The sequence below is a fragment of the Canis lupus genome, chromosome 27, assembly GCF_048164855.1.
Source record: "Canis lupus baileyi chromosome 27, mCanLup2.hap1, whole genome shotgun sequence".
In the NCBI taxonomy this organism is placed as follows: domain Eukaryota; kingdom Metazoa; phylum Chordata; class Mammalia; order Carnivora; family Canidae; genus Canis; species Canis lupus.
The window spans coordinates 10202583-10346761 of NC_132864.1; the positions used below are offsets into that span (position 1 = coordinate 10202583).

The 144179-nt window shown below is 44.3% G+C and overlaps 2 long non-coding RNA genes across 2 annotated transcripts; one reads left to right on the forward strand and one right to left on the reverse strand.

The window, feature by feature from the left end:
• Positions 1 to 28027: 28027 nt before the first annotated feature.
• Positions 28028 to 35588, reverse strand: LOC140618955 (uncharacterized). The gene is made up of 2 exons (XR_012018927.1): positions 34995 to 35588; positions 28028 to 29230 (listed from the first exon to the last, which is right to left on the reverse strand). It is a non-coding gene; the product is annotated as an uncharacterized lncRNA (long non-coding RNA).
• LOC140618954 (uncharacterized) lies at positions 34918 to 95372 on the forward strand. Its single transcript, XR_012018926.1, has 4 exons — positions 34918 to 35060; positions 52138 to 52281; positions 94133 to 94233; positions 95288 to 95372. It is a non-coding gene; the product is annotated as an uncharacterized lncRNA (long non-coding RNA).
• Positions 95373 to 144179: the final 48807 nt, after the last annotated feature.

Genomic DNA, 144179 nt, shown 5'->3' on the forward strand with positions numbered 1-144179 from the left:
TTAAAGAGCATCCTGCTAAAAGATGAAGGGGTCAACCAGAAAATTAAAGAAGAATTAAAAAGATTCATGGAAACTAATGAGAATGAAGATACAACCGTTCAAAATCTTTGGGATACAGTAAAAGCAGTCCTGAAAGGGAAGTACATTGCAATACAAGCCTCCCTCAAAAAACTGGAAAAAAAAAACTCAAATACACAAGCTAACCTTGCACCTAAAGGAACTGGAGAAAGAACAGCAAATAAAACCTACACCCAGCAGAAGAAGAGAGTTAATGAAGATTCGAGCAGAACTCAATGAAATAGAAACCAGAAGAACTATAGAACAGATCAACAAAACCAGGATCTTTGAAAGAATTAATAAGATAGATAAACCATTAGCCAGCCTTATTAAAAACAAAAGAGAAAAGACTCTAATTAATAAAATCATGAATGAAAAAGGAGAGATCACAACCAATACCAAGGAAATACAATTTAAAAAACATATTATGAGCAGCTATATGCCAATAAATTAGGCAATCTAGAAGAAATGGATGCATTTCTGGAAAACCACAAACTACCAAAACTGGAACAAGAAGAAATAGAAAACCTGAACAGGCCAATAACTAGGGAAGTGATAGAAGCAGTCATCAAAAACCTCCCAAGACACAAAAGTCCAGGGCCAGATGGCTTCCTAGAGGAATTGTATCAAATGTTTAAAGAAGAAACAATACTTATCCTACTAAAGCTGTTCTGAAAGATAGAAAGAGATGGAGTACTTCCAAACTCATTTTATGAGGCCAGCATCACCTGAATTCCAAAACCAAAGACCCCACCAAAAAGGAGAATTATAGACCAATATCCCTGATGAACACAGATGCAGAAATTCTCAACAAGATACTAATCAATAGGATCCAACAGTATATTAAGAACATTATTCACTATGACCAAGTGGGATTTATCCCTGGGATGCAAGGCTGGTTCAACACTCGTAAAACAATCAACGTGATAGAGCATATAAACAAGAACCATATGATCCTCTCAATAGATGCAGAGAAAGCATTTGACAAAATACAGCATCCATTCCTGATCAAAACTCTTCAGAGTGGAGGGATAGAGGGAACATTCCCCAGCATCTTAAAAGCCATCTACAAAAGCCCACAGAAAATATCATTCTCAATGGGGAAACACTGGGAGCCTTTCACAGGAGCACGACAGGGATGTCCACTCTCACCACTGCTATTCAACATAGTACTATAAGTCCTAGCCTCAGCAATCAGGCAACAAAAAGAAAGAAAAGGCATTCAAATTGGCAAAGAAGAAGTCACACTCTCCCTCTTTGCAGATGACAGGATACTGTACATAGAAAACCCAAAAGACTCCACCCCAAGATTACTAGAACTCATACAGCAATTCGGCAGGCGGCAGGATACAAAATCAATGCCCAGAAATCAGTGGCATTTTAGGCACTAATCATGAGACTGGAGAAAGAGAAATTAAGGAGTCAATCCCATTTACAATTGCACCCAAAAGCATAAGATACCTAGGAATAAACCTAAACAAAGAGGTAAAGGAACTATATGCTAAAAACTATAAAACACTTCTGAAAGAAATTGAGGAAGACACAAAGAGATGGAAAAATATTCCATGCTCATGAATTGGAAGTATTAATATTGTGAAAATGTTAATGCTACCTATGGTGATTTACACATTTAATGCAATCCCTATCAAAATACCATGGACTTTCTTCAGAGAGTTGGAACAAATCATCTTAAGATTTGTATGGAATCAGAAAAAAACCTGAATAGCCAGGGGAATATTAAAAAAGAAAACCAGAGCCGGGGGCATCACAAAGCAGATTTCAGGTTGTACTACAAAGCTGTGGTCATCAAGACAGTGTGGTACTGGCACAAAAACAGACACAGAGATCAATGCAACAGACTAAAGAACCCAGAAATGGGCACTCAACTCTATGGTCAACTAATATTTGACAAAGCAGGAAAGACTATCCATTGGAAAAAGGACAGTCTCTTTAATAAATGGTGCTGGGGAAATTGGACAGCCACATGCAGAAGAATGAAACTAGACCATTCTCTTTCACCAGACACAAAGATAAACTCAAAATGGATGAAAGATCTAAATGTGAGACAAGATTCCATCAAAATCCTAGAGGAGAACACAGACAACACCCTTTTTGAACTCGGCCACAGTAACTTCTTGCAAGATACATCCATGAAGGTAAGGAAAACAAAAGCAAAAATGTATTATTGGGACTTAATCAAGATAAAAAGCTTCTGCACAGCAAAAGAAACAGTCAACAAAACTAAAAGCCAACCTACAGAATGGGAGAAGAGATTTGCAAATGACGTATCAGATAAAGGGCTAGTTTCCAAGATCTATAAAGAACTTATTAAACTCAACAGCAAAGAAACAAACAATCCAATCATGAAATGGGCAAAAGACATGAAGAGAAATCTCACAGAGGAAGACATAGACATGGCCAACACGCACATGAGAAAATGCTCCGCATCACTTGCCATCAGGGAAATACAAATCCAAACCACAATGAGATACCACCTCACACCAGTGAGAATGGGGAAAATTAACAAGGCAGGAAACCACAAATGTTGGAGAGGATGTGGAGAAAAGGGAACCCTCTTGCACTGTTGGTGGGAATGTGAACTGGTGCAGCCACTCTGGAAAACTGTGTGGAGGTTCCTCAAAGAGTTAAAAATAGACCTGCCCTATGACCCAGCAGTTGTACTCCTGGGGATTTACCCCAAAGATACAGATGCAGTGAAATGCAGGGACACCTGCACCCGGATGTTTCTAGCAGCAATGTCCACAATAGCCACACTGTGGAAGGAGCCTCGGTGTCCATCGAAAGATAAATGGATAAAGAAGCTGTGGTCTATGTATACATGGAATATTCCTCAGCCATTAGAAACCATAAATATCCACCATTTGCTTCAACGTGGATGGACCTGGAGGGTATTATGCTGAGTGAAGTAAGTCAATCAGAGAAGGACAAACATTATACAGTCTCATTCATTCAGGGAATATAAGACATAGTGAAAGGGAATAAAGGAGAGAAAATGAGTGGGAAATATCAGGGAGGGAGACAGAACATGAGACACACCTAACTCTGGGTAATGAACAAGGGGTGATGGAAGGTGAGGTGGGCTGGGGGGAGTTGGGATGACTGGGTGGCTGGCACTGAGGGGGGCACTTGATGGGGTGAGCACTGGGTGTTATGCTATATGTTGGCAAATTGAACTCCAATAAAAAAAAAATTAAAAAAAAAAAGAAAAATGGGTACACAGGCCTAGAGACTGAATCTGACTTGCCAAAGGCCCTGCCTCTTTCTCACAGATACATCACAGGCTAAGTCATGTCCATCCTCCCTCTCCTCAAGGACCAACATTCAGTCAGCATTTTGGGACAAGGGGGCCCTTTCCTCCCATAAAGATCGGCTCTGTGCCCTGTTGCGGTAAATGCTCCCACAGCTGCTGAGCAAATGATGTACCCCTCCAGACCTAACTGGTGTCCAGCAAGTCCCTGGCCTCTTGGGTCCCCTCCCCTTCAGGTTGCTAAATGGAATGCATTTCACAAACTCTTTGGAAACAGTGAATAGACCCTAGGGAGCCTCAGCCAAATCTAAAGCCAGACAGGTAGACACCTGTCCCCTCTGTCTCCAGCTCAAGCTCTGGATCGGATCACAACATGGGGGGAGGTGGGTTTGGAAAGAGGAATTCATACATAGGCTACCAACACCAGATGAACACCAGATGTGTCTCATGTGTCCCCTAAGAACCGGGAAGTGATATTTGGAGGAAGCAGTAAAGAACAGGCTAATAATATGAGTTTAAACAGTAGCCTTTGGAGGAGATGTCTGGAGACAGAAGACTGAGCTGCCAGTGCTTGGTCTGAATTGGTGGGTCACAGTTGTGACAAAGTGCCCATCCTGCAGGGGTGTGGGAGGGAGCGGGGCACTGCAGTAAACCATAGGCACAGTAAACCACTGGCCCTCAGCATGATTCCTACCCCTTTCTTATAACTTGGTGCCATTCCTTTTTTTTTTTTTTTTTTAGACTTGGATGGATTGCCATTTGGACAGCTGCCTTTAGAGTTCTCTCTTCCTTCTGACACTGTTCCACATAAAGAGATTTCTCTTTCCATTTCTATGCTTTAATGTGGTCTGCTTGCAGTACTGTGTTGTTTCTCCCAGGATAGTCTCAGAAAAAGCCGTCCCTCTGCTCTCGGGCAAGCATGGAGCCTTCTCGATTCTGCCCAGATTCCTCCCAGTCTCTGCCAGGATACAAGTGCTATCCCAATGCCCCATTCATCATAAATCCACAAAAGCAGGTTAACTATCATATTCACTCTGAACAGAAGCAAATCAAAAATCCAGGATGCCCAGACAATCACGTTTGAATTTTTGCCCAATGCTTAGTAGCTGTCCAATAGTAACGTAAGCCGAGGAAATTTAAGACCTCCAAATAAATTTTGCCTCAAAAAGAGAAATAATAACTTCAGGTCCTAGTAGAAAAATATATGGATATTATTAAGAAACATAAATCCCGTGAACTAAAAGATTTAAGTTATTTTAGCTAAATAAATTTTCAGAAGTCTCTCTCAGAAGGCAAGAGATTGGATTGGGTAAGACAGAGACAATATCCCCCATAAATCAGAATAATTGCATTATTTCACTATCTTAGTATTGCAGCTTTGACCTGACAAAGTTCTTTTTATAATAAATTTATTTTTTATTGGTGTTCAATTTGCCAACATACAGAATAACACCCAGTGCTCATCCCGTCAAGTGCCTCCCTCAGTGCCCGTCACCCAGTCACCCCCACCCCTCGCCCTCCTCCCCTTCCACCACCCCTAGTTCGTTTCCCAGAGTTAGGAGTCTCTCATATTCTGTCTCCCTTTCTGATATTTCCCACACATTTCTTCTCCCTTCCCTTATATTCTCTTTCACTATTATTTATATTCCCCAAATGAATGAGACCATATAATGTTTGTCCTTCTCCGATTGCCTTACTTCACTCAGCATGATACCCTCCAGGTCCATCCACGTTGAAGCAAATGGTGGGTATTTGTCATTTCTAATGGCTGAGGAATATTCCATTGTATACATAGACCACATCTTCTTTATCCATTCATCTTTCGATGGACACCGAGGCTCCTTCCACAGTTTGGCTATTGTGGACATTGCTGCTAGAAACATCCGGTTGCAGGTGTCCCGGTGTTTCACTGCATCTGTATCTTTGGGGTAAATCCCCAGGAGTACAACTGCTGGGTCGTAGGGCAGGTCTATTTTTAACTCTTTGAGGAACCTCCACACAGTTTTCCAGAGTGGCTGCACCAGTTCACATTCCCACCAACAGTGTAAGAGGGTTCCCCTTTCTCCGCATCCTCTCCAACATTTGTTGTTTCCTGCCTTGTTAATTTTCCCCATTCCCACTGGTGTGAGGTGGTATCTCATTGTGGTTTGGATTTGTATTTCCCTGATGGCAAGTGATGCGGAGCATTTTCTCATGTGCGTGTTGGCCATGTCTATGTCTTCCTCTGTGAGATTTCTCTTCATGTCTTTTGCCCATTTCATGATTGGATTGTTTGTTTCTTTGCTGTTGAGTTTGATAAGTTCTTTATAGATCTTGGAAACTAGCCCTTTATCTGATACGTCATTTGCAAATATCTTCTCCCATTCTGTAGGTTGTCTTTGAGTTTTGTTGACTGTATCCTTTGCTGTACAAAAGCTTCTTATCTTGATGAAGTCCCAATAGTTCATTTTTGCTTTTGTTTCTTTTGCCTTCTGGATGTATCTTGCAAGAAGTTACTGTGGCCGAGTTCAAAAAGGGTGTTGTCTGTGTTCTCCTCTAGGATTTTGATGGAATCTTGTCTCACATTTAGATCTTTCTTCCATTTTGAGTTTATCTTTGTGTATGGTGCAAGAGAGTGGTCTAGTTTCATTCTTCTGCAGGTGGATGTCCAATTTTCGCAGCACCATTTATTGAAGAGACTGTCTTTCTTCCAATGGATAGTCTTTCCTCCTTTGTCGAATATTAGTTGACCATAAAGTTCAGGGTCCACTTCTGGGTTCTCTATTCTGTTCCATTGATCTATGTGTCTGTTTTTGTGCCAGTACCACACTGTCTTGATGACCACAGCTTTGTAGTACAACCTGAAATCTGGCATTGTGATGCCCCCAGATATGGTTTTCTTTTTTAAAATTCCCCTGGCTGCAATTGTAAATGGGATTGACTCCTTAATTTCTCTTTCTTCAGTCTCATTGTTAGTGTATAGAAATGTCACTGATTTCTGGGCATTGATTTTGTATCCTGCCACGCTACCAAATTGCTGTATGAGTTCTAGCAATCTTGGGGTGGAGGCTTTTGGGTTTTCTATGTAGAGTATCATGTCATCGGCGAAGAGGGAGAGTTTGACTTCTTCTTTGCCAATTTGAATGTCTTTAACGTCTTTTTGTTGTCTGATTGCTGAGGCTAGGACTTCCAGTACTATGTTGAATAGCAGTAGTGAGAGTGGACATCCCTGTCTTGTTCCTGATCTTAGGGGAGAGGCTTCCAGTGCTTCCCCATTGAGAATGATATTTGCTGTGGGCTTTTCGTAGATGGCTTTTAAGATGTTGAGGAATGTTCCCTCTATCCCTACACTCTGAAGAGTTTTGATCAGGAATGGATGCTGTATTTTGTCAAATGCTTTCTCTGCATCTAATGAGAGGATCATATGGTTCTTGGTTTTTCTCTTGCTGATATCGTGAATCACATTGATTGTTTTACAAGTGTTGAACCAGCCTTGTGTCCCAGGGATAAATCCTACTTGGTCATGGTGAATAATTTTCTTAATGTGCTGTTGGATCCTATTGGCTAGTATCTTGTTGAGAATTTTTGCATCCATGTTCATCAGGGATATTGGTCTGTAATTCTCCTTTTTGGTGGGGTCTTTGTCTGGTTTTGGAATTAAGGTGATGCTGGCCTCATAGAACGAATTTGGAAGTACTCCATCTCTTTCTATCTTTCCAAACAGCTTTAGGAGAATAGGTATGGTTTCTTCTTTAAACGTTTGATAGAATTCCCCTGGGAAGCCATCTGGCCCTGGACTCTTGTGTCTTGGGAGGTTTTTGATGACTGCTTCAATTTCCTCCTTGGTTATTGGCCTGTTCAGGTTTTCTATTTCTTCCTGTTCCAGTTTTGGTAGTTTGTGGCTTTCCAGGAATGCGTCCATTTCTTCTAGATTGCCTAATTTATTGGCATATAGCTGTTCAAAATATGTTTTTAAAATCGTTTGGATTTCCTTGGTGTTGGTAGTGATCTCTCCTTTCTCATTCATGATTTTATTATTTGAGTCTTCTCTCTCTTCTTTTTAATAAGGCTGGCTAATGGTTTATCTATCTTATTAATTCTTTCAAAGAACCAACTCCTGGTTTTGTTGATCTGTTCCACAGTTCTTCTGGTCTCAATTTCATTGAGTTCTGCTCGAATCTTTATTAACTCTCTTCTTCTGCTGGGTGTAGGATCTATTTGCTGTTTTTTCTCTAGCTCCTTTATGTGTAAGGTTAGCTTTTGTATTTGAGTTCTTTCCAGTTTTTGAATGGATGCTTGTATTGCGATGTATTTCCCCCATAGGACTGCTTTTGCTGCATCCCAAAGATTTTGAACGGTTGTATCTTCATTCTCATTAGTTTCCATGAATCTTTTTAATTCTTCCTTAATTTCCTGGTTGACCCTTTCATCTTTTAGCAGGATGGTCCTTAACCTCCATGTGTTTGAGGTCCTTCCAAACTTCTTGTTGTGATTTAGTTCTAATTTCAAGGCATTATGGTCTGAGAATATGCAGGGGACACCTGACAAAGTTTTTAAATTAGGAGACTATTTTTTACATTTGAAACATTATCTTATACAGGCAGCCACCTGTAAATGATATACATATATATATTCTAAATAAACTCTATACAGATTACATCTATTTAGATAAAGGAAATATATAATAATATACAATTTACATTTCTATAAAGATATAAAGTATATATTCTACATAAATTATATAGTTAGGTAAGAGAAATATAAATAATATACAGTTTATATTTATATATAAATGTAAATAATACATATAAATATATATGTATATTATGTATATATACATATGTGTGTGTGTGTATATATGTATATATATATATGCAATTCTAAAAAGCAGGGTATGTATGTATTCAGGGTTGACTCAAAATTCAATAGGCAATTAGGAGATGAGGGTTTCAGGCCATAAATTAGTACCTGTGTGAAGTTGAAGAGATTTGATAGAGCTGGCAGGCAGTAAATTGAGCCAAGAATCACAGCTTCTTGAGTCTCATTGTAAGTGGGCAGGTCTTGTCTTCTAAAATATATTGAGCCCTCCACATGTGATAAGTTCCTATACACCAACAACTATATATTTAGATGAAGAAGAAGATTAAATTTTATTATGTTCCATACAAATCATTTCCAAGTCCTAAAACTGTGCATGTAATTAGACTGAATGAATTCTCAGATCCTTTCTACCAACTGGGACTGTATGAGAAAAAGCAAGCTATAAACAGTAGTGTAGCCTAGAAGGTAAGTGTGTCAACTGGTATCTAAGTCTGCATCTTTTTTAAAAAATATTTTATGTATTTATTTGACAGAGAGAGAGAGAGCACAAGCAGGGGGGCAATAGGGAGAGAGAGAGGCAGAGGGAGATGCAGACTCAGCACTGAGCAGGGAGCCTGGATGTGGGATTTGATCCCAGGACCTCATGATCATTACCTGAGCAGGAGGCAGACACTTCACCGACTGAGCCACCCAGGCGCCCCAAGGCCTGCATTACTAAGCTCTCAACTTTTATAACTATCTTCAAATACTATCTCTTTCTTTTTAAACAAATAGGCTCATATTACCATATTTTGTTATCTATTTTTATTACTCACCCTGTCCAAACCTTAACTCAAATGCATTGTGGTGGAATTAGAAGGTATGCAGATGTATGGCATTTTTACATAACCGAATCTCAAAACCAGAGCTAACTCAGTTTGCAGGTATTCTGTACTCAAGATTTATGGAAGCAATATTGTGTAAAGTTTAATTAATGATGCAAACAACACCATAATGCTCTGGAGACATTTAACTCCAGCCATCTGCTTGGCATAGACACACACACACAAATTAATTTCTTCTCATCCCCACAAAGAAAGGTATAGGGAGAATGAAAATATTTCTTCAGGCTTTCTTCTTGGTCCAATACCTATTTAAAGAAATATGCATTTTAGTGATTGGAAGTTATTAAAATAAAGGAACTAACATAGTAGTTGCCAAGTATGGATCAAATACTGTTCCGGGGATCCGCACACTTAGCTCATTTCATGAGCTTTTCCTCTGTATATATTGGACAGGTATGGTGGCCATTGTTCCAGCATCCCCATGCACCCCATCTTTTTCTATTTATAGTGCTATGATGGATTGCATCATTAGAGTCAACTTTTACACCTGCTGACATGGGATGATGCCAATTCATCCCATTAAAGGCCCTGTTGATTTGGAATTTGACCATGAGCCTTGCTTTGGCCAAAACAAAGAGACAGAAGTGTTGGTGACCCACATCTGAACTTCAGATTTCTCAGGACATCCACCCTTGTTTCTATCATGTATTGCCTCATTTAAAAAAAGAGGTGGTGCTGTGGGAATTCCCATTGCTCTGTTGGGCCTCTGTGGGCCTCTGCAATTGTCTTTGAGATGAGGACAGCTGGGCTAGCCTGCTGGTGTCAGGGAACTAGCAAAGATGCACGTGAAGGAAAGAAAGCGTCTCCAGTAGGACCTCAACCTCCTCCTAGATGTTGGAGGGAAAATAAATGAGTAGTTTTAATACCCCCTTTTTTTTTTTAGTTTGAAATAATCACAAAGTTATATAACAGTCATAAATATTGTATAAGAAATAATTTTTCCCCTGAACTGAATAACAAATTGTCAATCCCTTTAGTTAATTGCAGATCCCTTTAAATTAATTGTGTATTTCCTATACCAAGAACAAAACTACCAAGCCCAAGAAATTCACTAATACATGGCTAATATTTATTTATTTATTTATTTAGATACATGACTAATATTTAAAAATAAAACCTCATTCAACTTTTTCCAAATGTCACAATCATGTGCCTACAGCAAAAAAAATCATGTGCCTACATTTGCCTACAGCAAATCCCAGAGAGAGAGAGAGAGTGAGAGAGAGAGAGAGCACGAGCAAGGGGAGGGGCAGAGGGAGAGGGAGGAGTAGACTCCCCACTTAGCAGGGAGCCTGACCCTTGGCCCCAGGACCCTGGGATCATGACCTGAGCCGAAGGCAAATGTTTCACCCACTGAGCCACACAGGGGCCCAACCTTCTCTTTCTCCTGGAATTGCCACACTGTAGAAGGTAAATGCCCACAAGCTGACAGTTGTGTCTGCCAGCACATGGAGAAATCTCCAGACATACCGTCACAGAGAAGAGCAGAACCATAAAGAAATTACTCATGTATTTTCCCTCCAACATCTGTGAGGTGGCTGAGCTGCTGGGGAGGCTCCCCTTCACATGCATCCTTCCCAGTGCCCCTGACACCAGCAGACTGGCCTAATTGCAATCCTTGAACATCTGCATCCAAAGACACCCTGAGGAGGTATAGCCAGTGGCCACATGGCACCAACTCCAGAACAGCTTCTACCTGGAATCCCAGCGCAGTCACCTGGAAAGGTGACTTTTCTTTTTCTTTTCTTTTTTAGTGGAGGAGTTTGAATTTTGCTGCTTGAGGCTTTTTCAAAGAGGCATTCTTTGTTTCCCTACCATACCTACCCATGTACTTAAGTGTTTACAACAGTTTATCACTAGGAATATGAACTCTAGCTTAGCCACTTCCTCACTCCTAGTGAGTGCCTCAGTTTACTCATCCATAAAATAGGTATTGGAAGGCCTGAATGGCCATGCACAGTGCCCAATCCACCATAAATGTTCCATGATGTCTCATATATATGGAACGTCATAAGGCTTCTATATGGTTACTAATACTATTATTGCTAGCATTCTTCAGGTAGCCTAAAAAAACCACAAGTCTCTGAAGCCCCCATGTAAATGGGATAGAAAAAAAAAAGGAAATCCACCTGCAAACATTCTGATATTTACTGTAAATTAAAAATGATCCAATCAGAGATGCGTGGGTGGCTCAATGGTTGGGCATTTGATTTTGACTCAGGTCATGACCCCGGGGTCCTGGGATCAGGTGTCATATCGGGCTCCCTGCATGGAGCCTGCTTCTCCCTCTGTCTGTGTCTCTCATGAATAAATACATAAAATCTTTTAAAAAATGATCCAATCAGACATTTCTAGGAAAAAAGTCTAAACTTGAACTTTAATTATCTACAAAGAGAGTCTCCTGTGACCTACTCATCCCATGCTGCTACAGGGGGTTTTCTGAGTAACTCTGTTTTTCCATTAGAACACAAATATTAATCTGCTGAGGGAACGTGAACCTAGTCACTTAATACTTCTGATGCACACAACAGAAATAAATTAGTGTGAATATGTTAGATAATACTCCCTTCAGTTACTCTGTAAAAGTATTATTTTTTAAAAGTTAAATTAATTAGGTTTATTTAATTTTCGTTGCATTTTATTTAATAAGTTCATTTATAAAAAAAATAAACTTAGGCTTAAGAAGACAGGATATTTCATGGATTGAAATAAGAAAAACAAAGACTTCCAAATCAGAATCCATGGTCAGGCAAAATTCAACAAATTATTATTAAATTAAATCCAGAAACGTATTATTATTTTTAATGGCTTGGGACTTTGATTAATTACCCTCCTTAGGACACAGATTAGTGATTTGCATACCAAGGCTTCCAAAACTCCTGAACACTGCTTCAATTCATCACTTGCCTGTTCTTTTCCCACTTTCAATGATGATTCATCAGCTTTGGAGCAGAATAAAAGATTTTAGGTGTTCCTTAACATCCCCCTCCACGCAGAAGGGAGGAGGTTCAGAATCTCACCAAGCCTGCATCTCTCCTGCCTGTGTCGACTGGGGTTTTGTTTCCCCCATGCTCAGCAGAGAACAAGGAGGTGGTTGAGGGCCCTGATGTCACAGTACGCACTCCAGATCTTGTCATGTAATAGCGTAATACCATTATCTGTCTACAGGGTACTTAGCATATTGGAAAGAGTTTCGTTTTAGAAAGCTGAAGCTGGCTTCTCCATGAGATAGCAGTCTAAAATAGTGATCCAATTCCTTTTCAGCTCATCCTGCAACTGGGGACATGCTGAGAAGACCTAAAAATTCTCTGCATTATTGACCCAACCCACGGCCTGTCAGTAAAGCTCAACCATAGCTGGACCATAGGATGGCATAACAGACTGGGATAATATAGCTTTGTTTAATCAGTAAGTATTTATTGAGTGCCAACAATATGCCAAGCACTTATTCAGGTACTGATGAAATCAGAGAGGAAACTGAGGCCCCTAAGATTATGGAGCTTATTATTATTGTTGTTGTTATTATTATTATTGAGAGAGAGAAACAGACAGCTAATCAAATACACAACAGGTCATATGGCAATAAATGCTTAGAAGCCACAAAAAGAAGGAGAAGGGGATAAAGAGTGAAGACAAGTGTTGTTATTTTAAATAGGGTGGTCACAGAATGCTTTACCCAAAAGGCACCAGTTGAGGTGACAATTGAGAATGATGATGACAAGATGAAGACAATGACATTGGTGATGACCATAGGTGTCCTCTATTTTGACTGTGTTCACCACTTGGCATGCATGTGTCTTACAACCCTACAGAACAGATTCTGTTCCTGACTCCTATTTCAAGGGGAACACAAAGTTGAATTATCTTTTTTAAGGTCACCCCACTAGTACTTGGCTGTTGTGTTACCACCGAAGCATTTCTCTTGAGTCATGGACCAAAAGGAAGGAACACATCTACTGGCACCAGGCATGGAGTGATGGCAACCAGACGCTATGGCTCTTTGTCATTGACTGTTTAGCAGTGCATGGAGTTGAAAAGGGCACAGTCACTGACAGATGTATTTCCAAAATCCCAGGTATTCCCACCATCGCTTCCTGCATTCCATCGGAGGCGATGCTTCACCTGATCAATGCATGAGATAGGCATTATTTGTGCTGTCCTAATCATCTCCATCAGTGTCAATCTTATCAACACTATCTAGAAGTGCGAGGGCATTTCATGGGCATATCCTGCTGCAAATACTAGATGAATGACAAAATTTAAATTGGATGGTTTTGAGACACTTGCTGGTAACCCAGAGTCTATCCACACACAGGGATCCATGAGGTTTGAGCAGCAAGACTTCCTTGTCTCTCTATGCTTTCCTATCAACTGGCTGGTCCCAGCGGGAAGCTAGCCAGGAAGCGGGGATACACCAGACTGAGAATAATGGAGATAAATTCCAAGAATCCAAGGAGGGCCAGAGACACATTTAATTAGTCAGACACATTGAGTGAATGACAAGATACCTTGAATGAAAGGTAAAGCTCAATTAAATATGGACGAATAAATCCAGCCAATGATGATAAAGTACCTCAAGGCCACACTTGGGCCACTGTATGGAAGTGGAAAGAGCAGAAACCATTGAAATTTATGGCTGAATATATTTTAAGAAATCACTTAAGTTTCCACATCAGGGAATTTTGACATTCTGTCTGCCCGCTACGTTTTTACTCCAAAATTTCTACAGCTGACTCCTTGTTATTCAAATTGTTACTCAAATGTTACCATTCTCAGAGAAGTTTTCTCTGATCTTCCTTCCAAAGACATCCCCTGCTTCCTCCAGGCTACTTGGATTCCATGATCTGATTGTTGGGCATCATCAAGCTATGGGTAGCTTTATTACCCACTTATTTATTCCTCTGTGTGTCTATTGCCTTTTCTGCTAGAATATAAAGGCCTGGAAAGTAGAAGTCTCACCTACTCACATGAGCTGCTATTTTCCTACTAATTAGCACAGTGCTCATAATATAGTAGTCACTCAATAAATGAATGACCCATTTATTTTTGCCAGTGAACAAGCTGAAGAAATACAATGTGAAATAACTTGTCTGAGGTAAGGTCATGGAGATTCCCAAGGGCAGAACTAGGTCTCAAATTTAAGACTCTTGGCTATTGATGGGTTCTGCTTTCCAGGCTCCTGGTGAAGAAAGTCCTACTATATGGATGTTTAAATAGTGGATTACAAACTGAATGCTGATGTTTTATGGACACACATGGGAAAGATCATACTTATTTCTTGGTTTCTTTTGTTTGCTCAGGCAAGCGTTGTCACCTGGATGGTTCAGCATTGAGACTTCCCCATCACACACAGACTTCAACCTCCAGAAGAAAATTTGGAAATGTTTTTCTTCCACAGATGACATTAGCAATTTAGAAAATGATTTGAAACATAAAGGCATTTCACAGAAATGCCAATAAGATTTAGCAAATCTCATTAATGAGATATACTAACTTGGAAATTACCACGATTCTATTTCCCAGTGAAACTATTGTAATTAAGTCCGAGCGTGTCTGTGTTATTTAGGAAAATAACTAATTACGCTATGCCCTTGAGACGTGTTGCTAATTGGGTGCATTGAGCTAACACTCTTGCGGTCTTGCCTGGAACTGAATTTGCTAATCTGATGTCCATGACCTGCTCAGGGCAATTGACTGCCTCCTACAAGAACACAGTAGTGTCCCAGCAACACTGCCGATGAACTGTAGGGCACACAGCAAACTGACCACTGATGTATACTCCCTGATTATGAAAGGCACAGTGCTTTTTAATTCAGGAGACAGTGACTGAATTAACACCGACATACCAGCCGGTGAGGAACACAGGCTGTACCGATGCCATGGGTCCTCATTGCAGAGCTCACTGCATAAGGGTATTATAAAGAGCCAAAATCTCAGGGCGCCTGGGTGGCTTAGTTGGTGAAGCGTCTTCCTTTGGCTTAGGTCAATGATCTCAGAGTCCTGGGATCAAGTCCTGCTTCGGACTCCCTGCTCAGTGGGGAGTCTGCTTCTCCCTCTCCCTCTGCTTGTGCTCTCTCTCTCAAATAAATAAATAAAATCTATAAAAATGAGCCAAAATCTCAAATATGCATTACTATCACAAAATATGGTATCTAAACCTAAAAGATAATTTGACTCCAATATTTAAAGCAGATGTGGCACGCACAAGGGAAGTCATATCTAGCTCCTCACCATCGATTTCAACCTCAATCAGTACCTCAAAGATGAATAAGCCTAGAGATCTAATGTGTAGCATGATGACCGTAGGCAGTAATACTGCAATGAAAACTGGAAGTTTTCTATGACAGAAGATTGCGGATGATCTCAGTGCACACACAAAACTGATAACTAGATCAGGAGATGTGTCAATTGCCTTGGCTGTAATCATTTCACAACATATACAATACATATAATGTATATTATTATATATGATCATGTTCTTCACCTTAAATATATACAACTTTTTATTTAAAAAAATATGAAAATGACCTGGCCAAGATCTAGAAGACAGTTGACCTGGTGGACTAGTCAAAGAAAAACTCAGGAGCAAACTTAATACCATCAGCTCTGGTCTCTCTCTGTCCAAGGCTTTCTGATGCCTTATGTCCCAGCAGAGATGATCTCCAGGGGCAGAAGGAGCTTACTTTCCTTCTTGTTAATATGATTTACCATTAACATTGGGACATTTCAATCAATGGGTATTGAGTCTTTATATGTGACCAAAGGGGAAAGAGACCAACAATCTTGCATTCATTCATTATCCCTTCTAATTACATCCCTCCAGAAGTTTTAGGTAGGTTGTAACTAAATTTTTCTTTCCAAAAAGGAATAATTGAGATTTCAACTGGGTGCTTCTCCTGTTTTATCCTATGAATGCACAGTTATGGGCTCCCCAAGACTAAATAATCACAATTACGTATGGAGAAGATTGATTATCAGAAATGTGAAATATATATGCATGGAAGAAAGGACTATTGATAAACAATCAGGAGAATCCTTGTCTTTTAAAAAGTGAGAGGAGATAGAGTTCTGAGATGCTTATCATCTTAGAAACACATCTCATTCCCATCTATTCCTACGATGGTAATATTGATGAGCAAACGTAGCAACTCAGACTACAGATGTCACGAATATTGGCAGATTATGAATATACATTTAGAAAGTATTCTTTCACTGGTGAAAACCCACTTGCCACCCAAGTAAGATGGGAGCTGACTATTCTGGGTCAGTATAGGTTTAGAAGAGCTATCAAATGGATACTTTATTTAATTACTTTTTTGCCATACTCAACATATAAGAGCTAAATTCTTATCGTACTATCTTTAAGGCAGGAGGAGCACAACTCTTCTGCGATTGAGGTTGAAAATTTCAATCACCATGAGGGCAATTAGTTTTATAGAGGAAAAACTAAGATCTGAAACATAAATTATATTCCTAACCTAGACTGGTTAATTAAAGAATCAAGGAGGGATCCCTGGGTGGCGCAGTGGTTTAGCGCCTGCCTTTGGCCCAGGGCGCGATCCTGGAGACCCGGGATCGAATCCCACGTCAGGCTCCCGGTGCATGGAGCCTGCTTCTCCCTCTGCCTGTGTGTCTCTCTCTCTCTCTGTGACTATCATAAATAAAAATTAAAAAAAAAAAAAAAAGAATCAAGGAGCATTGAGTCTTGGACAAGAAGATGCAGACAGCTCCACAAAAAATCACCGCCATCACAGGATGTCCAGTTTGAATGATACAAGCTGTTGATGGCGAGCTCTTTATTCACGCCTTTCATGCAGAGAAAGAAAGCACGACTGCACTGGCGATAATCATATTCAGGAAATCTTCCAGAGTTGTGTAACTTTGTTTATATATAGAACATTTACATATATATATTCAAAATAAAACAGAAAGTGTATGGATATAAAATATGTATATAAAATATAAAAATATATATAAACATTTTATACATCTACACACTTTCAATTTTATTTTCAATACTTACTATCGCCATGTGTTCAAATTTACTAGTACCCATTTTGCCATTAGAGCCATCCAGTGTATTGTTCATCCTGGTCATTATAGCTTTCATTCTTAGAAGCTTCCAATTTTTTTTATATTTTCCAAGTCATTAGTGACGGGGACTTAAATCATGCACCAGTGAAGCTAAAGATTATGATGAGGTAATTTGTGAATTGTTTCTAAATGTTTTGTATATATAGTGAAATGTCAATCAACTGAAGAGAAAGTAGAGCTCCAGGCAGATGTGTCAGTTAGCTGTTGCTGAATAACAAAATCACCCCAGCAGGTGGCATAAATAATAAGCATCTCTTATAATGCCTGCTGCTCTGCACATTGGCTAGAGTGGCTCTTGAGATTGCAGGCCTGTGGATCTGGGGGTCAGTTGGAAATGCACCCACACTTAGACCCAGTCCCTAGATATCCCTAGATATCCCCAAATACCTTACTGCCAATCTATCTGGATGTATCTAGCTCCCATGCAAGGAATCTGTCTGTGGACTTCCATTTCCCTTGACTTGGCATTAGTTGTTAGAACACTTTCAGATTTGCTTATTTCTCTAATGTCTTCTGTCCTTTATAATCACGTGGTTTTCATCTTCATTTACTCACACTTCCTCAAAATGAGTGTTCATTAAAATATTTTAAATTAAGACTTTTTCTGCCTTTCTAACCTAGCGCATTGGGTCTTTGCATTTAACAGCTTTTAAAAATTCTTATCACAGCATTTCAGACCGTTTGTGTGTTACATTCTATTAAAACGATTCTACCCAAGGTTGTCACAATTCGGAGATTACAGCTTCTGTAGGATGTTTTTTTAGGAATATATTCATATATTCACTTTGTCAGCCATCAAACACATCCCATGAGCCTGCATTTAACATCTCATTTGATAGCATAATTTGACAAAAGGGATAAAAGAAGCAATATTTATTAATATTGTGGAATAGATTTTACAGGGGTATTAGATAGGCACACACTGTCATCCCAAAGCAAACATTTCTGCATTTCTATTACCTCCAGCAAGACAAAGAGGAAAAGCCAAGAAAGGAGAAAGAGGCAGGACGGGTGAGAACTTCTAATGATGTAACTCTGGTTGCATAATGCCTTCTTCTCATGCAATCTTTCCAATCTCTTCTGAAAAAGAATGCGAAATTTATTCTCACAAATGTGACAAACACCATCTGTGTTGTTCTTTGGGTTTGAAAACATCACTACTTGATCAAATAGTTTAAGAAAATATATGCCCTATGCAAAATCCACAAATATTACTATCATGTATCCAGACAGTATTTCCTGAAGGCAAAGTGATGGAAAATCCCATGTAGTCTCCTCCAGCACAATATCTAGATTGGAAAGACTATAGTGACAACTTGGCCCCTCTAATCCAATATCTGGATTGGAAAACCTCATTTCTGGCTCCCTGCCCCCGCTAGCATCCATCCCCCAGAACACCTCCCATCGTCTAAGTCCATGTCATTCAGGTAGGTAGGTGGCCACAGTGATTGGTTCTGGTAGCTCCATGATCCAAGCTAGACCAAATAGAGCCAGTAGACCTGACAGGGAAGAGCGGCTTCCTCCCTGAAGTGACCGCAACAGCAGGATAGACACTAGAGAGCTGCTGGTGGCCGACCTGCCACCAGGAGGGAAGATCCTGCTGGAGATGCTGCCAACCCAGAAAGACAGGGGCCAGAGCACTAAGGATGGCACTTGGGCACCTGGATCCAGACGTCCCTGGTAGCAGCTCCATCTGCATGAGGAACCCAAGACTCCTTTTTGCTTGGGCTTCATCAGTGCAGCACCGAACAACAGCCACTGGACAAAGCCCACCTGACCAACACCTCAGCAACCCAGAGGAGTCTGGGCAAGGTAAAGAACCAAACAAATATGACCTTTGGAGAGAGAGGAAACCTATTGGCTACATATCCAGCTGTCATTCTCTCACACCTCATCCTTGGCAAATAGGGCCTGCTCCCAACGCTCCCAACTATGAATCCTAAAAATGTCAAATATGCACCTTACCAAACTCCTCTGAATCCAGGACTCACTGTGGACCAGTGGGATCTGAGGGGAAGACCAGTACAGAGTTTGTGGAAAGGTGTTTCTCCCCGGTAAAGAGACAGACGTGAAGAAACCTCTCTTCCTGCCTTTGGATGAACTAGGTGAGTCTGTGGTATCTGCAAGAGCTGCAGCTATCTTGTGATCATGAGGAAACAAGTGGGTGAGTGACAGCCAGTGTCCTGGGTGTCGTGAAGAGGAAAAACACAAACATTCGGATGACAGTGCTGTGCCACTGGATTAACAAACCAAGGAACCAACCACATCTGAAATTCTTGTTATGAAATAGAATTAACTCCTATCATCTCAGCCATATTGGGGTAGCATTTTACTAACTTCAGCTGACACCATCCTAAATAGTACAAAAATTTCATGTCTTCTCCATGTTTTTCACCTGAGGCTTAGGGGATGTTTGTCAGGTGTGTGCAGGGTTTCCCAAGCCCCATGATCCAACAGGGTTGCATAATGAAAGCCTTTCTCAGTGGTTTTGATGGAATGTTGAGTCTGAGAATGAGAATATTGAGTTTGGAATCACCTAGGTTCTTGAATATCTTGACCAATGTCTATCTATTTAGAAAGTTCTGTCCGTGCAACCTGAGTCATTTCTTACTCACTGGAAGAGATCTTCTAAGGCAGACAGAACACAGTCCCAGAAGAGATTTGTTGGGTTCAGCAAGAATAGAGTCCTCACAGCACAATTCCATTGGTGAAGTTCCCGCCAATTTCTCCTGCTTTCATACTCACTACCTCTCTCATTAAACAGGTACCTGCCAGCACCTACTCTGTGCTTCACACCGTAGAACACAACCTTTTAAGGTTGGAAGAAGAATAAGAGAACCTGAAGGCACAGTCACAGTTAACATTGCAGGAAAGCAGCCATAGAAGATACTAAATGAAAATGGGTGACTGTGTTTCAGTAAAAACATCATTTACAAAACAGAAAATGGACCGGATTTGGCTCATAGCTGTAGTTTTCTGACTTCTGATCTAAGGAAAAGGAGGTTTCTGTATGTCTTACATGAAGGCTACCAGGAAGATATGGTTGTGGCGAGGAAAATGTCTGTGGATGGTGACTCTTTGACTCTCTATCACTAAAGCAGAAAGGAAGAAGGGCCCCTGGCTGGCTCAGTTGGTGGGGCATGCAACTCTTGAACTCCGGGCCATGAGTTCAAGGCCCACATTGGGTGGGAAGCCTACTTAAAAAAAAAAAAAATCAGAAAGGAAGAAAGAGAGAAAAACAAAATCATTCATGGAACTCTAGGAAACCGAGTTAGGTCAACAAGCAGTTTACAAATGAGCCATATAAATTCTGAACTTCATTTGGTTTGATATGTCACATTCCTTCTGGGAACTGCCAACTTATTACTGTATATAAGATCCATATATAATTATCTCTGTGGAAAGTTGGCAAGTCACAAATGAGTTTAAGGTGTTATTTGCTTGATGATAATTTGTGGTGTATTTAGATGGACTTTTATTTCCTCCTCTCCCACTCAGACTTTGCTTTTTCTCAGTAACCATGACTCAAGGCTCACACAAAACCTTTATGTTCTCATGTCTTCTTCCCTGTGGTTGAAGAAATCAGGAACGTGAATCTCTGCCCCGCTCTTGGGCCTCTCAGCCTTGGGCTATGAGACACTCAACTACAAAAAAGCCTTGGCAAAGATCTGCCCCCTAAAGGAACTCATTCCCAGACTTTCAAGGGGAGCTTCAAAAAATTGAAAATGTGCTCTGAACACGAACCACAAAGCCAAGGAAACCAAGACACAGGAGCCACCTGACACATCTATAGATGGCCCAAAGTTACAGGGTGAGGGGAAGCCCATCCCACAGGCAGGGGCTGTTCACGTGCTGTGTAGTGGTGGGGATACCTCTCCCAGGGGAAACGTTCTCCTGTGCTGCCATCTTGGAGTGAGAAGACCATGCCCAGTTTGTTTGTTTGTTTATTTATTTATTTATTTATTTATTTATTTATTTATTTATTTTAAGATTTTATTCATGAGTGACACAAAAAGAGAGGCAGAGACATAGGCAGAGGGAGAAGCAGAGAAGCAGACTCCCTGCAGGGAGCCTGATGTGGGACTCGATCCCAGGACCCCAGGATCACAACCTGAGCCAAAGGCAGATGCTCAACCATTGAGCCATCCAGGTGCCCCTCCATGCCCAGTTTAAAGATTTCACCAGAAGTCTTGCCCAAGAACCCCTCCTTGCATTTCAGACCCTGTCATGGGGCCGTCTTATCTCCTGGCCAATGTGGTTTTTTAGCTAGGCACATCAGCAGAGGGAACACAATTAGTGGTCCATAGGCAAGGGATAAAGTTTAAGAGACTGGTAATACAAAGGGTTAGTGAAGATGAGGAGAAGCTGACCTCTCAAAGTTCATTAGCAGGAGTGTAAGAAGCTGTACGACCACTTGGAAAAAAAGCTTGGTAGCTCCTTCAAAGCTTAAACCTACACTTACCACATGATCCAGCAATTCTACTCTTAGCAAAGAGACTTCCATGTGAAAGTTTATAGCAGCTTTTTTCCACAATAATCAAAGCCTGGAAATAACCCCAGTGTTGATCAGCACGTGAGAGGATAAACAAGTGGAGGTATATCACTGGCAATAAAACACCGGGTGGCCATAAAAAGGAGTAAACTACAGAGTCACATAGCGATGTGCATGAATCTCATAAGCATTTGCAGGCTGAAAGAGTCTGCAGACATCATGCTGCATGAAAATACTGATATGATATTCTAGAAGGGACACATCTAGTTTGTAGTGGCAAAAAGAAAATTGGTGTTTGCCTGGGCATAGAGTTCTTGCTTGTACTGACCATGAAGGAAAAAGAGGGAACTTTTGGGGGTGATGGAATAGTCTAGATCCTTCTTTTTGAATATTCTATATCTTGTGATGCTAGTTCCATGGGTATGTGTATTTGTCTAAATGACTCAAACTATACATTGAATATGGGTGTGCTTTACTCCATATAACGTACTCCTCTGAAAAGCAAATTTTTTAAGTTTCATTTATTCATGAGAGACACAGAGAGAGAAGCAGAGACACAGGGAGAGGGAGAAGCAGGCCCCATGCAGGAAGCCTGATGTGGGACTCGATCCCAGGACCCCACGATCATGCCCTGAGCCAAAGGCAGAGCTCAAACGCTGAGCCACCCAGGTGTCCCATGAAAAGCAAAATTTAAAAAAATCCAAAAATTTGATAAGCCAAAGTACACAGCACATAAATCCATCCCAAGTATGACCGTCCATCATCACCTACAGCACTTTTGCATCATCTAACCCAATTACTGTTTTCTGCTGGATAGCCAGAACCCTCAACCCACTGCCCTACTTCTTACCTTGGAAAATTAGTGAAACTTAATCTCTACTAGTAGTCAGAGAGCTTTTGAAAGAATGAAATATGTCATGCCATTCCCTGGCTTAAAGCCCTACAAACATTTCCCCTAGGTTAGGATAAAATTTGACTTTTTTTTTTCTTTTAGGGGGGGGTATAACCAATAGATTAGGTTCAGCTGTGTATCACAGAAGGATCTCACAATGCAGAGCCTTAAATCAGAAAGAAATGTATTTCTCTTTCACAACAGTGAAATCTAGAGGCTATCACCCCAGGGTGAGACCCAGATACTGCTCTCTTGCTGCTCCACTGAGTGAAGCTTCCATTCTTGAGGTTACCTCATGGTCCAAGATGGGGCTCCAGCCATTACCTCCACATTCCAGCCACCAGAAAACAGGAAGGTGCACTTCCTTCCATTAAAAACATATCAAGGAAATTTCAGTCACCGCAGCCTCTGATATGTGAGTTAGGGTCACATAGGGTCAAACCTACCCTACACAGAGAAGTCTGAAAATGTAGTCATTACTGCGCTGAGCTATAGTGACGTCTATAGTGAGGAAGGTAAGGGAGAGTGGATTTTAGGGAAGGACAGCAGCTTCAGGTGTCCATCAGGGACTGTGAGGTTCTCCAAGTCCAGCTCCAGACCCCACTTCCCCTGACTCTTCTTCTTCTCCAGCCACCTGCCTCTCTTGGGATTCCTCCAGGCAGCAGATTTATTCCATTTTACCAGCTATTCTCTGGCTAGACAGGTCCTCCAAGTACCCATGCTCTCCGTCTGCTCATTCCCATCCCTATTCCAAAGTCAGCCTTCCTAAGGACCTTCAGGACCTCCGCACCTAAAAGAGCCCAAGGTCCCTCACTGTCCACACACCTAGCTTCCTTCTGCATTGACCCTGGTGTGCACTGACCCTGGAGATCTATTTCACCTTTTCAAGTTAACAGAAAAGAAAAATGCCTTCACCCACACCACCATCCCACTTCTGTGTAATTGGAATTTGAGGGAGAAAGGGGAATTGTAAACAGTAGAGAGAATATTTGCAGGGAAAACAGGGTATATTTGTGCTGTCTGAGAACCTGCAGCTTCAAAGAAGGGAGATTTCCAGGGAATTTCCAGCTATGGGTAGTGACTTTGGGAAAGAAAAATCAACTTTTATTTTTTTATTATTACTTTTAAAGATTTTATTTATTTATTCATGAGAGACACAGAGACATAGGCAGAGGGAGAAGCAGGCTCCCCGCAGGAAGCCAGATGCAGGACTGGATCCCTGGACCTGGGATCATGCCCGGAGCTGAATGCAGATGCTCAATTGCTGAGCCACCCAGGTGTCTGGAAAAATCAACTTTTACACGTCATTTTGCAACACCTTTTCCATTGTGTTCATAGGCCAGCTTTAGGAAGAAAGGTTCCTGGAAGAGAGGAAGTGATTTTTTTTTTTAAGATTTATTTATTTATTGAGAGAGAGAGAACAGACATGAGTGGAGGAAGGGGCAGAGGGAGAGGGAGACCAGCAGACTGTGGCAGAATGGGGGCCTGACACACGGCTCCATCCCACATCGCTGAGATCTTGCCCTGAGCCGAAATCTAGACTTGCTGGCTTCACTAAGCTACCCAGATGCTGCAGGAAATGATTTTATGATGTGCTCTTGGCTTTCAGAAGCCCGCCCATCCCAGGACAGGCATACCTGCAGGCCCCAGCCAGCGGGCAGGAGGAGCAGACCCTGTGCACCTGCAGAGTAGGGTTGGCCACCAGGGCCCCAGCGCTTAGCGCTGCCACCTGCAGCTCCGTCAACTCAGTGGGCAGCCTTCTCCTTGCACTCGATAGGACCCTGGGACCCCCCCGGAGCCAGAGGCTGACCTCCTCTCTACCAGCCCTGCCGTTGCCAAATCCCTGCCGTGGCTACCCCGACGCCACGCGTGCAAAATAAAAATAGCAAGAACGTACTAGTTGACCTCCTCTGGAACGTTCTAGGCGCTGTGTTCCGGGCCCATTACATTGCCTCCAAGAGTCTGTATTTCTGCTGTGGGATGGGGAAGCCCATTCTATCCAGCAGACTCGCACCCACCTCCCCAGTCTCCACCAGTAACCCCGAATTGCTTTGAAGTCAATCTCGGTGCCCGCAGGGAGATGCTAGATTTCTGGCAAGAGGCAAGCGCTGTGGGGGTGACTCGCTCCGTGGGCCACGATGGGCCACGATGGGCAAGTTGACTGGGGAGAAGGGGGCGCAAGACCCTGGGTTTCCTCGTCCTGCCACAGTTCCAGGCGAGGGGCGGGGAGCCCAGCCGCGGACGGTTCCCCCCACGGCTGCCCTCAGGAGGACGAGGACGAGGACGAGGACCAGGGCCGAGCTGGGGGCAGAGGGAAGGGCCGCGGTTTGACCCGGGGGGGGCGGGAAGGGCAGGTGCAGGGCGCCCGGGGGAGCTTTCCCTTGGCCTCGCCCCGCCGCACTCCGGGGGTGCACCGGGAGCCCCGGGAACAGCCAAGGTGGCCCAGAGAGCTGCGGGGCTCCCGGCGGATCCGCGCACCCGGGCTGGCCCAGCCCCGCACCGCGTTCCGGGGGCCGCCACCCCAACCCGCCCCTCGCCGATCTCCGGGGGGGGCTCCCGACTCCTGGAGACCCCGGCGATCCGGGCCCGCTTCCCGGGCGCCAGCCGCCTGCTGCTGCCTTACTACGGCCCGGCCACGGCCTAGGAGCGCCCCCGGGGCCCCCGGTGTCCGCGCCTGGCCCCGCGCACCTGAGCTACGGCTCCGCTCCGGCCCCGCCCACCCGGGCTCGGGCCCCGCCCCCGTCCCGCGCACCTGAGCTCCGGCCCCGCCCACCCGGGCTCCGGCCCCCGGCCCCGCCCCACCCCGTCCACCCGGGCTCCGCCCCCGCTCCGGCCCTGCGCACCTGAGCTCCGGCCCTGCTCCGGCCCCGCCCCCGCCCCACCCCGCCCACCGGGGCTCCGCCCTCGCCCGCCCTAGCTCCGCCCCCGCCCCGCCCACCTGAGCTCCCCGCCCCGCCCCAGGTCCCCCTTAAGCCCCGCCCCTCCCCCCTCCTCGCGGGGACCTCCGCTGGAAAACACCCGCTCCTCACTTCCAGAACCCCCTCCCCAGCTGGCCCCTTAGGGTTGCCAAGGACAGGTCCTGTGGCCCAGGACCCGCCGCGCCACCAGGTGGAGAGTTGAGCTCCCTGAGCTCCCTGAGCTCCCTGAGCTCCTCATTCGCAGGGTGAAGCATCGCTTCAGGGATCTGGTCCTTGGACAGAGATTCAGTGTGGCAGCTCCTACTTCACGCACTGCGTCGAAACCCTGGAAAATTCGACCCCCACATCCACTGACTGAGATAGAAATGGCCCCTTTGAGCTTTTGCCGATCACTTCTGAGATACTGTCCTGTACGCCTGTGCCACTGCAGAGCAGGCGCCCGGATCTTCCCGTCCTCTGGAGCACCTGTGTCTTTCCAAGACCTCCAGGGACCAGGCCTCTTTTACATGTTCTGTCCAACCAGCGTGGTGTCCCTGAAGTGCTGCATCAGCGAGGTCTCCCCAGGGGGACAGTCCCTGCAGGCCTGTCTCCTGGGTTACACTTCCACCTTGAGAAGGAGTTGGTCCAGTTCTGAGACCACCCTGTGAATTAGCATTGCTGTAGGGGATATAAGAGCTGTCATCCCCAAGATGGACCACTTTGGTGTAAAGACTATTTTGAGTTAAAAGCAATGAAAACTAAGCAGATTGAAAAAAAGGTCATTTACCTCCTCAAATGCCTGCCTGCCCCAGGAAGAGAGCTATTAATAGAGATGCCTCTTTACCAGGAATTTACTTGCAACCTTTGTTTCCCAAATATCTCCTCTAGCCTTCCTGCTAATGGCCTTCCTTCCCTTTGTATCCTCAGGCCCTACACCTCTCAGCTCTTAGAAGCCTCTTGCTGCCTCTTTGGAGTTTCAAGTCTCTGGTTTCCCATTACAAATTAAACTAAATTTGATTTTCTCCTGTCAAATCTGCCTCATGTCCGTTTCATTCTTAGCCCATCCAGAAGAACCTTGCTTCCTCTCCAGCATTATCCAAGCATGCAAAGATTTGTGTGTGTGCAGGTCTACACGTGCCTGTCCACGTACAAGTGTGTGTATTATGAGTTGCCGTGCAAAATCTATTTAATGGTGTGGGTTGCAATAAAAAATGTGATGCCAAGCATTTAGCGTCTATATGTAGCAGTAGAATTCCTATGTTCCTGGGTATACATATCTTACTTTTTAGGTTGCCAAATTGCTCCCCAAAATGATTGTACCAATTGGCAAGTTGTGTTTGAGGTTTGAAAGTTTCTTTACTCTCTGATATGAGAGGATTTTCCAGAAGCTTGTCTTTATCTCATTTTGAGGTGACATACTTCTGGCTTGGCTTTATAGATCTGCAGTTGGTGCTTTGTTTTCCAGAGAAACACTCATCTTAACAGTTCACCATTTAATTTCCCTGCTGTCAAGAGGCAGAATTAAGTTATTCCTCTTTTTAAAAGAATGATATAAGTATGGAATAATGAATGCAAAATGCTGTAGTTAAACATCAGCAGATACGCTGATGGATCGGCTGTCACTTAGATTATGCTATAAACTGAAAGAAAGTAATATTTAATCATTTGCAAAAAAACAAAAACAGTGGTGAGGGATTTGGTGTACTTTGAGTGTCTCATTACAGCACACTGTTATTTTCCAGTTAACAGGAGGAATAAAAAGTGTAAAGCTTAGAGGAAAGTCATTACTTTCAAGAGCATACGCGTCTCCCAAATGGTTTAATAGTTGCAAAGTTAACACCGTTATGGGCTGACTTGCCTCCTCTTAAATTCCTATGTTGAAGTCCTAACCCCCAGGACCTGAGAGTGTGTCTATCTTTGGACACAAGGGCTTAAAAAGAGTAATTAAGGTAAAATGAAGTCATGTGGATGGGTCCTAATCCAATATGACTGATGTCTTTAAAAGAAGAGGGAAGATCATGGGAAGACACAGGCCTCTGAAGAAACCAGTCTGGTTGACAGGAATCTCTGACTTTTCCAGTTTCTCGTGGCTGCTGGAGTTCCTTGGCTGTGGATGACTCTAGTCTCTGCCTGCATCTCCACATGGACTTGGCCTCTTCTCTGTGTTTTTTGTCTCTTTTTACAAGGACACTTGCTATGGGACTTAGGGCCCTTCTGGCTAATCCAGGATGAGCGCATCTCAAGATCATTCACTCCGTTACATCTGCAAAGAGTCTTTCCACAGTCAGATGTATGGGTTCCAAATGGACGTATTTCTTGGAAAAGTCACCATTCAACCCACTATTGGACCCACCCCAACAGTCTAGGGTGATCTCATCTCAAGGTCCTTAATTTGATTACATTTGTAAAGACCCCAATTTCAAAGAAAGTCACATTCGCAGGTTATTAGAATTAGGTGTGGACATGGCTTTGGGAGCCATTGTCAGCCACTATGACATCACCCAGTGGGGGCATTTGTGGGGTTGAAGTTGTTTTATCCCTGTGAAGTGCTTGCAGTGGTGTCTGAGAAAATGACTGGTAATTATTGACAAAATGTTTTCATTATTCACATTTGTATCAAAGTGAAGGGAAAGAGAAATGCTCTTTTTTTTTTTTTAAGATTTCATTTATTTATTTGAGAGAGTATAAAAGAGTGAGAGAGAGTATGAGCTGGGGGAGCAGCAGAGGGAGAGAGAGAAGCAGGCTCTCTCCTGCAGAGAGCCGGTTGATGCGCAGCTGGATCCCAGGACCCCGAGATCATGACCTGAGCCAAAGGCAGACACGTAACCAACTGAGCCCCCCAGGTGCCCCCAGATTGTGACTTATGATGCCGATCAGCACCTCACGCGGCAGGGGACCGTTCTGGCTGAGAAGTCCCGAAGGGAACCCGAGCCTGAGCAGCATTCCAGGGAGCTGTGTCTGCCTTGGGTGATGCTCCCCGAGCTCCTGCTACTATGTTCCTTCTTCAAGGTAGAGCGTGGGCCTCTGCTGGCTTTCCAGGGAAACCTGGCCGGAGCAGAGGCCCAGGTGTGCGGCGGACGGTGGAGCCGGAGCTCCGGGAGATGCCCGCCGTGTCCAGCCGGTGGGGAGGAGGGGCCGGTCGTGCCGGTCCCCCGCCAGGCCTCCCTGGCTGCAGACTTCGTGTGGCGCGGTGCGGGGAGGGGTGCAGGCGCCCTCTCCCTCCGCGGCCTCCAGTGGAGCCAGGGAGCTCCCTGAGGATGGAGCCGGGCCCTGGGGTGAGCTGCTCCGTGACCCCACAGCATCCCCGGAAAGACCGGTAAGTGGCAGTTCTGGGACCCCTGCCGGGAAGAACCGCCTGGATTCTCTGCTTCAAGAGAGTCTCAGCGAGCTGAGTAAGGATCATTGCTGCGGATATTTTCCCCTGTGTTCTCGGTAACAGTTCTTAAGATAGAAAGTGAAGTTATCTTAAATTGAAATGGAGACAACTTATAATTAAACATGCACAATTAAAGCACATTTATCGCTAAGGTGGCCATCTTCCATCCTGAACAGATACCACTGAAGCTAAATATACACTGAAACTGCGAGGGCAGGACCTGTCACCTGTTAATAATGGTCGCGTTATTCCATTTGTTTTCCTGGGAGTCTTCATGACAGGAGGGAAGACAATTGAGCGCTGTGAAACTGAGCTGAATGGGGAAGCGCAGGGTTCATGAAAAGCATTCTCCCCCTGTGGAAATTCGTTGAATCGTCTTTTCATGAGTTGAGAAAAGTTTCCTTCATTTATGGTGTTTGCTGGTTTGGGGGAAATATCATTCCTTCAGTATGAACCCTCTGGACCATTTCCTATAAAGACAAAATTAGGTAGTTACCATCATTTGCATCTAAAATATTGGGACCTAGGTTAACTAGATCAATTGATCCCAATTGGAGTAATATGTCACTTTTACTGCCTGCTTGGCCTTTAGAATTTTTTTCTTTAATTTTAGTTGTGCAACTTAAAAAGTATTGCAAGGCACTATACGACCCAACATGGCACTCTTGGCCACTTATTCCAGGGAAATGAAAACGTGCACACAAAAACCTACATATGAATAGTCATAGCAGAATGAACTTGAGATCGCTCTGCCATATTTCCTACAGCTGCATGTGAATCTGCTATCACCTCAAAACTAAAAAAATAATAATATAAAAAAGCAATATAAGGTCATTGCTGAAAAATTGGAAAGCATAAACTATGAAGAACCACGATTAATATTTTGTTCTTCCATTTCGCCTCTTCGTTTCATGTATCTACACCCTGTTTGAGTTCCATGATCTCCATTCTTCTTGTTACGAAACATAATAACTTTCTTTACTGTTTGAATACTGTACTTTATATTATTTTCCTTGAAGGCCAGTGCATCCTAGTGTATGCTCCTGCTTATGTTGTAAAATTTATGTGGTTTTATTTCTCCTGGTCTACATTGAGATTTATAGCTTCTCTCCATTATGAAATCAACATTGGATTTTGTGTCCTGGACACCAACAAGAACCAAGATCCCAAATTATTTGAATTTTTTTAACATGTGCATATGTGTACTTGATGTCTTGCATTCTGTATGTCCTCTTTGGATCTAGATCATGGGTAAAATGTTTGAAACAACATGAATAATAAAAATGCACAGTGCCATCCAACACACTTGCAAATTATTGGAAACCTATACATGTCTGCCTTAAACACCTATTACTGTGTAACAAGAAATACCATGCCTTAGTCACTTAAAACAACGCATAGAAATTGTCTCACAGCTCCTGTGGGTCAAGCATGTTCCCATGATGGCTTAGCTGGATGGCTGTATTTCAGGGTCTCTCCTGATGTGGTTAGGATGTCAGATGGGGTGCAGTCATCTCAAGCTTGACCAGGGATGGAGGGCCCACTTCAAATTCACTCATTGGTCATTTCTGTCTCTTTGCCATGAACTCAGTTCTCTACCACATGGGTTCACAGCCTTCCCCAAGAGCAAGTGACAGAGACAGCAGGCAAGGAAGAGCAGACCCAAGAAGGAAGCCATGTTTTTTATCACCTGATTTTTGCCTTCTGCTATTGATCACACAGACTGACCCTTGTACAGCATGGGAAGGGATGCCACAGGGCACAACAGCAAGAGGTGAGGGCCAACAGAACATGCTGAGAGCTGAGGACCATGCTGTCCAAGCTCAGGAGACTTTGTACAAACTGCCTGCCAGGCATCACACAGTGGGACCACTTCCTGCTAGAAACAGCAATGAGGAGGATTTCTAGAAACTCTGGTTTTCAGAAGATATTGCTAAGTAAACATTCCACCTTTTGTGTCAGAGAGAAGGGAAAATATAAAAACATACATGTGCTTCCTTATCTTTATATAAAAATGATACCTAAGAATATGAGGCAGCTGACACTGATGCTGTTTACCTGGAGCAGGTGGGGCTGAAGGTGGGGAATGTGGGATAAAGAGTGACACTTCTACATCTTTTCAAATAGTCTTCATTTGTGGATGTAGGAACAATGTCAATAAGGATGAGAAAGGACTAAAGATCATAAATTTAAGCATAAAATGAACAAATGAACCGAATAGCATTTCAAATAAATACTGCAGGGATCCTGAAAGGAAGAAACTAAACACAAAACAAAACCTAAAAAAGTGAGTGAGAATAGAAAGGAGGGAACTAATTGAGGCAGGGTGACCCAGACAGGCCTCTCCAAAAGTCGGTCTTTAAGGGAAAAGAGACCAAAAAAAATTTTTAAATCAGCCAAGCAGAGCATTCTGGGTCAAGGAACCTTATAGATAAAGAACTCACAAAACTCAGCAGAAAACAACAGCAGTAAATCCTACAAGAAAATAGGTGAATGCAGATAGTTCACCAAGCAGGATATACAGATGACAAGCACATGAAAAGATGTCCAGCATCATTAGCCATCAGGGAAATTCGAACCAAAACCACAGTGAGATACAACTGTACACCTATTAGAATGGCTAAAATTAAAAATAGAGATGCTGCCAAATGCTGGTGAGGATGCAGAGAAATTGGATCTCCCTTATATTGCTAAAGGGAATGTAAATGGTATTGTTATTCTGGAAAACACTTTGGAAAGTCTCTTATAAAACTAACCCTTCATTTGCCATACAACCCAGCACTCATCACACTCTTTGACATTTATCCCAGAGAAAGGGAAAGCAACATTGCCACAAAGGCTTGAATATCAACACTTATAAGAGCTCTCTTCCTACTGGCAAACTACTGGAAACAACCTGCACATCCTTCTGCAGGTGGATGGTTGAGTGGACGCTGGTACAACCATACCACAGAATACCACACAGTGATGCAAAGGGATGGCTAGATGCACAGAACCGCCTGGATGGGCAGGAAGGACAAAGTGCTTACTGAAAAATAAATACTGACCTGAAAGGTGACCTCCTCTAAGCTTTCATTTAGATTCCAATTTTGAAATGACAGGACAACAGAGATGGAGCACAGATTAGTAGTCGGCTGGAAAGGGGCAGAGGAGGTGTGCCAGAGAGATCTTTTGTACCAATGGTGAAATTCTGCATCTAGTTTACTAGTGGCTAAACGCGCCAATGTATGGGGTTAAATTGTATAGAACTACACACACATGGGGACGCCTGAGTGGCTCAGTGGCTGAGCGTCTGTCTTCTGCTCAGGTCGTGATCCCGGGGTCCTGGGATCGAGTCCCGCATCAGGCTCTCTGCAGGGGGCCTTTTTCTCCCTCTGCCTGTGTCTCTGCCTCTCTCTCTGTGTCTCTCATGAATAAATAAATAAAATCTTAAAAAAAAAAAAGAACTACACACACATGGATTCAGGTTTAAAAAAATGTCGAAAATTAAATAAGGTTTATAGTCAAGTTACCAGTAATGTATCATTATTAGTTTCCTGGCTTTGTTGTTGTACTTCAGCCAGGTAAGATGTCACCAGTGAGGGGAGCATACACGAGATCCTTTGTCCTTTTATTTGCAACTTCCCACAAGCCTAAAATTACTTCAAAATAAGAAGCATAAATGTAAATAAAATAAAATAAGTGTAGATAAGCTATGTAACTGTAAGAGCAGGAGGAAGAATGCCCCAGGAAGTCCACCTTTCAGCAGGTTAGGGGATTTGAAGATAGCAAAGGGCTGACTAAACATGCAATACATTAAAAAGAGAGACTGTCCACTTTGATCTCACTTTATCACAGTTCCAGTTGATTGCCATCATTCCAGAGCTAATTCTCACATGAACAAGAGAGGCGCTGTAGCACAGGCTGCCACTCGACGACAGTCAGCCTTGCCAGCACCAGCAGTGGGGAGTTAAAAGCATATTGCAGGTCAGGCCCCTGCAAGAGTGCCCCCAAATGGGACAGAAATGTGGTGTGCAGCACACATGCAAAAAAGGCCTCCCCAGAAGAATCAAGAAACGCCAGACAGCACTCAAGGAGAAGTCCTGAGCAGAGTGCGGAGGGCAGTCCATAGGTGGAGCACTATAAGTTTTGCAGCTCACTGTCATGTGGTTTTTCTTTTACTTTCTCTTAAAGATTTTATTTATCTAGTCATGAGAGACACAAAGAGAGAGGCAGAGACATGGGCAGAGGGAGAAGCAGGCTCCCTGTGGGGAGCCCGATGTGGGACTGGATCCTTGGACCCCAGGATCACAAGCTGAGCCGACGGCAGATGCTCAACCACTGAGCCACCCAGATGCCCCTGTCATGTGTTTTTTTCATCTACAAACTGATTTTAGGTCTTCAGCTGCCTTACTACACTTGCTCGCTTGCTTTCCTCCTTGGTCCCAGGCCACTCAGTCAACACACTGTGCAACTGACTGGCAATGACCATCTTTGTGGCCATTCAACCACCCACAGCTAATAATACCCAGCACCAGCACATGGACGCCAGTGAACACGCTCAGCCAACCCGGTGCCACAATGTTCACTTGGCGTTTTGAGGCTGCACCATTTCCTAGCACCTAGTAAAAAATCAAGGAATAAAATGGATTGCTGCCAGAATGCAGGTTGTAGTTGGGTGGGAGGAGAAGGTGAAGGGAAAACCCATTAAGACGTTTGGTTCAGTTGACCTGAGTCTACTCAGGAAAACCTTTATTGATGGAAAATTTCTGAAGATGAAAACGAAGCACAGACCCAGCTAAAGAAACCCATGGAAGACACTGGTGGCCGTCAGTCAGAGAAACAAGGCAGCAGAATTCTCAGTGTTGCTGTTGCAGCCAGAACGTGACAGGACACATTTTTAAGGCTCTGTCAATACCATTAATATTTATGACCTATCTCACAAAAACATCCAAGGAACGGTACATCCATCAATGACTTCTGCTCGGGGATTGTTTTGCTGGGTGATGAGCCCTGAATGACAAAATTGAGAGTTATTATGTGAAGGGTTTTATTTGCTTCTGTTTTACACACACCCTTAAAGGTGGCAAAATAATCAGGAGCATGTACTCTGAGAACATAATGTTCTTTTTGAAAAGAAAAATCTCCCTTCTGCCTACCAGGTGAACTAGATTATCTATCTCAAAGCAGAGCCCTAAATATTCAAGTGTTCATGAGCATAGACCCACCTCAACATGCCCTGAAACTCCACCTCCGTCTTCTTTAATTCTGAGATTCTGCTTAGAGGCAGCAAACCTGCACCTTGCCTCCCAGGTAGTCGAGTCCTGGCACTAGAGGAGCAAGCCCTTTCCAGCCGCTGGGGAAACTGGTGATGATCCTTCCTTTACACACCGCCCCTGCACCTGCTGAAACCCCATCATCTCAGGTGCACCCCTGGATCCTGAGAAACCTCGGTTTCTTTCTCTGTAGAGAGAAAGATGTGTTCTAACTGGAACAACCCTGGTTCCCTGGAGGACGAGCAGTGAAGCAACGGCACATGCCCAGTGTCTCCCCATAGCACGCGCCAGATAAAGGTAACAGCTCCATCTCGTTGGCATGCCAGCGGGCTTCAAGGGGAGACACTTCAGAGTAGTGCTGAGATTGAGAATACTTCCTAGGAGCGCCGCATGGTCACTGACCAATTGGATTAGCCGCAGACTGTAAATAATGGTGAGCACCCAGCTGTGCCCCCGCGCCGCAGGGGAGAACTGGCAGGTCATGTGCCCCCCCCCCCTTTTTTGCATAGCTTAGTGCAGAGCCCAGCACACCTTTTCGTAGGCGGCCTTGATTTTGCAAACTGCGAGAAGGCGAGAAGGCAATTCTTCTGGCTCCAGCAGCTACTTCCCGAGCAGAGGGCACCACGGACGACGGTGCCCGGGGCGCCCACTAGATGGCGCGCGCAGACCAGCTTGTGGCCGCACCTGCCCCGCGCTCCCCGCCCCCCCCTCCCCAGGTCTCTGCACACCTGCCCCCCGCCCCCCGCCCCCCGCCCCCCGACGTCCTGCCTGCGCGAGCCCTTGGTTCCCGGAGAAGCCGCGGTTCCCCCAGGGTGAGGGACGACGGCGTCCTCGGGCAGCCCCGCCCCCGCCCGGCGGCACCTGCCCCAGCCCCCGGCCAGCAGCACCGTGGGCCCTGCCGCGGGTGGGCGCCCGTGGGCGGCTCCCTTCTGGAAAGGCCTGGTCGTCTTCAGGTGAAAGGAGCCCGCTCATCACAGACCTTCTGCGCGAGCTCGGGGAAGATGAGAGATCCGGGCCCGCGGCGGCCCTGGGTGAGGTCGTGCAGGTCCGTGGCTCCCCCGGAGGTGCGCGAAGGTGCGCGGAGAGGGGCGGCGAGGGAGCCTCCGGCCACCGCCCCGGGGGCTTCCGCGCTGGCTTCTCCTTCTCACTTCTGTTCAACGGAAGGCAGGCTAGTGTGAGATTTCTGAGCTTCAAAAACCAGGTAGTGCAAGAGCTGCGGATCATCCAGACCCCTTGCTGTGACCAGGGTGAGGGTTTCTGGGGAAGCAAGGGCTGACCGAGCCGAGCCCCTCTGTCTCTGCTATTATCCTGACTGCAGCCCCCACCCGCCCCAGCCCCTCCTTGCCTTGCTCTCCCACAGCCAGGCTTAACGTCCGTGTAGCGCGGTGGTTTGGTTGTCTTGCCATTTGCAGCTTTTATTTCTTTATTCACTCATTAAATACTGTCTTCAGGTTTATCGGGGTGTAATTGACGAATAGAAATTGTGTACAAGGCAGGTAACGTCCGCTCATGTAGTTGCCATTTCATAGGCAGGTAATAACCCTTCAGACCTGCTCTCAGCCGCCTTCGGGGAGACGCCGCAGCACTGCCCACTGTGCTCCCACGCTGTCCCTTGGATCCCGGAGCTTACCCATCCCACCCAGAACTGACACCTTGTGCCGTGACCCCCACCTCCCATCTCCCGCAGCCTCTAACCCCTGGCACCCACCTCTGCACTCCCTGCCTCTCCGCAGTCGGCGAACTTGGATTCCGCGCGGAAATGAGCTCGGGCGGTATTTGTCTTTCTGTGTCTGGCTTATGTCACTTAGCATCGTGTCCTCCGGACTCACCTGTGTGGTCACAGTGGCAGGATTTCCTTCTTTCTCAAGGATGTATACTATATACACATATATATATATTCTTACATGTCATATCTCATTTATCCACTCACCCGTGGACCATTTAGGCGGCTTCCCTACCTCAGCTGCTGTAAATAACGCCGCTGGGAACACGAGTGTGCAGACGCCGCTCTGAGGGGCCAGAGCCCCTGAGCTATCCCATATGGCGCCATTGGTTACTTGTGGTTATTTAAGGTAAATTGATTTAACATTGAATACCATTAAAATTCAGTTCTCCAGTCGCACTAGCCACATTTCAAGGGCCCGGTAGCCGTGTGTGGCCAGTGGTGACTTTACTAGCACAGATGTAGGATGTTCTATCACTGAAGACAATGCTGGTATCGACTCCCTTCATTGATAGATGAGTGAATAGCACCCTTGCACTTCTCCCCACTTTCCTCTGCTTGGATATTTATCAGTTTTACATATATTTTTATGCTTTTGAATTATACCACATTTGTGTTCCGTTACAGAATCTGCTGCCTCACTTTGATACTAATCCATGCTCCACATCCTTCATTAAGCACCCCGCGTACCTCATCCGTCCCCACCACGGTTCCAGAAAGGCCTAGTCTGATCTTTGATCACGGAAGGCCCCTTGTTGTTGAGAGCTTTTCAATTTTTTATTTCTTTAGTCTCAGGGGAGAGACTAATGAGGTCCCCAGGGGAAGAAACGAGATGAAGCAAGTGGTCAGCCGCTGTGTGGGACTGGAAGTGGGAACTGTGTGGTGAACTGCGGAATGCACTCAGATCTCAGGAACAGGCGGCCGGTCCCTCTTTCCACACGCCTGACGGAGGGCCCTCGAGCCAGGCTCCAGGGTGGGAGCGGGATGGATGAAGGGGGACTCAGTTCTTGGCATCAGTGACGGCAGCAGGGGCGTTCCACCCAGGAGCAGAATGCTGCTTTTTGGGGAATGTTTCTTTGATGGAAGAGGAAGTGTTCTGTCCCACAATTAAAGACCAAGCAAAGCCACTGACATCCCTGGGTGGAGTCGTTGTGCCTTCATTTCCTTATTGAGACCCAGCTGGAGAAGCTGTTGGCTCTTTCCTGAGACAAAGAGCTGGGCTTTTAGAGAAGACCCAGGGAAGGGGCACTCTGGGCCTCTGGGGGATCTGCTACCTCCCCTTCTGTTCCCAGGACCACCTTTGACGCTGGAAAATGTCACCTTGGCCAGTGACAGTCATGCAGTCCTATCCTCCCTGAGGGGAGCTTGCAGAGGTGGAACAAGTCGGCACTAGGAGTTGTGGGCAGCAGGGAACAGGGTGGGACAGAAAGAACATGCCCTAATTCCCAGGGTGGGATTCACACTCCCCTGGGGACCCGCGGGGTCTCTGGGGGCTGCTCAAAGTTGCTCTCCGAGGGCAGCAGGGGAAACTTGGCACACTTCTGCAGGGTGGTGGGTAGTGTCCAGGCGTGGTAGATGGGCCCTGTGTCCCCTCCACCTCTGTGGGCCGGCCCTGACCTTGCTGTCCTTCTGAATTGCCACGAGGGGGGGGCAGGTGTTCTGAGCATCCCCAGGACGGGGCTGACTGTGCCCGCATCCTCCGCCCGGCGGGACAGGCCGCTGCTTCCATTACGGCGCGTTCGGATCACAGCAGAGCTGAAGCTGCGGTCAGTGCCCAGACCTCCTCTCCAGGGAGGACACCGTCCAGCCGCATTTCCCAGGCAGGGCCAGGCTGGCCGCAGGCTCCCGGCGGTGTGGGTGCTCTTCAGCCTCTCAGATCGCAAGCCTCCTGGGGACACACCCCCGTCACATGTTTGTAAAACACCACCAGTGCCTACAACGCCGCTGCGGACACCATGGGTCCAGGGACTTCAAGTCAAAATTCTCTAGGAACCGGGTTTGGAGCGGGATGAGCAAAGGCCACAGAGGTAGGAGAAAGGAGAGTGTTGGAGGCTGGTGACTGGGGCTCATGCCCACCTAAAGGGGACACCACATTGCTCCGCTCCACTGCTGGTATGGGAGAGTCCCAGCCCAGGATTGCTCAATGTCCCACATTTTCAGGACAGGCTCTACATATTGAGATGAATTTTTTCCCCCAATTTTAAATTATCTCAAATGCTTAAAAGGGAGCAAAACACAGCGTGACCAACTGACATTTTCAGGCAGGTGGTTGATTGTGGATGGTGCATCACTGAGGGCGGGACTGTCTGCTTTTCCATTCTGTAATCCTCCGCAGAGGGATCAGCGAGGACTGTGTCTGGGTGTCCCCCTGGGGTAGCTAGCAGTGCTCTTGCAGGATTAGTGAATGTGTGGCTCTGGGCTGTCCCCTCAGTTCTGGTACTTGGCTTTCTTGCCTCCAAAGTGAGGACAGAGACAGTCTCCACCTGGCATGTTGGCTGTGAGGATTATACAAATCAATATGTGTACAAAGTGTTTGAGACATTGCCTGATGCACAGTGAACATGCTCTATGTGGGGTATTTATTATCACCATCACCATCCAAAGACAGGTTTTTCTAAAAAACAGAAATGTCTGAAACTAAGCATGTCATACCATGGACAAAATCATAAATCTATTTCTCAAATTTCTCAAATGGCCATCTTCTTGATTATGAATGGTTAGGTTTCAAATGACAGAAAACAGCTTCAAAATAAACTGGTTTAAGATGTAAAAGGAATTAATCAGCTTATGTAACTGATGAAAGTGAGGTAAGAGTTTGTCTTCAGATCCAGGTGCCCAACGACGTCACTCTCAGGAGGCTTCTCTCGTCGCACACTGCATTCAGCCTCTGCTTCCTTCATGCGCTCATGGGATGCACAGATTCACAAAGGGAACATGGCAGACTGGGTGGGTACAGGTCAAGGGAATGACGGGCAGGCCTTCGAGCCCTGCCAGTGTGGCTCTCTGGCTGGAGATGGATCTTCGTCTCTTCCCGTGGTTTAGCACAGGTGAGGCCAGCTAAGTTCTGCCAGAATATCCCAAGGAAGGCTGTGACCTCAAGTCAGAGTCTCTCTGATGCTATGTCTTCTCCTTCTACAACCTTGCCCACCATCCCCTACGGAAAAGTGGAGACTGAACACATCTTTTTAAGAACAAAAGCTGTAGGAGAGTGGCCCTACAATTAAACAGTTTATATTTTTAACCCCTCGGCCAAGCTCTCCAGATCCCAAAAGGGTTGCCCTAAGTGCCTTGAAGAAATGCTAACAAAGGGAAGATCCCTCATCTGCCTCCAAGTTGCTGGAGAGGTGAACATGAACGTAAAGTTCCATGTGGAAATCAGAAATGTACGGATACAGATGTCAGGGTGGATGTACAGATATACACAATAATAAAGGACATGTGGAGGGCCTTAGAAAGCCTAAGAAAGAGTCCATTATTATGATATTTTTTGGTGTTCTTTGAGGGTTTTTTCTTTCATTTTCCTTCTTTTCTGTCATTTTCAAAAGATGTGTTTAATTAAAAAAAAAAGCCATAAGGATACACAGTAAAATTATTCTGTAAAAGCAAAACAAACCAACTCACCAAGCACAGGGCTTTTCTAAGTCTTTCTAAGACTCCAGGAGGCAAAAGGATGACCTGAACCAGGCCTCTCTGGCATCACTTCTGTCCATTCCTGCTGCTCCGGGTAGCCTTCCCGAGGACCTCAAGTGGTTTATTGTTGTCGTAGGATCTTCCAATCCACCTGGGGTGACAACTGCCCTTGTGTTGGGCAACTTGTGTTGGACTCTGTGAGCTGGGGCAAGACTCAGGACATCCCTGAGCTTTGGTGTCTCCCATATACCAAATGGGAATAATGATGCTCCCCAGAGGCCACTTGGCTCCAGAATGCACACACACCCCTACCCCAAATGCCTGGTTCCTGGCTCTGCTTGCCCCTGCCCCTGCCCCTCCCCCCCTTCACTCACTTACCTTCTTACCTCTTGTTGACACTGAGGTTTGTGTCCCTGTCTCAATACCATGCATTTCAATAGCAGAGAGTTGACAAATGATATTTAAGTTGGATGACAATACTGGAGATCATCCAATCAAACTTAATCGCTCAGGGAAACAGGCATAGTAGGGGTGGCTCTCTCCAGGTCATTTTATTGTTGTTCTCCAGACTCAGAGAGAATTCGTTTATGACACCTGGCCAGGTAGGGCTGCACTGATCAGAACCCCACATCTCCCGAGTCCCAGCTCTCTCTGGTGATGAGGACTCCTTAGGAAGAGCCCCCTTTGAAGATGACCATGGCCTCCATTAGGGGGCCACCACTGACTTTAGTAGTGCGGCTGCTTGATGTCACTGTCCCAGGGGGACGGTGGAATCAGCCCAGCAAGTGCCTCTCGAGTAATTATCCATCAGACAGTCATTTGGAAAGAGGCCATTCATGTTGCTCCAGAGCCTCTTTCTTCCTTTGCCAATTGATTAAGCGTTGCATTCCCGGTCCATGGTGATTACTCAGTGATTCCAATGTGAGTTCCAGTTCAAAGGGCATCATTTGTAAGTCGGAGAACAAGCCTCTTATATAGTGAAATTCCTGTTAATCACCAATTCCAGAAACATTTGGTTTTGGAAATCTAATTTGTAAAGGGTCTGCCAAGCTAAGCTTTTGGTAACTGTAGGGTTCAAGAAGTTCTTTCAGCTCCATTCTTTGTGCTGGCAGACGGAATCTTCCCTGTCTACAGACAGAGCCGCCGTCCTCCCAGCTCTTGGAATACTAACCTAGGAGTCATTCTCGATGCTTCTACATTTCTAACAACTGCATCCATCCAGAAGTCGCCGGGGCTCTGATCTCCAGAATGTGCCCAGAATGTGTCCAGAATCCAACCGGTGCCTTCCATCTACACTGCCAACACCCAAGCCAACCACATCATCTCTTGCCAGGATGAGGTGATGCCCATTGTGCTCATCCCCCTGCCTGCCTTGTCACATCTGTCCTTGGTGTTCCCTTCATAGCACCTGACACACACCACAGCCATCTTATTATACTTATTTGTCAGCTAACTTTCTCTCTCCTTGCAGGAATGTTTGTTAGGTCCAAGACAGCGGCTCATGCTTGTCACTATGCTTCTGCATCCTCACTACCTAGAAAACCATTTGGCATATGCTGGGCATTCAGGAAATAGTTATGGGAGAAGGAGCACCAGAAACAGGGACAGAGGTTATCTTGGTACTTGAGCATCCAAGTACTTGGTACTTGGTTATCCAAGTACAGGCATTTGGCTTCCCAAATGGACACAGTCTTCTGAGGAGCATGCTTCCAGCCTCATCCACTCCTTTTTTTCCCTCTGCTTTTTTCCCCTTCTCCTCTCTGCTTTGTGTTTACTGCCCTCCCATCTTTTCCTCTGACCGCTGCATTTTGGGTTGGTCAGTGGGTGTCAAGGAACAAAACTGACCTCCCCTGGAAAGACATATCGGGGTCTTTGATGCGGAGTGTGTGGGAAGGGACTTTCAGGCTACAATCATCTGAGTAAGCCTAGGCCCACACAGAGTCGGTGCCTGGGAGACAGGTGTTGAATGAGTAAATGGAAAACATGAATGATCCAACAAGACACTGAAGGCTCCTGAAGATAAAGGAAAACAGGGAGATGCAGGGAATGAGTGAAAGAGCAGGGAAGATTGCATCAGATGTCGTGGGTCATACTAGAAGCTCTTCCCTTTTTATAAAGGCTTCATCCAGAATCATATATTGTGGATAAATGACATGAGCTTTGAGAAAAGCAAGGTCTGATAGGCGTTTTGGTGGGCCTGCTGTGACTGCCATGCTGAGCAAAGAATGATGGGGAATTAGAGCAGAAGCCAGGACTGCTTGGGAGAGTGCTGCCGCCATAGAGCAGGGAGCTTATGGTGGCCTCATCCAAGGACCTAGTTTTGGAGGTGGAGTTGGTAGAGAGTGGTCATAATCTGGAAGGAAGATCTGAAAAGATTTGTTCGTGACTTCCATATTGGGTACGAGAGAATGCTGACACTATGATTTTTATCTTGAAAAACAGAAAGGCTGGAGTTGCAACTGATTAATATCGGACAGCTTTGAGGAGAAGTGGTTTTGATGAACTCAGAAGGACAATCATCCAGAGCAGGGGTCAGTAAACTAGGACATTGGGCTAAATCTGGCCCACTGCTTGGTTTTGTAAATAAAGTTTTACTGGAACATATCCATGCGTATTTGTTTGTGTATTAACACAAAATCTGCTTTTGAGTTTCAATAGCAGATGGGAATATTTATTTTGCATATTTTCCATTGCTATGTCATCATATTATTTTCCCTTGAAGTGTATAATCTTCTGTTAATCCCATCTGGTGCATTTTTCAATTCAAATACTGTATTTTCCATCTCTTGAATTTCTATTTGAGTCTTTTATTATACCTTTTATTTCTCACCTTGTCATGTCCATGCTTTCCTTCATTTTATTTTCCTTACAGCATATAGTTGATATTAATAGGAACTATTTTAAGGTCCTTGTTTGCTAGTTTGATGATCTTGATCATCCTCGGATCTGTTTCTATTGATCGATTTTCTTTGCTGGCCATGGGTCATATTTTTATGCTTTTTCTTCATGCATGGTGTTTTCTTATTGGCTCCTGGATATTGTGAATTCTACACTGTACAGACATAGATTCCAATGTATTTCTGTCATCAGCATTGGACTTTTTTCTAGCATAATATTAAATTACTTACAGATCATTTTAGTCTTTGGAGACTTATTTTTAAGCTTCACTAGGGCAGGTGCAGAGCAGCCTCAGTTCTAGGGCTAATTTCATCCTATTTTAAAGGTATAACCCATCTGATGACCCTACCCAATACACACTGTATGATACGGTCCCTTCATCTGGACAGTACCAGTCTCATCTGAGTCAGGGAACCAGTTCAACTTACGGCTTTTGGTTGTGCTCTTCTTGTCCTTGGGAGCCTCAACCCATCTACATGCAGAGACACCACACAGTGAGAGAGAAAAGGGGACCTCTCTGCAGGTGTTTAGATCTCTGTCCAGGTACCTTCCTTCCATCCCAGTTACTTTAACTACCTTCACCTTTACTCTCAGCCTCTCGGATCCCAGCCTGACTCCTGCATCCTGCGTGGTCTCTTCCTCTTCAAGCTGCTGCCTGGAAGCTGCCTGCAGATGCTCAGCTGTGATAACTGGAGGGCTCACCTGATGCCATCCCTTTCTTTCAACGACCACGATCTTGTGCTACCCACGGTGTTATATGTGATTACAGCTATGTCATATATTTCATCTGGTTTTATATTGATGGGGGACAGGGAAAATCTGGTAGCAGTGAATCCCTCTTGGGGTTATCTTCATGGGAAAGTGGAAAGCTAAGGATTGAGTTTAATGGGTAAGACGGATCTTAAACAAGTAACTGAATACATACTTTAGAGATGGCTGTAAGTGTACAAAAAATAGCATAAGTTGTGTGTAAAGAGGGAAGCAAAGAGTCGGGGGTGGGGGTGCTCCCTCTCTGTGGATTAATGAGATAGTATGTGTAAGGTGCTTGGTGCAGCAGCGGCACAGAGGAAGTGTGAGATGGGTTTCAGGCATTGCCAGTGTATTATTCTATTGGTAAGCCAAACGGTGTAGTGTTGGAGAGTGTGATCTCCTGGCTTTGAGAACCAGGTCCAGCATCTCATGATTGATCTTGGGCAAGCTGTCTTCATGTCTTCATTTGTAATGTGAGATAACTAAGAGCTTCTCCTGATTTGCTGTGGGCATTCCATAAACTGTGCAAGGCATGAGCAGTGCACATCGTGAGCACTCCGCCATGCCTCCTATTCCTTGGGGTTGCCTTTCCCGGAGCCTTCTGTCCCGGCAGCACACATCTTGTCCCTCAGATGGATGGTGGATGTGACTTTCTAGATAGACCCTGACCGGTGCTGTGCACTTGGAGGGATGCTTTCGCCGGCCTCCTGGCCTTGTCATTATGTCGCAGCCATGGACGGGCCAGAGCTCACTCAGCGTCAGCTGGATGGTCACGGAGCCCAGTGGTCCGTGATCCCTGACGACACCATATTCTTGCCATGGAGCTACCAGAGAGGCTGTCTGCTTTGTTCAGAGCAGCGAGGCCCTGACTTGGGAGGTGTAAGACCTGTCTGTTTCTTTGTTCTGTCTTTCTTGCCACCTGTGGGTCTTTCTGTCTGTCACTCGGGGTCTGGCTGTCATCGTGCCGTTGACTCACGAGCTCCTGGCCTTGCTTGATTTGCTTCTCACTTGGTGTCTTGTTCCTGATGCAGTTGATGCCTTTCCTTGGTTTGTCATGAAGCCTGTAATGTGTCTCTTCCTGACTTCATTTAAGCCTGCGTGTCCTCTTTCTCTCCTTATGCGGACATCTTTCTTCTCCCCCAGGCCCCATCTCTCCCTCCCTGTGTTTTCCTGGCCTGTCTTCCACTTTCTCTGTCCCTCCATGGGGAGGGCCAGATGGATGGACAGGGATCAGCCTGAGCCCAGAGCCAAGGCTCCCCTGCCCACTGCAGTCACCACGGCACCAGCCTGTCCCCGGGAAAATACACAGAAGGGTTTATTCATATTTAAACACAGTCATTATTGTGGACGGCAGTCTCAATAACCCCACTCGAGTTTCCTCTGGAGAATTCCTCTCAATGGTGCATCTAATCAGGTTTGAGTTTTAACTGAGCAGCTGTCATTTGCTTGCTGGTTCTGTGGCAATCTGAAGATTGATTAAATTTTAATTTAGCCCAAGATGTATAAGGAGATTTATTTCACATAACAGAGTAACCTTTGGAATTAAGCAGAGCTTTGTAACACTGAGGTGCGAGAGAGGAATCAGAGGGGACACCTCCACGATCACGCCTGCCGTCAGCTGCGGCACGAGTGCACGTGGACTCCACTAAGTCGGAGGAAGCAGAATTCACCATGCAGGCGACACAGACCAGGACTTGCCCTCGTATGTACTCTCCCTCTTTCTTTCTGTCATCTCCCTGACCGTCATTTCCCCCATTTTTCTACCCATCTCCACAGGAGTCGTTGTCCGGCTGTCCCACTAACTTTGTTCCAACACATGTGTAACAATTACACCTCAATAAATACATTATACCTCAATCTATTTAAAAAATTAAACTATATTTAAAAACATTTAAACTATGCAAAAAAACAAGAGTGTGTTCTCTCCACCTCCCCTCCGCCTGTTCTTCTCCACCCAGCTCTGCCCCGGACCCAGGGGTGCAGCTGTGCTCCCCGCTGCCCGACTGCCCCATATCCACTTCTCCATCAGGGAGATGCCCGGCTCCCCCCCGGCGCTCAGTGCACCAACTCGTCTGACCCTGGGACATGAAGACAGTTTGGGAATTGCTCATTCCTATCCATGGAAAAATGCTACTAATAGGATTTATTATTTATTTCAGGCTTTGTTTTCGCTTTGCCTTTCGGCCAAGATTACAGTCAGAGTCATGTGTTCAAATGCTACTTGTAATCCCTAAAATTTAACAGTTGGAGCAGCAGAGGCTCGTTCTTGCTCACTTGCCATGGCCAGCACAGGCTGGCCGGAGCTCCGCTCTGCGCCATCCTCACCCTGGGCCCAGGCCACTCAGGCAGCCACCGTCACCATCACCGTCACCATGGCAGAGATGGGAGGCTCTTGTGCTTTTAGAGTTTCTGCTTGGGAATGAGCTCATCACCGCACTCAGTTCATTGGCCAAACATCCACATCCAGAGAGGACAGGAAGGCCATCCAGCCGTGTGCTCCCAAGAGCAGGTGGACACACCTGCCTTGTTGACCTCATGGATCCCCAGAAATCCATTGAAAAACATCCTGTTGTACAGCTGAGATCGTATGAGAGATGAAGTGACGTTCCCATGGTCGTAGAAGTCAGAAGCAGCAGGACCTGGTTTCAGACGCCAAGAGCTTGATGCCAACCTGCTCTTGACCTATATGTGGCTCCAACAGCACCAACCTTTTACCTGCTGCTTAGAGTCCTAACACAGGGGCACCTGGGGGGCTCAGTCATGAAGCATCTGCTTTCAGCTCAGGTTATGATCCTGGGGTCCTGGGATGGAGCCCCACATCAGGCTCCCTGCTTGGCAGGGAATCTGCTTCTCCCTCTGCCTCTGCCACTCCCTTGCTCATGCTTTCTCTTTCTCAAATAAATAAATTTTTAAAAAATCTTTTTAAAAAGTCCTAGCACACACATACACACACACCAGTTCATTAGGCACTTCCCTCACTCATGGACATATTCATGTTAGAACCAGTGCTCCAGTGAGCATCCCTAACAGGCTTCCTGTATGACATTTTTTTCTCTAAGTGAATTCCCAGAAGCTGAAATGCTGGGCAGTCCATCCATTTTCCTTACCATTTAGAGCTTCTACCAATCCTGAGTTCTGGATAAAATGAAGGTGTAAATAGAACCAACATCGTAAATTTGTTAACAGAGATTACACAGGATGGCGTATCATTGTAATGACTCCTGGCACATACCAGATACTCACTTACATCAAAGTCGTGGGTTTTGTTTTCTTCCTTTTTTCCCCCCATCTTGAGTGTGTGGTGCTAGTATGCGGCTCCAGGACACGGAAGCCCAGGATGCTCCCGATCTCCTTTACTTTTATGTTGGCTGTGGTAGTTCAATGAGCCCACCAAACCATCGATTTACACACACAGAAAAAGGAGTCATGGCTCCCTTCCCTTCTTGAAGACAGGTGTCTACGGATAACAAATTCTTTCTAGCACTTCTTTCTAGCTCTGAGATCCCTCTAGATTCAGTTGTCACCTCGGATTGAGACACTATTGGTGTTAATAGTGTCATTTAAGAATATGTGACCGTCTGAATAACACAAAGGGAGATGTCATACTCTTAGAGCTACTGGAGCCCCAAGCTCTGAGCATCTATATGTTCTAACTGTGACCTTTGTGTCCAATGTTACTTCTCCCTCTGGAAAAATGTCAGCTGGTCAGAGAAGTTGTTGAAGGGGTCCTGTACTAGATCCACTCATTGGAGTTTCTGGTACTGGCAGATCACTTCTTGCACAGAACTTATATTGTCCACTTCCCACCACTTGTGCAGTGGAACTCAGTACTCACACGGAGGTATGATGAGCCTTCCCACGACTCCGCATTCACGCCTCTCAGTGCATAAACTGCCAAGACATATATTGTCTTTCCGCTCAGAATATCATGCAATCATAATGGAAATTGATCCCCATAAAGGGACATAAATATGCTTTCAAGGCATAAAACTCAAAGCTTGCACAAATAGGAGCAGAGTAAAAGACTTGTCTTTTGATAGATGGTGAATTGTTTGAAGTCTCAGGCATTGCGGGATGATTTAAGTGAAATATTTAAACGGGAAAAGAGGATTATTACTGTGCCAAAGGTAGGCAAGAATTCCTGAGAGGCTGTTTGTGGACATTTGGAAAAATAGGTGTAAACATCTGAGTCATGAGAAAGTGGAAATAGGTGAACACAGTTGCAAAGAAATTTGTAAGAAAAGCATAAGCCTGGATCAATAGTGGGTTTTGTTTTGCTTATAAACTTGTCACTTCTCTTTGAAACTGTGTCTGGGAAATCACTGCAGGCCCTCTTGGAAGTGAGTGTCTAGTGGGCAGAGACTAGTGAAGGTCTACTCTGTTTCCCTGGTGTTGGAGGGGAGCCTGGGTTCATTCTTTGTGAGAATGCTTTCAGCTGTAAGTATCAAAACAGAAAAAAACAAAACATGCAAAATCAAGAGCCAATCACACTAAGTAAAAGGCTAAAACTTCTGGGATGACAAGCTTCAGGTACGGCTGGAACCAGGAACCCTGTCATTATTTTCAGGAATAGGTTCTGTTGTTCTTCAGTTTCACTTGAAACAGTCACTCAAGAGAGTGCCCTAGCCAAAGTTGGGTCACGGGCCCCTACCCACCCTGCGCAGAAAGCATCAGCACCCTTCAGGTTGCTATTAGGAGGAGGAGGAGGAGAGATGTAGGGTGGGCAAAATACTGCAGGGAGGTCAATACTGGGGGGGCAGGGAACCTAATAGTTTGCCAGTGTGCACAGAAAACATACAAGCAATGCTCACAATTGAATGATGGAGAGGGCATGACCCTGGCTGACCTGTGCCTGGTCCGGGCCTTAGGAGGCCCTCACACTCTAGTCCTTGGGATGGGGCTCTACCCCCATTTCCCATGGTGGGAGCTGGTTTCCAGGCCATGGCTTTGAGGGGCATGTGGCACTGGACTGTGTGGACAGTGCAGGAATACCCACGGAGGCCCCTCCATGAGCCCCAAGGTACTGGCAAGAGAGTCTCTCACCCAAGACCAGCCTGGAATGAAATTCTCTTGCTTGTCACACGTGTCGCCTGGCATCAGGAGGGTACTGCCTCCTTCCTCCTGAGGGCAGGGGGCAATTTCAGATTTCCCCTGGGAGGCTCCTCAGTCTGCAGGCAACAAGTTGAATTTGGCTCTTTATTGCTGAAACAAGGTGACATCTTGTTCTCTGTAGACAATGTGAACATTCCTATATCCATATGGTTATCCTGCATTTGGTGAGTTCAGATATCGATTCCCACCATGACTTCTCTTCATGCCGTCCACCTTCAATGCAGCTGTATATATATTTCCTTTCCCTGGGAAGAATGGAAATCTCTGTCATTTGGGCTGCATCTTATATACCATTGTGATTTTCTCCAAAAGTGCATTCAGGTTTTTGATGCAAAATGAACAAATCTTTTTTAAAATTGTAAAGAAAAGGAAAAGAGTTTTAGTCAAGCCCAAATTAGGACAGCTGGCCAGAATATACGATTTTCCCAAAAAAGAGAGTGGTCTGGAGAAGGAACATTAGGTGCAGGGTAATAGACGTTTTTTCACTTAGAGTTACAAATCATCACAATGAAGGACATTCCAGAAATTACAAACTTTATTTATCTTATGTTTTAAGTAGGTGCAAGGTGATGCCACTTATTTTTTAGGATTGATTGATTGATTGATTGATTTATGAGAGACACAGAGAGAGAGGCAGAGACACAGGCAGAGGGAGAAGCAGGCTCCATGCAAGGAGCCTGATGTGGGACTCGATCCCCAAGACTCTGGATCACACCCTGAATGGAAGGCAGACGCTCAACCCAGAGCCACCCAGGCATCCCAAGATGATGCGACTTTAATCTTATGGGACCTAGAGAGATTTGTTTTTGTTTTTTCTTTATATTCGGAATGCTTCTTTTTTTTTAAAAAAAAAAAGATTTTATTTATTTATTCATGAGACACAAAGAGAGAGGCAGAGACACAGGCAGAGGGAGTAGCAGGCTCCATGCAGGGAAGCCCGATGTGGAACTCAATACTTGATCCCAGGACCCCAGGATCACGACCTGAGCCAAAGGCAGATGCTCAACCATTGAGACATCCAGAGGCCCCTCTTTTTTTTTTTTTTTTTTTTAAGGGAAGCAGACCTATGTGTGTTTGGGGTTAAAACAGAGCCTCTGCTTGAGGTTTTGGGGAATAATCTTGACTGTGGTAAATGTTAATGTGAAGCTCCCCAGGGGCCCAAGGGCAGGCCTGCACACATGGGAAGTTGAAAATGTCCTTTAACAAGGTCACCATGCAGGAATGAATAAGCAAATAAACAAATGAATGAATGCATGAACGAATCCAGAGGAGAGAATCCATATTTCTAAAAAGATAATTATTTATCCTTTGCAGATTTAATTGATAATGGCTTTCAAATATTTATTCCAAAACTGTATTTTGTTAACAAGTTACTTTTTTTTTTTACAAGTTGCTTTTATTTGCAAGTTTATTACCAACAAAGAACAAATCGCCTGTAAGATGGGAGTAATAACTATAATCATCGCCTGTAGTATCGTGGGGAAGTCCAGCAGAGAAATTGAATATGAGGTGCTTGGCCAGCAGCTAGTGGGGTGTCAGTGCTCTGTAAGCATCTGCCGCTCCTGCCATTTTGTTGGACATTCTTTTACCCATTCTGTGTCTGGGGACAATTAGGCTTGATTGAAGAAGATGACTGTGGACCCACTTAGTGCCTGAGCTGAGACTAGGGGCTCCAAGAGTGAAGGGAGCACTTGAAATGATCATCCGTTGGGTTGATTCTGGTGGAGCCTGCTGTTGAGTATTCCGAGGATCTTGCTGCTGTGGCCCAGTTTCCCATCGGCTTCTCCTGTTGACTCTTTCTCTTGGACAAGCGTGGAAGAGCATCTTCACTAGAGTCCCTTTGTGAACCTGCCTGGTGGTTCTTTCATTCATTCATTCATAGAAGCAATCTCTCATAGCATCTACTGCAAGACCTACAGTTATTGAGCTCTTGCTGCTCATTATATGCCAATGAGCATATAATGTTCTAAGCTTTGCACATTTTCATTAAATCTTGATGGTACGTATTTTTATTATCTCTGTATTCCAGGGAACTCTGGCACAGGGAGAAGTAAATAACTCGTGGCAGACCTGGTAGTGGACTATAAAAAGCCATTTACACACTCCTACTCCACTGCCAACTCTACTCCAGATGCCCACTTTCCCAGCCTCCTCTGCAGGTGGGCTGGCCGTGTGACAAGCTTTGGACTTCTGATGAAAAGGAGCAGGCACAGCAGGTGTACTCTCCATCCTGCCTTCTCCCTGTGTAGACAGTGGGCAGATGGCTGGTGTGACGGATGCCATCTTGCTACATGAGGGAGTGGTCAAGAGAACGGCAGAGAAGTAGCCCTGACCTCGGGGAGTCACTGGACCAGAGGCAGCAGCCACGGTCCTCCAGACTCTGGTTATGTAAGAGGCATAATTAGACCCGTGTTGGATCACTTCACTTGAGTCAGGTTTTCCATGACTGGAGATCCATTGGAACAGAGGCTGGGCTAGCTTCAAACCCAGACAGTCCAGTTCCAAAGCCCACACATGTGACCTCTCTTCTGCACACCAGATACCATCCCCGGTTCTGTAGATGCAACACAAGTCAGAACAAAGGGGGCTGAGACACTTGGGGAGTTTACAGTCTACTGAGTCATTAGAGATGGAAACACAAACACAAGATAAACATAAGGTGAGCTGTGGTGGTCATTACTGTGCAGGACAGGCTAGGGCAGCGTTCATTCACACTGTGGAGGGCAGAAAAGCCCTATTCCTCTGAAGAAGTGGGCATGGAGGCTGAGATGGCCGGAGCAGAGGCAGGTATGGTGGAGGGCTCTGCATGGGTAAGAGCGGGAGGCATGCTGAGTGTGTGCTACCGTGGAGAGAAGTAAGAGAAGTCTGTGAGGAGGAACAGGAGGAAGGGTGAGAGAGCCGGAGGGTGGGCCAGGGTCAGATCACCACTGGCAGGGAGCATGGGCTTTATCTTAAGAATAAACAGTAGGATGCTTTCAAAGAGTTTGAATCTAGGAGAGAAATGATCTGAATTCTATTGAGATGAAAAAGAATCTCTTCAACTGTCATGGGGAGAGTGAACACAGGACATGGGTTGGAGGCCGTTGTGGCTGTCCCAGTGAGGACTGTCTCTCTGTGGGGGGGTGGCCATGGAGATGGCAAGAATGTAACAGGTGAGACAGAAGTCATAAAGGTAGATCCTACAGGACCCCAGGGATCGGCAGAGGAAGAGAGAAACTAACATTTCTAACATTCACAGATCCCTGAGCTAGAGGGGACTGGGGGCACATGGAGGCTTGGTGGGGAAGAAGGATCCTGGGTCAGGTCAGGGGTGCAGAGGTTGATATTCTGGGACTAGTTAGTTCTCTTCTGTTACTTGTGCTGTTATTTGTCTTCTTTTTAAAATATTTTATTTATTTATTTGAGAGAGAGAGAGAGAGAGAGATATGGGGGTTGGGGAGCAGAGAGAGAAGGACGAGCAGACTCTGGGCTGAGCTCAGAGACCATGCAGGGCTCAATCCCACTACCCTGAGATCATGACCTGAGATGAATCCAGAGTTGGCCACTTAACTGACTGAGCCATCCAGGTGCCCTATTATTTGTCTTCTTAAATTGAAACTGCACTGAGCGCCATGTTCATTGTTTTAATAAGCACAAGCTATCACTTACCAAGTGACCCTTGAGTGAGATTTGGCGAATGTTGGAAGGCACCCTGTGCAGCGTGTGAGCCTGGTTTTAGGCTGGGATGTGGGGTGGGGTGGGGTGGCAGGAGGGGTTGTGGGGGGATAGGATGATGCCCCTGCCCCTGGGGGTGGAGAAGGAGGTCTAGCCGTCAGGCTTCCTGAGCTCAGGCTGGGATGAAATGCTCCCGACTCCGGAATTGCCGTGTCGCACGACCTGGGGAGTTGGTCCACGCAGACGTGGTTTTAGTGGCAGGGCATGAGCTAAGGTGGAAATGGTCTGGCTGGCGGCCCCAGCCTGCTCGTGGGCTTCCCCGTGTGTGACCTACACCCTCTGCTCTCCTGTGCAGGACACGGAGGTGCTGAACACAGCTGTCCTCACCGGGAAGGCCGTGTCGGTTCCTGTCAAGGTCGTGGGCATTCAGGAGGACGGCTCCGTGGTGGACGTGTCAGAGGCTGTGGAGTGCAGGTCTGCGGACGAAGATGTTGTGAAGGTACAAGGGTCCTGACCGTCGGGCCTGCCAGGGGTCCGGTCCTCTGGGGGCCCTTCCCTCTGTCCCAGGGTCTCATCGGGCTGGAGCGAGGGTGACCACACCAAGGAGTGGCGGGCTGACCCCTCTAGAGGGGGCCTATCTATACCCTCTCCACAGAGGGGACCCCCAGTCTCTTGAACAGAAATAATTCTCTGTCTCTCCCTCTCCAAGTACTATCTTCCCTACTTCTGCCAATTCCCCATGTCATGTATTATTTCCTACCACATTTTCCTTAAATGATTCCCTTTTTTAAACTTGTAAATCAATTTTAGCCTCACTATATGACAAGAAAATCATGAGCTTGATGTACTTTTTTTTTTTGAAATTCGCATTCCATTCAATGACTAATGACAACATGTTCATCAATGTGCCACCTGCTGTGAGTCTTACCAGTGGGATCCATCTCCCAGTTTAGGAAGACCGGCTGTGGGGCATTTCTGCTGGTTTTATCATTCTGATGAGCTGGAGGTATGATGTCACATTCAGCCAGGAACCAGCACACCATTTCTTTCCGTGTTCTTTGCAGGGGTCTGTGTGAACCAGCAAACTTTGAGTTTCTGCCGATGTTTGGTTGGCACACTGGTTGTCCATTTCCTTTTGCAGTGGACACCTCCTGGAGAAAGGACTTGAAGCTTCTCCCTTGGGTTGCTAAGGGAGCCCCAAGGGCCCATCCATTGATTCATTTTAGGAAAAAACAATGCTGGGAGCTCTGTCTGCCCTGACATTCCACGGCCTCTGGTGTAGACATTGAAGGAGACTTGGTCTCAGGCTTAAGATCTTCACCTGGTATAGAAGCCTGCAGGACATTCTGTCGTAGCAAAGGTGTGGGAGGGGCTGGTTTGCAGATGTTGTATGCTAGCCTTTGTTGGAGGCTTCGGAGGAGGCAGTGCCATAAGCCAGAGATGCTCTTGGTAAAGAGCAATGAGACTGCTAAGAGGCATATTTAAAAAATAAGAAGGATCCTAAGGAAACTCAAATTTGGCACAGCCCGTTCCTGGTCTTGGAACATTAATTCTCCCTCAAGACAGAAGGTGATGTTGCTTAAAACCCTGGGGCTTCCGGCAGTCCTGCTCCTCGGGGCATGTGTGATTCAACAAGCCTGAGGCCTAGAATAATCCAAATTTAGAAAAATCTGCACCACGTTTTTGTTGACCGGCAAAAACAGCAACAAAAGGGCTGATGATTCATTTCCCTCTGTTGCCTTTGACAATGCACATTATTTCTTGCTCCCACGTCATTGTCACTGAAGAGTGATAAGAATCAGCAGTGTTTTGAGAGAGGCTGTATCCGTGTACGTAGGCCGCCGTGGCCCCAACAACTGGCTCACCTGTGCAGCTCCCCAAGCCCGTGCTTCTTCCCGAGAGCCCCCAGGCTGGGGTCCCCACTCTCCTGCCCTGAAGGACTCTCCTCTCCAGAGGCAAGGCTAGGCCCATGGAGGGCTGGACTCTGATTCACTCATAGAATCATAGTGAACATATCCTCTGCCCCAGCTCGATAGACAAACCACTTTGGAAAACAGTAGCTGAGTGCTCCATGGTCACTCTTGTGGTTGCATGAAGATGGGGCTTTCTTTCCAGAAAGTAGAGCCTGACCTTCAGAGGAACACACTGAGCCTGCTGGTTACCAAGCCCAGTTGCTTAATCACTTTTCTGGGCCATGCCAGGTTCTGTTCCAAATCTTTGGGCCGGTGTAAACCCAGAGGACTTAGTTAATTAGCTGTATTGAATTTTTCATAGCTATGATGCGAGCCCTACGGCTCCATCTCCCCGCCACTGCTAGAGGACTGGCAGTAGCCACAGAGTTGTGCGTTTCCTCTGCCAACGCGGGATAGTCCAGGGGCCTATCCAGCAGTAGACACTCATCAGCACCAGAAATTCTGCACGGGAAGAGTGCAGATGGGGGAAATTCTGTGCATTGAGGTTTGCAAAGTGAGAAAGTGTGAATTTGGGAAAAGGTAAATTGTGATAACATGAAAACAAAATTGACTTTTGATCTCAGGGCTGGGAGCAAGTTGGGGGTGGAGGGGCATTGTGGGGAATTCCTATGGGTCCAGAATCTAGAAGAACACAATGATTTACAGCGACTGGAAACTTGACCTAAGCTAACAAGATGAGGAAAGGTCTTACTTTAGTGTCTTAAAAAAAAAAAAAAAAGTCTTCCCTAGCAGAGATTTTGGGAGACACGGCTTAATGGCAATGTGTGTGTGAAAAAGCCTTGACATTTTTGTGAGTCGTGAAATCCAATGAGTTGACTGTTTGAAAAGGTTGCCATGAGGCTGACATGATCTTCACTGGCATTAATCAGTGCCTGATCCCAGAACAGAGGTCACACACGTGCAGACTGCAGGCCACGTCTAACTCAGAAGGGATGTGTGCATATTCTGCATTTTTTAAATTGACTCGCTGGCCACCATGTAAAAATCATCAATTTTGCCTTGAAACCTGGATTTCTAGCTCCTTTTGAAAAACTATGTGTTTTAGGTCACGCTGGGTTCATACTCCTGCCCGTCAGCCTCATCTGGGGCTGATGGGTCAAAGCTGTGTATAGAGGCAGGCTCTATACTCCCCACCACTCCCTCTCACTCTCCCACAGAGGCTTGCAGGGCTTTTGCCACTTCTTGCTGCACTCCTGCTCGTGGTTGTCTAGTAGTAGGTTTCAGAGAAAAGTGAGGCATGTCTCGTACCCTGGCTTCTGATAAAAATCAGCAACAAACACTAGCTCTCACAAGGTCTTTCTAGGCATGAGAGCAACCCTGGAAATTGGAGTATCTTCTTCTCATGGGTGTCAGGGGCGTAGAGGGCCCTCGATGTCTGTCACAGAGAGATGCTTAGAGGATGCCTGAGTGTGTAGCCTGGTGATGAGTAGAAAAGGCCCAGGGGCGAGGTGAAGAGAGAGACAGGACAGCTCTCTAAGCCTTTTTGGGGCCATCATTCTGGAGATGGAGTAGATTCATGCTATTTAATCACCAGAGTAGAAATTAAAAGAGAGCCTCTCTAGCTCACTATAGAGAAAGAAAATGCAGAGTAGTGAACCCTTTGATTAGGATTTCAGAGGGAGGACCTCTGCTCACATCTTGAGTCCACCTCCCTCTCTATTTGACCTTGGACAAATCACTTAACCTCTCTGAGCTCAGGGTCCTTATCTGTTAAATGGGATGATAATAGCACAGTGGAAAGGTACCTTCTGCAGAGGTTTGTTCTAGCACCAGACTAGAAGGCAAAACTACCAATCATCAGTCATCCTTGCAAATCCTTTAAAGAACACCTTGGCTTTTAGAAGTCTAAAAAAAAAAAAAAAAGGCCTAGTTGGTTTGTTTATTTATCTTTTCTCGTTAATTTCTTGCATTTGGGTCATGGGTAAATTTCCCATGGCAATATGCAGCCAGGTCTAGATTTTTAAGTGGTGTTGAGCAAATCACAGATAAGGAAGATTAAGGAGAAGCTGGAAATGAGTTAAATTTCCCCCTATTTAATTTTTGTCTCCTTTGTAGCTTCTGATGGCTGTGTTGTCAGATGGAAATCTGCACTTATTCTGAGCATAAATACTTGGATTATCATTACACGGTTAGAATGGTGTATGCAACAATCCCAAAGAGGAATCTCAGGGGGAAGTAAAATAAGATAATGTCTATAAAGGGGTTACGCAGTGCTTGACCTCCATTTTGTCAGTGAATGTTACGTCTCTAGCTATATTGTACTCACATCTCTATCTTTACCGCTGTACAGTTAAACCTCTAATACACTGAAGGACCCACAGAGTCAAATTCCATCCCTGACCCAACGATGTGTCCCATGTGCAGCACAGTGTCCAGTACACTTATGGTCCTCAAGGAATATTTGTTGAGCATGTGAGTGAATAAATGCCACAGTGATTTGGAGATGAAATAAGCCACTTCAAGGGCACTATACAGTTTGTTGGACTATCTCTAGTGACAATCCTCAAAGAGAGATGAAGGGCCCAGGTCAAAGGAATTGACATTAGGTAGAGCCTTGGGCCTGAGTCCTTAGATCCTCTGATGGAAGTCTTCTTTCCTTCATATGGAATATTATTATGCTAGAAGCATTTACTGTGGGTATACAGTGTGGAGGGAAATGTACGGAGCTGTGGAACATGCCAAGATGGAGCGGAAGTAGCTTCCCTGAGTAGGAGCTTACACAGGAGTTAATGCATATTCATAGGTAACATTGACTGGGTGCTTAACGTGTGGCAGGTACTCTTACAATCATCACATCCCAACTGTTTACCCATCTAATCCTCAAAAGCCCTCAAGGTACGTAATACTACCATTCATGCTCTATAAGTAATAGAATGGATACACCGAAGGGTTAAATATCTACCTGAGGTCACCCAGCTGGTAAGTGCAGCAACCAAGCTTGCAGTGTGACCGGCTGGTATCAGGGCCTATAGGCTTAACTATTGGATGTTACTGAATTTCCATCCTGGGTAGCAGCCCAGGATGTAGTTAAGGGGGATTCTTTTTTTTTTTTTCTTTTTTAAGATTTACTTATTTATTTGAGTGAGAGAGAGAGAGACAGAGAACACAGTATGGAGGGGCAGAGGGAGAGAGGGAATCTCAAGTAGACTCCCAACTGAGCACAGAGCCTGATACAGGGGTCAGTCTCAAGACCTGGAGATCATGACCTGAGCTGAAACCAAGAGCCAGACACTCAACCAAGTGAGCCACTTAGGCACTCCAGTTAAGGGGGATTCTTACAAGCTAGTAACAAAAGGCCATTCCTACACTTTACGCATCAGAGAAATCAGCTAGTACTGTACTTTTCCAAATTTTTTCAATACCATACCTCTAGGAAGACACATTGTACTGTTTCTGCCAAGAGTCTTTGAAAGTCTTCACAGGATTGGAAATAGGATATTAGAGTGATGACTATATATTGTCCTCTTTGAGTGTCTATCTTGCTACTCAGCTCATGCTGTGGACTCATGGTCTTAATTTGATTAACAGTTGTGTTGTTAGTAAATCAATTGAGGTCTCCAGAACCCCAGAAGCCATGCAGGGGTCTTCCACAGGGGAGAGAACTCTAAAGATAGAACCATGTTGACCTCAGGGGTGGTGCCCACTACCTTATCCCTGTAATAATTCAATTTCTCAGCCTCCAGAATCAGCCAGGCTTGCAATAATGGGAAGCCAAAGGGCTGATGAAAGAACATTAACATGCTAATCCCATCCCCAGGGAGGCATCGTGTTTTCAAATTAGGTCTGCCAGTGTTGAAGGCAGAGTATCTTCTAAGGGATGTGATGCACTTGTGGTGATATGTGGCCACAACGTAGAGGCCCATGTCACTCCTGGAGAAAATCATCAGCTTTGAGAGATTGGCTACATTTCCAGGGTTAATGTTCAGCAGCTACAAAAAGGCTATGACTATGTTTTCCTTAAGTTTGACTCTTCCAAAGGATAATAAAAGGGAATATATTTCTTGGAATCAATGCTCTAGAGAGACACACTTGAACTACAGTCATTGAGCTAAGGATACCATCATTCAGGCAGATGTGGTTTGGACAGGTGTGGCAGCTAATCGGATCTGGTAGGTCTAATTGGAATTCCCTCATTAGTTATTTTTGCAGCCTTTTATTTGCTTGTTGACAAGCCATAGAAACCCAAATATCCCTGTTTGAGGCCCTAAAGAATGTATTGGCTCAAGTAGCTGAAAGTGTCCAAGATGCCTTCAAGCCAGATTGGATCAGAAGATCATCAGGATCTGGTTTCTCTCTGTCCCTTTGGTCTGATATCCTGTGTCTTGTGCTTATTATATACAAGAATATGTAGTATTCTTCTATGTAGCATCCCCCAGCTGCTCATAGATTTCTGTCACTTGATAGTCAAGCCAGAAAGATCAGAACTGTCTCTAACACTGTCAAGAAGAATCCCAGGCTTGAATGGATTTGGGTCTAGTGTTTATTCTCGATGCAATGGTATTGTGACCAAGGAATGGAATGAGAGTGTTGGTCTCGTCCGGGTCATATGCCTACCATTAGGGCTTCAGGTGGGATGAATTTAACCTGAAACACATGGTATAGGAGTGGGGCAATAAGGGAGGGCTGTTTCACAGGGAGCTTTCCATCACTTTGCACACCAAGAAGACTGGACCCTACATAGGTCCCCAGATGGGCAGAGCTTCTGTACATTTCCTGCCCATGTTCCTGCTATTTCCTGTGCCTAGCACTGCTCTCCCATCCTCTGCACCTGTGGACATCTCAATGTCCTCTGGTCTTTGCTCTGGCCCCCCACCCATGCAGTCACCTCAGTCTTACCATTGTGCACCCCCACAGGCCCTCACCTCTGTATGTCCCCAGGTCGATACATGTCAGAGGGACTCGGCACATGGCATGTCTGCCCCTCGAGGGCAGAGTCCATGTCCCACTGAGGGTCCTGTCCTCTGGGTCTATCGGAGTGAATGGTTACAGCAGCACACAACTAACACACACAGCAACATCACGCCAGACTCCTTCTGCTTGTGTCAGATTTGGCCCAGTGTTCCATCCATGCGACCCCACAAGGCGGGTGTGAGCATCACTGAGTTTTATGGCTCAAGAAACCAGTAACTGTGCTCAGTGGGTTTTGGGTAAACGGTAATCCACTGTATATCCAAATTCATCGCGCCAAAAAGTAGACAAACAGTTCTTCCTATTTCTTTGCCCATTTATAGACAGACTTTATAAAGACAGATATTTCCGGAAACCCAGATTTTTGTGTAAGAGTTTTGACTTTTCAACGTTGGCAAGTCATCGGGTTGAAAGAGCTCTGCGAGCACATGTGGCCTGGGGTGCCGGTCTGACCTTCCCGCCCTGGGACAGCAGGACATGAGATAGAAGATGACCCCCTGTCACAGGCAGAGCGGGGGTGGGAAAGGGGACGTTGTCAGAACCCCACAGGCATCGATGAAGAGGAGGCAGGGGGCTCACAATGGTCTCCTCACCGACTTCTCCAAAAGGGTCCATGTCGGTGCTGGGCTACGACAAGCTTCCAAGGAGCTCTCAGACTGATCCTAATTTTATTTAGAGGGAGACAGAGAGAAATCCAAAGGAGGCTTAAGGCGATTCTTTCTCTCTTAGCAGTGCTTGGCAAAAATTCCTACAGAGAACACTGTTATTCTATTTCTGGGCATGAATTTCCTTCCCTTTGCCCATCACCAGGAGCCAGGCGGCTAAGAATAAGTTGTCAGGCAGCTTGGCTGTTATTGCCTGATTTTGTCCTGCTTTGTGTGGGCGATTTGGACTTTTATTGTACCTTCCTAATTGGGGACGGGCATGTATTTCCTGTTGGCCTGAGGATGGGTACTGCTGCCTTCCCGAGGCTTTCTTCCCATCAACACCACTGTGATTTCAATATTAATTAGCTCTTTTGTTCATGTCTGTCTTTGGCATCTCCAATTAAGAGCTGACATTCTGGAATTGTCTCTGCGTCATGCAGGGAAATCTTGGAATGAGCCAGAGAAGGCCTGTGAGCCTCCCAGCCTCGCTCCCTCAGTCCACATGGAATGCTCCCTGCCCTCCTCTCCAGGTGCCTCCCATCCTCCTCAGGTCCAAGGTCGAGGCTGTGCTAGAGTCGGGTCTGTGAATGTGTCTCGGATATCAGACAGGGCCCAGGGCTCCTGGAGACATACTTATTTTGTGTTCAGTAGGAGGGAAAGGGCCCCTCACTGATGTTGTGGCACTCGATTCACAATTTAAACTCTTGCCATGTGGCTTTGGTGGTGAGCAGACTGTAAGGGCTCTCTTGATTACACAGAACAAGAGGCCAAATGAGGACCGAGGCACTCAGCCTTGTACAGCGAGCGGACGTGGGGGATGCATGGTGAATGATGTTCTGGCATTCTTTTGGAGAAGTAACATCCTCATTTTGCTGTTGAACGAGGGAATGGTAGAGCTAGGGCATGAGCCTCATCTCTGGTTATCCAGAGCCCTCCTGGCGGGGGGTGGGGGTGGGGGGAGGTCTGTGGCCTTCCTCCATGAAAGAAGGAGCATTCTTCTGCTGATGGGAACCTGAGATCACACAGCACTAGGAGTCTTCCCATCATGGCCTGGTCGCTGGTGAGCAGGAAAGATGCCAACCTTGAATTCCACCTGTCAGACGCCTCTGACCACCTCTCTCTCTCTCTCTCTCTCTCTCTCTCTGTGGGGCTTCAGGTTGGGGCTCCAGCTACAAGTGGAGTAATGGCATCCCATTCTGATATCAAGACACTACTGAGCCCTTGGGAAGAGGCGTGAGGCTAAGGAGTGACTTGCCCCAGGTCATGCAGCAGGTAATGACTGGTTGAACCAAATGTCACACTCAGGGCTTTGTGAATCCATATTCCCCCCACCTTGGAGGTGCCTTTAGGCTGGCACATGGGTAGGTTCTCCTTCCTTGAGACCCATGCATCTGTGTTAATACCAGACTTTCCAACAGATAAGGAAGAACCAGGCACCAAGTCCTCACAGCCGGAGGAATGCATAGCTTCTTCTGGGCTGACGTCCTGATTGTACAGCTGAGCACATAGTTGGGGACGTGGCTCCCACTGAGGTCCCTCAGGAGTTCGGGACAGAACAAGAATCTAAGCTCAAGCCTGCTGCCTCCGGGCCCATGGCTCTTGGAGGGTATCTGCTGAGAAGTTTGGCTTTTCTTTTTCTTTCCTGTAGGAAGCCAGTAGGAATCTTTCAAGCTGGCAGTCCTGTCTTTATCTGAATGCTCTGCTCACAGAGGTATTTATGTCAGATAGATTTAAGCGGGATTGCATTCATTGGCATGAGAGGAAACTCCACCCCAACAGAAGTACTTTAGGCCTCTGGATAAACTCTAACGAATGCAAAGGGTTCCTGAGATTAGAAAGTTTAAGAACCACTTGTCCGAACCAAAGAAGCTCTTCTTTTCAGCCGAGCATAGATTGGCCAAACTACAGCCCAACATACAAACGCAGTGATGGAGTATTAGTAATCACATAGCAGCACTTGTATGTGGTAATGGTAGTGTTGATAAAGTAAACAGATGATTGTTGAGGATGTACCGCGTGCCAGGCACACGAGTGGGCCACCTGCAGGACTGCATTGATTTCTGGCCACTAAGCTCCTTCACCGGCCGTGATCTGGTGAGACCATCACTCTCATTAGCCTGCACAACCCAGTACTGATGACCAGGCATTTTTCCCACGTTGTTATTATTCTAACATAATCACTATTGGAAACATCTGTTGTTGAACATGGCACTGTGTGCAAAGCCTTGCCTGATTGGTTTCTATTAATTGCATCCATAAATTAAATGTTCAAATGGATGTAGAAGCAGAGAGAACTGTGGTGGGAGTTGGGGACAGGCGCCAGCTGTGGCCCTGGTCACTTGTGGGAACCTAGCCTGCCTTCCTGTTGGCCACTTGTCCCCTCTCACGCTTTTCCCTTTCTGTTCTGACGGAAATCAGGAGAACCAATGATCCATTCAGAATCCAGGGAAGGACAGGTCCCAGGGTGCTGTGGAGATCTGTACTCTGCGCAGATCCACCAAATGTTGGATCCTGAGCCCCACAGAGAGGGTACATCCGTGTCCTGAGCTCTGTGCTGCCGGATGACGTGCAGTGTCTCGGTGCACTCTCAGGACGACATCGGGAGGGACAGCCCGCTCCATAGAAGTGGCCAAGGACATTTCCTTCCTATTTGTCAAGGCCAAGGACAGGACACCCCCACCCGGGTGATGCCAGCCTCTGCATCCTGCCCATCCAGCTGTGACTCCGGACCAGCCCCTGACTCCTGGGCTGTCCTCCACGTTCTTACACTTTCCAAGTCTTTCCCCCACTCTTCCTCTTCTTCTACCCTCTGCTCTCGCCCCTCCAGCTTCTGAAGCCACTTCTATCAAGCCCCCAGGGTGAGCAAACTTTGCAGCTCATTTCTGGAAGAGTGCAGAGCAGGGGGCCATGTACAGAAGTAGAGCACCCCCTGGATAGTGCGTTACGGAAAGCCACGCTTATGTCATTGCCCTCAGTTAGACATGGAGCTCCCATGGACCGTGGTAGAGTAAGAGCTCTGGGACATTCAACCCGTGGTACCCTGACTCTGACCCAGGGATTAACTGGGTCCCCAGATCTGCACATTCTGCTGTAGCACCACACATTTGGGGTGGGGGGTTACTCCCAGCTCATGCATCGTGTTCGCTGAGTTGTGGGTTGCTAGCCCTAGAGACGATGAGATGCCAGATGCCCAGCCTGGTAGTCCCATCACGGGAAGGGTTCTGTCCTCATGCATAAAACAATTATCCATGTTTCGTTAGTTATTAATGAAAATGTTAACTAGCATGAAAGAGAAACACTGGTGCTGTCGGAGAAGCGAACTGTCCTTGTTGCTGTCAGAGCAGCAATCCTATTTGATTTGCTGGAAACATATATATTTTATACACACACATGCCCACATACATATTTGTGTATACACAGGAATATGTATAGGGATATATGTACAGGAATATATATACACACATACATACATACACACACACTCACATATATACACACACACATCTGATATCTATCACCCAGACGCTGTGCACACTGTATTATCTTGGAGACTGTGTGACACTGCAGATGGGTGCTCGTGGGGATAGGTGGTGGGGAGAGAGAAGGCTTATCGGGCAGCTTGACCCGGAGACTGCAACCCAGATTCCCAGAGGAACCTCAAGGAGCAATGAGGACTGGAAATCCATGATGACCATGCTGGTGATAATGATGATTTTCTGTCTGTTAGCGATTGTGGGAATTTCCTGCCACATGTCAGGAGAGGAAGAGCGTCTAGCAGCTGATATGTGATCAGCATTTATTGAAGAGGAAATGTGTTCATCTAACAATTGGATTTGGGACCATTTTTCCTCCTGTTGTTCTTATCAATGAATGACGATGGGTGATGTGAGGTTTGGGCATCTGGGGGGATTTGCAGACCTTGTAACCTGCCTGGTAAACACTGTAAGATCAGTTCACTGTTTCTGCATAGGAAAGAGGGTTGTTTTCATTTTAAAATCTGTTTATTTTTTATTTTTAAAAGATTTTATTTATTTATTCATGAGAGACGCAGAGAGAGGCAGAAACACAGGCAAAGGGAAAAGCAGGTTCCCTGCAGGGAGCCCGATGTGGGACTCGATCCCAGATCCTGGGAACATGCCCTAAGCCGAAGGCAGACACTCAACCGCTGAGCCACCCAGGCATCCCTTAAAATCTGTTAAAATTGGGGCATTTGGATGGCTCTGTCAGTGAAGTGTCTGCCTTGGGTTCAGGTCATGATCCCAGGGCCCCAGGATCAAGACCCATGGCAGGCTCCCTGCTCAGTGGGGAGACTGCTTTTCCCTCTCCCTCTTCATCTCCCCCTGCTCATGGTTTCTTTCTAGATGTCTGACTCAAATAAATAAATAAAATCTTTAAAAAACCTTTTAAAATTAATTTTTGTTACATAAGTAATGCATACGCAAATGTAAAAATTGAAATGGAAAATTTAATTGAAGAGATTTCAATATAAAAATTCTAAAAATATGTAATATATTGAAATTAAACTGCAATCTAATATAAATGATTAAAATGTATATGTCCCAACCTTATCCTAGCATCCAACTCATACATAACGTGTCGTCGGTAAGTCAGCATGGATTATTTCAGACCTTCATCCGGGTGTTTTCATACATACATGGGCCTGCAGAACATGCACATGATTGCTGTGTATATATGTTTGCCTTGTTTTTGTATCATACAGCGAGTGAGTCCATCTGTGGCTCTCCTCCAGGCTGGAGGCGTGATGTTAGGGATGGAATCAGCATTCTCATTAGAAACTAATTATTTCTCTTGGTTCGTTACCTTTCCAGCTCAGCCTTTCTCTGAGAAACTGTCCTCAGGAGTGTGTGTTCCTTCCCTGAGTCTTACCCTAGGGTATGGCGATGGAGGAGGGGTTTCTCTCTGAAGAGGGCGGTTAAATTACTGAGCAAAGATGAGCAAGCACTCTTCCCCTCCAAGCAATCAGCTTCACCTTCATCTCATCACTCTGTGCACCCTCCCTCACTCCCACAAAGAGGCTGCAGGTGCACCGAATGAGCCCAGAAAGGCCTGGGTTAGCTATCCAAGACCACAGGGCCCTCCTCCAATCACAGAGTAGTTTCCAGAGGGAAAAGCCCACAAAAATGTAGGTTCACACACACACACACACACACACACACACACACACACACACACACAGAAAGATTCTTGTTCCCTCTGGGAAGGGTGAGCTTGTTCTAGGATTGAGTGTCTGGTAAGAAGGACCCACAGAGAGACAAGTTCTGGCATTTGCTCATAGAGATTGCCTTTGCAACTTCATGTACCAGGTTGCAAGAAAGTGTGCAAATGCAATTTACAGTGTGGTTCCTGCCCTGTGCCTGACAGCACAACATCCCATTCTGTGTACCCATAGCCATGAAGGCAAGGATGCTTTTGCTGAAGACGGTGAATCCATTTAAACTTTAAACAAATGAAACAGGAGGTATTTGAAGTAATGAGTGAATCAAAGAATTATAAGAAAAGTTTCAGATCCTTGGATTTTAAGGAGTAAGAACCGAGCGGCCCATGGCGTCCAGTGGGATTCTGGGGGGAGCAGAGAGGCTGTTCCCTCTCGATCAGCTTGGCAGTCATCCCCCTGGTCTCAACGTGCCCTCAAGCCCCCCAGCAAAGAGGACCCGGGCAGGGAGTGAGCTGGGAAGGGCGTCTCTGGGCAGTCATGAAGCAGCAGCTGTCAGGGGGCGGGCGGCGGGGACACACATTGGGAAGCAGGCCACAGGTGGGGCGCTGCCTCCCTCCTTTCTGTAGGGCTGCTGAGAGGTACCACCCGGACCCCTCTCAATGATGGAAGGGATCCGTCTCCTGGAAGCTTCTCCATGACAGTGCGCAGCTAGCAGAAATGGTGCCTAGCTGGAGAGAGCTGCCCTCCCAAGGCCACTTGGCCTCCGGGGGCGGCCTATGTCAAAGCTCCCGTGGGGTACTGAGGCCTGCGTGGATGAAGCCACCTTGCAGCGCGTCTCCTGCCTCTTCCAGATGCTGTGGCCCTTCCTTGCTTCCCGTAGATGCCGGTCCTGCCAGGACCCCTGCAGAAACATCCTGGGTGCTAATCTCCCTCCAAGAACCAGCCCCACTGAAACCCCACTCGTAACCGGTGTACACTCTTTTCTTCCAGCAAAGCTCTTGTCCTCTTCTAACTTCTCTTTTCTTTGATGTTGTCTCCTATCTGAAAGAAATACCCAAAGGCCGGAGCACAGCATTCTGTGGGGACCGAATATTGATCATCAGTTAAAGAGGAAGGCTCGTAACCACATCGGAGAGCACACAACTATTACCGCGCGGAGCTGGTCCACTTAGGAGGCGTGGGGCGTTGAGTAGAAAACCTCCTTCTCAATCCTTTTTAAAAGGAGAATATAATAGTTCTCGAGGGTGCCAAGAACCGCGGGGATCGGCCCTGGGACAAGGCCTGAGGGCGGCCCCACTGGATCTCTGCAGCACCCTCAGGGAGCTCTCCGGAGCCCCGGCCACTGCGCGGCCCCCACGCTCCAGGGCGCAGTCCTGCCAAGAGCCCGAGCCTCCATACTCCTCACTGTGCACCGTGGAAGCTTTCCCCTCCCACACCCCAGGAAACCTCCAGGGGCTTCTCCAACAGATCCGGTTCGGCCTGTGAAGGCCCCTCAGCTCATCTCTATGCCCCGAGTTGCCCTGCAGGCCAGGGCAGTGCCAGCGGTGATCAGGGATCGGGACAGGCTCAGTCCTCCTAAGCCGTGTGGTTCCCGGTGCTGGGAGGATGGCCCAGGTGTGAAGGAGGTGGGGGATGCCTCGGGATTGGGCCGGGGGATGCTCAGGCGGCAGGAAACTTGGAAGGGACCAGTCTTCCCAGAGTAACTGGGATCGAGTTCCCCTTAGAGCTCCTTATACAATTTGGCAATAATCTGCCGCCACATTTCATTCTTGCATTCAGAAATTAGATGAACAGAGTATATATCAAATCAAGCCAATGAATTCCACCCTCATCCTCACCCTACAAAGGTCCTAATTCATTGTAATTTTAGAATGCTCTCAGCTTAGTGGTTCTGACTATTTTAGCGCAGTTTCGCCTGTGGCGAGGCCGTTCGCTTTCATTTTCGGTGAAGAGAGAAAATCAAGTTGTATAGGATGATCTGATGAATTGTCTTCTCCAGGAATTTGGAATGAGCGAGCCGGGACCCAGGGTGGGTCCTTTCTGATTAGGAGGCTCCGCGTGCTCTGTGCCTGAGGCCCGCTGCTGGGATAAGGCTGCACTGTCTGGCTAAGTCCTGGAAAGTTCCTGTTGCACAATAACATCAAAGACATTTCATCACTGAACTTTGCACCGTCATTATTCATGAGGTTAGTGAGGCGAGTAGCTCGTACCTAGAACTTAATTATGTCATCATGACATTACCTGAAGTAATTTCCTGGATGTCCATATGGGCATCTACTGTGCATGAAATGTACCGTCACACATTTGGGCAACCATTTCAGTGACACTAAATATCTCTAAAATGTGTCAGCTGGGGAATCGGCAAACTGTGCTTTGAAAGAAGTTCCTAATCTTAATCTGTCTGGGAGAAATAATTTGCAAAGAATGCACATTTGGGGAACTCTCCTGGTCAAGACCCCTTGCACAACTGTTCAAGTTGTTCACTGAGTAAGTGCACGCAATTGAGGGAGTAAACCGAAGAATAATATTTAGCCCTCTCTCTGGGTGGAAAATTAAAGGCGACCATGAATTCCTTTCCCTGAAAGTACTGTCTATGTCTCCTTCCCTTGAATGTTGGCATGTTGTGGCCTTGCCAGGCAAAGAGAATTTACTAACGGTGAAACTATGCTAGTTTCCAGGATCAGGTGTTAGGAGACTGGCTCCTCCTACTTCTTCTCATTTAGAACACTTGACCTTGGAACACTATGCTATGGGGAAGACCAAGCAGCCTAAATCAGTTCTTTCTGGTGGGTGATTGTTTCTAAAACTACATTATGGATTCAAGCAGAAGTACTCTATGACAGTGGGTGTGCTTTGTCCTTTGGGAAGTCTCTGGGATTCAAATGTCTTTATCATTGGGATCCCAGGTCATGCCGAGGTCCCTGTGAAACTCTGGAACCTCATTCTACCCATCAAAAAGGCCTTATCCTGGGGTGAGAGAGGACTCTGACACAAACAAGAAATCTCACTTCCTAAGTATTTTGAATTCACGCAGAGACTCAATCTTTGGAGAAATTTTGCCTCTCAAGATGAACCTATCAAGATGTAAAAAATTTAAGATTTGCACATTTGTTGGGGTCTTTCAGTCTGACACTTAGGAGAGGTAAAAATTCAATCACGATGCCATACATTTAGATTGAACAGCTCATATCTTCAAAGCCATTTTATATGCATCATATTATTTGCTAGAACATTAAGGATATTTAATTTCTCATGTTGACTCCTTATTATAAGACGTGCTCTCACGGAGGATTTGTTATTCACACTGGCCTTCTGATGTTATGACCTGGTTGTGACCGTGGTGAAATCAGCAGGAGAGGTTTAAACTACGCCTCTTCTGTTTCAGATGCAGGAAGCTGGGCTCACTGGGTGACTTGCTTAGGCCAGAGTCCAGTAGGGGTGGAAGCTGCTTCCTGTCTCCCAGTCAGCAGCTCATCCTCCACACTGTGCCATCTTCTTGCAGATTCCCAACCCGATGTTGCAAGGACATGGCCAAGGATTGTTGTATTTCTTGTTTCCTCCTTCCTCTTACAAGCTGACCACACATCTTTCTGTGATGGATGTTGCAGAGGAAAAAGCGGCTGGGGAACATGATCTATTCTTCTGGTGAAGACTATGGGATTTAGGATTTTAGGTTCACATCTTCATCTTCACCCTCTGCGGACAACCTTGGAGGAGGCAGTTAACTCTCCTGAGCACTAGTTTCCTCTCTTAGAGCAGTAGATTGTGATTATCATACCCGGCTCACAGCACTGTAGATGGGGATCCAGATACAACCCGAAGATGAACTCCACAATTTAAAATACATCCCACACTTTGAAAAAATGAAATATAAATCACAGGCTACAATGAATAGGAAATCTATGAAGCATGAGCTGCAAATGGCCAAAGGATGCATTATTTAAGGTTCAAATTCAATAGCAATTAATAAATTATAAATTAAAGCAACGATTAGATATCTCTTTATGCTAACAAGATTGTCAATAACTTCACAAAATGGAAAAGTACATTTCAGACCTCCCTGGTGGAAGCGAAAACTTCAGGAAAGGATTGGGACAATCTGCATGCTTACAACTGAGTATGCCTCTCAATCAAGTAATTTTGCTTCTTGGAATTAGGCTAAGAAAATAGGGGTGTGTGTAGAAACATGGAAAGAAAGGTTATTTGTAGTGCTTTCTTTTTACAGCCACAACAGCAGCATTTCTGAGGCAATATAAATGTCTCAAAATGGGGGTTTAGTTAAATATTAGATAATAGATAGGTAAACAGTCTAGATGTAGATGGCTGGCTGCATAGAAGAAATGGATAGAGATAGATAGATAGATAGATAGATAGATAGATAGATAGATAGATGAGGAGATGTATGGATAGACAGAATAGATACCACGACCACAAACAACAGCATGGGCAGTCAAATTGTTTTTTAATCTTGCTCTCTGCCCTGTGGCTTGGCTGTCCCTACTGTGTCCCCTGGCTGAGTCACTCCGTCTCAGAAACCTTCCTCAAAATCCCACCAAATAAGTCCACCCATATTCCCTTGACCAGCTCTCAGCCCCACGAGCAAACCTGGCTACACCAGAGGCGGGGGAGTGAAGTGTATTAGCTGAGCACATTTCTTGTCTCACCAAATACCTTTAATTGCAGTTACAGACGTGGAAAAGGAGAAGGGAAATGGTGAGGAGAGCCAGCAAGCTATGGCAGCACCTTCTTCCTCTGCTCTTTCCCTGCAATGTTCTGTTTATGACAGAAGCCACCTTTTCTGCAGTGCTTCCAGGCTTCTGAGGAGTTGTGTTTTAATCAATCATTGTGTTAATAAATTATATTTTACAGACACACAGAAAGCTTTTGTGATTAAAAATATTTGGCCATATATCTTTTAATCCAAAGTGTCTCTCAAACTGGATTTTGAAATCCACAGATGTATTTCCCATAGTGCATTATTTCCATGGGGATTTTTAATTGTGCTGATGCTATACTTTTTTTTTTTTTTTTTTTTTTTACAGTAGTGAAAGCACATTTCCAATTGCCTTGTTTGTCTTTGTGGCAGATTCTTTCAAGGCCACAAATATCCGCTTTTCCCTCTTCTTGAGTACATTGTAGATCACATTTCCCCAGATCACCTGCACTCACAGAGGTCAGAGAACCAGTTCTCACCAATGGGTGTGAGCAGTGGTAACGTCTGAATCCTTTGGGCTGAAGCACCTGAGAGCGGGTCTGACTTCTCCACACTGTCTCTATCTCATCCATTGACTGCTTATAAAAAAGATGACTCCTAAGAACACAGCAGATCCCCAAGCTGAAAAGTGCCTGGATCCCTGAATGACTCTATGGAGCAGTAAACCCCACTTCCCTGCCCTGCCCTGCCCTGGACAGCAACGTCAAGACAAACAGAGCTGTTTTGTCTTACATCCCTGGAGGCAACACAGCCCCCTAGAACTGAGTGCAGACATATGATTTCAGTGGCCAAATTGGTATTCTTATTTAGTATTCTCCTGGTGTCCATGATAATTTGAAGCAAAGGTTGTATTTGAGAAGCATGTGGCTGCTTCTCTACCCAAGAAGAAGAGTCTTTGGTGGACAAAAAACAATGTGAAAACAAATGTTGAATAGTTGCTAATAATTAAAAATTCAGAAATCTTAGATAAAATGTAGCTGTGTATCGTCTCATTACGACAGGCAGAATTTAAGTCCCTAGATCCTTTACTCCTGAGGTCTCTCGTGTAAATAGGTTACCTTATATAGCAAGAGAGTCTTTGCAGGTGTGATTCAGGCTTCGAGTTAGTTGTTCTTGAAATAGGGAGATTATCCTGAGTTCTTCAGGAGGGGGTGCCCAACTAATCACTGAACCCTTAAAAGCAGGGCTTTCTCCTAGTTCAGCAAGGAAGAGGAAGTCAGGGAGATAGGAAACATGAAAGATTTGATGTGCGGTTGCTGACGTGAAGGTGCAGGGCTCACTTAGAAAACATAAGAAGGTTAATTCTACCAACATTCTGGATGAGGTGGGAAGCTGAGCCCAAGAAGGAAGGTCCCTCTGTCACCACCTTGACTTCTGCCTCGGGAGACCCACCGCAGAGAACCCAGTGGAGCCTGCCTCGACTTCTGACCCAGGGAAGCAGGAAATAACAAAGCGGGGACTTTAACCCACCAAGTTCATGGAGACTTGTGATGTACCCATAGAAAATTAACAGCTCAGTGAAAAATTTTGGTGCTCCTGGAAAACACAGGAGCAGTAGTGTCTGACTTAGGGCAAGTGAGCCCTCCAGGTGGCCACTCCCCACCCCCTCCACCTCCATCCTGCTCACCTGTGCCACCTGCCAGCTCTTCTGAGTCAGTGGCAAGCCCCCCCCCCCGCCCGCAACCTGCCAGCATGTACCCCCCCCTTCCCAGCCTGCTCCCTCCCCCTCCCCCAGCATGAAGTCATTCATTCCAGGTTCCCAAACCAGCCATCATAACAATAATCTTGGACTCCACTTTTTCCCAGCTTATAAAAGGGGAACAAAATAGTTCTCCAATTTATGGAACTAGTCTTCATTCTCCTGTTTTCATCTGTATTGCCTCTTTCAAAAGCAAAGGAAGCCCAAACGTTGTTAATTTTCTGAAGAAAAAAAAAGATTTGTTTTGATACAGACCCAGAATCCTTCATTTCATTTTGCTCTGTGTGGCCACAAAGGACCAAAATTTCATGATTGGAGTCTTAGGAGGGGGTCATCCGTGCTACCGGTTATATATATCGCTCACCTGGATCCCCTGATAGACCTCCACCAACGCTGCTCTTGATGCATGAAAAACAATTCATTTTTAATTGTCTTTAGAAATGGTTTTTCTGGTGGATCAGTTTAGAACAAGCTTGTTTATCAAAACCCGCTGACCCAAATAATTTACAATCCAGCCAAAATTACTTTCTGAAATGAGGTTTTAAAGGAAGAGGTTTAGTTTTGCCAAGCACCCATGGGACTGTGATACCAAGTCCACCCTGCCTGAGCAGTGCATTTTATTTAATGGGTGGCAGTCCTTGGGGTAGAACAAGCATTTATGGTAATTATCAGGCCTCCAATTTATTAGCCTTTCTGCTTCTTATGTTGCCTGTTCAATTAAAGCCTGAATATCCCTCTGGCTCCCTCTTTCCTCTTTTTCTCCTCCTCCTCTCTCCCATTCTTCCTTCTCCTCTTTCTTTAGACACTTTGTGTCAATATTTTCTCACATTTGAAAATCCAGAGAGACGAAGATAACTATGTGGTCCTGACTTTATGACATAAGTCAAGTGGCTCTGTTTCTTTTGCAAGTCACACACACACACACTCATGAATCTAGCTTCCCCAAAGGAGAACACTTTTAGCTCCTGTGCAGGAACATCCATTGGGATGGAGGCACACCTGTCCCCTGGGGGTCATCAGACATAGCTCCTCTCGCTGTACCTCCGACAGGCGGTCTGCAGGTCCAGGGTCAATGGTCTCCAGCTTCATATCCAGTGGGAAAGGAAGCTTCCCTCCATCCTTTCTAGCGGCACCCCCCAGATAATGGCTTACCCTCTGTCGGCAGTACAGGCCAGGCTTCTTTGGTCTTGACGTGGTGGCGTCTGTCCGTAGGCTGGGGATTGGCACTGGTCGCAAATCCGCCAGTAAGATGTGATATCAGGGTCTGGGTCCCTCTCCTACGTGGGCCCTTCAGCGAGGCGGTACAGGAAGGGAGGCAAGAAACAGAAGCGGAGCCTGGGTGTTAGGTTCTAAGAAGCTGGCCGGCCAGGGGTCAGCTCACGCAGCTCCATTAGGAATTAGGTCAGTGTCTTGGGGTGAGCTGGTTGGGGACACAAGAAGAGTGGTGAGCCTCCACTCAAGACTTTCCAAGAGCCAGCAGGAGCCCACCGTGGGCAGTCAGAATGCCATTATTCCAGTTCTGCGTGGAGGTAAAGAGTCCAGAAGCCACTCATCAAATAGCTCCAACCTGCTACCTCTTGAAAAATGTGCCGTTGTGTTCACTGCACTCAATTGTCAATGCTTTCAGATTTTCAGAGGGCTCCTTAGTCCCTCTGAAGTCAGCAGCGCTTCCTCTGGGGGCTTTCTACAGACCCACGTTTGTCCCTGAACCAGTAGCAGTGGCTGCTAAGACGCCTCAAGGGGGCTTGCTGCATCACTGGCTGTTCTTGAGTGTGGTACTGGATGTGAAGCACGAACCAGGGAGGGCTGTTTCCCCTACACCCGCTCAGGAAGCGCGGTCCCAAGGCCAAGGAAGGGCGGCGGATGCTGGCCGTGGACAACAGTAAGATGCTATGGTTATTGTATTATTATGGATGGTGCCACCAGGCATGCATGTCTTCAGGTTCACAGAGAGAGAGATCAAGTCACACTGCCAGGGTCAGAGAAGCCTCCCGAGTGGGGAGGTGGCGACAGGGAACCCAGATCACTCCCGAGTGACCCCATAGAGAGGCATGAAGATGGTCTGTGAGAAAGGGACCCTTCTCTCTCTGTTTTCCCTTTGTTTATTTCCCTCCATTCATGCTTCCTTTGGAATCATGTGTTTATTCGGGGTTTTTGTTTTCTTCCCCTCCACTTGGGAGATTCTATTTCTATCTTCAAATGGCAGTGATTTTGCTTTGCTATGTCTATTGGTTAATCTACCCGTGAGTGTGATTTATGAATTAGCACTCCTCTGGTAAGACCCATGTCGTTCTCACTAAAGATTTGTGTCTGTGTGTGTGTGTGTGTGTGTGTGTGTGTGTGTGTGTGTGTGTCTTCCATTTGTTCAGTGCTTTGCTTTGTATTCCGGGAGACGTTCTCAGTATTTTATTCATCCATGTGCGTTCTGCTTCGCCATCAGCCCAGCTGTGCCTGAGCTGGAGCTCCACCCAGCCCCGCACTTGTCCTCCAGAAAGACGTCAGCAACCCACCACTGACCGTGAACTTCACACTGTCAAAAAGATATAAAAACCTCTGTATAGACTCTTCCTTTGAAACATGCAGTTCAATTTATGAGTTTAAATCCACTGTGGAAAACATCAAAACAGTGTGTAGAGATAGTCCTTGTAATGGCTTCTCTTCACTTTCCAGCTTTGCGATAAAAAGTAATTCCACTCCTTTGCCTACCTGAATACCTCATCGTTCTTAGTAAAGAGATGTCTTTACTGAATCTGGAACAATGTCCTTATTCCTAATATCCTTTGTGTTTGTATTACCCACCCTTTTGAGTCTCAGCCTTAATATTACAGTTTTTGTGCAATTAATTCTATATCTTGATGTGAAACAGTAATATTTTATTACCTGAGATAGTTTTGAAAATGATCTTGTTGAATAGAGTCTGAGCTATGTATGAAAGCACACCAGTTGGCTTTAGGATTCAGTTTTATGATTCACTTTCTCACTTTGGAGGCAACTGTGATCTGATAGACCTTCATTTGCTGAGATTACCTGGAGATTTCACCTGAGAATCGGCCAGGATTAGCTTAAAAAGGGAAAGAGATTAAGAGAGACAGATAACTTTACTTGCAATCCCCTGACCCATACAAGGCTTCCATGGGATCTGCTTCACATTATATCCCATCAACACTAGGGAACATCTTTTATATGACCACGTATGTGAATAGTGCCTTATTTGAGCAGTGCACAACCTGTACAACTGTATGTGGCAGCCTTTCCAAGGCTTCCATTTCAGTCCATTCCTCATCATGATCTTGTTATTTCTTTAATTATAAGGCCCTCAGATATCTAATTCACAAATGGTTACTAAGAACTTGCTTTGCAACAGTTCCTGGGCTAGGCTTTAGTAACATGGTCATGAATACAACTTTGTCTCTGATTTCAAAGATTCCCAGTCTGTTGGGAGAAGTGGAGTAGGAAATAGGAATTTTCTATTAATTATGGCAACAGAATGGTCCACTGCAAGCTCTGGATAAGGAAGCAAGGAGGGAAAGATAACAGATTTCTCAGTGAACTTCAAGAAAGACCACCTTGTAAACATTCCAGAATCACTTACTGATGACCAGTAAGACGTGAGGATGGGCCTGTGTGTGTGGGGGGGGGGGTCGGGGGGGCTGAAGGGGTGCAGAGGAGGGTTCAATGGGGCAAAGCTGGACTAATTCCCATCCCACCACAAGCAGAGAGTGGGAGCCTTAGCCCTCAGCCCTGGTCTGGTGGTGGCAGCTTCACCAGGACACTTGTGGACCTGGATGCATGTCCCCTGCAGTGAGGCAGGTGCAGCGGGCAGGTGCCCGATGCATGTGGGCTGTATCTGGGAGAGCAGAAGAGAGAATGGGCCCCTCTGGTGGCCACAAGTTGTGTGAATGCTGCGGCCATAATACAGCCCCCACCATGGCGGGAACACTGGCCTGGGGATGTTTCAAAGGAGATCCTGGCCTCAGGGGCAGTGCGCCCACTGTTCTTCCTGGGACAGAGTGGAGGGAGTGAGATTAGAAGCAGTAGCAGAGGACTGGACTTATCTGGCCCAGGGGACACACAGCCATCTCCCCCTTCATGGACGGAGTTGGCAAGCTGCGCCCACCCAGAGAGGCTTGCTCAGCCCCAGAGCTGCGGGCACCCAGTTTGTCTGTTTGCTCAATGATTCCCAAACTCTTAGAAGCTTTGTGCGATAAATGGGATTTCTTCTTGAATTGCCTTACCTTTGGCATTTGGTTTAGCTTCCAAAAAAATGTGCGTCCTTCTTATACCCCCTTTGTTCCCTCTGTCTTTATTTGCTTGGGTCTAAAAGGGAAATAAAATTCATGCGTCTTTTCTCTTAATTTTTCTTTTCATTTTGGGAGAGAGTGAAAATTCTGATTCCTTAAATTCTTCACGTTTTTCTTTGAATGATGTCACTTGCGTAGACGGCATTACTATGTCAAGGAAACATGACAATTCAGCTCACGGCTAGTTCTGACCTCTCCTTTTATTACGTGAAATTCTCTAGATTTTAGTGCTTAGGAATCATTTCTTAAAAAGATTTTATTTGTTTATTCATGAGAGTCACAGAGACAGAGAGGCAGAGACACAGGCAGAGGGAGAAGCAGGCTCCATGCAAGGAGCCCGACATGGGACTTGATCCCAGGACTCCAGGATCACGACCTGAGTGAGCCAAAGGCAGACACTCAACCACTGAGCCACTCAGCTGCCCTGCTTAATAATCTTTTTTTTTTTTTTTTTCTTAATTTTAAAGATGAGAAGAAAGGAATAAAGGAAAATTCAAGTCAATGCTAAGGAATAGAAGGCAGAACAGGGCAAATAAGGAAATAAGCCTGCATGTGGCTCTTAATTTTCAGCCTGGGCCTGTGGAGGGTGTGTCCCCCATACCCTGAAACCTGCTGGATGGACCTGCTCCTTCATCTCCATCGAGAGACCCAGTGATTTCACTCCCGGAGGCTCCAGAGTGGCGGCAAGGGGTCACTGCAAGTACATACTATGCATTTTCCACCTCAAGCTAAGGGTGCTGGATGCATTTCGGTGCCAAATAATAATCAATCCCTAGGTCTTAACTTGCTAACAGCACAGAATGATGAATGACCTCTTGTGCAAGAGCAAATATTTGCCTTGCCTGTGAGAGATTCTTTGTCACAGGGAAGTGAGATCACACTTGAACATGTAAGTTGTCCGGGGGAATCAACTGTTCATTTTATATTGACAATTCATTTTTTAAAAAGATTTTATTTATTTATTCATGAAAGACACAGATAGAGGCAGAGACACAGGCAGAGGGAGAAGCAGGCCCTTGCAGGGAGCCTGACGTGGGACTCAATCCCAGGACCCCGGGATCACACCCTGAGCCAAAGGCAGATGCTCAACCACTGAGCCACCCAAGTGTCATTTCTCCTCTGTGAATGGGAACTCAGAACTTTCACTTATGTCTGCAATGATCGCTGTCTACTTCCCTAAAGATTGTGACTTAAGGGCAATGCTAGATCCTGGAGAAGCTAATGACATCTCACCCAGAGAAAACTAATGGTTAGCGCTCTGGAGGACTTGGGTATATTCGAGGCGAGACACCCTACAGAATGCAGTTGGCAGTGTGTCTGGGCTTTTAAACATCCTTACCTTGGGGCTGGCCATAGGTAGACCAATCATTCTTATATTGGACTGAAATCGGTGCATTTCACATGGATGTCTAAAGTATCACAGAAATGGATTATAGCTCTGCTCACATTTCTTGTTTTTAGGGCAGTGGCAGTCAATGCTTCAGAAAATTGAACAGTGTTTTACAGATTGCGATGGCAGGCCACTGTCCCCCCGTAGCTCTGCGTAGCTTAAGATTTCGAAGTCTTCCCTGGATAGCAGCATTGGCGTATAGCTTACCTCAGGCTGCAGGTCTGCCCCAAAGTCGTAATTCAGAGATAGTCTGCTCTTACAGAAGTAATTTCAGTGGTTTTAATTCCAATTTGGAATATGCCTGTCACCACCTGCTTAAATTTCAACCCACCTTCAGTTATAACCTATTTGTGGAAATAAGGGCTTGGTTTCTAGACTTTGTCTTGCCTTTACAAAGCTGCTCTGAAATGCCGTTGTATCTCACCAACATCTGCAACATGGGGCTGGCTGTGGGGCTACCGTCTCATGCTCTCTTCCCGGTGTCAGCAGGGCCGGCCCACTCTGGCTCGGCAGGCAGGGCTGCCGGCGTGTTGTCCAGCCTGCTCAACCTTGCCAACTTTGGTTGCTGAGTCAGTTGGATGTGATGATGTACCAGGACCACTGGCCGAGTTGGACCAGGGAATTAAAAGTGGTCCGGGAGGGGCACCTGGGGGGCTCAGTCAGCGAAGCATCTGCCTTTGGCTCGGGTCACGATCCGGGGTCCTGTTGATCTTAACCCACATGGCTCTCTGCTCAGCAGGGAGCCTGCTTCTCCCTCTCCCTCTGCTGCTCCCCCTGCTTGTCCTCCCTCTCTCTGTGTGTAAATGAAAGAATAAAGTCTTTTAAAAAATTAAAATAAAGTGGTCCAGGTAAAATAGCCATCCACATGGGATGCTGGGCTGATAAAAAGAGCCAAAGTGTCATCAGAAGATGAAAAATCCCACGTGTCCGGCAAGGGACAGGCGCCCTGTGTACATTGGCTATTGCTGTGACCCATGTGGAGTGCGGTGACTGTCACTGGGTCTGTGGCGTAAGCCTGCTTGTCCTCTTTCCAGATGGCCCAGGGAACAAGTTCATGGAAGACTCCCCTTCGATTTTTATGGTGTTCTTGCTACCCACTGTCTGCTGTCACTTCCTCGGCTCTTGGATTTTCCCTGGGTCAGGCATTTTACCTTCTAATTTGTGTCTTGGAAACCATCTGTGCCCAGGAGACACCCAACCTCTAGATCGCAAGCTCCAGAGGGGATGAGAGGAGACGGTCCCTCTGCATCTCACTCACCAGCACCTCCTTAGTACAGCACTGGGCACTTTTAACGAATCCGTAAATGTGTTTTAAATGAATAGTCAAATGTACTGCAACTGTGTGTACAGTAAGTGTGCATCAGTCCCACGAATCCAAAGGAATTTCCTTTGTTCTAAGTTCGAGTGTTTAAGGCATATGCTCAGTGAGCATACACAGGTTTTAAGAAGCTTTTAAAGGGGGCAGCCTGGTGGTTTAGTGGTTTAGCGCCGCCTTCAGCTCAGGGCGTGATCCTGGAGACCCGGGATGGAGTCCCACGTCGGGAGCCCACTTCTCCCTCTGCCTGTGTCTCTGTCTCTCTGTGTGTGTGTGTCTCTCATGAATAAATAAATCTTTAAAAAAAAGAGAAGAAGCTTTAAAAGGGGCACCTGGGTGGCTTAGCAGTTGAGCATCTGCCTTTGGCTCAGGGCATGATCCTGGAGACCTGGGATCCAATCTCCAGGATCATGCCCTGAGCCTGCAGGGAGCCTGCTTCTCCCACTGCCTGTGTCTCTGCCTCTCTCTCTCTCTCTCTCTCTCTCTGTCTTTCATGAATAAATAAATAAAATCTTTAAAAAAAATAAGAAGCTTTAAAAATCATTTCCTCGTTTTTGGCTTTTTTCTTGGGAGTGCAATATGGTTTGTCACGGGCACTGTGACTTTGCTGCATTCTTCTCCTGGGAAATTATTTTCCCCTCTCCATCTCTGCAATTCTATCTGGGTCTTCAGTGTCAATATCCGGGGGTCCCCAGACAGGCTTTATATTTTCCCATGTTGTTTTGTAGGAAGACAAGACAGAAACCTGTATAGACATAGAGTCACCAGAGCATGATGCTTTTTCTTTTTTTTTAATTTACAGAACTTTTCTTCAGTAGTGATTCCCCTAATTACAATTTATTTTCAAGTTTTATTCTGTTGTACTGGCAGCCAGTTGCACCAATTCAAATTTCTCCAAATAAACATAACCTCTTGTTTTCTTATGAGCAACATTCTGAAAAATTTGAAACTGAGTGAAGACTTCATTATGTTCTCTTTCAGAATGTCCATTCCCAGCACAAATATTTTCTGCTAAAAACAGGGCCCTGGAGACCAGGGGGAGTTGCAGGCTTGAAAAATGAGCGTTAGATCCAGCCAGCATTATGGTGACACATTTAGCTGAAAGTCTGAGCTGGAAAAATGGACAATATTTCATCCCATAGGGCTTGGGTTTTGTAATAAAAGGATATAGCTCTGGGAAACTTCCCTTTTTCTCCAGACCTGTTCTTTCAACCATTGATGGAGAAAGTTTTCCATAAGTCCTTCCATGGGGTTGGGGTTAGTAGCAAGCACAGAAGGACCATTTGCAGGGACACTCTGCAAGAAAGCCACAAACTGAGCCATTCATTATGTGCACGTGGTTGATGTTTACACAAGCAGAAGCACAGTGAGGAAGGCTGGAGAGTGCTGGCCAGTGATGATATACAACTATCTTACAATCAGGTGCCGTTACCAAGCTAAAATATCTACTCTGTGTTCTGAATTCATATTTTCAGGTGCCATAGCTATCTTGGAAGTAGTATATTTACAAGATAAATATATTTATGTGTTAAAATAATTATATATATATATTTAAAATATATCAAGGGAGCTTAGGTAGCTCAGTGTGTGAAGCGTCTGCCTTCAGTTCAGAGCATGATTTCAGGGTCTTGGGATCAAGTCCCGAGTCAGGCTCACTGCTCAGTGGGAAGTCTGCTTCTCCTTTTCTCTCTGCCCCTCCTCCCCACTTGTGCTCTCTTTCTCGCTTACTCTCTCTCTCTCTCTCAAATAAATAAATAAAATCTTTAAAAAACAAAACGAAGCAAAGTGGGATCATCTGGACCTCTCTAGAACCTGATCTGGGAAAAAGCCCTCAACGGTGATAGCATCTATGTGTGCAGATGGCAGGACAGCACACAAGGAGGCGGTCCCCAGACGAGGGGAGGAATCTTGTGCCACAAGGTGGCTGTTCCATGAGCAGGTGGGGTGGGATTCTATTCCTCGCAGTCAGCTGTGTCCTGAGGACATCCTGATCCTGAGGTGCCGTGAAGCCATGCAGCTCTGTGTGTGTTAAAGAGGAAAACCAAAGGCCCAAAACGGAATCGCTAGGCCAAGTCACCAAGCCAGGGCTAATGCCTAAACTAACCGCAGTTCCAGCTTCCCCAGAAATGTAGTCTTAATCTGTCATCAAGAATCTTCTGATCAGCACCAGTGAGGCCATCTGTCACATGGCCTTCTCCAACCTCCAAAGGAAGGTGACGCAGTCCACTGAATGGAACTCCTACTCCCCATGAGGGAAGGTGACTTTGCCTGAAATGATCCTTTCTTTTCTTTTGCTAACAACTGCTTCCCACCTCTCCCACTCCCCACACTCCCACCCCCCACCCCTACTATGAAAACCCCTCTCAGGATGCTGCTGATCTGTGAATCACTTAATAAAGCCAATTAGATTTTCAAATTTATTCTGTTGACCCCCCCCCCCTTTTTTTTTTTAACAAACCATAGGTACAGGCAGCCCTCATCAGAGGCCGCTGTCCTGTCCGGCCCCCTTACCATATTTACTCATTGATCCCTATAATACCTCTCACTTAGAGATCAATACGTGCTGTGAGCTCTGTTTTCATCAGAAGGAAACCAGAGCTTGTCTTGGAAATGTTGATCACTTCAAAGGAAAAGAAATTGGCCACAGCAGCCTGTAAGTGTCAGTATTTCACCTGGTGGAGGACGAGCAGACTGGACGTTGTTGCCTGAGCGCTGCTGACACTGCTGGGTTTCTGTTTTGTTTTTAAAGAATATTATTTCCAGGGTCTGAAGAATTAATTGGGAGTGTATCTAATCTTCTCTGAGTATGAAAAGGAATCTTGAAAGTGTGGGGCTGCTGGATTCCGACATTGCATCCCTGAGCCCTTTCCGGTCTGTTTCTGTGTTGTTCTCAATTACTGTGTAAGGGGGGTTCCTGGGGAGGAAACATCCTAGGGGTCACATCCCACCCTCTAGAGAGGGATATTGGTTTTAGTGTCACATTTTTAACAGGAAAAAAATTGTTATGGTCTCTGAGGCTTGAAGAAGTTGTTTCTTTTGAGTTCACAAGGCAGAAAAATGTTTTTAAAGCTATTTTTCACATACTTGCAAGGAGGCTAAGTGTTCCAAGTAGGATAACATATACGGCCTCTCTCAGCATTGAACACATCCCGATATTGCTACTTACCACAACAGTGCTCAATAAATAACTTTTTAAGTCCAAAAGGAAGGATGAAGTCAATATACTCCATTTATTCCAAAGCCACATCAGAAATTTATGATGCTGAAATTCCCAGGGCTTTCAATTTACCTATCCGAACATCTGAAATAAATTTCTGTTTTCAACACACAAAAAGTTATTCTAGGTCATATACCGCCAGCAATCATAAAACTTAAACTAACATCCTTTTGCTGAAATCAGCAGTGGGAATTCTGCTTGCAGGTTCCTATGTTTTGTTTGTTTTGTTTTTCTCTAAAAATTGCTTTATTTCCCCTAGACTATTTTTAAGTAAGTTGCTAGCAATGTCCTTCTTTTGGAGAGCCCCTGGTCTCTTTTCTTGGGGAAATATGCATGTGTGTATGGGTGTGTGGTCAGCAAACTCTGCATTTACAGAATCAAATACCTGTCACATTTGAAGAAAACAGTAATTATGAATTATGGATCGTTTCAAGAAGCAATACGAAATTAGCTCTTAGGCTTGTTTCTAAAGCTGGAGTGAATCTGTGACAAACTGCCTTTTGATGAATGATTTATGAAGTCCTTCTGAATTTGTCAGCACAGCCTGTGAATAAGTATTTGTTAGGTCAAATGAATTAAATTATAAAGAAATAAATTGTTTCTTTATAAAGAATAAAAATGCATGAGATCTGGTCATTGTAAGCCTAAATTTGAAACCTCTCCTTTACGGATACTTTTATACTAAATTGTGAAGGATGTATTTAAGCTTTCATGCCACAGGGCTACTAAAAATGACTACCACCGATTTTGTGAATGTGGAGATTTCAAAATGGGTGTAAGACATGTGACTCGCATGTATTTATAAGTGACTCAAATGTATTATAATACTGTGTTCCTAAAGTCACTATGGAAATTTGTAAAATTTGTATCTGCAAATAATATTATTCGTAAAAATGTAAAAATAATGTAGCTGTAATTTTATATTATGTATTTATATTATTTTTTGTGTGTGTGTGTGTATTTATATTATTAAGTGTATATATTTTGACCCTACAAATTGGATACACGGCTAATGAAATGTAAAGGGATGCTTCAGGGTTCAGCAAAGCAGTGGGGAGGTTAGAACTCTGGCTTCTCAAAGTGGGGTTCGGCACCATTGCAAAGATGGTGTCTGTAGATCTTGAGGACGCACAGATGAAGTGTCCCAGAGGCTGAATGCTAGAGTGGGTTTCTTTGGAGAGAGTTGAGGCATCATGATCTCTGCTCCCCTCTTTTGCCTTAAGCTGGAAGTGGATTTTGTCTTAATCTGCATTCCTTCCGAACCAAATCCTGAGATAATTAGTGAAATACAAGTAGTTTAGGTAGGAAATGCCTCCAGGAAACTGGAACAGACAGGGGCATGGGGCAGGGAAAGGGAAGCAGCCAATAAAGGATACGCTGATCATTTTCTTTTAATGGAAATAAAATCGGCATATTAGGAAATTCACTCTTTTAAAGTGTACAATTCAATGTCTTTAGTATATTCACAAGGCTGTGCGGCCATCACTGCCAGGTAATTTTATCAACCCCAAAAAAGAAACTGTGTACACATTAGCAGCCTCCTTGCTCCTCCCCAGCACTTCTGGAAACTACTGACCGGCTTCCTGTCTCTCTGGATTTGCCTGTGGTTTTTTTTTTTTTTTGTTTTTTTGTTTTTTAAGATTTTATTTATTTATTCGTGAGATACAGAGAGAAAGAGAGAGAGAGAGGCAGAGACAAAGGCAGAGGGAGAAGCAGGCTCCCTGCAGGGAGCCGGATACAGGACTTGATCCCAGGATCTGGGATCACACCCTGAGCTGAAGGCAGACGCTCAACCACTGAGCCACTCAAGCACCCCTGGATTTGTCTGTTCTGCTCATTTCCTGAACCTGGAACCATGCTGGGGTACCTGGGTGACTCAAAGTTGAGCGCCTTCCTTTGGCTCAGGGCATGATCCCGGGTCCAGGGATGGAGGCCCACATCGGGCTCCCACGGGAGCCTGCTTCTCCCTCTGCCTGTGTCTCTGCTTCTCTCTCTCTCTCCCTCTCTCTCGTGTATCTCACGAATAAATAAATAAAATCTTAAAAACAAACAAATAGACATGGAACCATGTAGCATGTGGCTTTTTGTGACTGACAACTTTCACTTAACGTAGTATTTTCAAGGTTCATCCATGTTCTATGAATCACTAATTCATTTTTATGACTGAATAAGATTCCATCGTAGGGATAGACAGCCTTTTGCTTATCCATTCATCAGTCAATGAACACTGGTCGTTCCTACTTCTTGGCAATTATGAGTGATGCGCCGTAAACATTTGCTCCATCCTTTTTGTGGACATGTATTTCTAATTATCTTGGACAAATAAACACCTAGGAGAGAGATTTCTGGATAATATGATACTGCATATTTAACTTTTTGAGAAACTGGCAATTTTTTTCCCCCAAAATGCCTGTACCATTTTCTCTTCCTACTGCCAATTATCCCACATCCTCACTGCCATTTGTTATTGCCTCCTTCTGTCCATAACCATCCTGCTGGGTGGAAGACGGCATCTCATTGTGGATTTGATTTGCATTTCCCTGGTGACCAACAATATTAAGCATCTTTTCATGTACTTATGGGCTATTTGTATATGTTCATTAGAGAAATGTCTACTCAAATCCCAAATGGCATGGTTCTCTTAGAATAAAATTTTAATTTAGCTCTTTCATATCCTAATTAAAGAATATCTGAATTCCCAGAATCTTGGTCTCTGTCTTAATGAAGCTGTTGATTTGAGAATGAATTACATACAAAGTACTGAAGGTAGGAATTGAGTACAACTATTTTGAAACTGTACTCAAAAAAGAGTATCATTAACCATATCTCCAATTTGGATTTGTATGGTCAAAATGGACATATACATATACACACTTAATAGTAAAAATACATAATATGAGATTATCTTTTATATTCTATAATTATGTTAACAATAGTTGGTTAAAGAAATACTCTTGTACTTTAGAGTTGGGTATTAGGGCTCAAATGTAAAGTGCAGACCTCTTTTTAGGAAAATTTGTGCTATTCTGGGTATTTCCTCTTGGTATTTAATTAAGCCATATTCTTGGCCCTTAGAGCTGGACATGGGTTACAGATGTTTGCCAATTTCATTTTATAAAAAGCCAGCAGAAGCATCTTTCCAAATAAAAAGTTTCAGGAGACAAAACTCTCATGGTGAATAATCAAATCTTTTTTTAAGGTTTTATTTATTTATTCATGAGAGACACAGAGAGAGGCAGAGACACAGGCAGAGGGAGAAGCAGGCTCCGTGAGGGGAGCCCAATTCAGGACTCGATCCCAGGACCTGGGATCACAACCTGAGCCCAAAGCAGATGCTCAACCACTGAGCCTCAGGTATCATGAATAATCAAATCTTAACAGAATTCTCACCTATATCAGCGCCTCCTCTACTTCACAGGATGCCACAGTTTAACTGTATGAACAGCTGCCCATAAAGTTTAGAGATTTGTTTGCTGGCTGCACAGGGGATTTTCTTCTATTAGACTCTCTGTGTGTACACAGGAGACCAACTGCCTGGGCATCTGCCGATCTTAACCACTCCAGAGATCTTTCTCTTGCTCACTTCAAAAAAAAAAAGAAGTAATAATTCAACCAATAGCAGACATAAAGTCTAATGAAGAGTCTGAGCTGCCAGGATGATGCAGGGTGCATATTAGTACAACGTGACAGTGGGTGTTTTTCTCAGCTTCATGCTTGCAGGAAGGAAACCCATTTCCCCCCCTCCATTGGAGTAGTGGACGGCACTCCAGCTGGATTGGAGCCAGGTGTGTGCGGATCAAAGCTTAGTCCTTGGCCATGAACAAGCAAGGACTTCACGGTAGGGAGCCTTGAAGCCATCCTTGTGTCCTTGGACAAAGCAGAAAATAAGTGCTTTGGGTTCTCTCTACTTCCATTTTGTCACCTAGGGCCTTTGGCCAAATGCTTCCAACATCTAGATATCAAACCCCTAATTGCAAGGGATTAGCTGTAAGTCCGCCTGCCACACAAGAGGCCTTCTGAGGAGGAATGTGAGGAGGGAAAGTGTTTTATGACCAGTAATACTGTTTGGGTGGGAGATCTATACTTGCTACTCAGGAATTTAAAGCTTTTTTTCGGCCCTGATGGATTATCTCGCCACCTCCTGCATTAAATCCTTTGCCGGTTAAAATGAAATACTGGCTTTCACAGAAAATTTGCTTTTGTAGCTTTTAAAATTCTTATCTCTCGCTGTCACCACCCTATTGAGAGGCCTAGCTGGAAAATCTAACTTCCAGAGCTAACTCAGTGTATCTGTCTGATTGCCAGACTCTGCAGCCTTGTAGACTGATGGTTATTACCCACTTATCTGGGTTTCTGGAAACATTAGGCATTCCTTAATAAATGGGCATGTGAGGGCACTTTCTGTTTTCCTGCTCACCCATCCCTTGGATACCGTCATTATTTAAATGGTTCAGGATGATGTATCTCTGCATCCTATTCCAGCCTGCGGGGGGGGGGGGGGGTTAATACGTCTGCTCCTTTTACATTTTGATCCCAAAGATGCATGCATGTTTTCCATATCCTGCGGCCCAGAATTTAATCACAAGACCACATATTGTTGCAAGGGAGGTGGGAAATTCAGTGTTTATTCTGCACAGCCGGCTAAAATTGGGGGCTTTATTAGTGAAAAAGAGAGGATTAAGAATGCACGTATGTGGTGGCAGCTAGCAGCTCATCACAACTACACACTGGAGCCCAGATATAGCTGAGGGTGGGGTAAGTATACAGTGAATGAAATAAACCATTATGAATATTATTTTGTTAAGGTCAGTATTACCTGATACTGGCAGATATTCTCTGATCTTAAACAAATAGAAACCTCTCTTCACATCACCTATGAAGATTCCTGACATCTGCTATATTTCTGCAAAAGTGAATTTCACTGCAGAGGAAGTCAATTTATGTATACTGAGAAAACTACTATTTTCTAGAATATTTCTTTCAGACCTATCCAGTGGTTGGCAGAGATTAAAGAGTTTTCCAGATCAGGGCTGATGGAAGTCAGGAAGCTTCAGTCTGAGTGACTATGATACAACATTTCAGAACGACCGCATTCCCCGTTATTTCCCTACACTTGCAACAGCAGCACTCTGCCATCCAAGAAGTAATAGACTCTAGGGAGCCAGCTGAGTACTACTGAACCTTGTGATTAGGAGTGTTTTTTTTCAAGCTGGGAAATTGCAAGAATGCATAAAACTAAACAGGGAAGATGATGTATGAGAGAACAAATGGGCCAGATGTGTGCTTCCTGAACTTATATTTAGATATCAGACTCTTGTATCAATTTTCCTATCCTAAAAAGACACCCCCAAAATCCACTTCTGGGATGTCTGAGTCACTCAGTTGGTTAAGTGTCCAACGCTTAATTTCAGCTAGAGTCTTGATCTTAGGGTTGTGGGTTCAGTTCCCCATTGGGCTCCACACTGGGCATGGACCCTACTTTAAAAAAATTCATTTCTGTCAATGTTGTGCATTCCTATGCAATAGCCCTTTTCTCCTTTGAGTATAAATGCAGAATTTTAATTTGTGTAACAAATGGAAGTTTATTTTTATAAATTTAAGTAATATCCATGAGATGAAAAGGGTATTTAAAAAGATTATGTAGCATCTTATGAGTATGAAAACAAATCACTTTATTGGAATTACTTCCCAGACAAAAATATGTAACCATGTTTAAAATTTTTAAAAAGTAACCACTTTGCTTAATCTAAGTAACTTTGTAGTTTACAGATTAATAATTTTGATGAACTGTTTGTTTCTTAAAAGAAAACAATCAAATAATTTTCTGGGTTTTTTAGAGGATACATTTACTTATTTTAGAGAGAGCAGAGGGAGAGACTCTCCAGCAGACTCCCCACTGAGCTTGGAGCCTGATGTGGGGCTCCATCTCACAACCCTGAGATCACGACTTGAACAGAAACCAGGAGTCCAACACTCTGTGACCCCCTGGGCACCCCCAAATAATTTTCAGCTTAGGGCTGGATTGACAAGTTTAGCTTTACAATTAGTTATCCAGGAGCAGGACTTTCATATATGAACAAAAATGCAATTACATTGAGAATATTACTGTGAGGGTTATCAATGAGCCTAAGAGAATAAATCCTTCATTAACCTCTCAAAATATGCATATTTGGGAATATCAGCTATAATATAAATGCTATGAGCTGTGTCAATGCCATCGCAGTCTACAGAATAGGAGAAAATTCTATGTGAATGCCCTTGGTCATCTGACCTGTGGCCATGAGAAGGTGACTCAAGGTTGTGTCGTCCCTTGGAGGTATTGGAATCAGGGGGCCAGGGCAGGGAAGTCTTGCTGGGGGTGGGGATCTCTCAGCTAAAGAGGAGAATCATGCCCCACAGTTGAGAGGGGGAAGCACCAGCCCTGGGTGGCCTAGGAGAATCTGGTTGGTGTAGCCAGGACGACTCAGCCAGGCCACTGCCGGGATCTGCTGAGACAGGGGTGCAGAGTGGGGTGGCCGTGGGCAGGACTCTGTGTATCCTATGTCATGGGGGCTGGAGAGGTGCTCATTCCTGGTGTGCACAGGAGTGTAGATGGAGCAGTTCATGCTATTTACCTCTTGAAACAATTTCTGCCAACCCCAACTCAGGTCCCTCTGTATCTGCAAGTGGAAAAGTTACTGGGTGACGGAAGATCTCATCTCCTTTTGTAATTACTCACTGTTCTCCACTCACCGAGTTCCCATTAACTTGTTTCATTAGCTGCTTATCTGCCTCCATCTTACACCATTTAGAAACTTTGAAATTTCATCTCGGTTCCTCAAGAAGAAGAATTCTGATTATAATGATAGCTCAGGGCCTGGCAGGAGAAAATTGCACAATTCCACAATGTGAAATCATAATCTGTCCTTGCTCATAATTTTCCACAAGTGATCTATTTAGATATACATTTTTTTTCTTAAAAAAAAACGCATTCCTTATTTTGCTTATTGGGTTTCTGGTAGCTAGTGCTCACATTTCTGATGACAACTTTCTCTGATGGAGACAATGAAGAAAATGGGTGCGGGAAAGCGAATGGCATAAATATTTGTGCATTAGCAGTTTTGTTAAAAAGCTGCCAGAAAGGAAGAAAAAGTTAAAACATCAGGGTGATAGAAATTGCAGCCACCTGCTTACCGGTTTATAAAGGAGGGGATTTGGGGGAGTCTGCTTCTTTGGGAAAAAAAAAGTCATTGACACATGGGCTGTTTGAGCTGTAACCAATGTCCCGAACCTCTAAACTAGCCCAGCCTGCATCGCTGTGTCTGCAGCAAGGGGCCACCTGGCAGTGGTCAGATTTCAGGGTGTACAGGTGTCCAACTGACACCATCTAAACAATGACACATCACCCAGACGTAGAGAGCCTGGAAAATCCACTGTGCGAACGGATTATTGATTTCAGTCCAGGGGACCTACTTGTAAGGAGCTGCTGTGACTAATTACAGTGTGTCTTGTAAAGCTGAGCCGAGTGGGGCCAAGCTGCTGGAGTCCTACCCTCGAAGGTGGCTTCCAAGGGTGTGAGTAAGCTTACGTGTGACAGGTGTCCTGCCGCCAGCCCAGAGTCAGTCTGTAAAACTGCTGCTATCACATCATCGGTGGGGGAACAGAGGAAGTACCTCTAGTTTTTCCGTATTTGTGACATTATGCTCACAATGCCATGTGTGCATACCCTGAGTTGAGCAACTGAGGACAGTGTGCTGGAAAGATCACTGACATAAATCATCCTCCTCCCTGGCTTTCATGATTTTCCTTTTCTTCCTTAATCTGTACTTTCTAGTTTTGTTTCTAGGCAAATCCATATTGATGTATTAACTATTTTTTAAAGATTTTATTTATTTATTTGAGAGAGAGGGAGAGTGAGCAAGGGGGAGAGAGAGAGCACGAGTGGGAGAAGGAGCAGAGGGAGAACCAGACTCTCCGCTGAGCAGGGAGCCCAATGTGGGGCTCGATCCCAGGACCTTGAGATCATGACTTGAGCTGAAGGCAACTGCCCAACCAAGTGAGTCATCCAGGCACCTGATGTATTTGCTATATTTAAAAATAAAATAAGTAAAAATGGTTTTCGAAGAAGGACAGGGGTTGCCAGTTTGCAAGGAGGAGACTGGAGCCTGTCTGGACACTCTGGTGTGTTCACATCTTCAGCTTCTCGCTTGCTGGATTGGAGGCTGGTGGGACACAGTGTTGTCCACCCGTCCACGATAGTGGCTCGTTCCTGTCAACGTCTACAGCCCTCCCACCAGCTCGTGCCTCACTTGACCTCACACTTTGTTTTGTTCTCTTACCAGTAGCAGACGCATGAATGGTTGTTGAGGAATCATAACTACAGCAGAAGCATCTGAATGAGTGTGACTATTATTTCCTGAGGTCTCTGCAGAGGGTCAGCTGTCACCGTGACCAAAATAAGCTCACGGAGGCTCAATTCCACGTGGGTGAGTCCCACACCATGTCTGATAAGCAGATGGCATTTTTGCCAAACTGGTAGCAGCACAATGCATGCATTTTCCATATCATGCTAAGGATGTATTTGACAGAGTTATCAAACTTATTATCATGGCCATGTTTGCAGCTCATGGTGAACCACCCCAAGCTCTTTCAATGACTGGGAGGGAGGTGATTTGTCCCAAAATGATCAGGTTTAATCTGGAAAATTCAAGAAGAGTGATAACAAAGTTCTAAATCATGCCTGCTTGGTTGTTTATTTGTCTCTAGTATAAAAAAAAAAAAAAAAAAAACCCTCTTTGAGCCTAAAAGGGCTTTGTAGGTTTTTTATTTGATCAAGGAATTTTTTTAAAGATTTTTATTATTTATTTATTCATGAGACACACACCAAGAGAGGCAGAGACCTAGGCAGAAGGAGAAGCAGGCTCTCTGTAGGGAGCCCGATGTGGAACTCGATCCCAGGACCCCGGAATCAAGACCTGAGCCAAAAGCAGATGCTCAACCACTAAGCCACCCAGGTGTTCCACTCAGGGAATCTTGAAATAATTCTATCTGTCCACAACTCCAAACCAACTTTATTTAAAGAATTCTTATCCCCTCACTCCCCCAAATGTCTCTTTGGCTGCTGCTATGACCGTGTTGGTGACCCCCAAGTTCCCAAGTGCAAGTGCTATTGCCTGAGGTGATGTTGTGAGGAGGTGGGGTCTTTGGGAGATGATGAGGTCATGAGGGTGGAGCCTCATGAGTGGGATTAGTGCCCTTGTAAAGGAGACCCTAGAGAGCTCCCTCACTCCTGCCTCGTGAGGACACAGGGAGAGGAAGGCATGCATGAGCCAGGAAGCAGCTTCAACAAACACGGAATTTGTGGGCACCCGATTTTGGACTTGCAGCCTCCAACACCATGAGAAATGAGTGCTGCTTGCGAGCCACTCTATGCCATTCCATTGCAGTAGCCCAAACACACTAAGACAGACGCTAAGCGATAGATGTGGTTTTATGGTGATCATGTTTAATGTGGACAAGGAGCTCAATTTTGGGGGTGAGACATGACCAGAAGGGGAGCATCTATGAAATGCAACCTTCAATTAAGAAAGCAACCAGCCTCCCCCTGTGCTGTTTCTCTGAGGGCAGAGTGACTATGAATAATTAGTCACTTTAATTGGTGCTCCTTAATAAGCCCTTCGGATAGTCAGCTCTCCCACACGAACTTTCTTCCTTCAGCTCATCCCCGATTGGAAATCTGTTTTTAAAATTACTCAAAATGACTGTCTCCTGCCAACAGCCAGCAGCCATTCTGGTCTTCTCCCACCTTACCAGACCTGACGATGTTGGGCTAAGCACATTCCCGACCCCAGGGATCAATGGTGACTAGTCTAATCCAGTTACAGTAATGCTGTTGTCCTCCTGATTTTTGGCCTCGGGTCACATATGACTCGTTTTAGGATGAGAAATAAGAAGTCAGAACTGGTGGTGAGCTTGGAGCAAAAATTCTCTGCCTGATTTAAGAAAAAAAAAAGATACACAAGGAGATCTTTTTCATCCATCTAATATCCGGTACTGCTTTGTGTGAGGGCTGTGCAAATGTGATGTCTGGCTCTCAGGCAACAGTTTTGGGACCACGAGGCATCAAACATGAGAGGGGCGATAGCAAGTTGACTACATTAGGAAGAAAGAATGGGAGGAGCCTACATTCCTGATAACATCTTTTGGAGACCACTAAACCAGCCTGTGATAGCCACTGCTGGACATTTCATTATATCAGTGACAAACGGTTTTGTATTTTTTAAAATTTTATTTATTTATTTGAAAGAGAGGGAGAGGGAGAGATCACAGAGATAGAGGGAGGGGGAGAAGCAGATGCCCCACTGAGCAGAGAGCTAGATGTGGGGCTCAATCCCAGGACTCCAGGATCATGACCAGAGCTGAAGATAGACACTTAACTGACTGAGCCCCCCAGATGCCCCAGTGACTTTGTATTTTAAACCATTCTAAATAGTTTTCTGACCCTTCCCCCAAGCACAACATGGAAAACATACCCCCTGGTGTTGGTTTTAATTTTTCAGTCTATTAATAAGGTGATAACATTAATCAATGTTGAAAAACTAAGACAATTTTGCATTCCTGGAATAAACCTGAGGGGGTGATGACGAATTACCGTGTATGCATATTGTTGGCTTAGATTTGCTATATATGTTTAAACCTTTCCCTCTATTTTCATGAACTCTTAGTATACGTTCTTTGTTTTTATGAAATGGGTGGCAGGTTTGGTATAAGGATGATGCTGCCCTCATATCATGAGTTGGAAAGGAAGTATTCTCTTCGATCTTCTAGAAGAGGGTGAATAGAATTGCTATTATTTCTTTCTTAAATATTTATAGAATTCACCAATGAAGCTATCTGCACCTGGAATTTACTTCATGGGATGGTTTTGAACACATATTCCAGTTCTTCAGTAAACACAGGGATATTTAGTGTCTCTGTTTCTTTCTGACTGTGCTTTGATACTCTGTCTTTCAAGGAACTTATTCCAACTACATTTTGTTGAATGTACAGGCTTGAGGTTAGCACTTCCTGCAGATTCCCTCACGATCTGTGGAACCTGCAGTCAGCTCATCCCTCTACTTGCTCACACTGGCAACACGTGTCTTCCCTCTTTCTTCCTCATCCGTCTAACTAAAGACTTGCCATTTTGTTTATCTTCTCAAAGAGCCAGCTTTTGTTTCATTGATCTTTTTCCTCTGCTTTTCCTTCACAATTTTATTGGTTCATATTCTGATCTTTATCATTTATTCTGCTTGCTATGGATTTCATTTTATTTTTCTTCCTCAATTTTTGTCTCCATTTCTCAAGGAGAAAATTGAGCTCATTAATTCAAGAACTTTCTTTTTTGCTAATATAGGCATTGTCACAACCAACTTGCCCTGAAATAATAATCTTCCCAATGTCAAACCGATTTCAACATCTTGCTTTTCAATTTGATTCAGCTTAAAATTCTTTCTAATGTCTGGTCTGGGTGATTCTTTAGAATTGTGTTATTTAATTTCCAAATAGTTGGGAACGTTTCAGAGATCTTTCAGAGATCTTTTGATTTCTAGTTCAGCACAGTTTTGGTCAGAGAATAGAATTCATATTATTTCAATCTTTTTAAATCACTTGAAGCTTTCCCGATGACCCAGAGTATGGCCTATATTGGTAAATGCTCTGTGAGTACTTGAAAAGAACATGTTTTCTCTGTGTACCCATTATCGGAAGAGAGTTACTGGAGCCTCACTGTCTCTCTTCCTCTGTATTTCTCCTTCTCTCTCCGTCTCTGTCTCTCTTTCTTTCTTTTCCTTCTGACTCCAATTCACAGATAGCTCTAGATGACACCAAACAGACCAGAGCTTTAGACTGTGGCTTTGCAGCAGGAGCAACCCACAACGATCTCTTTCAGTAGACCACAGAGTCCTTAGACTTCAGGTCTCCAGACTCCCAGCTATGCCGGGAAACCCTTCCTGATGCTGCAAATATCTCCTTTAACCTCATTTTCTTTCTAATTTACCATAATGTAGACTCAAAATAAAGATTAAATTATTTACCATTATATTATTGAACACTTTTGTTTCTTGTTCTTAATTATGAAAACTAATGAGTAGAACATTTCATCTTCCCCTAAGCATATAAGATTATTCAATTTGATTTTTATTTATGAGGTCTAGAATTATTCTCTTCATGGTTAATTGTCCACACTACAGAAAAAAAAAAGTTTCCCACATCATTACAAAGTTACCAAAATCTCATTTATTAGTAATCATTTATATTAATAATAATTACTAAATTAAATATGCCAGCTCTTACCAGTTTTATCTCAGGCCTTCCCAAGTCCTCTGCTTCCCAGAACCAGGGGCAGAGTAAGGATTTATCAAAAGAATTAAATCTAATCTAATTTCCCTCATTGAGGCCGGTTCTTGGGAACCTTCATTTATGATCTGACTGCATACTGAGACGAATTTGTAAATACTATATGGTTGCAAGGAGATGGCTGTCAATGGCATGGTTTTGCACCAGCTCTCATCCTCCCTCTGAAATGGCTCATCCTTTGTGCTGCCCCCAGCGAAATGGCCACTGTCAGAATCCTGTATCATGTACACCAGTATTTAGAGTAGATTCACCTTCCTGGTGTCAAATGATCCATAGCTGTGGCCTTCCTAATGTCCTGTGGCCACTTCCACCCTTGATGAAAGGTGGGCTTCAGTTCTAGAATGTCAAAGTCCAGAGTATCACCTTTCCCCCCAGAAGTCAGCCTTGGACTCAGAATTGGCTGGACTGCAGAGTCGTGCCCAAAGCACAGTGTCTCTGGACCATCAGAGCTTTAGCCTTCCCAGCAGTGCTGCAAGGACCACAGTGAGCAGTGCCTCTGCTTCTATCTCTTCTTTCTCCAAGATATTCACATTCAATCTTCAGACTGGAAAAAAGTTATTCTAAGAATCGGACATCAGCACACACAAATACATATATAAAGACAGAAAAACATACACTTTTCATTAACATTCCAGGCATCCTGAATTCAAATGCCCCTGGTGCCAGGTGGGCAGCACAGGTGATGCCAGGTGATGCCAGGTCCAGACCTGTGGGAACCGGAGGACGTGGCCTCTTGGTAAGGACACTGCATAGGGATAAATATTGACTTTGGTCCCCTTCTGCTGAACGAGGGTCGACATATCCTGCTGCTTGGTTTGACCTCCAGTGAGTCCCCAGGGATGCCTGGGCAGGGGTGGTGGTGGCCAAGGGCCAGGGGTTCTCTCATTCCCACTCCAGGGCCACAGTGACCTGGCTGTGATGTGGAAGAGAGCTGCCCTGTCACACTGGACTCCCAGGAGAACCAACACCTTACTGTTTTAGGCCAAGAAGACTCCAGAATTTATGAGTTGCAGCAAGTGACATTTATTACTCTAGTAAAGAAGGCTTCTTCCCCACGACTTTTCACAAGCCCATTGCCTTAGTCTGTTTGGGCTGCTATAACAAAATGCCATAAAGTAGGTGGCTAATAAACAAGAGAAATTCACTGCTTACAGTTCTGGAGGTTAGAAGGTCCAAGATAAAGGTCCTGGCAGATGTGGCACCTGGTGGGGGCCCCTTCCTCACTGATGGTTGTCTTCTCACTGTCTCTTACGTGGCAAGGGGGCTTTCTTGATACACCCCTCTTCCCCACTGACTGTCCATGATCTAATTGCTTCCCAAAGGCCCCAGCTCCTAAAATCATCTCAATAATGGTTAGGATTTCAACATGGATTTAGGAGGCAGACACCAACACTCTGCAGACCAGAGCACTCATTCTAGCCAACATAGACATGAGCATCGTGCAGACAGTGGGTGCTGAAGATGGGATTTCTGATCCAGCCACCATGTCCAGGTGAGAGAAAGAAAGCCCTCCAGTCTCTGAAAGACATGGCCCATTTCCAGGACAGCTTTTCTCCCAGTTCCGAGGGGCACAGGGAGCTCCTGGGTGAAGCGTGATGAATCATGTCCATGTGGGAGAGGCAGATTTAATAAATCATTATAAACTTCTACCAATGGTAGCTGAACCGTAAATACAGCTGCAGCCAGAGCCTGACATTTCACACATCTTAAATGAGAAATAATGGCCTTTTACCCATAAGTACAATAAAATAGCAGAGATTTTCTCCAATTTTCTGCTTCTCTCATTTCAGACATAGAGTTAGTGGCTGCTATGTGACACGGACCGTGCACAACACGAATAGGCCTGCAATCTGAACGACACAAAGTCTCATTCAGGTATGGTGGAAGGGGGCCATGGTGGGGGGCTGCCTGGGTGACCATGGGAACCCCAAATAGGAGCACTTAGCAAAGCAGAGGGGCACAGAAGAGCTTCTGACCAGAAGGGAATTTCTGGTTACAGGAAGCATGGAGGGATGAAAATCTGAAAAAAAAAAAAAAAATCAAACAGATGGGGGAATTGGAAAATAATCCAACAAAACTACCCGCTTCCCCACCCCAACCACTTGGGGACACCACTGAAATCTTACACTCCCTGACAGTTGGTGCCAATGCCGCTTTTGTTCCTTTTAAAACAACTCGACACTCCCCTGACATCACTAAGATGAGAACGACTCTGCGGGCCACGTTAGTGCCGCGTGTTGCAGAAAAAGACCAGCAGCACCTGGAACTTCTGAACCCCCTGAGATGATGATGACTCCATCCGCCCATGAAGATTTGTGAAACGTACCGACGAGCATCATAGTCACCGTGGCCTCTAAAATGCAGCCCGGACTTTCAGGGCAGTTTTAACAGGAAATGAGTTGAGAGAAATAAAGACTCCAGGGCCATTTCTCTATCTTAATGGAAGGGTGATTTAATAATATTGTCTTCAAAGGTAGCATTAACATTTCATGAAAGGACAGGGCGAACCCACTGAAATATGAATACAGAATACATGTGCCTGGAGACAAAATGGGTACAGAAGGTAATTTGTAAGAGGTGTCTCTCTCTTTTTCTGTCTTTTATTTAACAGAGACAACCATGCTAAGTAACACAGGGTGCTCGTGGAGAGAGAGAAAAAAAAAAAAAAAAACCTGCCTGTTTTCTTGGTTATAAGAAATTTAGCGAGTTTGGTCTGATCAGAAGGTCTCAGGGTAAAGAAAAGAAAATCAACTAATAATTTTTAAAAAGAAGAAAATATATGTAGTGATTACTGTCGAATGACATTTCCTCTTGGTCTGGCTGGGGTGCTGGCGATGCTAGGTCTTGCTGACCTGCAGATAAGCATGTGAAGGTTGTGTGCCTCCCCTGGCATCTCAGACTAATTCCCATCCTTGAAAGCCAGCTTCTGTGCCAACTCTCTGGGGAGCTCCTGGGGTCTTGGGTGTAAGCAAGTTCATCTGGAGAGTCGGGGGCAAGGCTCTGGTCTTGCCCTGAGGGCTGCTCTCTCTGGGGGTCCCACCAGCAACCTCAATCATAGTTGGAAGGGTTTTCCCGAGACTCAGATTACGTAGCAATCGACTTCTAGTTCCATTTTTTTCCTTCATGCTGTTTATTCCGCGTTTAGTTCTGATCCAACTGGAAGTTTTTCCTGGGTATGGTGTGAAGAATGGAACTAATTATATCTCTTTCTTCAAAGAACTATTCACTTCCTACAACACCATTTTTTTATGAAGAGGTATTTTTGCTGCATGTTTTGAAATACGTTAGCCGGGTACTAGGAAATGATCTGTGCTAGGGGTATTCTGGACTTCTAGTCCATCCGTTGATCTGACTATTCACGTGCCAGCCCTCAGGGCTCCTTTTAAAGCAAACAAACAAACAAACAAACAAACAAACAAAACCACCTGCTAGGTCTAATCTCCTCTTCAGTCTTAATTCTTCAGGATTTCCCTGACTATTCTGTGTGTTGATTTTCTATATAAAATCCAATGTCAGTTTGTCACTGCAAGAAAAATTCATAAACATTTTTTATTGAGATCACATTAGAGAAGAAAATTAAAACACTGATGGTGTCCTGATATCATACCCAGAACGAGAGAGAACACATCTATCTGTTCAAGCAGGCTTTGTCTTTAGGGGTGTTTTACAGTTTTTTGCGTATTGGCTTTGAACATTTCTGCTTATGTTTATCCTTAAATATGTATCTACCTTGTTACTATTATGAATGAGGTTTATGGATTCATTTCTCTTCTACCTAGTTATTACATCTTTATATAACTGTTATTGATCTCTGTATGTTAATCTCTTGTTGCTATGTTGCTGGATCCTTCTAGAATTTGAGTTGATTTATCATTGGCTCACTAGGTATATGATTAGGTCCTCGGCAAATGGAGTTTTATTTTTTCTTCCCTGTTTTTATGCCTTTAATTGTTTCCGTTACTCTAATTGCCTTGACCAGTGTCTCAGGAACACTGTTAAATACAAAGGAAATGGTGGACATTCTTGCCTTGTTCACGATCTCAGTGGGCATCTCTCTAGGATTCTCTTATTCTGCAAATTATTGGCTTTAATATGGAGAGCTGGATCCACCTTTTTAACTTTCCCCACATTTTATATTAAGAGTATGTGTTAAGGGCAGCCCCGGTGGCTCAGCGGTTTAGCGCCGCCTTCAGCCCAGGGCGTGATCCTGGAGACCCCGGATCGAGTCCCACGTCGGGCTTCCTGCATGGAGCCTGCTTCTCCCTCTGCCTGTGTCTCTGCATCCCTCTCTCTCTCTCTCTCTCTCTCTCTGTGTGTGTGTGTCTCTCATGAATAAATAAATAAAATCTTAAAAAAAAAAAGAGTATGTGCTGACTTGTGTGAATGTCTTGTCGAGCGTCTATGGAGGTAAACAGTCTCCATTTACCCCCCAACACACATACCCTGCAGAAGAAGAGAAGAACAAGGCAACCCCAGGAGAAGAAGCTCATGAGTCAGGTGAGGTGGGAGTCTCCAGGCCAGGGAGCTCCGAAGGACAGAAGTTGCCTCTGGACTGTCTCGTGCTGAGGGACTTTGCAGAATGCAAGCTGTTACAGTGTCATCCAAATAAAACTTGGCTGTGCCACTGCCATCTTGCCACCATTTTTCCTTGATCAGCCCAGAAATCCTTCAAAGTCCTCACTCTCCCTAGATTCTCCCTTCTGCCTCTTGTGTTTTTGAAGTAGTTGAGAGTCTTCAAGAATTATTGAATGCCTTTTCAGGTATTTCTTTGAAAATCTGCACTTTGGTCTATTACCCTATTTTGGAAATCCTGGCTTTTGGTCCATGCTTCCTGTTTGACACGTGTTGAGCATCTTTTACAGACAAGAGTGCAGCATCACAAGGGCACCTACTTGCTGGGATTAATACTTAATCCTTGGGTGAGATCTTACCCTGTGTCCTCATGAAATCCTCTCCAAAAGAAATCTATGAACACATGCTAAGTTTGTAGAGGCTGAGCCTTAGACAGAAAGGGAAGAAATCTTAAAGCGGCTTGGAATGCTGGCAGGTGTGACACCATGTCTCATTGACAACTAAGGATTTTTTAAAAAATACTTTTTATTTATTCATGAGAGACACAGAAACATAGGCAGAGGGAGAGGCAGGGTCCCTCCAAGGAGCCCAATATGGAACTTGATCCCAGATCCTGGGATCACGCCCTGAGCCAAAGGCAGACACTCAACCACTGAATCACCGAGGCATTGCAACAACTAAGGATTTGATAGTCCTCTTTGAAAAAGAGTGGTTTGGATGTTCCCACATCTGCTCATAGTCTTTTGTTTCTTCCTTTGTGTGTCTTGGGGACTATCATTCTTTATGGGCATAATTATGTTGGAGAACACTTAGGTATACAGCAATAAAAACAAACAAACAAACAACAAAACCTGTGAACTGCATACTTGAGAGGCATTTAAAGAGATTTTCAATATCCATTTTCTACAGAGAGTTTTCCACTTGTGTTCTGAACTTAGAGAAACCATACACCTGTTTAAGACATGACCCATGATTATGTAAGTGTATGAAACATGGTGGAAGAAAAGAGATCAATAAAATGTGTCCCTACTCAAAAGAGCTTTCACGCTAAGAGAGAGCATAGTTGACATCTTAGAGAGTTTTATCTTGATAACTAACTGGTCTGGAGTGGTTTGGTGTGGTTGATGCCTGTGGAGAAGCCAGTGGGTGTAAGAATGAAGAAGGATGAGTGATGGCATAGGGGAGCAAGAGGGAGGCCACACCAGGAGGCCTGGTAGATTGTACAGAGGTGTATGAATTTTACTATAAGCATAAAGTGGAAATCTGTGGAGGATTTGAAGCAGGGAGAGACGATACCTGGCATGTTTCAAATAGATCACTGGGCTGTTCTGTGGAGGCTGGCTTGTAAGCTAGATCTTGGTGAACAGGTGCCTGTGTTGAAAGATTTGGAAGACAGGTTAGCGATATGGCCTAAATTCAAGTCAGGATGTGTGTTTCTTTTTAATCTCTGCCTCCTGCACCCCTTCTTAGGCTGCTGACAGTGGGGGACAGCTGTGAGAGATGTGGATTATTTTTATTTTTATTATTATTATTTTTATTTATTTATGATAGTCACACAGAGAGAGAGAGAGAGGCAGAGACACAGGCAGAGGGAGAAGCAGGCTCCATGCACCAGGAGCCCGACGTGGGATTCGATCTCCAGGATCGCGCCCCGGGCCAAAGGCAGGAGCCAAACCGCTGCGCCACCCAGGGATCCCGAGATGTGGATTTTAATGATTCAAGTCCCAAGAAGACAGATGCCCTGATCAGCACCATAGGAACAAAATCAGGGCCCTAGGTGGGAGGGCATGCAGGATGCATTCCAGTCTCTAGGCCAGCAACATGCCTGCCAGGCAAAGCATGCTCCCAGATACGAAAGAAATACTGGGGAGCTACTTTCTGGAGCTGTGGATCTGTACTCAGTTACCAGGCTCACTACAAAGCCTCATGAGGAAAGATATATTAACATGGCTTGGGGGAAATGCTTGTTTTTTTTGCTGCCTTTCTGCTGTCCCAGTAAGGGAGTGTCTCTGAAAAAAGGAGTCAGGTAACTTATGTAAGTGTGTGGGTGTAGCCCTGACTACACAGCTCCTGCATCATCTGTCACACACAGATGTGTCTGTGGGGCTACAAGGAGTTCCCAAAACAGGATCGGCAATGGTCAGGGGCACTAAGGCTCAGTGACAAACTCTAAGTCCCAGAGATATCTTGATGTGGAGGAAAGACTCAGAGAGAGAAAGCTCTATCCCTCAGTAAGCTAGTTGTGCAAATGAGTTTCAAAGATCCATACCTTTTGCCAAATGTCCTGAAACTTCCACAGTGCACAGTCTTTTGGGACCACCTGGCCCCAGGCCTGCAATCTGGGGGGATTGTCTCATGTCAGAACCAGAGGATTATTTCCCTTTAAACGTGAACCCCTTGGACTGTGGCTTTCCGTGAGGGAGGTGTACACATCATAATCAGGCTATGCTACGTCGACGTTGCTGGCATCTCTGTCACCTTACCCTGCCTCCCGTTGATCTTGCCTGCATATGTTCCTCTAGGTGGGGTGGGTGGGCACTTCTTAAAGAGCTTTCAAGCTGCTAGCGGAAGAATGTGGAATTCTAACAGGTGCGCAAATGGTCATCTTGGGACTGACTGTATGAGAGTAACAGGGTCTTGCATTGTTCGCGAAAGACATTTATACTTACTCGTGCGTGGTACAACCATGGATTGCTGGCAAATTTGCACTTGGAAAAGGGTAGTTAGAACAAAGCATTAGTTAATAGCTAAGCAGTCTCCTTAAACCATCCTGTGGAATTACCCGCTGGGGGCTGTTTGGATGCCTGACTTGAGGACACGTGGCGATCTCACTTCATGGAAGCCTTGCATAAGGTGAACTCGGAGCAGATTCTGAAGGAGAAGGAAGTGTTCCCACAGTGAGGTCCTTAGCCAGGTGATTTCTCCCTGAGCAAAAACCAAGTTATCAGGGACCTGGAGATACATCTGAAAATGAAGTAAGAATTTGGAATCCGATTCAGGAAAAATAAATATGTGCATTCTGGCAAATGAACATAGATTTTAGTTGTACCTGCTTAGGGTTGTGACAGTATGAATAGGTAAGACTTTGTTTAGAATTTCTGGGATCACATAGTCATAAAGCATTCACTGATGCTGCATAATGCAGACTATTTTCATATGATGTTCTCTCATATTCTGCTCCAATTTAGCAGCTCTCCAATTTCTTCTAAGGCCTAATATGCTACGGTTGCCCTAGTTGGCCAAAGAGTTTACCAATTTTTAAATTGCTGTTTCATTACAGATTTTCAGTAGAGCCTTAAAAAGTGAAATGGGCTATTTTCTAACTCACCCCCATCCCCTCCTGCCCCTAACACTTTCCCCACCACCTTCTTCCTCCTTGAAGCCCTGAACAAGGAGGATGCTGTCTTAATGTCACCTCATTTCCTCCCCTCCCAAAGTGCCACCACTATAGAACCATGCTGTTAACTCCCGATCTAGTTTAGGTCTTAGGATAACCTAGGGATTGTTGCTGATACTGTCTCCATTTCATGGATGTAGAATCCGAGGCCTAGAGAAATCAAGACTGTGCTCATGGTCACTCCTGTGGGTTGAAAAGATCCATTCAAGTCCTAACCCTGAGTACTTGTGAATGTGGCCTTCCCTAAAAACAGTCTTTGAAGGTAGAATTGAGTTTGGGTGAGGTTATGAAGGTGGACCTTACGCTACTATGACTGGTGTCCGTATAAGAAGAGGGAATTTGAACATTGATCAGAGATGCACAGATGGAAGATGATGTCGAGACCCACAGAGGGATGGGGGAGAAGATGACCCCATGATGACCAAGGCAGAGATGCCAGTGATGCAGCCACAAGCTAAGGAATCCCCAGGCTCCCAGAAACCCAAGGGGAAAGGCAGCACCTTCTCCTGGAGTCTTGGGAGGGAACCTGGTTCTGATTGCAGACTTCCAGCTTCTAGATCTGTGAGAGAATACATTTCTGTTGTCTAAAGTCTCCTGGTATTTGAAACTTTGTTACAGCAGCTAAGAGAACTAATACAGTCATAAAACTAGTAAGTGACTTAGTTGGTTAAGCATCTGCCTTGGCTCAGGTGGTGATCTCAGGGTCCTGGGATTGAGTCCAGCAATGGGCTTCCTGCTCAGCGGGGAGTCTGCTTCTCTCTCCCCCTCTGCCCATTCCCCCCTGCTCGTACTCTCTCTCACTCTCTCAAATGAATATATAAAATCTTTTAAAAAGAAAAGTGCCAGAGAAGTAAATAACACATGGTTTCCCCAGATCCCACTGCCTATGCCTCATACCCAGAACACGCTGCCTGTTTGTTGAGCACCTTCCCATCCAGACCATTCATTTGCATTCACTTTGACAGGTGGATGTGGGGCTTTTAAGACAAGGAACCTGCCTTATAGACAGGTTGGAGAAAGAATAATAGATCCAGAAAATATTTATTGAACAATACAAAAGTTAAACCAGTACCTGCATAGAATTTTTGCAAGTAGCTAAAAATGACTTTGCAATTTTCAGCGACTGGGGATCCTTAGCATATGCAAGGAAAAATCAGTCCAAATGCCACATTTCATTAAACCAATAACTGATCAAAAGCCCTTGCTAATTCCCTCAATAGGCATTAATTCATATCTCTTCAAGGATTTGGAAGTGGAGGATTGAGTTTCTTGGAGTGCACAGCCGTCATAAATTAGTTCTTGTTATTGACTCACTGTGTTTTCCTTGACTGTTGATATTTGTCTTTCTAATAAAACAAGCCATTGTGAAGACCATGAATTGCATATTGTTTTACATTCTAGCATAGTTGTATACATTGCTCTCTGAATTTACATTTTTCCCAGCAGCTGCACTACAGTATTTCCAAGATCCACTTGACATGCCCAAGACCTATGTGGTGGTTAATAAGTATTTGTTGTGTGAATTAATGCTGGCACATGTTCTTTTGAAGTGATCCAAATAATAAAAGTAAAACTCAAATATATACCAACATAGTACCCATTCTGAGTCCTCTTTATTTCTTGATGTAGATCCATTGTCTTCTTCCAATATGAGATCTTCTCTCAGATGGAGTTCCTCGTTTCCTGCAGTGAAGTCTTGTGATGAATCCTTTCAAGCTTCTGTAAATCTGAAAATGTCCTTATTTCTCCTTCAGCCAAAAAACACACATTTCTGTATATAAAATTGTAATTTAACATCTTTTCTTTCTGTTGTTTGAAAATGGTACCCCACTGTCTTCTCATTTGCATTTTTTTAACAAAGACTATGTTGTAATTCTTAGAATTCTTGTTTCCATGTAATATTTCTTTTTTACTCTGACTCTTTCTAAGATATTTTTCCTTGTCGCTAGTTTTGGGTAATGTAACTATGATATTCTTTTGTGTGGTTTGCTTCACGCTTCCTGTGAGTGGATTTTATTGAGCTTCTTGGGTTTGTGGATTGATGCTTGCATCATAGAATTTATTCAAACATTTTTGTTCCTACTCCCCTATTTCGGGAGCTCCCCTTAAACCTTCACTGGGCTACATCTCCTACAGATAATGAATCTGTATTCTGGTTTTGCTTTTGTGTGTGAGTGTGCGAGTGCGCGTTTGTGTTTTTTCCCCTTCTCTGTGGTTTACTTTGGATACTGGGGATACTTTGTCACCAAGTTTGCTGAATGTCTCCTCTGCCTTGTCAAATCTGTCATTCTGGGCCAGGGCATGTTTGTTTCAGCTCACTCATTGTAGCTATACCATCTTTACAATGTTTCTTAAGAATGTATTTATTTGAAGTGTCTGGATGTCTCAGTGGTTGAGCACCTGCCTTCAGCTCAGGGCATGATCTTGGAGTCCTGGGATCAAGTCCCACATCGGGCTCCCCACAGGAAGCCTGCTTCTCCCTCTGCCTGTGTCTCTGCCTTTCTCTCTGTGTCTCTCATGAATAAGTAAATAAAATCTTTTTTTTAAAAAAAAGGTTGTATGTATGTATGTATTTATTTATTTATTTACTTAGAGAGAGCACAGGGGGTGGGGACAGAGGGAGAGAAAGAATCTTAAACAGACTCTGTGCTGAGCATGGAGCCAGATGTGAGGCTCCCTCTCATGATCCTGAGATCATGACCTGAGCTGAAACCAAGAGTCAGATGCTCAACCAACCTAGCTACCCAGGTGCCCCCCCATCTATACAATTTCAACTATAATCCTTGTTTCTATTTCTCTCATTGTCATATAACATTCTCAACCTTTCTCCTACATTTTTTTTTAACATACTGAATAATTTTTAATGCCTTTCTTGTCTAAAGCCTCATACCTCTGTCAGTTTCAGGTCAGTTTTGATGAATTGACATTTCTTCTCATTGTGTGTCATGTCTTCCTGCTTCTTTGCACTGACCGCTAATATTTGATTGGATGCAAGATATTATGAAATTTATCTTGCTAGGAGCTAGATTTTTTTTTTCTTAAATTCTATAGATATTCTTTAGAGTATCTGTGGAACACAGAGCATTTGGGAACAGTTCAATCCTTTTGGGTTAGTCTTTTAGGTTTTACTAGGCAGAGTTGGAGCAGCATTTAATTACTCCACAGGAGGGAGTGAAAACCTTCCTCAGTGCTTGACCCTATCTCTCTTTGAATTAAGTTTTTCTGTTTATCTGATGGGACAGATATTATCTCAAGCTTCTGTGTGCTCTCATGGTGCTGTTCACTCCAGTCCTTGCGTGCGAGTGTGTGAGTGTGCGCGTGTGTGTTTTTCCCTGGCCTCCATCTGTTGTTGCCACAGGTGTGTGCCAATCCATTTTCTGCTGAGCCCCTGCAGGGACCTCCCCACACCTCTCCGGAGGTCTCTCTGTGTGCCCTGGTTCTTCATTCCCAGGACTCAGTTCTGTTTCCTCAATCAAGACTGTCACAAGCACTCTCCTGTCGCCTAGAGCTCCCAAGGGCGATGTCCCGGGGCCATTTCAAGGCTTTCCCTTTTAATTCCCTTTCTCTCAGAAATGACTATCCTGAGGCACCTGGGTGGCTCAGTGGTTGAGCGTCTACCTTTGGCTCAGGTCATCATCCCGGGGTCCTAGGATCAAGTCCCACATTACCCTTCCCTACCCTTGTTGCCTACACCTAATCTGTTTTATTTTACTTTTTATTATTTTAGAGAATGATAGGGGAGCAGCAGAGGGAGAAGGAGGGAGAGAATCTCCAGCGGATTCCCTGCTGAGCACAGAGCCCGTGGCAGGGTTCAATCTCATGATCCTGAGACCACAACCTGAGCCAAAATTAAGAGTTGCTTAACCAGCTGAGCCACCCAGGTGCCCCCAACATGTATTTTAAATGTTTTCATGTATGGGTTCGATTATTTTAATTATTTTTTCATGCAAACTATTCCTTATTACTTCCTCCAGAGGAAGCTCCCACATACATTTTATTTGTAAAAAGTAAAAGAAAAAAATAAAAAACACACTGTAGAACACACACTCACACACACGTGTGCATACACATACACACATATGTGCATACACATATGCATACTCATACACACTCACATGCACACACTTTTTTCTAAGATTCCTGGTTATTATTTCCAGATGCATTCCGTACTTCGAGCATACAAGCAACGCGCTTGGCATATTAGGCAGCACCATTTTAGAAAGGTGAAAATTGCATCCGCCCCTTGAAAATTTAACATTCCTTCTACATGTTGAATCATTGGGATTAAGAGGACTAGCTATGCAAAATTAGTGTAAAATAAAATATTTAAAAGTATGTTTAATACGGCACATTAAAACATTCATTCTAGAAGAAAGACACTTGGTTTTTCTTTTCTTTTTTTTTAAGTTTTATTTATTTATTTATGAGAGAGAGGGAGAGGCAGAGACACAGGCAGAGGGAGAAAGAAGCAGGCTCCATGCAGGGAGCCCGACGTGGGACTCGATCCCAGGTCTTCAGGATCAGGCCCTGGGCTGAAGGCAGCACTAAACTGCTGAGCCACCCGGGCTGCTGAACACTTGGTTTTTCAAGTGGGAGTCTCCTACTGTAAGGAAGGCATCTGGTGGACACACTGGTAGTGTTAGGAGTTAGTTGGACAGTTGGGTCAGTCAGGGCCAGGGTGCCCAACAAGGACATAGGGAGTCAGGACAGCAAACAGCACTGACATCCTATTTTTCAGCTTAGGCAAAACTGCACTGACATTCTACTTTGCAGCCTTTGCAGAAATGACTTCTGCAAAATGTCCTAAAATAAGACAATTAATCACAAAAGCATTTGTCAGTATCACAGGCAAGGGCCAGTTAGGACCTAAGCCACCAGACATCAGAAAAAAAAAAAAAAAAAAAGAGGACCATCCACACGTGGACATTGACCTAGTAGGTACAGAGATGTGACCCTGATTGGCATGACTCCACACAACCTGATTGCCTAAGAGAGTTCATCAAAAGAGCTCTTAAAAACACCTAAACTTAGAAACTCCAGAGACAACCCACTTGGATCCCCCTCCCTCTCCAGGATCTTTATTCTCTTGCTCAATAAACTTTGCTGGGCTGCCCACCATTCTTCCTCTGGTCTACCTCTTCATCCTTCGAAGAGGCTTGTCTGGGAACCATGGGCTCTACATGGACACCAAACCCTGTAACTGTGTGGGCTTGCAGCAGCCCTGCTTCTTCCTGCAATGCTTGTAATACCTATAATAACGGCGTGATCTCGTTTTCTTTCATTTCTAGGTTTCCTAAGGGCAGGAATTGGGTTTCTCTAATTTATCACTATAACCTTATTGTCTGGGTCAGTGTTGAGACCATGAAAAGCCTTGATTATATTGGCTTGGATAGATAATAAATGAATAAATTCATGTGGACTCCAGTCATATAAGTCATAAGCATCCCTAGAAAACATTAACTGAATTAACAGAGATACCTGCCATTAATAAACCAGCTTCAGGCAGTGTCTTCAACTCATCTGGGGGGGAATATACCTCCTTTTCCTACATTCTCTCTATTGATTCAAAAAACAGAATCCTGAAAAAAGTAATTAGTCCTAAATAAATTATAGTATGTTAAAAAAAAGAATAAATAATGGGTTATAGTATAGCATATCAATAAAGCCAGAAAAGTACAAAATTGGGGAAAAATAACAAAGGCCAGATGCAATCATAGAAGAAATTCACAGCTAACAGGAGAGGATGCTCAGTTAAACAGGATAAAATACCTGGAACAGCATTCTCAGAATGTTGCTACAAGGAAACATATGTCTACCCTGCCTGCAGGGAACTAATTGTTCCTTAGCAGACCTGTGTCTTTAACTCATCTTTAAAGAAAGTGTTTGATGGCGATGTTTCTATTTTAAACAAATCACTTCATCTTCTCCATTCCTATAAAACAAAAGGAAATTCAGAAGTCTGTTCTAATCTCATGGAAATGCATTTTATAGCTTAACAAGAGTAGAAATACGGTAACAATAGGTTTGACGTTGGATTCATGTAGCCTCCTGTGAGCTACAAGGAGTGGCCCATTTGGGAAGTGAATGTTCCAGAGAGAGACAGGGGTTTGTACATTGTCCTACCACTTCCCCGAGTGAGTTTAATTTGTGTTCAGTCACCCTGCTAGCTAGAAATGAGAATTCCTGAAACGAGCTCGTGTTACTGAAATTGCAATCCTCATTCCCCAATAAAATCTGTGTATTCTTTACATTTCCACTTATTCTGTCATTTATTTGCAACCAGTGGTTACAATGGCAGAGTCCAAAAAACGAGTTCGAATTCCATGGTGTCTAAGGATTATGTCATCCCTTTGCTCTAAAGCAAGCTGATGGCCCCCACTAACCTTAGAATCAAACCCCTGCTTTTCTCATGGCTCTGGGGAGCCTGCATCGTCTAGCCCCACCAATCTCTTAAATCCACCTCACATCCTTTTCTCCTTACCCCCTGTCTTCTAAGCCACACTGCTTCTCTTTCTGCCTTAAACAGACTGCTTTGTTCCCAACTCAGAGCCTCTGAGCTCATTATTCTCTTGTTATGGAAGGATCTGCCCCTTCACCTTCTTTTGCTTGACACTTGGTCTCCACCTGGAGCTCAGGACAAACACCCCCTCTTTGGAGCTATCTACAGGGCCCACTCTATATCATATTTTCCACCCACCACGTCAAAATCCTTCATGCTCACCTGCATTACTATCCCCATAGTACCTATCTCTCCCCAGAGTTATTGGTCATTCATATCTGTCTTCTCCATAAAATGTAAGCTTATTCTGTCCAGGTCAGCATCCTATTCTGAGAACCTAAAAAGCTGCCTGACCACAGCACTAAGGACAGAATGGATAACCCAACTGTGGTATAATCATACTCAGGAGTGCTCTACAACACCTAGAATAAATTATCTGTAACTACATGCCCCACAGTGCTTTGCAAAGGCAGCCAGATACACACACACAACATATACAGAATATAGGCCAGATACACACATACAAAATATAAGCTGTAAATCTTTTAGACATCACTCCATTGCTAACAAGTCAAAGAAACAATAAGGGGTATACCCCATGATTCCATTTATATAAAGGGCAAGCATAGGCACATCAGTTCCTGCTGCTGCTAGACAATGGGTGTCTTTGAGGGGCAGGAAGGGTGTCTTCCTTTGGCAGCAGGAAGGGAGCTGTCCCAATGTTGTTTCTGGAGCTGGGATCACTTGTGAGTATCCTTCACATTCAACACGACAGGATTATAGGTAAATTGACTTGACCTCAATTCAATATTGCATTTGTTGCTTAAATTTTGTTTTTGTTTGTTCGCTTGTTTGCCTTGGGCCATCTTGGTGTATTTGTGAAGTCCATGTTTTGCATGCACACGTGTGATCCTGTTGGCTTGGTAGAGCCCAGGGAGCTTTCTCCCTCCCAACAATGTCCTAGTCCATGAGTGTCCTGGAGAGTCTCCACTGCAGAGCAGAAACCCTGGATCTGCTTGCCTGCAAACTGAAGAGACAACTTTGAGCCCATCCTGGAAGACAGGGAGCTCCTCGGCATGGAGACTTTAGGTTTCTCTGTTTGCCATGAGCCTGTGGTTTTGTAGGTGTTAATCTATAAACCTGGGGGCAATTTCTGGAGGGCAACTCTTCTCCAGGGTAAAATGAGTGGGTGTGGAGAGATGCACTTAACAGTATGTTTGAAGGAATGATGCATGCAAAACCCAATCATTCCACTTCTAGAAATTATCCTATGGTGTAATTGGGCGCACATTCAAAGATATTGTGAACATTGTTATCCTCAAAGAAACATCCAATAGTGAAGACAAGAAGCAGTGTAAAGTTTCAATATTAGGAAATGACATACATAAAATAGAATCCATCTATGATGGAATTTGATAAAGGGACTAAAACAGATACTTAATACATTGAACATATCCATGATATACTGTTAAGTGGAAAGAGCAGACTATAATTTTACACATACAGCATGATACAGAAATGTACTCATTAGGAAAAATAAAATTTATGGGGACCCCTGGGTGGCTCAGCAGTTGAGTGTGTCTGCCTTTGGCTCAGGACATGATCCCAGGGTTCTGGGAGTCCTGCATCAGGCCCCCTGCGTGGAGCCTGCTTCTCCCTCTGCCTGTGTTTCTGCCTCTCTCTCTCTCTGTACTCTCATGAATAAATAAATAAAATCTTTAAAAAATTAAAATAAAATTTACACATTTATAAAAATGTAAGAATATACAATAAAAACAGTTATTCTTGGTGGGTATATGATTGCTATTGCAAGTTATTTTTTTCCAGATTTTCTACAATGAATATATCTTTATATCCATTTAAAAAGCTTATGAAGGCTCTTATTTTTGTAAGAAAGTATTTGAGTGTCATTGAACTGAGGCCACAATTAAACTGTAGTAGTTATTTATTTAAAACAAAACAAAGCAAAACTTTTAGCCCGAAATGTCTTTTTTTTTTTTTTTTCTTCTACACAAACATTCTTCCCTATCTGGTCTATTTAGAAGATATAATACTGATGCTGTATTACTTATATCCCTATTGTATTGTGGCTGTGTATAAATAATTTGACGCAATTTGACTAAACCGTTAGATTGATCTACCATGGTCGTGATAAGTCATTTAAAAAATAAGATAAACCTATTTTCTGGTTGCCAAAGCAAGTAATTAACTACTGGAGTATTGGATGAGAACGTCTGAAAGAATTCATGAAGGTGTATTCCAAAACTCAGAAAAACCCCCAGGATTCATTGCCTCATCCAGAAACCAATTCAGTTCCAGTGAGTCATACAGAAAGCAAAGGTCTTAATTCTGGTCCTGCAGCCAAATGCCCACATTGTAATTTATTACATCCATGAACCAAGGATTCACTTTCGTGATCTTGCGTTCTTCCTGTTGGAAGTTATTTGAAATCAAAATACCTTTTTTTTTTTTTCATTGCTGGAATGAGGTTAATGAATACAATGGCTGGATCACATTTATCAATATTGCTCTTCAGGAAACCTGGGGAATTTATTGTAGCCAGTTATGACTTTATAAAATCCTAGCTCGAGCTATTAAACTGAGTCTCATTGTCTGGCCAGTGGAAAATCAAGTTGTCATCTATGGCTTTGAGCTTTTCTTTCTGCTATTCGTGATCCTGGAGGTCACTTTTTTTTCTGAAAATTGAGACCCCTGCAAAAGGCATCTGAATGGAATTCTCTTCAGCTGGAGGCTGGTGGGTGAGCAGCGTTGATAGCAAGAATGGAGCAAAATGGATTGACACATCACACCCCCAATTCTTGCCTTCTGGTATCAGATGGCAAATAAAGAACATTGAACACAATAACTGTTTTTCTGCCCAGGGCTTCAATATCTTTTTTTTTTTTTTCTATTACAGAAGGTTGGTAGAAATGAACATGCTACTTTGAGATTTTTAAACAAAGGGTCACCTGTCCACAGCAAAGTGAACCTGGAGGGAAGAGGCAGGAATCATGTTCCGTCACCCGAGCCTCCTGCCGTGTGTGAGACGGGCTGCTGTGCCACGCTGGTGGAATTCAAGGCAGAGAGATGTGAGAGACTTCTGGACTTCTCTATTTTTTCACCTGGGCAGGGGAAGTGGTTATTTATTCTTGTTCAATGTAGAATCTTTATCCTGGACACGGTATCAGCAAAGTGTCACTATGTCTTTTGCCTGGGATGCTCATTTGTTGACTCAGGAGAGTGTCTTCCAGGGAATGATGGATGAGAATCTCTAGATATCCCCTGACACAGAATTGAGATGGCTTTTCTTAAAAAAAAAAAAATAGGTTAAATCGGGGTGCCTGGTTGGCCCAGTCATGATCTCAGCATACTGGGACTGAACCCCATATCTAGCTCCCTGCTCAGTGGGGAGTCTGCTTCTCCCTCTCCCCCTGCCTCTTCCCTGGCTTGTGCTCACTCTTTCTCAAATAAATAAATAAAATCTAAAAAAAAAAAAAAAAAAAAAAAAAAAGGGTTAAATCTCAACATGAGCCAGGTTTCATAAAAGGGATACTGTCTTCCTCCTGACCCCCAAGAAAAATGATTTCTCAGGCACACTGCTTTCTATAAATCAGCAGCTAATTATTGGGGAAGCTCTCATATTGATGAGGTACCATATAAGGAAACTGGACACGCAAGCGTTATCTGGATGGACTCACCATCACTGTCTGTTCTCATTTCCACCATCTAAACAAACAGGAGGTTGATAGCATCCCCCAACCCCAGCCAGGTGAGGCTCAGGCAAGAGAATGCACATAAAGTTCAGGTTAAGTGCCAGCTTCGGAGGCACAAGAAAGCTGTCTCAGCTTGGTCTATATTTATATAGTCACTCTCCCCAGCGACCCCAACCAAATGCAGCATCGGCTAATTGTAATGCATGAGAAACATGCACATTTATTTTGAATGATCACAACCCTCACACAGCACCTCTACACTTCACCACTATCACCAAATTCTTTCACAGAAGACAATCTGAAGGCTATCTGGATAGCATTTGGGGCCGAGGGACTCATATCCCTACTGTCTAGGATGAAGCAGCCAGGAGACTCCCATGGACTTAGACTGGGAACTTCAACAGGGTCAAGAGGTATAATTTGTGCATCTGTCTGTTAAATTCCCTCCTGGAGAAAGTCTGTAAAGAAACCACCTTGTCCAGACCAGGCCCAGGGCTTAGCACAGTCAGCAGAGGTGCTTCTTTTATGAACTGAGCATGCATAGAAGAAACAAAGTCACCTGCCTTGGTTTTAAGGATTTGGAAAATTTTAGTAGTAGATCCAATGAACAATGAAAATAATATGGAATATTATAACATAGGTGGTCAATTTCATTAAATATCAACAGAGACCACACCTCATGGTCCCCTTCCCCATCATGCATCTGTCATTGTGACTTGGTTTCCCCCACCTTTTATGCCTGGACATCTTCCTTCTGATCTTGAGATTCCATGAGCATAGAACCTGATGGGTCTTCCCTGGGCCACATGTCTCCACCTTTGGTTCAGGGAGCCTGGACAATGTGGAGGGTACAGAGATGGCCGCTAGGGAGAATTTTATGTGCCAAGTAACCACTTGAATACTTACCTCCATCCTTAACTGAGTCCAGAACAAGCTGGAAATGTCCCTTTAGATTTTCTCAAGAATTTCGCAAAAATAAAATACAAAATGATTTTGACTTCATACATCCAGGGAGAATTTTTTTTTTCTACATCAAAATAGAAATTTCTCTTATGAGGTTAATTTGAACGGATACATTTCTATCTTCCACTTCCCTTTGCTCAAAGTAGTAACAAAGTGAATCCTTGCGGGCATGGGGAGGGAAATGGAGGACAAGTAATGGAGAATCCCCTAGCGGGTGTTTTAGAGCTTATGGCACAATAGCTTTAGATCATCTTGTCATTAAAACTAAGTTGGAATGAGACACAGACCCCACTGACTTTCATCCCTGATTTACTAGTGATGGAATGAGATGCACCGGTAGGTTATCGGAAGCAGGCAGTGTACCCCAAATTTATCAGGGAATCCAATAGGCAATGTGTTCTGGGACACACTAGACCGTTTTCCTAGGAACAGGATAGGATGGGCTTTTGCTTTTGCCTTTGCTTATGTTCTTAACTCAGCAGGCTTCCCTGTTCCCCTTCCATCTGCCTGTAGAATTTTTCAAATTGCTCATTTCCCAAAATACATTTCCACACCCAGTCCCCCAATGAGTCTTCTGGCCTTCGAGATTAATTTACCCTCCTTCCTTCTGCTGGCACCTCTGTTTGAAGCTATTCTTCATCTTACTGTTCTTACATCGCCCCCCTCCCAGTTTAGCAGTGGGCAGCAAGATGGCAAAGAGCGTCTTAATTCTTCCATGCATCTGCACCATCTGGCAGGAGTCCTGACACTAGTAGGTGCTTAATAAGCACATGCTGACATTCCAGAAGACCTTTCCAGGAGATATGAAAACACATGCATGGGTTCTTGGCTCTACTCCAAATGACCTCTCAACGGAATGCTTCCTGCCTACATCCTGGCACTTAAGGTCACGATCGTTCTAACTTGCAACTGAGTCTTTCCCCCTGAATTGATGGCATTTTGCACAGAGACATTGTGGTTTATTTTAGTGTGCTTAAGGCAAAAGTCATTTCCTGTGAGTCCTGAGAAGCTGCCATGAAAGGCAGTGGGTGAGGGCAGGGTCAGGCTGGACCACTGCCACGGGACTTAATCCTGCCCTTGGCCTCCCCAGCAGGCGACACAAAAGTGTGCCTCAGCAAAATCCCAAAATACTCCATTTTGCAGTTCTGTGGGATGACTCAAGAACATTCCACACTGCAAGTAAGTATATTACATGTGTGTGCACAGAGAGCCTTCTGCCCTGTTTGGTTACAACGTACATCACTAAGCAGAGCCGAATCCATGGAAAGGTCTTAGAAATGTGTGTATGGCCGTTTAGTCTTGACAATTTCGTTGTCCTCGACAAAAATAAGCTTCCTACATGTTGCTGGTAGATTTACTTCTTCTATTCAGATGCATAAAGAAGAGCAGTTTTTTTCTCTTTCATTTATTTTAACGGCTTTAAGGAGCTATAATCAACATATCAATATTCTATATGTTTAAAAATGCATGAACTCTTTGCTCTGGACAGCCAAAGGCAGTCTTAAAAATCCACTGGGTCATAGGGAAGGCAATTGCCCCTGTATTTCCCAGGAAATAGTAGGCTGTGTCCCGGGGGAGCAGGGGCAAATAGAAATGCATGTCAGAGCATGTCTACCTGGGCTCTGCATCCCTGAAATGGTCTTTGCATTCTACATTTCAGCCTAAATAAAAAGAAAAAAAGTCATCTTGTGGCTTCCCAGAAACCTGCATATATTTATTACATATGATATAATCAAACTAAGAAGATTCTCAATATAAAGCACCTCTTAGATAAGAAAAAAAACTGTGAAGGTATAAACTTTAAAAATGTAGATGAAAAAGTCCACATTTAAAGTAGCGACTGAATTGTATGTACATGTTTTAAATCAGCACATTGAAGGATGTTGTCTTTTCCACCACCCATCTTTCCCGTAGCTCTTTATTTAAATTAATCATCCATATCTTTGACATCATGGTCCCTCAGTCCAAAACACTTGCCTAGGGTGGTTTTGGGGATGGTGATCATTTGCACATTTCACTACAATGTTTGAAATGGAGAACATTTGAAATCTGCGTGTGAGTTTTCCCTGGACGAAGTGTCCCAGGCTGTGCACACACATTTGTATAACATGAGAACACACATTTTATCTCCTGGGAAGCATCGTGACATTATTTCTTTCTCTCGATGATCTTTTTTCAAGGCTGTTAAAAAAAAAAAAAGTGAATAGAGATACCTGGTTGGCTCAGTGGTTGAGTGGCCTGCAACTCAGGTCATGATCCTGGGGTCCTGGGATCAAATCCCGCATCGGGCCCCCCATGGGACCTGCTTTTCTCTCTGTGTCTCTATCTCTCTTTGTGTGTCTCTCATGAATAAATAAATAAAATCTTTTTTTTAAGTAAATAAATATAAGAAAAACAAGAAAGGCTGCTGAGAGCAGTCACGTGCAATATTTTGCAACTGTGACATCATGGCCCAGAAATGGCCTCAAAATGTACAGAATCTCAACCTCTCTCTGTGTCTCTCCCTCCCTCCACTTCTGTTATCCTCCTGCCTCTCCTCTTCTTCTTCCTGTTCAGCCACTTGCTCCATGCTCTGTAAGCATCCAAGGCCAGCGCTGATGCCGATCATTTCAGGTTGAACCTATTTTCTTCAAACATCATTTTAGGTTGTTGTCACTCAAAATCAAGCATCTGAGAACTCAGACTAAGAACTCTGATATAAGATGCCTTCTTTTTCCTGGGGGAAATATGGTGTTTGTTTTTTTTTTTAAGATTCAATTTTATTTATTCATGAGAGACAGAGAGAGGCAGAGATACAGGGGCAGAGGGAGAAGCAGGCTCCCTGCAGGGAACCAGGGATCATGACCTGAGCCAAAGGCAGACGCTCAACCACTGAGCCACCCAGGTGCCCCGGGAAATACAATTTGGGCGGGGGGAATCCCTCAGCATGTATTTTGGCTGGTGTTATACTGATTGCATGCCAACAAATAAGTGATAAAGGCAGACAGAGAGCTGTGGGGGTCTGTCCAGTGGCTCCCAAATTTGGTTGATGTCAGCTCCTTGCTGATTTCCATGGACCAAAGCAGAGGCCCCCAGAAACTGACATTTCAAGAAATTCTCCAAGATGATTTTGAGGCTGAGCCAGAGTGAGGGACACTGTTCTGTGCAGGAAAGGACTACATCTTTCCAGCAGAGGCTATGACTTTCCCTGATTGATGCACTCGGTTGTTTCTGACCTGCAACTCTCCAAAACGGTTTCCTGCTAGAGTTCAAGTCAGCTCTCTGCTTCAGATAAATTATACTTCACTGGAAATAGATCTTAGAACAATTACTTCAAGTTGGCTTCTCACTCTGTGAAAAACGATGGGGGTTTCAAAGCAAGAATGAGCCAAAGAAGGCAAGGTATTTATGTCGACAACAGCCATTAATTGCTCCAGGTAATTCCAGCAATCAGAACAAGGATCAAATAAAGCTTGAAAAAATTAAAAATGTAAGGAAAAGACATTTTCTTCCACTCTTTCTACCCAAGTTATTTCCAGAGATATTTGGTGAAAGTCCCAAGGAGTCCTTCATGTATGCAAATCTGCTCTGTTACCTGAAATACAAGGAGACACTTCATTCTATTGGCTTAGCTAATGCTGTGGTAGAAAATCAGAGAAATACTTTGAATGGAATAATACAAACTTAAGAGATGAATCCAGAAGATTTTTTAAAATGCCATGCTTGAAAAGATTTAATTATATTGTATAGATTTAATTCCAGAATGCAGTACTGTGAATATAGTACTTACTATTTTCAGCATTTTTTTTCTTTTTTAATTAATAGACTATTTTCAGAGCAGTTTGGGGTTTATAGAAAAATTGAGCAGGAAGTAGAGAGTTTTCCTACACAGTGTCCCCTGTTGCTAGCATCTCGCACCGGTGTGGCACGTCTGTAACAACTGATGAGCCAGGTTCGACACAATGGCATCCACGAAAGTGGTACCCACAGAAGTCTACAGCGTACATCGGGGCTCACACTTGCTGATGCCCACTGTATGGGTTTCAACAAATGTATAATGCAGGTATCCACCATATGTCGCACAGGATAGTGTCACTGCGCTAAAAACAGTCTGTCCTCCACGTATTCATCCTTTCCTCCCACCCCCGAGCCCTAGCAACCATTGATCTTTTTCCAGTGTCCATATCTGTGCCCTTTCCAGAATGTTCTATTATGGGAATCATATAGTATATGGTCTTTTCCGATTGGCTTCTTTCACTAAGTAATACGCATTTTAGTTTCCTCTGTGTCTTTTCATGGCTTGATAGTGCATTTCTTTTTCCTAAATAATACCTCATTGTATGGATTGTTTATCCTTACACCCGTGGAAGACAGGGCATAAGTTTTTGAACGAGGCACGGAACAGTAAGGATGATATGGCTGAGCTTTCCCTCCCAAGGGAGAATGAAGAATGCTTCTTACTGTCATTTATACTGGCCTTTCTCCCTCTCGATGATCAGCTTTCTGGCCTAATCCCAAATAAGTTTAAATTAATTTTCTTATTTTATTTTATTTTTTTATTAATTTTCTTTAAATGTACTTGTTTCTAGCCCAAATACTGAATACAAAGAAGATGAGAGAGGGAGAGAGAGAGAGAGGGAAGGGGATCAGATGATTTCAAAGAGGTTAATTTTTATTTGTGGAGTTTTTTTTTAATTTTTAATATTTTATTTATTTATTCATGAGAGACACAGAGAGAGGCAGAGACACAGGCAGAGGGAGAAACAGACTCTCTGCAGGGAGCCCAATGTGGGACTTGATCCCAGGACCCCAGGATGATGACCTGAGCCAAAGGCAGATGCTCAATCACTGAGCCACCCAGGCGTCCCTATTTGTGGAGATTTTATTTTATTATTTTTTTAAAGGTAAGTGTACTCTTTTTTTTTTTTAAGATTTTATTTATTTATTCATGGCAGACACACACAGAGAGAGAGAGAGGCAGAGACACAGGCAGAGGGAGAAGCAGGCCCCACGCAGGGAGCCTGACATGGGACTCGATCCCGGGTCTCCAGGATCACACCCCAGGCTGCAGGCGGTGCTAAACCGCTGGGCCACAGGGGCTGCCCTGTGGAGATTTTAAAAATGCCTATGATGGGCCAGCTTAGAGCAGACCACCCTTCCCACTATTTGTTCTTCCCACTAAGAACAAATAAATTAGGTGGATAAAATACCCAAATCAATGATGTCTGTTTAAAGCACTGTAGAGCCACTTGCTCCACCAGGTATTGAGGAGCTGAGTCCACAGGACGGAGGGGAAGCAAGGTAAAGGCGAACCCAGCATGGGCTACTCCTTAGCGGTCAAGGGCGGAGCCTGGGATGCCGACGACAGAGTGCGGGGCTGGACAGAGCTTCTTCCGGCTGCTGTGGGTCAAGGCCATCGGAGTCCCAGGAGCCAACATGCAGGAGAGAACAGGAGTGTGGAAGAGTGACCGTGACAGCACGAACCCCTGAACCCTCAAAAGCCCCTTAGCCCCACATTTCTAAGTAGGGAATGTAAAAGGTCAGCTGGAAGCAACAGCCAGGAGACTATGGGAAAAGCAGAATTTGGGCAATTTACATGTTTAATGCAATCTCTATCAAAATACCATGGACTTTCTTCAGAGAGTTAGAACAAATTATTTTAAGATTTGTGTGGAATCAGAAAAGACCCCGAATAGCCAGGGGAAATTTAAAAAAGAAAACCATATCTGGGGGCATCACAATGCCAGATTTCAGGTTGTACTACAAAGCTGTGGTCATCAAGACAGTGTGGTACTGGCACAAAAACAGACACATAGATCAGTGGAACAGAATAGAGAACCCAGAGGTGGACCCTGAACTTTATGGTCAACTAATATTCGATAAAGGAGGAAAGACTATCCACTGGAAGAAAGACAGTCTCTTCAATAAATGGTGCTGGGAAAATTGGACATCCACATGAATGAAACTAGACCACTCTCTTGCACCAGACACAAAGAAAAACTCAAAATGGATGAAAGATCTAAATGTGAGACAAGATTCCATCAAAATCCTAGAGGAGAACACAGACAACACCCTTTTTGAACTTGGCCACAGTAACTTCTTGCAAGATACATCCACGAAGGCAAAAGAAACAAAAGCAAAAATGAACTATTGGGACTTCATCAAGATAAGAAGCTTTTGCACAGCAAAGGATACAGTCAACAAAACTCAAAGACAACCTACAGAATGGGAGAAGATATTTGCAAATGACGTATCAGATAAAGGGCTAGTTTCCAAGATCTATAAAGAACTTATTAAACTCAACAGCAAAGAAACAAACAATCCCATCATGAAATGGGCAAAAGACATCAACAGAAATCTCACAGAGGAAGACATAGACATGGCCAACAGGCACATGAGGAAATGCTCCGCATCACTTGCCATCAGGGAAATACAAATCCAAACCATAATGAGATCCCACCTCACACCAGGGAGAATGGGGAAAATTAACAAGGCAGGAAACCACAAATGTTGGAGAGGATGCGGAGAAAAGGGAACCCTCTTACACTGTTGGTGGGAATGTGAACTGGTGCAGCCACTCTGGGAAACTGTGTGGAGGTTCCTCAAAGAGTTAAAAATAGACCTGCCCTACGACCCAGCAATTGTACTCCTGGGGATTTACCCCAAAGATTCAGATGCAGTGAAACGCGGGACACCTGCACCCTGATGTTTCTAGCAGCAATGTCCACAATAGCCAAACTGTGGAAGGAGCCTCGGTGTCCATTGAAAGATGAATGGATAGAGAAGATGTGGTTTATGTATACAATGGAATGTTCCTCAGCCATTAGAAACGACAAATACCCACCATTTGCTTCAACGTGGATGGACCTGGAGGGTATTATGCTGAGTGAAGTAAGTCAATTGGAGAAGGACAAACATTATATGTTCTCATTCATTGGGGAATATAAATAATAGTGAAAGGGAATAGAAGGGAAGGGAGAAGAAATGTGTGGGAAATATCAGAAAGGGAGACAGAACATAAAGACTCCTAACTCTGGGAAACGAACTAGGGGTGGTGGAAGGGGAGGAGGGCGGGGGGTGGGGGTGACTGGGTGACAGGCACTGGGGGGGGCACTTGATGGGATGAGCACTGGGTGTTATTCTGTATGTTGGTAAATTGAACACCAATAAAAAATAAATTTATTTAAAAAAAAAAAGAAAAGCAGAATTTGGGGGAATGAATTTTACTCCAGTGGGTTTTCTGGAAAAAAAAAAAAAAAAGCCTTCCAGTGTCTTTGTTGCTGTCATTGTTCTGAATGCCATCACCTGTATTTTCCCAGAGCACAAACTCACTCTATGCCTGCCAAGTTCAAGTCCCCTGAGTGGGATGATCTAAGGTGATGAAGCAGCCAGTTCTTGCTCAGCCTCTGTTCCAATTGAAAACATGAAGCAAGAGTGGTCGGGCTCTCCATTATTTTCATGTTTCCCCCATTTTCAGGGCTCTAAATCAGTGAAACATGAAAGCAAAATATAATTTCTTTCCCCAGGAAATGTCACAACAGTGCCAGAGGAGTAACAGGTTAAGAACGTTGTTAGTTTAAATAAATCACGCAGCCCTCGTGCTCACGTAAATATTCTATCCCGAGACTCTTGACTGCCTGCTGGTGACTCACAGCACCGGTGCCCCCGCAACCTGTCTGGGGTTAATTTGGAGGACCCGTTCGTGCTGCCACGCAGGTTTCTCAAACATGAATTCTGCAGGGTGGGCTTCACTGGGTTGGACCTCTTGTATTAAAGAGAAAGCTTCCTTTTGCCACCAGGTGCCACAAGCCCACCCCTGGTCAAAGATAGGTTTCTGGGGAGCCAGGGAAGGAATTCTCAGCATTACCAGGATGGAGTCAGCCTGTGATCTTTGAGGGACATCTTCTTTTAAGAAAGTTCTGAAGTTGCTGTGTGTGTGCGTGTGTATGTGTGCAACGTTGGAGCTCTTTGACTAACCTCTGTGTCTCAAAATGCCACCCAAGGTCACGAATCGTGGAGAACAGGGACTTTGAGCCAGATTCCTGGGACTCTATTCTGGCTTCAATGCTTACTTGAGCCTGTGAGCCTCCTCTGCCTGTCCTTATTTTTAAAATGGGGCTAAAAGTACATTTACCACATAGTGTGATTATGGAGTGAAATGAGTCTGTACATGTTATAGCGCTTATAACAGGGGGGCCTGGGTGGCTCAGTTGGTTAAGCATCCAACTCTCGATCTTGGCGCAGGTCATAATATTGGGGTTGTGAGATAGAGTCCTGCGTCAGGCTCAACACGGAGTGTGGAGCCTGCTTGATTCTCCTTTTCCCTCTCTTTCTGCCCCTCCCACGCCTAGTCATGCTTTCTCTCTCTCTCTCTCTCTCTCTCTCTCTCTCTCTCTTTCTCAACATAAATAAATAAAGCACTTATAAAGACATGACAGGGAGTAAATGCTTAACAATTGTTAGTTACTATTATTTGTGTGTATGTGCAATGTACTCCAAGCATTTTACGTTATTTTTAAAAATGTATTATTTTTTAAACAATTGAGGTATAATTGACCTATAGCGTTGCATTAATTTGAGGGATACAACATAATGAATAGATCTGTGAAAATGTTGCAAAATGATCACCACAGTGTTTAGCTACCATCTATCAGCTTGCATATGTGACCCATTGTTTTTTCTTGTGGGGAGAATATTTAAGATTCACTCTCTTGTTGACTTTCAAATACTCAAGACCTACAGTGGTGTCCACTATAGTCCCCATGCCCTGGATTACAGCCCAGGACTTATTCACCTTGTGGTGGGAAGGTTTTCCCTTTGGCCACCTTCACCCATCATCATTAATGTCACTATCTACTTTTATTGTGGGCATAAAGGAAACTCCAAAAATGCTGATTGTTGTTTCATTATTCCTGGCTTCTGCTCACTTAGTGATGTATAGACTCCTAGAGTATCCGATGTCTGTTCTTCGTTTGCTTAGCAGGGACCTGGTCTCCTCTGAGAGATGAAACTTTCCCCATTTGGAACATGATCTTGGCTGGAGAGACCAAAGGAGAGGCATGTTATCCAAAATCCATCACTGTGGTTTCTTCCCCTGGAACTCAAAAACTTGAGCAAGGTGGTGCAAGAATGGAAAGAAATGTAACCAGAACCTGTTGCAGCATCGAGGGTCATCTCCCATCTCGGCCAGCCTTTCAGGTACAGGAGGGCCCGCTTGGCTCATCCATAAATCCTTTTTTTGTTTTGTTTTGTTTTTTTGTTTTTTTTGCTAATGTTATTGAAACATGGTCTGTTACACTAAAAAGAAAAAGAAAAAACTTTCAAGAGGACTTTCTGCTGGCTCTGGGTTATGGATGCACGAATGTGAGATTTTCCAGAAATGGAAAGTAAAATTAAATTTTGAATGGCCACACTGATCATTGCTCTGTAGACATGGTGACTTCATCATTTATGATTTTCTTTCTCTGGTTGTGGAAATGCTTTCTCGTTGTCTGTTGTCATCTTTGGCACACCTGGTGGACATAGTTGCAAAATGACTGGCTGTGGGTGAGGGACCGTTTTATTTCTCTTTATTTCTCATAAGCTAAGGAGTTGGAACCTATGACCAGGTCTCTCAGTGACCTAAGGCTGTGGGGGAAAGCCTTCAATCAATTGCACCAGGCATGTGAAACATCTTTCCAAGGTGATTCTTCACTGAAGTTTGTTTTATATTATTAATTAAATGCGTAGGAAAATAGCAAATCTAGGGTAGATTTTACATCTGGAGAGAGAAGGAGCAGAGTGAAATTTGGAAAGACTATACCACTCTGAGCACTTGACACACAATGCATCATCCATTTCCCTTCTGACACAGATGCCTGCTCTCATCTCACATGAGGTAAGAGTCTTTCAAACAAGGAGTCACAGATTTTTGCAAGGAAAGCTTGCATTTAGTGCATAGAAAAACATGTTTATCAGTTACTAAATGCAGGACCCACACAGTTGTTTGGCTGGCTCCCAAAACTCTACCTGCTGCCAGGAGAATAAGTTTCCCACAACACTCTGGCTGAGGAGCTAATGCTACATGGATAGTGAGTTGGTAACAGAATAAAACATATATTTTATCCACATTGGCTTTGGAATACAGTCATTCCTAACAGCAGTCCAGGTGGCTGGGAAGCTCGTGAGTGGCACAGTCACATCAAAATTACGTGCCTATTATTTGTTACCTATTGAGAACCCAACTCCATGCTGGGTGCCTTAGATACTGTAAAAGTCTCCTGGTTGTCACTTGGAGAGCTTGCAGCTTGGTTGGAAGACAAGACACAAGCATATAGAAAGTGTACACAGGTCTCAAGGGCAAGACTATACAGTGTAGGCTGTCTACACCATTGCAGTTTGAAGCCAGGGGGCTTGTAGATACAATGACACTAATGGTATTCGTTAAGGGCAGACTGTCCCTGGATTCCCAGATGGAACATTTCAAGAGGGACAAGTGGCAGGAACGAAGGGACAGGGATGTACGTGGTGCAGAGGGCTGAGCCAGGAGGATCTCCCAGGTGAGACCCCGTGGTCCGGGTGGGGCTGGCACACAGGACAGGATAGTGTGATTAGCCCGTAGTGCCCAGGTACGACAGCTTGTAAGCCTAGTTCCTATCTCCATGACTCTCAGAAGTTAAATATATTACTGCAGTATAAGTAGAACAAATTGAGGTTCAGAGGAAAGACGGGGCTTTTGCAGGTCGTCTGGGTGCAGGACAGTGCAGGAGGACTCTGGATCAGAGCAGCAGAAGGTTCTGGCTCTAGAGCCAGACTGCTCGGGTCTGAATCCCAGCTCTGCTGCAGGGACCCCGGCAGGACCTCAGTGTCTCTGCACCTCGGTATGCTCGTCTGTAGAATGGGGATGCTAATTGCTCCTGGAGCAGTGCCTGACACTCAACCCAGAGGGATAAAACACCTAAATTGGTGACCTAAAAATAATTTCAAGTCTCTGAATGGAGTGTTTAAGATGTACACAGATGCTAGTGGGCTGTTCTTCCTGTAAAGGTGATTGTTAATGATTCCTTTAGAAGATTCCTCCTAGTTCCATTATCCCCCCGCCCCCCGCTTCAAAGATACCACCCCAGGCACACACACACGCATGCACACACACCCCTGTCTCTGGCTGTAATACCTAATTCCTAGTGATTCCCTTGGGTGAGTGATGCCTGATTCCCAGTGACTCCTTTTGTTTTCAATTGTGTAACAATTGGGATGGGTCCCTGTCTTCTGGTCGGGCTGCAGACTGTCTCTGATTAAGGATGGCTCCTGGGAGACCCCTGGTAAGTCCCGCCCAGCCTCAGATTCCACAGCAAAGAAAGCGGGGACAGGACATTCCAAGAGGCTCTAAGTCTCTCGGGGCACAGATTCGGGGCCCTTCTGCTCCCCGACTAGGGTCCGGAACCTCTGCGGCAGGGATGCCCACATCTGCATGGGCTGGGGCCCTGGTGGGGCCAGGCGGCCACCGCCTCATCCTGGCCTTCACAGACAGGCCAGGGCCAGGTCACCCGAGCCTTCTGGACCTGGAATGTCCTGGGCAGGTGACGCTCATGTGAAAACCTCCTTTTCTTACCTTTGTTACAGTAGCTGAAAGCTTAACGTTTACTCTTAATGATGCCAAAAGCTGGTTTTACTTCCTTCACTAAAAACTTTGGTTTTCCAGAGGGCTGGTAACCAAACTAAGCTTTTAGACAAAACCAAGTGTTGCTTTGTCTGTGTCTCTATCCAGCTTACCTCCCACAGAGAACGAGGCTCCGTCCATCAGAATAGTGGCCATAGGCAGTTTGAAGGAAAATAATCTAATGATAAGATTTGTTGAGTTTAATGGAAACAAGTTGGAATAAAAGCCTGATGTGTTTGTTTTAGGAGGAAAAAACGCACTATTCATTTATCCCAAATAAAAATTTTGAGGAGTTTTGGATGTTTACTAGAAACTTGATAATACTAAGAAATATTAAATTTTAAGATCTCCTTAATGTATATGTAAAAGTCCTTGAAAGTCTACTTTTAAAATTGAGGTATAATTGACATACAGCATTATATTAGCTTCAGGTGAGCAACATAATGAGTCAGTATACATCTATCTTGGGAAATGATGACCAAAGTAAGTCTATCAACAGCACAATTACACATTTTCTTTACTTGTGATGAGAACTTTTAAGATCTTCTCTCTTAGCAACTTTCAAATATGCAACACAGTACTTATTTTTAACTGTAGCGACCATGCCATACAGAAGTATACTTTTGAATGTCCTTAATAGAACCTGCACTGTATGCTTATATCAAAAGCTGTCCAGGGGATCCCTGGGTGGCTCAGCGGTTTAGCACCTGCCTTCAGCCCAGGACGTGATCCTGGAGTCCCGGGATTGAGCCCCACGTCAGGCTCCCTGTATGGAGCCTGCTTCTCCCTCTGCCTGTGTCTCTACCTCTCTCTGTGTGTGTGTGTCTTTCATGAATAAATAAAAATAAATAAAATATTTTTTTTAAAAAAAGCTGTCCAAAGGATTTGCAAAGCTCATAGAGCTTACAGTTCCTGATTATCAGCAAGACTGTGCTTCCTCTGGGAAGGCTTATGCTGACCTGACAAGTTTACTGGGAGTGTAATGGAATATGTCAATCCTGTTATGACATGGGCAGACCAGATTATGTGTCTTCTCTCAACTCTGAGCTTCTCATCCCCAGAAATTGTTTAAAGCTATGAGCCACAATTTTGTTTCAGAACACACAGTGCCCCAATGTTTATGGCAGGCTCTAACTTCCATGCACAGCAGAATCTTCCGAATTGGTCTGGCCATGGTGAGAGCCCCTTACTGAAAAGTCCACTGAATGAAGCAATTGCGTGGGCATAGTGATGGGGCCCGGTGCCGTGTGAAATTGTAAATCGTGCTGACCGTGTAAGTTGTACTGAGTTATGATACAGTAGCCCTTTATGGCACCATCTCCATCCCCATCGTTAAGAAGCTCATCTGTTTCTTTGATAGAAGTCCTTTTTGCGTTAGAGCCAGTGCTTCGCTCAGGAGAGTGGGCTGATGGGAAGCGGGCATTTGCTGTGCGGAGGGCAGGGTGCGTGGTGGAAGGGGTGCCCCAGAGTGCGCTTATAGTCCAGCCACACAGAAGCAGAGAAGGAGCATCGTGTGATCTTCTGTGTGATTCGTGTGTGCTACGCTTGCTTTGGTTGCAAGAACTCTTAAAATACATAAATGATTGAACTGCCCACCACCCCCATCTGTGTCCTCTTGCAGATAGAAAAGGGGAAGACAGCCATCGTCCTGGGCAAGCTGGGCGAAGGTTGTGTCACCAGTGGGCAAGCTGGGTGAAGGTCGTGTCTGAAAAGGAAAGGCCTGTTGCTTTTGCTCGGAGGAGGATGGAGTGTCAGCTAGTGTCCTGCAAGTCTGTGGCCGGCAAAATTGCAGCCGCTTTTCTGTCCACCATCCCTCTTTCCAAAATATCCGCAATCCATGAGCCAGTTAGAACTCTGGGTGGTCGTGGGGCTGGAAATGGGTGCCAGTTTCTGGACCCACGTCTCCCTGAGTCTGTTCCCAGTGCCACACCCCTGCCCCTAGTGCCACACCAGCTGCCACATTCCTTCCCACTGCCAAGCACATTCAGGAGAGTAGGTGTTGGGGGATCAGAGACAGTATTTTAAGGCAAATGAGAGCTAAAACTCCCCCTCCCTGTTAGTTCTAACCCATGTCCTGCAGCTCAGAGATTAAGTGGCAGTTCTGGGAAGTTGGGCAGAGCTCTGTAGAAACAGACACAGTCAGGCATCCCCGCTCTCCTGTTTAGCAAACCGAGAGGCCCCTGGAGTACAACCGAACAAGATCTTATTCAGATGTCGGTTAATAATGTAAACTAAAGGCAACTGAGTCAGCAGGCTAAGTTTATTCCACATTTTACTGACACACAGATGTCTCCCCCGTGGACAGATGAAGAGCCCATGCTTTCTCAGCCACCGAGGATTTGTCAGGCCCCATTTGCTCACTGATGAGGGTATTTTGGTTGAGCCTGGAGATTTAGGATTCCCCAGTTCCTGTTTATTTTCTTAGATACTCTCAGCCAACGTGCCCCCTCTGAGCTGTCTGGCAAGGTCTCTAGGGAAAGAGACTCTCCCTTACCAGCAAGACTTCACCAAATGTTCTAACCCAAGGACCACTTTACTGTTACTAGGAAGAGTCAACAAATGGATTTTTGTAAGATCAGTGATTTATTATGTGCCTTCCCAGCCCTTTCAGAAGTGCCTTGCATATGGCAGAGAAAGGGGTTGCAGGTGCTCATAAACCTCTCCAATAATGGATGGGTGGTGTCTCTGGAAGCCGAGATGGTTTCCAGAACCGCTCTCTTCAAGCCAATGACTGCACCACACTAGACAACATGAAAATGCACAGGGAGGTGGAGGTGGGGGCGTGTTGTGCGTGTGTGTGTGTGTGTGTGAGAGAGAGAGAGAGAGAGAGACAGAGACAGAGACAGAGACAGAGACAAAAAGCGACAGACAGAAACAGAGAGAGAGAAATGGGGCAGGAGTGAGAAGAGTGAGGCACAGAGACAGACAAGGAGAGGAAATTGGGGACATGGATTTCCTGAAATCTTTGATACGATTTTTTTTAAAGATTTTAATTATTTATTCATGAGAGACACAGAGAGAGAGGCAGAGACCCAGGCAGAAAGAGAAGCAGGCTCCATGCAGGGAGCCCAGTGTGGGACTCGATCCCAGGACCCCAGGATAATGACCTGAGTCAAAGGCAGAAGCTCAACCACTGAGCCACCCAGGCACCCTTTTGATATGATTTTCATAGCAATAAACTAGCGATTTAAGGTGCTCACGCAACGCATTTGCATTGTTACGAGTACTCAGCCCTCCCATCCTGTGTGTCCTAGGAGACAACATAACCGCCAACGTTTCTGTTGGGTTTTGTTGTTGTTTTTTTCTCTCAGTCTATGTTTCAGCTTTCACTGCTCCAGACCTTGGTTTTCATTCTATGAAGAAAGTTCTCACACTGTGCTATTGAGAGGATTTGGGCTCTGGGTCACAGGCACTGCTGCACCATTACTAGCACACCCACCTTCTAAAGCAGCTCAGGATCCATTGAGTAGTCTCCAGATCTCGGTGCAGGTGGAGTGATCCTGCTCTGAAGGGACACAGAGCAAGGAAAGGTAGAGATGAGAGGTGGCTGGAGGGGTGGCTAGGAAAGGTTAGGTGCTGGTTAGGGTGGACAGGAAAGTCTTTTTCATGGAAGCAACATTTCAACAGAGACTTGAATGAAAGGAAGCAGCAGGAGAGTATTTTCTGGGCAGGGGGAAGGCAGACCACAGATGTCTCTGCTGTATTCAGGATGACCCCACACCACGCCTGTTAGTCACCTGCTCCTCTTGTGAACTGTTAATGTGCATCTGGAAGGCCAGGGGTAGCTACCTTGGGAGGACAGGATTTTCTTCACTGTGCATGTAATTGCTAGTTGAGCCTTTTCCAACAATTACATCAACATTTATATACATGTATATAAATACAATATACTAGTATATTAAAAACTTTAAATTACTTAATTTATTTGGGCATTTCATATATTCTACCTCAGATTTAACTCAATGAGCCTTGAGACTGAACAGATGCTTGCCAGTCTAGTTCCCCTGTTAATGGAAAGAAAAGCTATTGAATTTTTTGTTGTTGTTGCAAACTCAGACACTTGCATTTCCACATTTCCATGATGTGTGTAAAGTCATCATAAACCAATGGACCCTGAATCCCTTGTCCCCCACCCTGATTTCCTGATGCTGTTGCCATGGAAACAACATGCACATTCAGTAGCCATGCAGAAGTTCCAGGGTGCGAGATAAGAGAAATAAGATAGAAAGTGAATGGACAGCTGTGGGGGCAGTTGGGAGCTGGGGCCTCGGTGTATTTCATCCATCACTTGGGTGGAGGTACCCAATAAAGCCTCACTTGAGCATCAGAAATCCTGAGTTATCAGCTGCAAAGTGTAGGCTGAGAATCCACCCAGGGGGAGAACCCACACTTTCTCTTTTGCAGTCAAGTTCAAAGAGGACACAGTAAATGATAGAACTTTCTCCAGAGTTGACACTGCACAACCGAAGTCTTCATAAGCTGGGACGTTACGAGGCATAGGTGGCTCTAGCTGGCTGGAACTGTGTTTCCCTGAAAATCCATACAGAACTGAAGAGTTCAGGTATTCTGATAACAAGAATTTTGAATCACACATCATTTTGGTAAATTTGCCATCGAACCAATCTGTGTTTATTTTTCTGTCCATTTCTACTATCATCCTCTATTTAAATTTATCACATTGCTTTAATAAGATGTTTTTGAAAATTGGTATTGATCTTTCTACCAGTGAAATGGAGGAACATGGTCATTTTCTGGGGTAGTTAATAAGGTGTCAAAGTGCTAGAATGGGCCAGTGGAACTGCCATCTCTGTGAGGAGGTAGTGTCCAAGTGTTATATCTACTCCAGAAAAGAGCTAATGCACAAGTATAATTTTAGTGAGAATTTCAACCTAAACTAACCCACTTCCAAGTTAATTTATATAATACAAGGTCTTCAAGTGTCAGGAGCTCAAATTGATATTAATTATTTATTTTATGTTTAAATTCATCTTTACCAGGGAGGAAATTGAAGCAGTCATCAAAAACCTCCCAAGACACAAGAGTCCAGGGCCAGATGGCTTCCCAGGGGAATTTTATCAAACGTTTAAAGAAGAAACCATACCTATTCTCCTAAAGCTGTTTGGAAAGATAGAAAGAGATGGAGTACTTCCAAATTCGTTCTATGAAGCCAGCATCACCTTAATTCCAAAACCAGACAAAGACCCCACCAAAAAGGAGAATTACAGACCAATATCCCTGATGAACATGGATGCAAAAATTCTCAACAAGATACTGGCCAATAGGATCCAACAGTACATTAAGAAAATTATTCACCATGACCAAGTAGGATTTATCCCTGGGACACAAGGCTGGTTCAACACCCTTAAAACAATCAATGTGATTCATCATATCAGCAAGAGAAAAACCAAGAACCATATGATCCTCTCATTGGATGCAGAGAAAGCATTTGACAAAATACAGCATCCATTCCTGATCAAAACTCTTCAGAGTGTTAGGGATAGAGGGAACATTCCTCGACATCTTAAAAGCCATCTATGAAAAGCCCACAGCAAATATCATTCTCAATGGGGAAGCACTAGGAGCCTTTCCCCTAAGATCAGGAACAAGACAGGGATGTCCACTCTCACCACTGCTGTTCAACATAGTACTGGAAGTCCTAGCCTCAGCAATCAGACAACAAAAAGACATTAAAGGCATTCAAATTGGCAAAGAAGAAGTCAAACTCTCCCTCTTCGCCGATGACATGATACTCTACATAGAAAACCCAAAAGTCTCCACCCCAAGATTGCTAGAACTCATACAGCAATTCGGTAGCGTGGCAGGATACAAAATCAATGCCCAGAAGTCAGTGGCATTTCTATACACTAACAATGAGACTGAAGAAAGAGAAATTAAGGAGTCAATCCCATTTACAATTGCACCCAAAAGCATAAGATACCTAGGAATAAACCTCACCAAAGATGTAAAATTATTTTTAGATCAGGATGTCTGGGTGGCTCAGTTGGTTAAGTGTCTGCCTTTGGCTCGGGTCATGATTTCAGCACTCTGAGGAGCCAAGCAGAAAACTGACCCCAAAGTGGCAGCTAAGGAGAGCTTCTGGATGATTTACAAGCATGGGTGGCAAAAATTGGAGGTCAGAGCTATCAAGACAACCAACCCTTGAAATAAATGTAATCTCATACAGAAGAAAAGATAGGATATAAGCCAAAATGGAGGCTCTGTTTGCCTGTAGTGTTTGCCAGCCATTCAGACTGCTCACATGAGAATGCTAAGAACAGAAGAAAGCTATCTGGAAGAGGTGAGGAGCTGAGCTCTGATGTGGCAGGAAATCATCAGAAGGTAGCACTGGAGCCTACAAAGAAGTTGGACCTTTATACAAAACACACGTTTTCCATTGGTAGTTCTACATGGCTATTGATGTGGGAAACAAAATCAAAGGAAAAATTAAATTCCCTTGCTACCTACAGCCTGCTTCTCCCTCTGCCTGTGTCTCTGCCTCTCTCTGTCTCTCTGTCTCTCTGTCTCTGTGTGTGTGTGTGTGTCTCATGAATAAATAAATAAAATCTTAAAAAAAAAACCCTGTGTGAGAATATGATATTACCCAGAACTTCACCTGGTTTACATAAATGGTTATCACTTAACAAGATAAATTTAAAAATCCCCTGAGAATTCTGATGTACTAGATCAAGAGGGAAAAAAAAATCAAGAGAAGCAGACTCATGAGTTATGGCAACATTTTAGTTTTTAGATATAGATTTAAGAATTGTTATATATATAAAGCAGGCTTCATGCCCAGCATGGGACCCAACACAGGACTTGAAATCACCACATGACCCTGAGATCAAGACCTGAACTGAGATCAAGAGTCAGATGCTTAACCAACTAAGCTACCCAAGCGTCCCATGAATTGTGATTAATATATTTGATAAATGGTACTGGAAATGGAATCTTAGAGAAAAAATAAGATGGAAATTTAAAATTTTTTTAAATTTTTATTTATTTATGATAGTCACACACACAGAGAGAGAGAGAGGCAGAGACACAGGCAGAGGGAGAAGCAGGCTCCATGCACCGGGAGCCCAACGTGGGATTCGATCCCGGGTCTCCAGGACCGCGCCCTGGGCCAAAGGCAGGCGCTAAACCGCTGCACCACCAGGGATCCCTAAAATGGAAATTTTAGAACGGAGGACATAATCACTGAAAAAAGTTCTCCATAATTTTTAAAATTTATTTATCATCTTGATTCAGAGTCCTTCCAAAGGATTCAAGTATGGTAAGGTTGATAAACCCAGACTATCAAACCCCTGGATATTTAACATTCTTCTGTTTGGGAGTCTCTGAGACAGATTTTAGTCCATGCTGACTGTTATCTGGAAATAGCTTCTCTTCTGTTTGGATCCTGGCCTCTGGCTATGGACTAATTAGTTAATTCACACAAATGTCAATAAATCAGACATCCTGTAATGCAATCAATGAAGTTAATGAGATCTCTGAATATGCTATAACTTGGTAAATGCTGCCTAACACTCTCCAAATTATGGCAGGGGGTTGGGATCAGAGGAGATGGACTTGAGGAGCTGGCGTGTCTGTGTGGCAACATCATGATTGCACGCTGCAAAGGGAGCGTTAACACATCAAGAGCAGTTGATGGTGTTACTGCTTCCAGCACAGATGGTCCAGACTCACCACGGCTCAACTTGCAGTTTTTTTTACTTTACGATGGTGTGAAAATGACACACAATCAGTGGAAAGTATACTTGAAATTTTGAATCTGCATCTTGTCCTGGGCTCGCAATCTGTGGTTCTGTCCTCTCCCAGGATGCTGGGCAGTGGCCACACGCAATGTCAGCCATGCGATCACCAGGGTCACTGACCTCCACCTGCACCAACACGGCCTTTCTGTTTGTCACTGTCTGTGCAGTCCTCAGTAAATTAGATGGGATAATCAACTCTTCCTTATAAATAGGCTGTGTGGTAGATGATTTTGCCCAACAAGAGGCTCACAGCGGTGCTCTGAGCCCATTTAGGGTGGTCCAGGCTAAATTATGGTGTTCGCTAGGTTAAGTGTGGTAAATGCATTTTCAACTTTCAGTATTTTCAGAAGGTAACCACATCATAAGTGTAGAAAGACCCATATATGCAGATTTAGATGGAAACCCTCCCAGATCTCCTCTCTCCCTTTAATTTCAGAGTGTGAGAACACCTCCCCAAAGCAGAGAACAAACAAAAATAGAACTCCGTGCAGTAGAAACACCCACTGAAGTGTGGAAAGTCCATTTCTATTCCTCTGGAAGGGCCCCTCAGAGCCTCACAGAAATTACTTTGCATTTAATACCTTGAGGTTAGTGATTTGATATCTAAACCCATGCAGATAAGAAAGAAAATTAGGAAATTGGATTAAGGAACAGATAAGTGATATGATAGCTAATAGAGATTATAAAATAAAACAAATATCTACAAACACACACAGAAGAAATAAGAACTAAAAAAAGCATCAGTTTTCACCTCTAATCATTAGAATAGGTATCTACTGACCTCAATAAACCCTACTTTTGCCTCCATGTTTCTTCACAGTATCAAAAGGCATGTTTATCATGATTATATCAAGTCACGATTAGAAAGTTAAGTAATAATCAATAGGGTGTGTGATTAGAGTTGGGGGGGAAGTAATATTATAAACATAATCCCACTCCATCTGAAGGCCCCCCTATGTGGGACTTAACATGTGGCAGGCATCGCCACAAATGCTATCTGTGGAAATTAGATTAATTCTCTAAATGGCTTTATTTAGCATGCCCATTATGTGGATAGATAAACTCAAGTAAAGGGAGATAAGGTCATCGTCTCAAAGCCCTATCCCATAAGTGATGGAACCTGGACTTGAACCCAGGCAGTCTGGCTGTGGTTCCTATTCTTGTAGTCTATGATTTGTACAACCCATCCTCACCATGGCTTCAGGTAGTGAAGTGTTTTACTTTATCAGAAAAGTAATTCCACTGTGTGAAGATTAAAACCATGGAAATTGGAGGTATATTTTCACACATGAGTTAAGCAAATACATCTGGTGAGGTTAATGTTTGTGCCGCCCTCATTTAGCACCTGCTCTTGTGAGCTGGATTAAGCATTTTCAATGGACAGATGTGCCCAACACTAATTAGAAAAGAAGTTCTATGGTTGGATTAAAGTGATAGAAACAGTGGTCAGAAAATAATATTGTGCTGATGTTACAAAATACCTGAATGCCTTCTCCTGATGAACAGAGGAGATCTTTGTGCTGGATGACTGACGGTTTTTCAGAAATGGCATATATGGTTGAGATAGGACATAAATTTGCAGAAGTGTGGTACGAATGAAACCATGTGGTTGCAGTTTTCAGGTGTATAGGTGTGGGGGTGAAGAGGGGTTAGCATTGGTCCTGGTGCTACCATCACTCAGCTCTTCCTTCTCGGACAAATGAACGTCTTGGAGCTTGGGCTCATCATCTTTGCACTGAGATGCCAGTGGTGCAGTGGGCAGAATCAGTCGCCTAAGAGATCCACATGCTCACTCCCAGAACCTGTGAATACATTATGTTACATGGCAAATGGGCTTTTGCAGATGTGACAAAGGTTTTGGATCTTGACATGGGGACACTATCTCGGATTATCTGGGTATGACCAATAAATCAGTGAGCCCTTAAAAGCAGGGATCCTTCTCTGAGTAGAAGCCATGCGATAGTGGCGGAGCAAGATGCAGAGGTGAGATGCAAGAGTAAGGGAAGGAGAGAGATTTTGAGTGTGAGAAGGTCTGGAGCTGCCCTTGGGAATGCAGAAGGCCGTGCCCTAAACCGAGTAAAGGAGCACAAAATATGCCCCCCAAATATGCCAACCTTGGCATATTGATTACTTTGAATTAAAGTTACATAAGAAACAGCTGGTGCAAACAGGACACTATGCCCCATGTTCTGTCCTCCTGAGAGCAGGAAATAAATCTCCCAGGCACCTGCCCTCTACCAGGAAGGTAAAGGCATTCTTATCACCAGAAACAGGGAACTTAGGGCCTGGAAGTCTGAAAAAATGAACATTGTGAATTCACTAATTTACTATCCTAAGCTCAAACTTCTTAACCTTGTCAACTCTTAACTCTTCACGAGTTTATGGTTGCTTTTGCAAAAAAAAAAAAAAAAAAAAAAGTAGTCATAAAAGCTACCTGCTTCGGGCACTTTGTTAAGCCTCATATCTTTGGAGCTCTCATATGTATGAAATTAAATGTTTTTCTCCTGTTAATCTATCTCATGCCAATTTAATTATTAAACCAGTCATAGACCCCAGAAGAGAGAAAGGAAATCTTCCCCCTCACCATCCAATGCCAGGAATACAGGTAGCCTCTAGACACACAGAAAGACCCCCACCCCAAAGTCAGCAGTTGAGGACATGGGACCTCACGGCCACAAGACACTTGGTTCTGCCAACAGCCTAAGTGAGCTTCGAAGCTGATTTATCCTCAGAGCTTCAAGGAACTCAGCCCTGCCAACACCTTGATTATAGTCAGGTGACATCTGTGTACAAAACTGTGAGATAATAAATTTGTGTCGTCTTAAGCTTCTTGTTTGTGGTAATTTGTTTCAGCAACAATAGGAAACTCAAAGGAGTGCCACCCGCCTCGTGGATTGTTGTAAGAATTAAATAAAGGGCTCATGTATATTTCATAGGGCCGTGCCTGGCACATGGCACATCCTCTGTCTGCGTTAGCTCTAACAGTTAGCTGTTGAGAAGTAAGTAGGACAATACCTGGAATTACCTGCTATCGTGCCTAGCCCACAGAAGATGCCAAATCAGTGGTAACTATGCGTATAAAAAAGAGATATTTATCCATGAACTCCAAGAGAGCATATGGCTTTATGAAGCTACATGTTACGACTCTTGTTCTTGCATCTTTCTTTTTTTTTAAGATTTTATTTATTTATTCATGAGACACACACACAGACAGAGACACAGGCAGAGGGAGAAGCAGGCTCCATGCAGGGAGCCCGACGTGGGACTTGATCCCGGAACTCCTGGATCACACCCTGGGCTGAAGGCAGACGCTCAACTGCTGAGCCACCCGGGCGTCCCATTGTTCTTGCATCTTTATTCTCCTAGAGAATATCTCTTGAGGAGTGTATGTTGGCTGAAAAACAGTGACAACCTTAAGGAAATATACTAACAATAAAATAATTCTATATTTCCATGATTTGATTCATTCAAAATGGAATTAATTTCTTTAAAGGGTCAAGCATCTCTTCCCCTGACCTTGAGATACTTCTGAAAGCTGCAGGCATCTTCTCTTCCTGAAACATTTAACTAGGTCCCCTTTATATCTGTACCAGGTGCATTAATAGAGGTACTCAGGGCAGGCAGGGGGCAGGATGAATGTCATGAGTCCCGGCTTCCTCCAAAGGGTGTCACTCTATAAAAATACAGCATAAATGTTTGAATGTCAAGTCAACTAATCTGTCAGATCTGGGAACATGTGCCTTACAATAGCTAGATAATTAGATATGATAATGGCTCAGCACCCTGCCTAGATTTAAAATACCAGGATTTACATCACTCTTAGCCATCAACACATTTTTCAACAACTTTAAAACCCTCACAATAACTGGAAGGTTCTGACTAGCCCTGGTGCACATGATTTTTGAAGCATACCCCCCCACAGTAACAAATGTATTTAGCCAGAATAATATGTACATCACCAAGCAAAGATGAATCATTATTTAATGGAGCTTGAAATTACTTCAGTCTGTAAAGCATGGTGGGAAGATATGTCTCACCTGCCTGTCCTGTCCATTGTTTATGTCTCTAACCTGCCTTGGAGGAATTATTAGGGGTGGGAACTAAGACACCAGAAAGATCCATCTGCTATAGAGCATGCTATTCCAAAGGCCTGGTGTCCCCCTCCCCCAACCCCCATTTTGTAGCATGGATCACGAGTACAAATGAAAAATTATTTGTGGGATTTTCTAGGGGTTACATTCAGTGAAGTGACATAAATGAATGAATGAATGAAGCAGAAAGATGCATTAAACTGAGAGATACGTGCAAACAGTACATAGTGATTTATAAATATCACTTGGAGTTGTGACATATGCCCATTTTATAGATAGATAGAAGCTCCAGAAAGAACAAGTTCTGCTCTCAGGACATTAGTACCAGAATGCACATGTATGGTCTGACAAGCAAATATCCATCTTAAATCATAGTTGGTAATTTCCTAAAGTGGAAGCATATTTTAAGGTATGAAATATTCATATGGCATCCCATACCTCTAACCCATCAGACAGTGTAAGGAGCTTTGCCATCTGCTACCTAGTTAGCCACCTGATAAGCAATGTGATCTATAAAATTGTGCATCCCATGTGTTCATACACATTAAAATACATATCTGTTGCTTAATTTCAATTGCTCATATATTTAAATTATGTGCCAGGAATTCATTATGTCACATCTTAGTAAATAATGGTACCAAGCCATGCCTATATTTTTCAAGAGTTTACTACCTAGGAGAGAGGAAGCAGATGATTATAATCAAGGTAAAGGAGTCACTATTAAAAAAAGACTATACAGAATTATCCCACAGCACAAAGGATGGAAATACTAGTCTAGAATCTTCAACAAGAGTGCCGTGATGTTGGGGAAAAAATGCAAAAGGCTCTGAAAATTAAAGATAGGGAAGGGTGTCCTGGAGATAAGGAATAGCACATACAGAGATGTAGACGTGGGGAGGGCACTGAATGTTCTAGCAGCCGTGAAAAAGTAATATTTTTGGAAATATCTCTAATCCATTAATTATGAAACCACAACAAAATTCACATAACATAATGATCTTTATTAAATATACTAAGCAACAGAAATTGAATTATATTAACATTTTGAGTATCCACCATTGGCCAAAATCTCTTTAGCAAAATGTGCCTGTGATACTTAGAACAACCTCCCCCCGGCAGCAAGACTGATACTGTTATGTCTTGTTTACAGGCGGAAAATAAAAAAAAACAAGCAAACAAAAAATGGGTCAGATAGGTAAAGAGAAATCTGTTCAAAGCACTCCTTATTATGGGGCCTATGGGATTCGATTCTAGTTTCATCAGTGCTAAAATGTCTGAATGTCTTTATTGCTTCGTGATATTTCATGACATAAGGGTAGGAAAAATAAAGGGAAGGTGGCTTTCTGAAGAAAACAAACTCTCTGATGATGCTTTGAAGAATATTTGACATAAGGCTGGAAGAACATTCTATTCCTCTGTGTTTGATCTGTGGATTTTAATTACCTTCCCTATGGCAGAGCTCCACAGCTGCTGAGGAGTTCCCACTCGGCTAGGAGCTGGCCCGTCCACCTTGGAAATGGACAGCAGCTCTGGGGACCCAGGAGCAAAGCGTTTATAACAAAAAGCTGGCTGATTGTCTTATGATTCATATAATTTCCAAAACAAGCTCCAATTTGTATTTCACAACCGTTACTCGCTGTCATGGCCAAAATAAAGTGTTTGTATTTGCACTGCCTCTTGGTAATAATAAGTACAGAAGGAGTTGGAACTACCTCTGGACTGATTAGCTCCCACTTGATAGCACTTTCAAAAATATACTTATCGGAAAGGCGTTTATCTCTTAAGGCTGCTAAGCATACCGATAATTACTAACTTTATAAGAAATCAAGAGATGCTGTGTGAAAGACCCAACGGGGACTCTGTGCTTGTGATTCTGGGAAAGCCCATGCTCTCACTGAAGACAGCTAGAAACAGGTGGACTACGTCAACAAAGGAATAACTGAAAGACGCAGGCAAAACTATAGAACTAAGGCATCAGTACTGAACGCCCGGCCAGGCTCCCGGAGGGAAGGGAAGCACAGCTGCTGGGGCCTCTTCTCCGGAAGACGATCCTGCAAAACATGGCTTGTTTTCAACCTTGTGGGACTGGCGGCAAGGATTAGAATTTAGAGACCAACCCACCCGGTGTGCTGGCCTACAGCCCACGCTTCACACAGGGACCCCGGAGACTGCATCCTTGGGGTCGGGGGAGGGGGGAGGCAGAAGTACCAGGGACGAGGCTGCTGTACCGCCCCGGCCACTGGCCCTCCCCCTGTGCCGCCTCCACATGCTAAGACAGGGGCTGCTCCAGCTCATGACTTTTCCTATCAAAATGTCAGCAGAGTATCTATTACACTATTTAGCTTCATTAATCACCATTAATTGTTCAGAGTGCCTTTCCAAAGTCATTAGCTGAGATCCTTCAGCTCACTCAGTGATACTTTTCATTAATCTACGAAGAGTTCTTTGTATCACAACTAATATGAGCTTGTAAATGGGCGATTAGTGGGGAGCACCCAATTTTCTCTTCTCCAGACAGTACAAGCACGCAGAGGCAGGGATGATTTATACACAACCAGAGTGGATTGTGTGAACTCCTTTTCAAAGTCATGGGAATCATAAAAGATTTAACAGATCTTTTTACACTTAAGCCTTCCTGTCATTTAGGGGAGAAAGAAGTAGGTATCGATACAGTGCATTAGTCACGTTCAAAGCTCTCTGCAGTCTTCATGCATGAAAGTTGGGCAGGTACATAATAAAATATGGCTCGGAAAAGCAGACCTAGCCTCCGCTTACCATCTTGGAATTTTCTTGCATAAATGTGAGACACATCTTTTGAATTCTGGTGCCTACCATCAATCAATTCTCCATTCTGCTTGGCTGTCTGAGCTTATTTTAATAGAGCTTATAACTGGTGAATTTCGCGGGGTGGCCAGATATTGAGCAAGACGTTCTCAGGTGGACAAGGGAGGGGCTGCCCTGACCATGTGTCAGTTGTCTAGGGACACTTGCCTAGAAGCAAATTAGTGTGTGGCCACATGGAGAGTGACCTGCACAGCTAAGTCATTGAGCTCCCAGATTCTGGAAGAAGACCCAGAATCTAAACAGAATTCCTACTCCCCCCCCCCCATAGGGGGAGTTATTAACTTCTCCATGGCTCAGTTTCCTTCTTTGTTCATGAAGACTTTATTTTTTAGAACTTTAGTTTTTCAGGACTTTAGGTTCATAGCAAAGTTGAGGGGAAGGTACAGAGATTCCCCATATATGCTCTGCCCCCACACATGCAGAGCCTTGTCTGGTATCAACATTCCCCACCAGATGGGACATCTGTGAGAATTGACAAACCTACATGTTGTCATCCCCTCAAATCCATGGTTTGCTTTAGAGATCACTCTTTGTTTGCACATTTTATGAGTCTGGACAAATGTATAATGACATGCATCCATTATTTGGTATCATACGGAGGATTTTCACTGCTCTAAAAATTCTCTGCCCATTCACCCTCTCTCCCTCGAACCCTGGGAACTCCTGGCCTTTTTCTGTCTACATAGTTTTGTCTTTTCCTGGATGCCATGTGGTTCGAACCACACCTCTAAAGCCTTTCCAAATTGTCTTCTTTCACTTAGTAATATTCCATTTTTCACAGTAAATTTCCATTTTTCTGTATCTTTTCCTGGCTTGATAGCTCATTTACTTTTTGCACTGAATAATATTCCATTGTCTGGGTGGACCACAGCTTATTTATTCATGTTGCTTCTGGGCATGGAGCTTTCTGTTTTGGAAGGCTATGAATTTTTTTTCAACTAACATCTTTTTAAAAATTCAATTAGCCAACATATTTTAATTAAACTAATCATTAGTTTCAGATGTAGTGTTCAATAATTTATCAGTTGCACATAGCTCATTCCACCATGTGCCCTCCTTAATTCTCATCCCCCAGTTGCCCCATCCCTCCACCCACCTTCCCTCCAGCAACCCTCAGTTTGTTTCCTATAGCCAAGAGTCTCTCATGGTTTTTCTCCCCTCTGATGAATGGGCAGTCATCAGAGTGGAAGGCTATGAATTTTTATTCAATTTCTTTAATAGATATACAACTATTCAGATGGTTTATTTCATCTTGTTTGAGTTTTGGCAAATTGTGTCTTTCTAGGAGTTGGTTCATTTCATCTCTGTTACAAACTCCTTAGCAGACAGTTGTTCACAGCATTCCTTTCTCATCCTTTTCATTTCCATAGGGTCTGTAGTGATGTTATCTCATTCTCTGATATTGGTAATTTGTGTCTTTTCTCTTTTTTTTTCATAGTCCAGCTAGAGGCTGGTCAATTTTATCGATCGTTTCAAAGAACCAACTTTTGGTTTTAATGATTTTCTCTATTGATTTCCTGGTTTCTATCTCATTGATTTCTGTTCTAATTCTCATTATTTCTTTTTCTTTTCCTCACTTTGGATTTAATTTGCTCTTCTCTTCCTAATTTCCTAAGGTGGGAACTTAGATTACTGTTCTTAGATCTTTTCTCTTTCCTAATATACACATTCAATGCTATAAAATTCCCTCTGCTCCTGCTTTTGCTCTATCCCACACATGTTGATGGTTTTATTTTCATTAAGTTCAAAATAGTTTTTAATTTCTCCTGAGATTTCTTCTTTGACCCAGGTATTATTTGGAAGCACGTTGTTTAATCTCTTTAATTTGGGGATTTGCCAATTATCTTTGTCATTGATTTCTACTTTAATTGCATTGTGATCTCAGGGCAGACATTGTAACAATTGCCATTCTTTCCAATTTGTCCATATGTATTTCATGGCCCAGAATGTGGCTTATCTGGGTGAATTGTCCACAGGTGGCTAAGAAGAATGTGTATTCATGCTTCAGCTGCTCCATTCATATAATGGAGATAAAAATAACTCCTATCTCACCAAGTTGCTAGAATAATTATGTGGAATAGTGCATGCTCACCACCCTCTGTGTAGACCTGTTTGACCTCTGAACATACCCAGTTAGAACCTCATGGCCCTTGTGCCTGTTGCACCATCTGCCTAGAGATGTTTTTCCAGGTCTTCCCATGGCTGAAACCATGGCTGCAACTACTGTCCCACATTTATATTTATATTTTTATATTTGTAATAATAGTTTTCAGTATGTGAGATGATATTATCAGTTGCCTTTTGCAGTCTCCAAACCACTAGAATCAACTTTTTTGAGGGTAGACACTACATTTACCTCATTTGTCTCAATGAACTCAGTGTCTAAAACTGTGCTGGTTGGGGGTGCCTCGGTGGCTCAGTTGGTTATATGTCAGACTCAAATGTTCAGCTCAGGTCATGATCTCAAGGTTGTGAGAGTGAGCCCCATTTTGGGCTCCACGCCCAGTGAGAAGTATGCTTGAGATTCTCTCTTTCCCTCTCCCTCTGCCACTCCCCCAGCTCATGCTCCCTCTCTCTTGCTCTCTCCCTCAAATAAATAAATAACTAAATAAACAGATAAATAAATAAATAAAATCTTTAAAATTATGCTGGAACAAAGCAGGTTCTCAAAAAAATGCATGCATGAATGAGCAAATAAATTATTCCATTCGTGCTATTATGGCAGTAATCAGTAGACACGGGGCAAAGTAGTTATTAGCAGATGCAAAAGAAGAAAATTGTACCAAAGGAGGCCATAGTGTATAAAGACTCTCTTATCCTTTTCTCTGCTTTAATTCTTGGGAAGCTTTTTTTTTTTTTTTTAACTTTTTTTTAAATGCTTCATTTTATGCTGCTGAGTCACTCTTTCCTCCCACCAGGCCTGCCCTGGCTTCCTGGGGGAGAATTCATCACCCACTGTTCTCACCAGGTGTGTGGGCCCATACAGTTAACAGACCAGGTGACAGGAGAGAACATCAGGGTGGCAAATATGAGGAGTGGTTAGTTCAGACTGTCTTCATCTCTGGCTTAATGAAGGCAGAAGGGAAGGCTACTAGTGGACAATGTTGGATTACAGTCTTCATTCTGAAACCATAGTTTCATAAGAGAATTACTGATAATGGGGTGATAGTGGTGGTAGCAACGCTAGCTGCTGCAGATAGACTGACAGAGAAGCTTCTCTGTGCCAAGCTTAGAGATGTGTTTCCCATTTACCTCCTATGTATCTCATTTACCTCCCAGTAATAAAATGGGACACATGCCCAGTAGAGCAATTGCTGGGTCATAGGGTAGCTGTAGGTCTCATCATTATCTCTGTGGTACAGTTGAAGACACTGAGGCTCACAAAGTCTGTGCCTTGGCCAAGGTCATGCATCTGATGACAGTCAAGGTCAGAGCTCAAACTCAGGCAGCCTGAGTATCACACTTAACCATGCAGAGGATGTATTAAAAACATATATTTGGGTATTTTATTTTATTTTTATTAAGATTGGGTATAAAAAACTTACATTCCTGCCAGGGCCAGGTAAGACAATCAAATTGGCCAGATTTCTAGAAGCAGTGAACACTGGGATTATGAGGAGCCTAAGTCCTGTCTAAAGGTACAAGATACTTTTCTTATTAGTTTCCATGCAGAGATGTAGTGCCACTGTGGACAAATATTCTCTTTTTGTTTCCCAAGAGAAAGCAGAAACCTAGAATTTGATACCCACCACAACTCCCATTTTAAGTATTGACAATTAACTTAAGTCAACACTTTTTTTTTTTACATTGAGCAGACCAACGCTACAAGAAGCAAAGGGATTGAGGAACATATTTGAGGGGCAAATACAACCTGTAGCTATCAGTTTAAATCTCTAGATTTGGAGTATGGCTTAGGAATTGATCTGTACTGAATTATTCCAGGTGAATTACCTTTTTTCTTTTTGCACAAAGGGAAGCAGGGGCTTTGCTTCTGAGCAGGTGCAGAAATCCACCTCCTGTGAGGCCACAAGACCTGTCTGTGATATTTACGAAGAGGACTTCATGTCTAAACCTAGCGGCCTGGAAGAATGGGCGGGCACTACCAACCATGAGGCACGGTGCTCACAACATCTGCAAACGTAAAGGACGTTGCTCATACAAGACCATGGATGTCTTTCCAACCTCCACTAATGTCTCAGCTCCAGGAAGAATTTAAGACTGATGCAAATGGAAATGTCACTATGACTCTTTCTCCCACCTGGCTCCTAAGTGGAGGCGGGCTCCCTTGCTGCCGTGGGGTGAAGAGAAGCCAATAAGAATCACACATGCCAATGGCCGGCTGGGCTCTGGGCTTGAAGATCGCCGTCTGGCCAGGTTTTAATATTGCATGTGCTGGCTCATAACACTAAATCAACTCTCGGAAATGTGTTTTGCAATACAGCAGAACAAAAGTGGAGTTTGACTTACAGATCAATCGATTTTTCCATAAGCAGAGAGGAGGCTCTGCAGTGTTTCTTTAACTCAAGGTACTACTCTCCTCTGCCAGTGTGATGGCACAATAAACATACTCAGAAAATAGAACATGTGCTGCTTTATTACAGAGAGAATGAGTCCAACTGAGGGCCAGGATCTTCCTGGTGAACAAGAACCAGGAATCGATGCACATGAGAACTGCTCTCAGCAACCAATGAATTTCTATTGAGTTTGAATAGAACTGTGGGCTCTTGCTCTGCCTTAGAATTAGGTTCAGTCATTACTGTTGCTTTTTAATTGGCTATACAGTTTTAAATTCCACAATGAATGGCAGGTATGATAGCTGCTTTGTAAACTAACATGTACTGACTACTTGAGCACCTAGCATGTGCTTCAGGGCACGCTCCACACGGGGTTAGTATTCTGGATACCAAGATTTCTAGAATTCCTAGATGTCTTGGTGTTTTTAAAGATGATGAAGCACAGCCAGAAGATCATAAGCTTGGAGATTTAATGCCATGTGTTCCCATCTTCCATAAATCTAAGATAAATCACTTCCCCTACGTGATGAATGAAGCTGTAAGACCTCACCGGTGTGCCTGGCGGAGGGTGTGGGCCTCTGCTGCAATGCGAGTGGATTCTCCATTAAACCACATGGCAAGAAAAGATGCTCTATTACAGCCCCCCCTTTAGTCTCCCTGGATGCATGAAGCAGATGGTTTATTTGGTGAAGGCCTATTATAATACTTTCTAAACTCC